The 144179-nt window shown below is 43.0% G+C and overlaps 3 protein-coding genes across 3 annotated transcripts; 2 read left to right on the top strand and 1 right to left on the bottom strand.

The window, feature by feature from the left end:
- The first annotated feature begins 41694 nt into the window (after positions 1 to 41694).
- Positions 41695 to 72557, top strand: nipal4 (NIPA like domain containing 4). The gene is made up of 10 exons (XM_084319943.1): positions 41695 to 41932; positions 54897 to 55022; positions 56037 to 56225; positions 58218 to 58274; positions 58900 to 58990; positions 61921 to 62081; positions 67256 to 67423; positions 69164 to 69243; positions 71696 to 71908; positions 72287 to 72557. The coding sequence occupies exons 1-10, from the start codon at positions 41893 to 41895 to the stop codon at positions 72515 to 72517; spliced, it is 1356 nt and encodes a 451-aa protein (XP_084176069.1). The 5' UTR covers positions 41695 to 41892; the 3' UTR covers positions 72518 to 72557.
- On the top strand, positions 46955 to 50211 carry LOC311233073 (uncharacterized protein). The gene is made up of 2 exons (XM_084319944.1): positions 46955 to 47104; positions 48061 to 50211. The coding sequence occupies exons 1-2, from the start codon at positions 46957 to 46959 to the stop codon at positions 48531 to 48533; spliced, it is 621 nt and encodes a 206-aa protein (XP_084176070.1). The 5' UTR covers positions 46955 to 46956; the 3' UTR covers positions 48534 to 50211.
- A 5596-nt stretch (positions 72558 to 78153) lies between the features above and the next one.
- tmem135 (transmembrane protein 135) lies at positions 78154 to 115720 on the bottom strand. Its single transcript, XM_084320713.1, has 15 exons — positions 115555 to 115720; positions 113434 to 113561; positions 103697 to 103789; positions 100057 to 100090; positions 98546 to 98611; positions 98270 to 98316; positions 97137 to 97178; positions 95621 to 95785; positions 94568 to 94637; positions 91275 to 91442; positions 90187 to 90250; positions 88949 to 89025; positions 84391 to 84489; positions 80754 to 80821; positions 78154 to 80603 (listed from the first exon to the last, which is right to left on the bottom strand). Exons 1-15 carry the CDS (start codon positions 115690 to 115692, stop codon positions 80462 to 80464), a joined length of 1401 nt encoding a protein of 466 aa, XP_084176839.1. The 5' UTR covers positions 115693 to 115720; the 3' UTR covers positions 78154 to 80461.
- Positions 115721 to 144179: the final 28459 nt, after the last annotated feature.

The raw sequence follows: 144179 nt of genomic DNA, 5'->3' as shown, positions 1-144179 counted from the left end.
CTGCTGATTGACAATTCCATAGGCCTCCCTGTACTGTGACAGGTGTATTAGTGGCTGTAGGAGGGTAGGATAGATTAGCCGGGTTGCTAGCAAACTGCCGTGGGTGGGTTGAGTCTGTTCTGGGGGAGCAGATTGTGGATATGAGACACATTGTGGTGTCAAGAGTGGCAGGGAGGAAGTAGAGAAATAGCAGAGTGGGAGGGAAAGGGAGATTTTTCAGAGTGGAGTGTAAGATAGGATTATGATGTACTTAGCACTGGGTGGATCCCTGGATCCCTCTGCAGAGAACTCCAGGAAAACTCCTCTTTGTCCCTCTTCGTTTCTCGACGCTTCGCTGACGCTAAGCCAGCAGGCCTTTAAATCCCTATCACTAATTAGTGCTTTCTAACACCTGGCCCTTAATGGGTCACTTAAGGAAACAAAATGGCCGCTTTAAACACGCCCCTTAATCAAGTCAGCTGGTCAAGTCAGCAATCAAGTCTCAGTTTAAAGATATTACTAAATGACTTAAAATGTCTTACCCTGATGCAGTGTAAGTCTCTCAGTGAATGAGCTGTCCTTCCACAACAGAATGTAGTACAGAGTGATTCCAGGAGAGGCTGAGGTTCTGCTTTTAAGCAGTGACAGGGCTCTGAGATCACACTCAGTACACAAGTGCTGTCTTTAAGCAGGAAGCAGCTTTTAATGGGTCACTTAAGGAAACAAAATGGCCGCTTTAAACACGCCCCTTAATCAAGTCAGCTGGTCAAGTCAGCAATCAAGTCTCAGTTTAAAGATATTACTAAATTACTTAAAATGTCTTAATCAAGTCAGCTGGACCATGTAGTACCCTGTAGTGCCATGTAGTACCATGTAGTACCCTGTAATGCCATCCAATGCCATCTAGTACCCTGTAGTACCCTGTAGTAACATGTCGTCAGCCTGTGACTGCAACTTGTTCCTGTTTACGGACGACTCAGCCCTGCTGGTCTCTGACAAGAACAAGTTGCAGGTTGAAAAAACCCTCAGCTCGGAACTAGGCAAAATCTGCATATGGCTCGCTGATAACAAACTATCATTACACATGGGCAAAACAGAGTCCATTCTCTTCTGTTCAAATAACAAACTCAGCAAGACCGACGGCTTCTCAGTTACAGTGGGTGACAATATTGTCACAAGGAAAGACGAAATTACCTACCTGGGTTCCATCCTAGAGGCAAATCTTTCCTGTGACAAAATGGCATCCAATGTAATAAAAAAAGTCAACCAACGAACTAGATTCTTGTACCGGATCTCCTCTCTGGTAAACAAGAATACCCTGAAGACTCTGGCAGGAGCACTCATTCAAGGGTACTACGACTATGCGTGCACCTCATGGTACCAAAGCACCTCAAAGGCGCTTAAAACAAAATTACAAACATCACAAAACAAACTGGTCAGACTACTACTTGACCTTACCCCCAGAACCCACCTCACCCCTGCCCACTTTGACAACCTAGGATGGCTTAGAGTAGACGACAGAGTACAGCAACTTGCAATGGGCCTGGTCTACAAGATACACTATACGACTAAGCTACCCATGTACATGTCAAAATACTTCCCAAAGGTCAGTGAATACCACAACCACTACACCAGAGGAAGCTCAACAAATCATGTTAAACCCAGATTCGGCTCAAACAAGGGACTAAATACGTTTCGCAATTATGCCACATCAATGTGGAACGCCCTACCCAAAGCTGTAAAGGAATGTGAATCCCTACCCACATTCAAAACCGCTCTTAAAGAGCACCTAGGGGAGGCTGCAATTCGAAACTGGCCACTGTAAATGCCCAAAACCCCCACCACCTCCTAATAGACAGTCTCCTCCCCACCGCATGTATATATTCCCTCCCCGCCGTATGTATATTTCTCTCCCACCCACCCACCCCCTCCTAATGTACAGTCCCCTCCCCATCATATGTATATACTCTGTCAGGATCTAGGGGTAACAGTACTGTATATTTGAATACCGTTTATGTCACAAATGTATCAGTACTAAATACCTATATGTCCCTATGCCATAAATGTCATGTATGTCATAAATGTCTATATGAATTGAAAATGGGGGACCCTGATGGAAACAAGACAAACGTCTTTCTCAGGTCTGCATCCCCTTAACAATTGTGTGTATTGAGCCGTACTGTATTGTACCCAATCTGCAATCTGTTAAATAAAGTTTTCATTCATTCATTCATTCATTCATTCATTCATTCATTCATTCATTCATTCATTCATTCATTCATTCATTCATTCATTCATTCATTCATTCATTCATTCATTCATTCATTTAATTCATTCATAGTACCATGTAGTACCCTGTAGTGCCATGTAGTACCCTGTAGTGCCATGTAGTACCCTGTAGTGCCATGTAGTACCATGTAGTGCCATGTAGTACCATGTAGTGCCATGTAGTGCCATGTAGTGCCCTGTAGTACCCTGTAGTACCATGTAGTATCCTGTAGTACCATGTAGTGCCATGTAGTGCCATGTAGTACCATGTAGTGCCATGTAGTACCATGTAGTACCATGTAGTACCCTGTAGTACCCCATGTAGTATCCTGTAGTACCATGTAGTACCATGTAGTATCCTGTAATACCCTGTAGTGCCATGTAGTACCATGTAGTGCACTACATGGGAATTAGGAATAAGTTTAATGATTAACGCCCAATGTGACATATATGTAACATTTCAGATGTTTGCCATTAGGGGGCGCTATTTTGAAAATAAATGCAGAAATGTGTTCTTTGTAGTCTATTTCTTTTTTTGTATCCACTTTTTCTCCCATTTTCTATTTTTCTCCCATCCCAATTTCGTATCATCCAATTCAACCCTCCCCTGTCTCAAACGCTGTTTCTTGCCTCCCACAAGCCGGCTGCAATGTGGACTAAGTCATACATAGCACGAGTCCCCTCCGATACTCGAGGTAACAGCAGTCGCATCTTTCCACCGGGGAGGCGCGATCTTTCAGCGTCAGGGGTCTGCGCTTTGGAGGGGCGCCGCCCCCATCGCTTCCTGATTCTACTGCGCAGGCGCACCAACCGACCTGTAGGAGTCGCTGTCCACAACGCCCGATCCCCACCCATCAGTTTCCCACCCCCAAATACTGCCAATGTGTATTAGTACGGACGACCAGCTAAACTGAAAGCAATGTGGAGCGCTGGGCTCGAACAGGCGAACCCAGCGTCTCCAGTATTCATGGTGAGCGCCTTGCCCACTGCACCACGTAGCCGCCATCTTCTTTGTAGTCTATTTAGTCAGTCTTATGCCCCTCATAATTTTTCTTGAAGTAGAAATGGGTGTGGGTTCTAATGGGTTAAATAAAAAAATATATATTTTAAGACTTCTAAAGAATGTCATGTTTTTAGACATAATATCTATATTATTAAAATGGGAGCTAAATATATTATACTTTATTATTATATTACATTATATTATAATTATATAACATTACATTATATCATACATATTATTTATATTATTCAAATCATCATCATCATTAGGTGGCTTCTTCGTTCCGAAGGTTGCCTATCACTCTCCAACCCATTCTGTCATCAATCGATTCTTTTTCTACCGTCATATACTCAGAAAAATAGACAAATTAAACCGACGGTACGCTCCACTCAATGTTGGACTAAAGATGCTGAAACACTATTACAAGGGTGTCTCGACGCCACAGACTGGTCTGTTTTTAAATGTGAGGACCTTGACCAATACTGTGACGTTGTCATTGGATATATCAATTTTTGTATTGACTTGTGCATTCCCCGCAAGGTGGTTAAGCAATACTCAAACCAAAAACCATGGCTTAACTCTGATGTTAGACTAAAACTTGCTGAACGAGCTACTGCTTTTAAATCTGGGGATGCAACCAGTTATAAACTGGCTAGATACTCGCTGGAGCGGTCAATAAGAGCCGCAAAGCGCTCCTATGGAGAACGTATTGAAGGACATTTCTCTGGCAGTGACCCCCGTCGGATGTGGCAGGGACTGAACACTATCACTTCCTACAAGCCCAGGGGCCTCGCCTCCGCTGAAGGTGATCACTCGCTTCCCGGTAGACTGAATAACTTTTACTCCAGATTTGATGAAAGTAACACAGAGCGTCCTGTTTTTACTCCTTCCAACCCCAGTGACTTGTCTGGGCTGACTGTCACAGAACATGAGGTGCGCAAGGCAGACCAGGCTGCAGAAACAAATTAGTGGGGGGGCATAAAATGTTCTCGGGGGGGCACAATGGTTTTTCAACACAGGTTCCCTTTTATACGTTTCAGCTGGGACAGCGGCGCTGTGGCTTGCTTGGCGCTGCCCACGGTGCTGAACTAAACAGCAGAGAGGCAATTGAAAAATCTAATTTCTCTATATCTTAAGAACTTTCACTTATACAAAAACAGACTGAACGGATATATATAACAGACCTGCTGGGGCAGCGGACTGAGAGCAGGGGACACAAACAGGCTGGATAAGATGGTCAAGAAGGCCAGTAGCGTGGTTGGGGTGGAGCTGGACTCTAGCGAGGGTGGCGGAGAGGAGGAACCTTGCTAAGCTTCAGGCCATCAGGGAAAACCCCTCCCACCCACTATACACAGACTTGGCTGACAGGAGGAGCATGTTATAGGCTCACACTACCTAAATGCAGCACTGAACGGCACAGGAAGTCCTTCATTCCGACAGCCATCAGACTATACAATGCATCACTGTGCCTCACTGCATCACTGAGCACAGAGTGACAATTACCATCTTCCTGGACTCTTACTTTTTAAACAGCACTGTGCATTATTACACCTACTGTAGACTTCAGTATATTTTTACTGTATTTATTTACTGTATCTTTTATTCTATTTAATTTTATTCTATTCTTAGGCCATTTGTTTTGTTATTCTTATTTGTGACTTGTTCTGTCTAAATGTTTAATGTTGAGTGATTTGCAGTGTCAAATTTCCCTCAGGATAATACATTTCTATTCTATTCTATATCTTTGAAAAGTCTCCATTTATTCAACACTTCTGAATTCACTGACAAACTGAACTGAACTGACAAAAATAAGGTGCATAAAAAAGCAAACAAAATTCCTCCACAGGCTACTCACCATCATTAGTAGAGCGGCAAGCGGCGTTTGGGGACAGAGTGAAATCTTCTTAAAACACTGCCCCTCCACTCATTCCTGAACTTTTTTGTTAAGTCCTTCTCAAATGCCAACTGAATTAAATTGGCCTTAGTTGCGTCGATGAAGCATACTAAGGCGATGTTCTGTAAAGACGTTCTTGAGGGTAGAAAACGAATTCTCACAGAGTGCCGTGCTAGCTTCAGTAGTGTTGTTGTTGACATCAGTGCCCACTAGGGCTGTCCCCGACTAAGGATTTGGATAGTTGACTTTGATTGACAAAAAAAAAAAAAAAAAAAAATTACCAGGGTGGGCACAGCTGACTCAGTGGGCGGGCCCGGCCCCCTAATGCCCGCCCATGGCGCCGGGACTGGCGCAAGGTCCTGTCCAGTACTAAGGCTAGGAAAGCCACTGGCTCGGACGGCATTCCTCCCAGGGCCGTCAGACTCTGCTCTGAGCAGCTTGCCCCTGTGCTCACAGACTTTTTTAATATGTCACTGGAGCGCCGCCTTGTTCCAAGGAGCTTCAAGGAATCTACTATCATTCCGGTTCCCAAGAAATCACCTGTGACTTGTCTTAATGATTACAGACCTATTGCTCTAACCTCAGTTTTAATGAAATGTTTAGAGCGGCTAGTGCTGAATTATATAAAAGGTCAGATTCCTACCTGTCTTGATCCCTGGCAGTTCGCCTACAAGAAAAATAGATCAGTAGATGATGCTATTTCCTTAGCTCTTAATCCTGTGTATGAACACTTAGATAAGAAAAACTCCTATGTTAGAATGCTTTTTATCGATTATAGCTCTGCTTTTAATACGCTTATTCCATCTAATCTGATCCACAAACTTCAGTGTCTGGGTCTATGCGACGCTATCTGTGAATGGATTCTTAGCTTTTTAATTTTGAGACCTCAAAGAGTCAGGATTGGAAACAATATGTCTGATGAACTTGTTTTAAGTACTGGTTCTCCACAAGGCTGCATTCTAAGCCCTTTACTGTTCTCTCTCTGCACTCATGACTGTACTGCTTCCTATGATAACAATCTGATAGTAAAGTATGCTGATGATACCACGGTCATTGGGCGTATAAACTCAAACAACGAGTCATTTTATAGATCAGAGGTACAGAACCTAGTTAGGTGGAGTGAGACCAATAACCTCACCCTGAATGCTTCCAAAACGAAGGAGCTAGTCATCGATTTTAGACATAGCAAGGTATCCCATCTCCCCATTACCATAAATGGCTCAGAGGTGGAGATGGTAAGCAGTTTTAAATTTCTCAGGGTCACTATTTCAAATGACCTGAGCTGGCACTCCAATACCAGAACCATTGTTAAAAAGTCCCAGCAACGTCTTTTCTTTCTCAGGAAACTGAAATAGTTCACAACTTCTATCGCTGTGTGATCGAGAGCGTCCTTACTTCCTCCTGTACAATATGGTTTGGTAACATCACAGACCAGGAGAAGAAATCTCTGAATAGAATTGTGCGTCTTGCACGCAAGACAATCGGGTCTAGCCTGCCAGCTCTAGAAGAGATCTATGGTGCCAGGCTGCTTTCCCATGCCTCTGGCATTATCAACGACCCCTCTGGTCACCCAGCCGCAGGCCTCTTTGACCCCCTCCCCTCGGGCAGACGTTACCGTTCTATCACATGCTCTACCTCTCGGGTTACAAAGAACTTTTTCCCCAGTGCTGTGCGGAGCCTGAATAACTCCAAAGGCTAGTTTTGTATTTTATCCTATTTTGTTTCTGTGTTTTTATTAGTGTTATTAGTCAGGTTTGTGGAAGCGCTGTTTTAACTATGATATGCACTTTTAGGGGATGTTCGATATCAATTTTAGCATTTGTCCTTTTTATACTGTCTGTGTTTTTACATATTTTTCCTGTACTGTTTACACAGTGTTTGCTCATGTACCCGTATTCCAATGTGGATTCGTCTATACATGGCAATACAAATCTTTGACTTTTTGTCTTTGACTTTGACTTCTTCTCTCCAACTCCGTGACTCCGCCTCTCACTCCGCTCCAATCACAGACGTCGTCTACCCAGCCTCTTCTTGGTCTTCCACTTCCTCTCTTTCCATCCACCTTCCCCATCACCACCTTCTTGAACATCTCCCCGCTGGATCCTCTCAGAACATGCCCGCACAACTCCATCTTTCTCTTTTTCAACCTCTCCAGCAGCTGTCCTCCTTGCATATCCGCTCTTCTCAGTACCTCCTCATTCTTGATCTTATCCTTCCATGTTATCTTCAGCATCTTCCTCAGTGTCCACATTTCAAAAGAGTCTATCATCCTCTTTGCCTCTTCATTCAGCGTCCATGCTTCCATGGCACACAAATATGTTCCGTTGTGATGTCACAGTATGATGTCACAGTATGATGTTCCATTGTGATGTCACAGTATGATGACATAATCAAACATTCTAGAACATGTGTGTATCTATTCAACAATTCTCTCAGAAGACAAGTGAAGAGCTCACTTGTTGTTTCCGGCTACTTGTCTGTAAGCTTGAATATATACTGTAGATACAATTTAAAAATCACCACATGGAAAAGGAAACAATATCCTGTACAATCCTTAATGAACTCCGTCTGGAGGGAAGGTTCTGTGATGTGGTTATTAAAGTCAACAGCATTGAGTTTAATGCCCACAAGGTCATCCTGTGTAGCTGCAGCACCTATTTCAGGTACGTTTATCTTGGTTCAGGTTAGCTTGGTTCAGGTTAGCTTGGTTAGTAAAAAGATACTATACTGTACGTCTACTGTAAAAAGATACTATACTGTATGTCTACTGTAAAAAGATACTATAATAATAATAATAACTTTATTTGTATAGCACTTTTCATACAGAGGTTGCAGTTCAAAGTGCTTCACAACAGTAAAAAATACAGGCATGAGCGAGCATAGCAAGGTATGGTAAATCACATTGTTTCACATTAGGATCTAGCATCCCAATAGGCTGTTTACAGTTTCATTCAGTAATACAAATAATAAAATAGTTTAAAATTATTAAGTTTAAAAATAGTCTAAAAATTATTAAATAGAACGGACATACAACAACAGTAAAAAATACAGGCATAAGCTAGCATAAAAATTAGAAATGTAAATAGCAAGGTTACAGTAAAAAGTGTGATAAGATTATTCAATCAGATGAAAATGGCCCAGTTAGGAGAATCAACCTTGGCTAGGCGGTGAACACCATGTACCTAACTGGAATGTTAAACAACTTTAAAAAGATTTAGGTTAAAAGTCATCTTCTCCTCACAACAGAGCATCAAGTATCTCTGATGTTTTGGGGTAGTTTGTTCCACAGTTTTGGGGCATAGTTGATAAAGGCTGCATTACCGATCCTCTTTTGACTGTTTCTGGGAGCCTCTAGTAGTCCAGCAGCTGATGATCACAGTGTTCTTGCTGGTGTGTAATTTATTAGAGTGTTGGCGATGTAGCTAGGTCCCTGTCCATTTAGAGCTTTGTATGTAAGGAGAAGGACCTTAAAGTCAATTCTAAATGTTACAGGAAGCCAGTGTAAAGCAGCTAAGACTGGACTAATGTGCTCTCTCCTTTTGGTTCTAGTTAGCAGTCGGGCTGCAGAGTTTTGGATTAGCTGAAGCCTCTCTGTGGTTTTCTTAGGGAGACCTCTGAAAAGTGCATTACAGTAGTCTATACTGTACGTCTACTGTAAAAAGATACTATACTGTACATCTACTGTAAAAAGATACTATACTGTACATCTACTGTAAAAAGATACTATACTGTACTTCAGCACAATCGGTTGGCACCAGGCCATGTGAGCGGCGCGGCGCGTGAGCGGCGCGGGGAGCGGAGCGGGCGGTTTTGATGTGAGCGACGGAGTGGGTTTTAAAATGGGTCGGCGCGACGTCCGGAGCGAGAGTTCTCCTCCGCTCCAATCCACTCCGGGCCGCCTATTGTTTAATAACAGCGCAGCAGTGCTGCTTTTGCTTCTGCGTTTTCCCTGATTGGCTGCGCCATGCCCCGCGGCAGGCGCGGCAACCGCAGAGCGGAGCGGCGGAGCGGCAGAGCGAGCGGAGCAGCGGAGCGGCAGAGCGAGCGGAGCGGCAGAGCTTGCGGAATCGCCATGATTTTCATTCGGCGCTTCAGCTCACCTGGCAGAGCAGCGGTCCTGCGGTCCTGCGGTCCGTTGTTGACGAGTTCGAATCCCATAAATTTTTTTTTGTAACGTGATTTTTTTTTTAACGTGTATTCTTTCGCCGGTTAAGGTTAGGCATGGTTAAGGTTAAGGTTAAGGTTAGGCATTGTTTCGGAGTTGGTTAAGGTTAGAACGGTTAAGTTTAGGCGCTGTTAAGGAGCTGGTTAAGGTTAGAGTTTGTCTTAGAGAATGGCAATATTCTTTCTATGGTTAAGGTTAGGCATGGTTAAGGTTAAGGTTAAGGTTAGGCATTGTTTCGGAGTTGGTTAAGGTTAGAACGGTTAAGTTTAGGCGCTGTTAAGGAGCTGGTTAAGGTTAGAGTTTGTCTTAGAGACAGCCTATTTCCGCACTGCCGCTCTCCCGCGTTGCCGCGGTCACATGGTCAAATTGTCACATTCTTGCACTGCTGCGCTGTTAAAAAGCAACACGCCTCCGGGCCGCTCACAGTGGTTTAACACTGATGTAATATACATGTAGTACAATGCCAAAGCAACAGGTGGCGATGTACAAACATGAAGGCCATTTTCAACCAATGAGAAGGGTGAACCGTCACTCACATCCTGTTAGAAAAAGTATATGCCGCCATTGTTGTTGTCGTTAGCATACATGCTAACGTGAATGGCAGCGACCATAGCATTGTGGCTAGGCTAGCTATCATCGCTTAGTAGAGCTAGTGAATGGATAAACAACATTATTTAACATTGCAGAATGGGTACAATTACAATACGGCTCAATACGAACAATTGTTAAGGGGCCCAGGGGGTGTAGACTGTTGTAGTTTGGTCAAATCAAGCAAATTTACATCATGCTCCAAAATAAAAATATAAAAATCTTTATTTTATTGTCTTATTTTTCTTTATTTCTTTTATTTTTACTTACATGTTTTATTATCATTGTTATGATTGTTTTATGTATTTTCTTTTAAATAATTGTATTTGTTCTTTTTTAATGTCTTATTTTAGTGTTATAACATTTTTATTATTTTCATGTCTTATAATTTCTAGGGCTGAACCCTAGTCGAATAGTCGACTAATCGATCGAAAAGAGACGTAGTCGACTCGACTGCCAACCTCTTAGTCGAATGCACACAAAAAAATATATATAAATATTAAAAAAAAAATTGTCATTCTTTCCAAAAGAAAAGAGGCCTAGAAGCGTGGGCTAACGGTAATGGCACGCATACCAGAGGCTAACTGCCTAAGAAAACAGGCACAGAGGCACTGAAAGAGGATTTCACCCATCTAATGAACACACTAGACTAGACAAATATCAAGATTGCATGCTTTTGCAGAGGACAAGATGCCTTGAGTCGACTCTTTTAGACATTAAGCACCCCCACAGCCCAAATGGAATGATAAAAAAAATATATATATATATATATATATATATATATATATCTTTTTTTTTATAGTCGACTATTAGTCGACTATCATTAGTCGATTATCAGCAAATTTTGGCGACTACAAATCGACTATACAAATCCTTAGTCGGGGACAGCCCTAATAATTTCCATCCTTAGTTATGGAGTGATTGTAATTATTTTCTTATGTTTTTGTATCCTTATGTTTCGTTTTTTGTGTAAAGCACTTTGAGCTGCAATCTGTATGAATGGTGTTATATAAATAACGTTATTATTATTTTACATTTATTTTAACTTAAATAAAAAAATATATATTTTAAGACTTCTAAAGAATGACATGTTTTTAGACATAATATTTATATTATTAAAATGGGAGCTAAATATATTATACTTTATTATTATATTACATTATATTATAATATATAACATTACATTATATTATATCATACATATTATTTATATTATTCAAATGGAACTCAAATATGTTCCGTTGTGATGTCACAGTATGATGTCACAGTATGATGTTCCGTTGTGATGTCACAGTATGATGTCATAAGCAAACATTCTAGAACATTTGTGTATCTATTCAACAATTCTCTCAGAAGATCTCAGTTTCCGGCTACTTGTCTGTAAGCTTGAATATATATACTATAGATACAATTTAAAAATCCCCACATGGAAAAGGAAACAATGTCCTGTACAATCTGTGTCTGGAGGGAATGTTCTGTGATGTGGTTATTAAAGTCAACAGCACTGAGTTTAACGCCCACAAGGCCATCCTGTGTGGCTGCAGCACCTATTTCAGGTAAGTTTATCTTGGTTCAGGTTAGCTTGGTATAAAGATACTATACTGTACTTCTACTGTGAAAATATATTATACTTCTACTGTGCTAAGACCCTATACTTCTACAGTGAAAATATATTAGTACACAGGGCAGAATGTTGCTTACTGTTTACTCATCAGATATCTCTATACTCTGCATCCCACAGAACCCTCTTCACTCGCTGGAGCGACTCAGAGAAACCAGTCTACACTATCCCTGGGGTGTCCGCGGCTATGATGCAGCTCATCATAGAGTACGCCTACACATGCTTTGTGCCGGTGACAGCAGAGAACGTGGAAGAGCTTCTGGTGGCTGCAGACCAGCTTCTCGTCACTGGCATAATAGGAGCGTGCTCTGACTTCCAAGAAGGCCAGCTGTCTCTGGAAAACTGTGTTGGCATTTGGAGGTTCACGGACATCTACTGCTGCCCTGACCTGAGGCGCAAGGCCTATCTCTTCATCGTGTGCCACTTTGAGGAGATGCTGCGCGTTTCACAGGAGTTTGTGGAGCTGTCCCTGCAGCAACTGGTCGACATCATCGAGAGGGATGACCTGAACGTGAAGAACGAGGAGACGGTGTTCGAGGCCGTCCTCCGTTGGATCGACCACTCCCGTGAGGAGCGTAAAACACACATCCCTTTGCTGCTGCCCAAGGTGACTAATTGTATTACTGTGCATTACATTAAAACAACACTAGGATCCCAGTGGTTCTCAAACATTACATTTGGGTCCAAACTGTTCCCTAGCAACAGAATTCAAGTGAAACCGTCTACAACCGCTGTCTAAGTTGTACCCGCTGTCTGCTTGTCTCTTCCCAGGTTCGCATGGGATTGATGAGGCCTGACTACTTCCATAACAACGTCCAGAACAACCCTATGGTGAGGGACAGCCACGACTGCAGGGCCCTCATCCTCAGCATCCTGAAACCCCCTGGCTCCGACAGGCTCCCAAACCCCCTGCCCCGCCCACGCCTGCCCCAGGAGGTCCTATTGGTCATCGGAGGCTGGAGTGGCGGCAGCGTGACCAATGGCATGGAGGCTTATGATATCCGAGCCGGTGGATGGATGGACGTGAGTGTTGAGGTGGAGAGTTCCCGGGCCTACCACGGCACCGCTTATCTCCACGGTCTGGTCTACTGCGTCGGTGGCTTTGACGGCGTAGAGTATTTCAGCAGTGTGCGCAGGTTCAACCCTGTCACTCGCAGCTGGCTGCATGCGGCTCCCATGCACTCACGCCGCTGTTACCTCAGCGTGGTCGCGTTGGACGGCTGTATCTACGCCATGGGAGGGTTCGACGGACATGTGCGACTGAACACTGTCGAGTGCTACGAGCCTGAAACCAACCAGTGGACAGTGACTTCACCCATGCTGGAGCACAGGAGGGACGCCGGCGCCACAGCCCTCAACGGCAAGGTGGGTAGAACTGTGGTAGATGAACCCAAGGAACGTTCACATTAAAAACGAAGTGATTGGTATCATTCAGAATCAGAAATCAGAAATGTCTTTATTGCCAAGTAAGCTGCACATACAAGGAATTTGTCTTGGTCCTATGGTGCATCAACATTAACAGACAATTAAAGTAGAATGAAATAAAATGGAATATATAAACTAAATTTGAATATTCTTTCTTATTACAGGTTTACATCTGTGGTGGCACCAACGGGGCGATGTGGCTGTTAACAGCTGAGTGCTACAGCCCAGACACCAACCAGTGGACTCTGATCGCCCCCATGAGCAGCAGGCGTTGGGGATTGGGAGTCGCTGCGTACAGAGGACAAGTCTATGTGGTAGGTGCACACAAATGCTTTATACTAGATATTTTTATAGATATGTATCATTTGACTTGCAATGCTGCTGTGATGCCCTCATTTCCCTAAGCGGATTAATACAGTGTCTGTCTGCCTTAACCACATACTAAAACATTCCTCTCATGTGTCATGTCCTCAGGTGGGAGGGTTTGACTGTGGAAACGCCATGCGTAGCGCGGAGGCCTACAGCCCCTTGACTGACTCCTGGCACGCCCTACCCACCATGCTCACCCCCCGCAGCCACTTTGGCATCGGGGTGTTGGACGACCTGCTCTTCGTGGTCGGAGGCTTCAATGGCGTCTTCAGCACCATCTCCCACGTGGAGTGCTACGACCAGAGCAGCGACAGGTGGACTGTAGCCGAGGACATGAAGATCCACCGCAGTGGCCTAAGCTGCTGCATATTGCATGGCCTGCCTAACATGAGCCAGTATGCCGCTCCCCGTGGTGCCCTGCAGTGACCCCTGGAGGAGGAGGAGGAGGAGGAGGAGGAGGAGGAGGAGGAGGAGGAGGAGGAGGAGGAGGAGGAGGAGGCAGCGGGGGGGATCCATCTAAGAACCGTAAACATGTATTAGACCAGTCCAAAAGAAATCCTAAGAAATTTATAAATCACTATCAGCCAAAGGTGGTGACGTTTCTTTTTTTTTTTTTTTTTTTAAATAAACAAATAAAAATGTCCCCCTCCTTTTTCCTCCATTTTTCTCCCATCCCAATGTTAGTCGTTATGCCAATTCCCAATCCCCTTCCTGGTCGCTGCGCACCTACCCCCTACAGTTGGTCTGGGAGAGTGGAGGCTATCACATGCTTCCTCCGACACATGTGTAGCCAATCAACCGCTTCTTTTCACCTGGCAGCGCGGACTCTCACTGAGAGGGTATAACGTGTGGAAGGATCACACTACCCCCCTTAGATCCTTTCCTCGCTGAGCAGGTGCCCCGACCGAACTGTAGGAGTCGTTGTTTACAACGACCAGGACCCACCCACCAGCTTTCCCACCCCTAACACTGCCAATTGTGTTAGTATGAACGACTAGCCAAGCTGGTAGCAACGCCGAGAGCTGGGCTCGAACCCAGCGTCTCCTGCGTTGGTGGCGAGCGCCTTGCCCACTACACCACCTAGCCGCCCGACATTTCTTTCTTCAATTAATTCCGACAATATCTGTTTTTAGTTTGTGTAATGCACATAATATGAGTACTTTTATCCATATGGTTGAGCCTGAGGAATTGCACCCCCAACCCAAGCAGATTGCAGATCACTATATCTATGTCGATACTGGACACCTGACAAACACACACACACACACACACACACACAAACACACACACACACACACACACACATACACAGTCACACACATACATGCAAGCACATGGTACAGTGAGACAATTATTACATAGTAAACATCAATATACACACATAAGCAAATACACACAAGACGGCAAGCACACACACACATATGCAAACGCACATGCATGCACATACACGCACACGTACCAATGCATACACATTATGAACATTGTTTGTGTAAATAATATGTACAGTATACAGTATAAAAACCTCACTTCCGTATTCTTCATTTCTGTGAATAAATCACAATCACTGTGTTGGTTTGATCAAATCAAGGTTTTCAAGGACAGTGGTTCTCAAAGTGGGGTCCGGGGACCTCCAGGGGTGGCCTATTAACTCTCAATGTGGGGTCCTTAACATGAAACCGTTTGAGAAAATGTACATTGGAGGTGGTTGGGTGGGTAGGGGGGGGAGGTTGGGTAGGAGGGGTGGGTGGGGGACACTGTACAACTGAACAAGCAAAACTGTACATTGGAATATTGACAAGACCATACTTGGTCATTTACTGTACATTGGGGGGGGTTGTGTTAGGACATTTACAGGGGCCAGTTTCGAATTGCAGTCTCCCGTAGGTGTTTTTTGAGAGTGTTTTTGCAAGTGGGTAGTGATTCACATTCCTTTACAGCTTTGGGTAGGGCGTTCCACATTGATGTGGCATAATTGCGAAACGTGTTTAGTCCCTTGTTTGAGCCGAATCTGGGTTTAACATGATTTGTGGAGCTCCCTCTGGTCTTGTGATCGTGGTATTCACTGACCTTTGGGAAGTATTTTGACATGTACATGGGTACCTTGGTCGTGTAGTGTATCTTGTAGACCAGGCCCATTGCAAGTTGCTGTACTCTGTCGTCTACTCTAAGCCATCCTAGGTTGTCAAAGTGGGCAGGGGTGAGGTGGGTTCTAGGGGTAAGGTCAAGCAGTAGTCTGACCAGTTAGTTTTGAGATGTTTGTAATTTTGTTTTTAGCGCTTTTGAGGTGCTTTGGTACCATGAGTTGCATAGTCGTAGTACCCTTGAATGAGTGCTCCTGCCAGAGTCTTCAGGGTATTCTTGTTTACCAGTGAGGAGATCCGGTACAAGAATCGTGTTCGTTGGTTGACTTTTTTTATTACATTGGATGCCATTTTGTCACAGGAAATATTTGCCTCTAGGATGGAGCCCAGGTAGGTAATATCTTCTTTCCTTGTGACATTATTGTCACCCACTGTAACTGAGAAGCCGCCGGTCTTGCTGAGTTTGTTATTTGAACCGAAGAGAATGGACTCTGTTTTGCCCATGTGTAATGATAGTTTGTTATCAGCGAGCCATATGCAGATTTTGCCTAGTTCTGAGCTGAGGGTTTTTTCAACCTGTAACTTGTTCTTGTCAGAGACCAGCAGGGCTGAGTCGTCCGCAAACAGGAACAAGTTGCAGTCACAAGCTGACGACATGTCATTTGCATAAATTAGGAACAGTAGCGGACTTAGTATGCTTCCTTGTGGAACGCCACAGCTCACTGTGAGGGGGGGGGGGGGGTAGGGTACCATTTACCTCCACCATCTGCTCTCCCCTCCAGGTAGGATTGCATTTGCCAGACTATCAAAACCAATTGCTTTTAGCTTGTCAATCAGAATGGTGAGATTGGCAGTGTCGAAGGCCTTTTGTAGGTCCAGCATGACCATGCCACAGTATTTGCCCGCGTCCACCTCTTGTTTGATGTGGTCGTTTAAATAGAGAAGGCATGTGTCAGTGGAGTGGGATGTTCTGAAGCCAGATTGGAATTCGTAGATTAGATTTTTTTCCGCAAGGTATTTTTCGACCTGTTCGTATAAAAAAATTTCCATGACTTTCGAGATGGAGGTAAGGATAGAAACAGGGCGGTAGTTGCAAGGTACAAACCTGCTCATCAGGAGCAGTTAGTTGTTAAGGGTCTTGCTAAAGGACAGTTTGACACACTGCTGGGAGGAGCCAGAATCTAACCGGGAACCTTCCAATTACCAGACGAACACTCTGCCTGCTGATCCACTGTCGCCCCATGAAGTCATTGTCTCTCAGGTAGAGTGTTTGTCTGTGTGCGTGTGCGTGTGAGTGCGTCCGTGTGGGTGTGTGTAACAATATCTACTACAACGGTCACTACCTAAGATTACAATCACAAGTACAGTACAATGAAAAGAAGGCACCCAACCAGAGTGCAAATGCAACAGTAAAGTGCAATAGTAATATCCAATGTACAGGTGTAAATTACTGTTGCACTTTACTATTACATGCCAAACTTCTTTTCCACTTCTCTGGACGAACGTACTCCAGTCCGTGTGTTGAAACCGGTGCTGCAGCTCAGAGTCTCAGTCTGTCCCTGTAACGGTTCCAGGGAAGACAATGGAAACAATGGCCACAATGTAAATTGTGGTCACAGTAGTAACAGTGGTTCCCTGCCCGGTCTCCTACCTCCCTCTAGTGGCCAGATGACCCAAATGGTGCACGCAATCATCACACCAATATTGACTATATTGCTGAATATAATTAATGTTATTTTATGTTGAGCTTCAACGCCCAGCTCAGTCTCTACACCTGGTCCGGCTGCAACGCCGGCCGCCACCGCTCCCCCTCCGGCCTCCACACCCAGCCCAGCCTCTTCAACTGGTCCGGCTGCAACGCCGGCTGCCGCAGCTCCCCTTCAGGCCTCCACGCCTCGTCGCCTCAACTGGTCCGGCCTCCACGCCCAGCCCAGCCTCTACGCCTGGTCTGGCTGCTACGCCGGTCCTTGGCTCCTCGACTGGTCCTGGCTTCCCCTCTGGTCCAACCCTACGCCGTGATCAACACCCTGGTCCTCGCCGTGGTCCTCGCCGTGGTCTTCGCCGTGGTCTGCGCTGGATCCCATTCCGGGGGTCGTCGCCGTCGCACCTCTGTGCCGACTCCCCCGATCCGGTTCCTAGTCCGGCGACGGGAGGGTCCCTCGTCCGGGATCCTGCTCCGGGGTCCTTACCCTTGCCCCTTGGCTCCAGGTCCCCTGACCGGCTCCCTGTTTCTCTCCCCGCCTCCCCTCTCCGGTCCTCTGTCCCCGTTCCCACCCCCCCTTGTCGGGCCTCTGTTCCTAGGTCCAGCCCTCCTCTCCGGGCCTTTGCACCCGTCCCCGCCCCCCCTCTCTGGGCCTCTGCACCCATCCCCACCCCCCCTCGTCGGGCCTCTGTTCCCAGGTCCAGCCCCCCTCTCCGGGCCTCTGCTCCCGTTTTCAACCCCCCTGGCTGCTATACCCCTCCTGGGTTGTTTTCTCGGGCTCCTGGCCCCAGTTTTCCGGGCCCCCCTCCTCAGCCTTTTTCAGGGTCTCGGGCGTCTGGTAGCCGCCCATTCGGGGGGACGTACTGTAACGGTTCCAGGGAAGACAATGGAAACAGTGGCCACAATGTCAATTGTGGTCACAGTAGTAACAGTGGTTCCCTGCCCGGTCTCCTACCTCCCTCTAGTGGCCAGATAACCCAAATGGTGCACGCAATCATCACACCAATATTGACAATATTGCTGAATATAATTAATGTTATTTTATGTTGTGTGATATTGAATGTCCCTTCCCTTGTGTGATGTGTTTCACCTGTCTGCTTGTGGTTTTGTAATTGCTTTTGTGTTTAGTGGTTGTTGTGTGTTTTAGACTGGCCTGGCCAGCTGTGGCCACTTGTAATTAGTCTGGGTATATATGTGTGTTCAGTCTGCTTCCCTGTGTGGTGACATTCCTCCATTAACCCTGTTCCTGTCGACGTCGTCCTTGCCCTGTGTTGTTGTACTGTCTAAGTAAGTTTATATTAGTGTTCTGTTTTGTTGCTTGTTTGTTTTCGAGTTCTCAGTTCACCTTTTATGTTCTTTTGTAATTTACCTTCGCCCGTCTTTATGTTTGTTTATTCATCAGCCTCGTTACTTGTGTTTTGGTCTTGTGACCTAGTATCGCTCTCACGGTTCTCATAATAAAAGGAACCCAGTGTTTGAGAAGAGCAAACTGCCGTCTCCGTTTCCTCCTTCCACTCCCTTCCGCATATCGGGTTCTCCTCTCCTTCCCTCGCCACCCCATTGTAACAGAATGTCACCACCATTAAAGAACCCAGCGGACCGAGTGACAGGGACAATGACCATCATCAGTGGCATGATACATGATGGGGATCATGCAAACTACACCCCTCAGAAATGGGTTTTTCTGTTAAAGCTAATCCAGTCCGTCGTGGATGAGCATCCGGAGCTGGAGCCGCAGATGGACGTCTTGACCGGCCTGGTCACAGACCTCATGGAGAGGTTTCGTCCTGCTCTACCCTCCACAGCTAGGGCAGCCCCGTCTGCTAGCTTGGCATCTGCGGCTGGCCGGGTCTCCACAGCTGGTGTAGCCCCATCGACTAACACAGTCACTTCCGCTAGCTTAGCCCCAGTAGCTAGCGCAGCTAGCCTAGTCTGTATAGCTAGCGCAGATAGCAGGACTCCTAAAGTTAGCATGGCCTCAACTGCTAATTTAGCCCCTGCTGCTAGCGCCTCAGTTCCTTCCACTAAGGCTCTTACTGCTATTACTGTTCCTATGGCTAGTGTAGCATGTACAGCTAGCAAGCCTCAGAAAGCTAGCAAGTCTAAGAAGGCTATCACGACAGGAGCTGCTAGGCTTTCCCCGACAGCTAGCTTAGCCTCTGCAGCTAGCCAGGCCCTCCCAGCTAGCATTGTTCCGGCAGTTAGCCAGGCCTCCCCAGCTAGCACAGCCCCCACTGCTAGCTTAGGCTCTGCAGCTAGTCAGGCCTCCCCAGCTAGCACCGTCCCCACTGCTAGCTTAGGCTATGCAGCTAGCCAGGCTTCCAAAGCTAACCCAGCCCCCACTGCTAGCTTAGCCTCTGCAGCTAGCCAGGCTTCCCCAGCTAGCACAGTTCCCACTGCTAGCTTAGGCTTGGTAGCTAGACAGGTTCAACCAACTAACCTTTCCCCCACAGTGAGTCCAAGTCCCACAGTTAGCCTAGCCCCTGAGGCTAGTATTGCTAACAAGGCCGCCACAGCTGGTCCAGCTTCAACGCCCAGCTCAGTCTCTACACCTGGTCCGGCTGCAACGCCGGCCGCCACCGCTCCCCCTCCGGCCTCCACACCCAGCCCAGCCTCTTCAACTGGTCCGGCTGCAACGCCGGCTGCCGCAGCTCGCCTTCAGGCCTCCACGCCTCGTCGCCTCAACTGGTCCGGCATCCACGCCCAGCCCAGCCTCTACGCCTGGTCTGGCTGCTACGCCGGTCCTTGGCTCCTCGACTGGTGCTGGCTTCCCCTCTGGTCCAACCCTACGCCGTGATCGACACCCTGGTCCTCGCCGTGGTCCTCGCCGTGGTCTTCGCCGTGGTCTGCGCTGGATCCCATTCCGGGGGCCGTCGCCGTCGCACCGCTGTGCCGACTCCCCCGATCCGGTTCCTAGTCCGGCGACGGGAGGGTTCCTCGTCCGGGATCCTGCTCCGGGGTCCTTACCCTTGCCCCTTGGCTCCAGGTCCCCTGACCGGCTCCCTGTTTCTCTCCCCGCCTCCCCTCTCCGGTCCTCTGACCCCGTTCCCACCCCCCCTTGTCGGGCCTCTGTTCCTAGGTCCAGCCCTCCTCTCCGGGCCTTTGCACCCGTCCCCGCCCCCCCTCTCTGGGCCTCTGCACCCATCCCCACCCCCCCTCGTCGGGCCTCTGTTCCCAGGTCCAGCCCCCCTCTCCGGGCCTCTGCTCCCGTTTTCAACCCCCCTGGCTGCTATACCCCTCCTGGGTTGTTTTCTCGGGCTCCTGGCCCCAGTTTTCCGGGCCCCCCTCCTCAGCCTTTTTCAGGGTCTCGGGCGTCTGGTAGCCGCCCGTTCGGGGGGACGTACTGTAACGGTTCCAGGGAAGACAATGTAAACAGTGGCCACAATGTCAATTGTGGTCACAGTAGTAACAGTGGTTCCCTGCCCGGTCTCCTACCTCCCTCTAGTGGCCAGATAACCCAAATGGTGCACGCAATCATCACACCAATATTGACAATATTGCTGAATATAATTAATGTTATTTTATGTTCTGTGATATTGAATGTCCCTTCCCTTGTGTGATGTGTTTCCCCTGTCTGGTTGTGGTTTTGTAATTGCTTTTGTGTTTAGTGGTTGTTGTGTGTTTTAGACTGGCCTGGCCAGCTGTGGCCACTTATTAGTCTGGGTATATATGTGTGTTCAGTCTGCTTCCCTGTGTGGTGACATTCCTCCGTTAACCCTGTTCCTGTCGACGTCGTCCTTGCCCTGTGTTGTTGTACTGTCTAAGTAAGTTTATATTAGTGTTCTGTTTTGTTGCTTGTTTGTTTTCGAGTTCTCAGTTCGCCTTTTATGTTCTTTTGTAATTTACCTTCGCCCGTCTTTATGTTTGTTTATTCATCAGCCTCGTTACTTGTGTTTTGGTCTTGTGACCTAGTATCGCTCTCACGGTTCTCATAATAAAAGGAACCCAGTGTTTGAGAAGAGCAAACTGCCGTCTCCGTTTCCTCCTTCCACTCCCTTCCGCATATCGGGTTCTCCTCTCCTTCCCTCGCCACCCCATCGTAACAGTCCCCTCATTTCAGAGTCTGCCCCCTCAGAGTCTGCCCCCTCACCTCAGAGTCTGCCCCCCTCACCTCAGAGTCTGCCCCCCTCACCTCAGAGTCTGCCCCCCTCACCTCAGAGTCTGCCCCCCTCAGCTCAGAGTCAGCCCCCTCAGCTCAGAGTCTGCCCCCCTCACCTCAGAGTCTGCCCCCCTCACCTCAGAGTCTGCCCCCCTCACCTCAGAGTCTGCCCCCCTCACCTCAGAGTCTGCCCCCCTCACCTCAGAGTCTGCCCCCCTCAGCTCAGAGTCAGCCCCCTCAGCTCAGAGTCTGCCCCCCTCACCTCAGAGTCAGCCCCCTCAGCTCAGAGTCTGCCCCCCTCACCTCAGAGTCTGCCCCCCTCAGCTCAGAGTCTGCCCCCTCACCTCAGAGTCAGCCCCCCTCACCTCAGAGTCAGCCCCCTCAGTCTTCCTCCTCACCTCAGAGTCTGCCCCCCTCAGCTCAGAGTCAGCCCCCTCAGCTCAGAGTCAGCCCCCTCAGTCTTCCTCCTCAGCTCAGAGTCAGCCCCCTCGCCTCAGAGTCTGCCCCCCTCACCTCAGAGTCAGCCCCCTCACCTCAGAGTCAGCCCCCTCAGTCTTCCCCCTCAGCTCAGAGTCAGCCCCCTCAGTCTTCCCCCTCAGCTCAGAGTCAGCCCCCTCAGTCTTCCTCCTCAGCTCAGAGTCAGCCCCCTCAGTCTTCCTCCTCAGCTCAGAGTCAGCCCCCTCAGTCTGCCCCCTCACCTCAGAGTCAGCCCCCTCAGTCTGCCCCCTCAGCTCAGAGTCTGCCCCCTCAGTCTTCCTCCTCAGCTCAGAGTCTGCCCCCTCAGGCCATGTTTTGACTGTTCTAACTGAAGGGCTTCGCACGCTTGATAAGTGGGGTGAACTTGGGAAGAAGGAACAATGGAAGGTGGTCAGCTTGACCCGGCCGGGGGAGGGGAACAGCTCTGTGTGCATCCGTTATGTCGGAGTAAACATGGTCTAGTTTTGTCTCCTCTTGTGGGGTAAGAGACACGCTGGTGTTAGAGACATGCTGGTGTTAGAGACATGCTGGTGTTAGAGACACGCTGGTAAGAGACACTCTGGTGTTAGAGACACGCTGGTGTTAGAGACACGCTGGTGTTAGAGACACGCTGGTGTTAGAGACACGCTGGTGTTAGAGACACGCTGGTGTTAGAGACACGCTGGTGTTAGAGACATGCTGGTGTTAGAGACACGCTGGTGTTAGAGACACGCTGGTGTTAGAGACATGCTGGTGTTAGAGACATGCATACATTTTTTTTTTTCTTTTTTACTATCTGGAAATTATGCCACCAAAATTACTTACATTATATATTATTATGACTGTTTTTTATTTCTATTATTTCCTTTTTCTTTTAATTTGACTTCATTTCTTTTTGCGTAGTTTTTTCTGTCACATCTGTATTTATGTTTAATTATTTTCATTTTGTATTTATGTGAATTATATGTATGTTTGTTGTCACCCTCCTTGGGTGGGATGAGGTGGGGTTGTTAGGGGATAGGAACGGGGAAGGAAATGGAAGATGTATAATTTGAAATTATAACTGAAATGTGCACATTTGCATAAATTCTTCCAATAAAAAAAAAGATAAACCATCGGAGACATGCTGGGGTAAGAGACACGCTGGTGTTAGAGACACGCTGGTGTTAGAGACACGCTGGTGTTAGAGACACGCTGGTGTAAGAGACACGCTGGTGTTAGAGACACGCTGGTGTTAGAGACATGCTGGTGTTAGAGACATGCTGGTGTTAGAGACACGCTGGTGTTAGAGACACGCTGGTGTTAGAGACACGCTGGTGTTAGAGACACGCTGGTGTTAGAGACACGCTGGTGTTAGAGACATGCTGGTGTTAGAGACACGCTGGTGTTAGAGACATGCTGGTGTTAGAGACACGCTGGTGTTAGAGACACGCTGGTGTTAGAGACACGCTGGTGTTAGAGACATGCTGGTGTTAGAGACACGCTGGTGTTAGAGACACGCTGGTGTTAGAGACACGCTGGTGTTGGAGACATGCTGGTGTTAGAGACACGCTGGTGTTAGAGACACGCTGGTGTTGGAGACATGCTGGTGTTAGAGACACGCTGGTGTTGGAGACATGCTGGTGTTAGAGACACGCTGGTGTTAGAGACATGCATCAATTTTTTTTTTTTTTTTTTTTTTACTATCTGGAAATTATGCCACCAAAATTACTTACATTATATATTATTATGACTGTTTTTTATTTCTATTATTTCCTATTTCTTTTAATTTGACTTCATTTCTTTTTGCGTAGTTTTTTCTGTCACATCTGTATTTATGTTTAATTATTTTCATTTTGTATTTATGTGAATTATATGTATGTTTGTTGTCACCCTCCTTGGGTGGGATGAGGTGGGGTTGTTAGGGGATAGGAACGGGGAAGGAAATGGAAGATGTATAATTTGAAATTATAACTGAAATGTGCACATTTGCATAAATTCTTCCAATAAAAAAAAAGATAAACCATCGGAGACATGCTGGGGTAAGAGACATGCTGGGGTAAGAGACACGCTGGGGTAAGAGACACGCTGGGGTAAGAGACACGCTGGGGTAAGAGACACGCTGGGGTAAGAGACACGCTGGGGTAAGAGACATGCTGGGGTAAGAGACACGCTGGGGTAAGAGACATGCTGGGGTAAGAGACACGCTGGTGTTAGAGACACGCTGGGGTAAGAGACACGCTGTGGTAAGAGACACGCTGGGGTAAGAGACACGCTGGGGTAAGAGACACGCTGGGGTAAGAGACATGCTGGGGTAAGAGACACGCTGGGGTAAGAGACATGCTGGGGTAAGAGAGCACAGTCTGCCTCTGGGTGTGGGTTCTGTTGTTTGCTAAGGGCAGCATGCACTTCCTTCATTGCTAGCTTAGCATTAGCATCAGGAGGTATAGGCTGCATGTGGAGCTGACCTCTGTAGAGAAGAAGACACACACATGTGTGTGCGTGCGTGTGTGTGCGTGTGCACGTGTGTGTGCGTGTGCGCGCGTGTGTGTGTGTGTGTGTGGAATGTAATTCAATATTATGCCCCATTAAAAACGAAAAAGAAGAAAACTAGAGCCTCGCCCTGGTTAAACTATAATACGGTCAACAAAGAAAAAAGGAAATGTCGTGCAGCGGAGCGAAAATGGAGAAAAACAAAAACCACCATATGCTGTGATATATACAAAGATGCTTTAACTGCTTATAATAAAACCATCCGCTTAGCAAGGAAAGATTACTTCTCTAAAATCATTACAGAAAATGCTGGAAACTCCAGAATCCTCTTTTCCACTATTAATGTACTACTCAACACTGCCCCTACACCTCCTCAGTCATCAACGGTTAAGTGTGAAGAACTTGCACTATTCTTTAACAACAAAATAACCTTGATCAGGGCCAGCATTACTCATGATGGAAATAAAGTTGATTGCGGCAAACCGTGCAATGTAACCATGAGAAGTTTCACATGCATCACATTAGATGTACTCTGCAAAACTGTCTCAGAATGTAACTCCTCCACCTCAGACATTGACCCTATACCTACAGCTTTCTTCAAACGGGTATTTAATAGTGTTTCAAGCCCTGTGCTAGATATCATAAACACTTCCCTTAGGACTGGTATTTTCCCGGATGCCTTTAAAACAGCAGTTGTAAAGCCATTACTAAAAAAACCTAACTTGGATAGTAATGAAATGGCAAATTATCGTCCAATATCCAACCTACCATTCATTAGTAAAGTACTTGAAAAGATAGTTTCAGTTCAAATAAATTCCTTTCTTGAAGAAAACAACATCTTAGAAGAATTTCAGTCAGGATTCAGAAAATATCATAGCACTGAAACTGCCCTCACCAAAATAATCAGTGACCTCAGACTAAACTCTGACGAGAATAAGATCTCCATCCTTATCCTGTTAGATCTCAGTGCAGCATTTGATACAATCGATCACGATATTCTAATCGATCGTCTTGAAAACCATGTCGGTTTCTCAGACCATGTGCTGGGCTGGTTTAAAACATACATCAGAGGGAGGAAATTCTATGTTAAACTAGGAGATCACATGTCTGATATATACGACAACAACTATGGAGTTGCACAAGGGAGTTGCTTAGGTCCTTTACTCTTCTCCCTTTACATGTTACCGCTGGGTGATATCATCAGAGAACATAATGTAGATTTCCATAGCTATGCGGATGATACACAACTGTACATATCTGCTGAACCAAATGATACAGCGATTAGCTCCATTACAGACTGCTTACTGGCAATAAATAAATGGATGAGTAAGAACTTCCTGAAACTAAACGAGAACAAAACTGAAATTCTAATTATCGGCTCCAAAACTAAAAAAGAAACATTAATAAAGAACCTGGGGGGACTAACCCCTTGGATCAAATCTGAGGTCACTAGTCTTGGGGTTATCATAGATTCAGAACTGAACTTCAATTCTCATATTAGCAAAGTGACGAAAACATCGTTCTTCCATCTCAGAAATATAGCAAAAGTACGACCATTTATTAATCAGAACGATGCTGAGAAGCTAATTCATGCATTCATATCTAGCCGGTTAGACTACTGTAATGCACTTTTCACAGGTCTCCCTAAGAAAACCACAGAGAGGCTTCAGCTAATCCAAAACTCTGCAGCCCGACTGCTAACTAGAACCAAAAGGAGAGAGCACATTAGTCCAGTCCTAGCCGCTTTACACTGGCTTCCTGTAACATTTAGAATTGACTTTAAGGTCCTTCTCCTTACATACAAAGCTCTAAATGGACAGGGACCTAGCTACATCGCCAACACTCTAATAAATTACACACCAGCAAGAACACTACGATCATCAGCTGCTGGACTACTAGAGGCTCCCAGAAGCAGTCAAAAGAGGATCGGTAATGCAGCCTTTATCAACTATGCCCCAAAACTATGGAACAAACTACCCCAAAACATCAGGGAAGCCAACTCGCTAGACATCTTTAAAAGACAGCTTAAAACCTATCTCTTTGCTCAGGCATTTCACTGATAGATATCTGCTACCACCTAGTGGCAAGAGGAAACATCAGGGATATCCTGACACAACTTGTATTTATTCTTACCCTGCCTACTCTTTTACACTGCCTATCAAATTCATGTGTCGGTTATTGCACTTTTTACTTCTTACTGATGACTATTTTTAAACTGAATCATTTTAAACTATTCTTATTATTTGCTAGATCCAAATGTGAAACACTGATTATTTATGACTATTTTTAAACTGAATCATTTTATTCTTATTATTTGCTAGATCCAAATGTGAAACACTGTGATTATTTGTTCATGAATTACAGGAGTATTACTGAATAGAGAGCCTATTAGGATGCTAGATCCTAATATGAAACACTGTGATTTGCCATATCTTGCTATGCTCGCTCATGCCTGTATTTTTTATGTCCGTTCTATTTTATAATTTTTTGACTATTTTTAAACTGAATCATTTTAAACTATTTTTACTATTTGTGTTACTGAAAACTGTAAGCGGAGAGCCTATTGGGATGCTAGATCCTAATGTGAAACACTGTGATTCTACCTGTCTATCTTTTTATGCTCGCTTATGCCTGTATTTTTTGCTGTTGTGAAGCACTTTGAACTGCAACCTCTGTATGAAAAGTGCTATACAAATAAAGTTATTATTATTATTATTATTATTATTATAGATGATGATGATGATGATGATGATGATGATGATGATGGTGGTGATGGTGGTGATGGTGATGACACCAGTCATGCACATTTGACAAAAATGCCTTGACCCTTATAGGCTCCACCACATGTTAGAGTAGATTAGATTTAAATGTATTGCTATCACACAGCACGAGTACAGTACGGAAAGAAGTTGGCATCTAACAAGAGTGAAAATGTAACAGTAAAGTGCAATAATTATACAATGCAGGAGTGATATATATAACAAGCTACTGGTAATATATGCTAAACCGATATAATTATGTACAGTGATACAGGTATACATGTACACTAGTAAGCCATGCTGGCCAGTGGTATAACTGCTATAGATTAGGTATGGGATATATACAGATATATACATATATACCTACGGTATGTATACAGGTAACTAATTAGGGATATATGCAGATATATCCAATTTGTAGATAAATATATATACAATATACCGTTAGCCTCATACGATAATTGCCTAAGTCATTTTTCAAGATTTTTGGTAAAGAAGATAAAAATTATTTTCCAGCAAATGTGTACGAGTTTTTTATTTATATTTTGAAACTAAGTTCCACAAGGTGTATCAACAAGTTCGCAAAAATACAAAAACACAACAAAACATAACAGTGACTTTTAAACAAAATATGTTGTGACTTTTTTCCTCATACATACATACATATCATACACTAAGGCAGTTGTTATACTTGCCTAAGTCATGGGATCGCCATCTGTGTATGTAACGTTAAAATGCAAGTCACACGAGTGAGTTTGGCAGATGGGAATTTTTTAACGTAGAGTAAGGTTGAGATAGATCGTTGTGATTACAATGCAAGGTAGTTGTGTAAATAAATCAAAATGACACCATTCACCATCGTAGCCTATAATAACAGCATTGCATTGGACATTGCATCAACCGGTTTTAATAAACAAACAGAAACAGTAGCATGTGCATCTTTTAGATAAATTAGGCTATGACAATTAGGCTGCCTCTAAATATATATTTTTTTGAACAATTTTTTTTATAAATTTTTTGACAAGACAAACATTAACAGTAAATATCTCAATAAATCTAAATATAAAAATGAATTAAATAAGAATGGTTTGCTTCACTTAAAAATATATATATATATTTATAAAAAAAACAAAAAAAAGACTAGCACAACTATTAGAAAATTCGAAAATTCAAACTCATCCCTACTCCAGACACCAAGCTTTCCAGACACCAAGCTCTCCAGACACCAAGCTCTCCAGACACCAAGCTCTCCAGTCACAAGCTCTCCAGACACCAGACACCAGGCTCTCCAGACACCAGGCTCTCCAGACACCAGACACCAAGCTCTCCAGACACCAGGCTCTCCAGACACCAGACACCAAGCTCTCCAGACACCAGACACCAAGCTCTCCAGACACCAGACACCAGGCTCTCCAGACACCAAGCTCTCCAGACACCAGACACCAAGCTCTCCAGACACCAGACACCAGGCTCTCCAGACACCAGGCTCTCCAGACACCAGACACCAAGCTCTCCAGACACCAGACACCAAGCTCTCCAAACACCAAGCTCTCCAGACACCAGGCTCTCCAGACATCAGGCTCTCCAGACACCAGACACCAGGCTCTCCAGACACCAAGCTCTCCAGACACCAGACACCAGCTCTCCAGACACCAGACACCAAGCTCTCCAGACACCAGACACCAAGCTCTCCAGACACCAGGCTCTCCAGACATCAGGCTCTCCAGACACCAGACACCAGGCTCTCCAGACACCAGGCTCTCCAGACACCAGGCTCTCCAGACACCAGACACCAAGCTCTCCAGACACCAGACACCAAGCTCTCCAGACACCAAGCTCTCCAGACACCAGGCTCTCCAGACATCAGGCTCTCCAGACACCAGACACCAGGCTCTCCAGACACCAAGCTCTCCAGACACCAGCTCTCCAGACACCAGACACCAAGCTCTCCAGACACCAGACACCAAGCTCTCCAGACACCAGACACCAGGCTCTCCAGACACCAAGCTCTCCAGACACCAGACACCAGGCTCTCCAGACACCAGCTCTCCAGACACCAGGCTCTCCAGACACCAGGCTCTGTAATTCTGCGGTATTCTCCAGTCTGAGCAGTGACACAGTACGACACTTACATTTTCAGAACAGCCATTAATATCTAACAGCGACAGCGATGAAGGATAATGTGTTTGGAAGCAGCAGGGCCCTATTCCCCGTACCTGGTTCAACTAAGTCGATCAAGAGTCCCATTATCCAGATTCAATTAACCCGATGTTTAAATCCGGGATTTTCCTGTTCCTCGAAGGTGGATTCAGTCTTGTTCATTTGAACCAGATTTGAGACTCAGGATAATTGCGCGCGCCCGCCTCAGCTGAAAAGACAGCAAGTGTCGATAGCAGAAATCCTGATTTTCTAACGGCATTGATTGATTGATTGATTGATTTAAAACTTTATTAACAGATTGCAGAATGGGTAGAATGCAGTACGGCTCAATAGCCTCGCCGACAAGTTAAATGCATAATCTATAGGCTAATTTTAAATCCCTCATTACCCCAATCAATCAGATTATATTTCTTTAAACGTACCTGCTGGCAGTATAGGCTTATGGAATGAATAATCAAATGAGATCTTGCTAGCGAAAATAATTAGTTCAGCTCTTTCAGAATAACGATAGAAACAAGCCCAAATAGTATATCTAATTGATATGAATTATATCATGAGGATATCTGTATGTGCTTAGGTATTATGTACTATATAAATACATGGTTTCCAAAGAGAGGCTTGGAGGAAGGCTTGCAGTTACACTATTAATCAGGTTTTAATCTGTTTCGGACCTAATCCATACATGCATTGAATTGATTACCATTTGGTTTATACCAGTGACACCTCATGTTCATCATCAGATAACAGTGCTTGAAAAGATAAATGCATTTTCTCAAATTCATTCATCAAAAACGTCAAAGGCTCATTCAATTTATCAAGTCACGTCATCAAATCCATCAAACAGCGCATCTCCTCATATATTTTAATCCCAGTTACAATATCACAATAACGTGTGACACTGTCACAATGATACAATTAAATACTCCACAGATTCAGATTCCTCATAATTCATATCCACAATCCGCGCATAGACGCTTCAGCTTGAATGAAACGCATCCGGGTGCTCCGTTCAGCAAATACACAGCGAAGAATATTAAACTAATCAGAGCCAAACACCCGATAGGTTTCATTCATTAAAAATATCCCAGCGGGATTCACATTAATTTGCAATGATCCATTTAGTCCGTTATTAAAATAACTGTGTGTGTCGCGACTCGCGAGCGCCGTATCCGTATAAATATGACGTGCATTATATAGGACAAAGTAAATTCATAGGCTGAATATGATTTATTATCAGCGTTACTGTAGACCTATTATTTTACATTTCAAACTAAGCACAAAAACATAATTCAGAATGGCATAATGGGATCTAGACTGTGAGAAATATTTCAGGAAGGGAGCTGGGATTTCTTTGCGGGGGCGTGGCCATAGTTCATCCAGCTAACTGAACTTAACCCTGCCCTCGACCAGGTTCAAACTTTTTGATCTGTTGTCATAGTGATTTAGACAATCGAGCGTCGGGGAATGGAAAGGTCTGGCTTAAGTCAAGCTATGCTGAAAATTATCCGGCTAACTCAGTTAGCCAGGTACGGGGAACGGGCCTCAGGACTGGGTTGTTGATGTAAACAATCCAGGTAAACAAGTCAGGTAAACCTGCCAGGTAAATAAGCCAGGTAAAGAAGTCGGGTAAACAAGTTGGGTAAACAAGTCGGGTAAACAAGCCCGGTAAACCTGCCAGGTAAATAAGCCAGGTAAAGAAGTCGGGTAAACAAGTTGGCTAAACAAGTCGGGTAAACAAGCCCCGTAAACAAGTTGGGTAAACAAGTTGGGTAAACAAGTTGGGTAAACCAGCCGGGTAAACAAGTCAGATAAACAAGTCAGCAGGTAGAGAAGGACCTTGCTGTTCTTACCACCATACATGGATACCAGGGATTCCTCGTACCTGGCTAACTGAGTTAGCCAGATAATTTTCAGGATAACTTGACTTAAGCCAGACCTTTCTGTTCCCCGACGCGCGATTGTCTAAATCACTATGGCAACAGATCAACAAGTTTGAACCTGCTCCAGCGCAGGGTTAAATTCAGTTAGCTGGATAACCTGCATGGCCACGCCCTCACAAAGAAATGCCAGCTCCCTTCCTGAAATAATTCTCACAGTCTAGATCCCATTATACCATTCTGAATTATGTTTTTGTGCTTCGTTTTTCTAGAGGGGGCTTTTGAAATGTAAAATAATAGACCTAAAATTCTGCCAATATTGATTTACTTTGTCCTAAATAATGCACGTCATAGTTATACGGATACGGTGCTCACGATCGCGACACACACTATATGGTTATTTTAATAACGGAACATTGCAAATGTGAATCCCGCGGGGATATTTTTAATAATTGAAACCTATCGGGCGTTTGGCTCTGATTCGTTTCATATTCTCCGCTGTGGATGTATTTGCTTAACGGTGTGAGGGCTGTGGGTGTGTGTGTGTGGGTCACAAGCAGATAACAACCACTAGACTGCTTACGCAGATATTTTAGGAGAGGGGGAAAATTAAACAACACAAAACCTCCTTTACAGGTGGAAGTCTCAAAGAGAGAAATTAAGAAAATAAATCAAGTCCAAAAAACAGGACTACTCTCGATAAAGAGGTATAGTATAAAAGTAAATAAGCCACAAGGGCACCTCCTAATAACGGAGTTTATATTGAAAAAAGTAAAACAATAACCCTCCACTAAGGGAGTTTATGTATAGAATAAAGTGAGTAGCCTAAACTAAGAATGACTAAAAGCTAAACTCTGAATCAGAGATCAGACTAAACTTCAATATAATGAGCATGACCAAAAGAACAGCCAACACTAGAAAATGAATTAGCAGTTGACACTGCGAGATCCAAACTTAAATAGACTCAAGGCACGGCCATATGGCACAGCTGCACTGGATCAGGTGCAATCAAGCCCATGCACACACCTGCCGACCCATGAGGCAATCAACCACAAGGACCAGGGATTGACAGCTATCCCTCACAGAAAAGTGAAATAAAGCAAAAATAGACAGCTGTCCCTCACAGAAAGGTGAAATAAAGCAAAACCATGACAAACGGACCACCCGGATTGTGTTTCATTCAAGCATAAATTGAAGCGTCTCTATCTGTGGATTGTGGATATGAATTACGAGGAATCTGAATCTGTGGATTGTTGAATTGTATCACTGTCACTCACACGTTATTGTGATATTGTAACTGGGTTTAAAATATATGAGGAGATACGCTGTTTGACAGATTTGATGACGCGACGTGACTTGATCAATTTAATGAGCTTTTGACGTTTTCATGAATGAATTTGAGAAAATGCATTTATCTGTTCAAGCACTGTTATCTGATGATGAACATCGTGTCACTGGTATAAACCAAAGGTTAATCAATTCAATGCATGTATGGATGATGTCTGAACCAGATCAAAACCTGATTAATAGTGAAACTGTATAGCCTCCCTCCAAGTCTCTCTGACATGTTATTTCGGGGGTCGCACCTTGAAAACTTTGGGAACCATGTATTTATATAGTACATGATACCTAAGCCGAGCGCATACAGTACAGATATCCTCATAATATAATTCGTATCAATTAGATACTCTTTGGGCTTGTTTTTATCTACTTATTCTGAAAGAGTTGAACTCATTTGATTATTCATCCCATTAAGCCTACTGCCAGCAGGCACGTTTAAGAAATATAATCTGATTGATTGGGGTAATGAGGGACTTAAAATGTGCCTATATATTATGCATTTAACTTGTCGGCGAGACTATTGAGCCGTACTGTATTGTACCCATTCTGCAATCTCTTAATAAAGTTTTCAATCAATCAATCAATCAATCAATCAATGCCGTTAGAAAATTAGGATTTCTGCGATCGACACCTGCTGTCTTTTCAGGTGAGGCGGCCGCGCGCAATTATCCTGAGTATCAAGTCTGGTTCGAATTAACGAGACTGAATCAGCGTTCGAGGAACAGGGAAAGCCTGGATTCAAACATCGGGTTAATTGAATCTGGATAATGGGACTTTTGATCGACTTAGTTGAACCAGGTACGGGGAATAGGGCCCTGTGTGTAGCTCTGCACGCTGCCTCCTGGCCGTTTCCTTTGCCAAAGCTCTAAAAACACACAATAGAAAAAGTTTAATAGAAAACATGATCAGCAGAATGAACATTAACACAATGGACGCCAGACCCGATATAAGTCGGGTTAACTCGCCATCACTTGAGCGCCAAACCCGAGAAAAGTCGGGTTTTAATCGTTATTTCTTTTATTCGCTATATACATTCATAATTCATCCATCCAGCCTGATGTTATCATTGGGAATGGCTCTGAGATTGCAAACGGCCAATACCGCCACCTAATGCCTTGCGGTTGCTATTGCATTCCATTTGAAATGATATGGTTTGTTTTCTCGGCCGACCTGCGGTGTGGGGGCGGGGTCTAAACACTCCGGCAAAACAAGCAGGGATGGCATTGACAAGGGTCCCCGCCCGCCCATTCATGTGCAATGCTGGATAATGTTGGACACACGATCGCGATCAGTTTTTGGAATGGCGATCAGATAATTGGATTATTCTTTTTGCAGTACATCATAGACAAGGTAAGGACTATATGTTATCAATCTTGCGTTGATCCAATAATTTGTTCCCTGCGATCGCAGCGTGTGTCTGTAATGTATACTGTTCAGGAATGATCTTTGGAATGAAGAATGGAAGGGGGTCTATGTAAAAGATGTCAATGCTGCTTACAATACTTTTTTGAATACCTATCGGACACTTTACGATAGGCACTGCCCAATGGTTCAACATAAACAAAAAAGTTATGACAATAGAAAACCATGGATAACAAAGGAGTTAGAGAATGCATGTAAAAAGAAAAACAAACTTTATAGAGATTTTATCAAATGTAGAAAAAAGGTTGCTGAAACTAAATACAAAGTGTATAAGAATAAGTTAGTATTAATTATGAGACGGGCTAAGAAAGATTATTACAATAGATTGTTAGGCGAAAATAAAAATAATATAAAGGGCACATGGGACATTCTAAATAAGGTAATGGGAAATAAATCAGCGTCCATAAAATGCTTAGCCATTTCATTAGTAATAGTAAGACTATAAAAAACATGAATGAGGTGGTTAATGAATTCAACTCTTTTTTTGTAAATGTGGGGCCAAATCTGGCAGATGATATTCAAAAACACGATGAACCATTACAGGAAGGATGGAGAGGAGATAGTAAAGTACTGCAGTCTATGTTTTTGGGAAATGTCATTGAAGCAGAAATCATATCCATTGTATCAAAGTCAAAGAATAAGACATCCATTGAGTTGACAGTGATGGGATAGATATGATTATAGTGAAGAAGACAATTGATTGTATAATCAAACCTCTCTGTTATATTTGTAATCTTTCTTTTCAGACAGGTATTTTTCCAGACAGGATGAAGGTAGCAAAAGTGATCCCACTTTACAAAGTAGGAGATAAGCACAGCTTCACTAACTAGACCGTCATTGCTCTCACAGTTCTCGAAACTCGAAAGTGCTTGAAAAACTGTTTTCGCATAAGTTACATGGTTTTGTGGAAAAGAACAAACTGCAAAACAGATCAACAGCGACTGCCTTAATGAATATTATTGAAGAAATAACAACAGCAACAGATAAAAGGAAATTAACAATAAAAAATCATAATATTTTAATTTCTAAATTACATTAATATGGTGTGAGAGGAATGGTTCTTGAATGGTTGAGTAGTTATCTCCACAATAGGCAACAATATGTGGAGTTGGCAGATGTCAAATCTGAGCTCATGAAAATTAAATGTGGGGTACCGCAAGGTTCGGTTTTGGGGCCCAAACTCTTTCTTTTATATATTAATGATATTTGTGATGTTTCAAAACTATTACAGTTTGTCTTGTTTGCTGATGATACCAATTTTTTTTGCTCTGGAAATAATTTAAAGGAACTAGCTGAATATATTGTGTATGAAATGACGAATCTAAAGAAATGGTTTGATGTAAATAAGCTATCACTGAATCTGAAAAAAACTAAATTTATGATTTTTGGCAATCGAAAACAAGATGAAAATATAGTACTGACCATAGATGGAGTTGATATAGAGAGAGTTAATGAATTTCGTTTTCTTGGTGTGATAATGGATGATAAATTAACATGGAAATCTCACATAGCAATGATAGCACACGTTAAAAAAAAGATGTCCAAGAGTATTTTTGTTATGAATAAAGTAAAGGATGTGTTAGAGTATGAGGCAATGAGAACACTCTACTGTTCACTCATCTCACCTTATCTCAGTTATTGTGTTGAAGTATGGGGGAATACTTATGGGACCAATATAAAACCATTATACAGAAGAGGGCTGTAAGAATCACACATAAAGTGAATTATCGAGAACACACAAACACATTATTTATTAAATCTAGAATAATTAAACTTGAAGACATGGCTAAGTTTCAAACAATGTTAATTATGTTTAGGGAAAGAAATAATACACTGCCAGAAAAGCTACAAAATCTTTTTCATTTAGAAAGTGAGTTTAGTGGGAGAAAATACAATTTTAAACATCAGTTTGCACGTACCACATTTAAACAGATGTGTCCTTCAGTTATTGGTGTAAAGTTGTGGAATTCTCTCCATAGCGAGCTTAAGGGATGTAATAGTGTTTGTCAATTCAAAAAGAATTATAAAAAAATATATATTTAGTCAGTATGAAAGTCAAATGTGATCTGAATAGTGAGATATTTTCTTTTTTTCTTTCTTTTATTCTTTATTATTATTAAATTTGTTCTTGTTTAAACTGTGGATTGTTTGTTTCTTGTATATGGTATAAATTATTATTTTGTGTAAATTAGGTTGTATGCGGACCATCAAGTAAATACTTGTTTAGTTTAGGAATAAGGGGCAGGTAAACTATAAGATTTATTCTTCTTCCTGCTCCTTTTGTCCATGGTATGATTTATGATTGTGTATAAAGAAACTCTGATTGTATTGATTCCATGTGGCAAATAAAACTCTGAATCTGAAAATCTGAATCTGTAATGTATGCCGTTGGTGGCGATCGAAGCATAGAAAAACACCTGTGCATGCATGATGAAACATAATACCGATAATCTAGCGTTGATTTCAGATTGATTCAATAATCAGGCGAGAAATGGCACGATTTATAATGAAATTCAGTAAAGCGCTGTTTTGCTGTGTTTCCTGGGATTACACAGGATCACTCTAAAACTATACTCATATTCACCACGGTATAAAACGGAAATGTATTTTGCAGAAACTCACTGACAATCGACGTTGTTATTAGATCCATAGTTATAATATTTAATATAGGTTTAGCACTGCAAACACCGGAATGTATCCCCATTGAACAGAGCGCTGGCACACAACGGCCCAACGCCCATAGCGACCTCTGGCGCTGAACCTGTTAAAGGGATAGTTTAGATTTTTAGAACGCTAACCCCATTTCTTACTTAAAGTAACATGGCAACATTATGGGGAATGCAAAAAGAAAGCTATCTGGCTGCAAGATAGCCTAACTTAGCACAAATGAACGGAAGCGGACAATTATGGCAAATACAGGTATGATGCAACCTAAAGATAATATATTTGCCCCGGGCTGTTGTCAATGGATATAACTTGCCTGTGACCCAGTATGGGGCTCGATGATGGTTTGTTGTCTGAAATCCCTCTGTACCTATAATCAGACAGAAGTTACTACCCCCCCCCCCCCCCCCCCCCCCCCCCCCCCACCACCTACTATTGAGTCTGCCCAATGAGAATCAAATCAAATCAAATCAAATGTATCTGTAAGGCCCGACAACACACGCTAATGTCCCCATGGGCCGGACACGTCTTCTTTAAACAAGTCAAGAAGAAACATAACAATAAGTCAAGAACAAAACAAGAACACCATAAGGTCCAACAAATTTAAAATAAGTGCAAAATAAATGAATGAATAAATGAATGAATGAATGAAAGCAGAAAGGCTTCGTTTGTATTCATATGTGGAGTCAAAGCTGGATCATCCAATGAATACCAGTTTCCAATGAATACTGCTTCATTTATATATCTTTGACTATGTGACCAATACAAATAAAATAATCCTTGTTTCTTGGTTCTTGTTTACCATATGATGATGATAAGTCTGTTTTTGTGAGTGGCAGTGCATTTAGCAAATTATGCCAGATAGGGAGCAGCCCCTCCTCTTTCATTCAACCTAATGTTATAGCAGTGATTACACAGAGGAACAGAATATATATATTTGAACATGGGGTTGACTTAGGATAGAATCTGTATATGATACCAGAGGGTGCTGTTATTATTATGGATAAAGTATACATTATGTCTCACCTGTCATTGTGGTGTTATTATTATGGATACAGACAGTATACATATGTCTCACCTGTCATTGTGGTGTTATTATTGTGGATAGAGTATACATACTGTATGTCTCATCTGTCATTGTGGTGTTGTTATTATTATGGATAGAGTAGGGGAGAACAGGGAACGTTGTCACACTTTTTACTCTAGTGTGAATTGCTCATAATCAAAACATCTTTCAATAGTCATTCCTACATTAAATTGAAGCTTAAGATGTTGGCTTGAAATGTGTATCCCTCTCATTTTCCAACGTATTGTAACAAAGAGTTAATCACCTATCAAAGACACTCTGACACATTGTGACAACCAACCACATCATGGGGATGGTTGTCACACACTATGGGGTTGGTTGTCAACATGTGTTTTAAAACTTTTAATGGGAATATCTTAAAAAGAAGACAAGATTTAGATTTCAGATAATGATTGAAGAAGTGCGTCTTTAGTCGACGGCGAAAGATTGGACGGGTTTCGGCTGTCCTAACTGGGGTGGGTAGTTCATTCCACCATTGTGGGGCAAGGACTGAGAATAGACAAGAAGGCAGAACTAAATTTGAACGTTTAATTGCATTGACAAGTTGACAAATACATAACTTAATGCATCTTAATGAACATAAACAGGAAACACATATTTAGGCCATCCTATATAACAAAATAAGAACACAATAAATCGGCCTAACAATAATAGCCTACACAACAGGAGGAAATGACGCCACGACGAGGAGAGAGAGAAACACAATACCCACACTAATTAACATTGGCAACACCTGGCCAGGCCGCGTCTATATTAATCCCAGCGCAAGAGTGCTTCGCGTTTCTCTGATTGGCCACGACGCCCATGTGACCGCGGTGCGTGGCAGAGCGGCAGAGCGGAAATAGGCTGCTGCTCCGGCGAAAGAAAGACAGGCATTCTATTGCCATGCTCTGCGACAAACTCTAACCTTAACCAACTCCGAAAGAATGCCTAATGCCTGATTCAAACTTGTCACCAACGCACCGCAGGCTCCACAGCAAGGCGGCGAACGAGTTGAGCTAACCGTCGATGTTAAAACAGGGGGGATTACGGCTGCATAATGCCGCGGCAACCTATGCGCCTCTGCCGCGGGGCGTGCTAGGCGTTGTCGCGGCCAATCAGGGAAAACGCGGAAGCACTCTTGGGCTGGGATTAAAGAATAGGCGGCCAGGCCAGTCTAACACAACATTTAACCAACTAAACACAAGCAAAGATTACAACAACACCAGACAGGAGAGAACATCACACCAGGAAAGGGGACGACAACAATGACAACACACACCACGAAATCACACCAATCATACTATTAATTATCTGAATAACATTAGTCAATATGTTTAATGTGCTAGCCTGTACCATCTGCTGGTGACCACCAGAGGGTGGTATGAGACCAATGAAAGGAGGTATAGAGAGTGTCCAGTGTTATTGTTCAGACCATTGAAAGGAGGTAGAAAGTGTCCAGTGTTATTGTTCTCCTTAACCCAGGCCCCACAGCGTTTTCCTTAATGATAAGCAAGCAGTGCAAAAATGCTTCCGCATTCGTCACCGCACGCCAGTGCGGTAAAGCGCCCTTCTTTTCAGGCCCCGCTTAGACAAATGCTACCGTGCGTGCACCGGCGGCGGCGTGCTCGCTCAGGTGCATGCGTGCGCCGGCGTGCTCGCGCGAGGTGCCCGCGCATGCGCATGAGATCCCGCCTTGGTTCGACACGAGCGGAGCTCAATATATATAAGTCACCGCCCCTTATTCAGTATCTAGAAATAGCTCAATTGGCAAGGCCACATGGCTGTGGATCCTATGGCTCGTTTGCTGGCGAGTTCGAATCCCATCGAAAATATTTTTTAACGTGATTTTTTTTTAACGTGTATTCTTTCGCCGGTTAAGGTTAGGCATGGTTAAGGTTAAGGTTAAGGTTAGGCATTGTTTCGGAGTTGGTTAAGGTTAGAACGGTTAAGTTTAGGCGCTGTTAAGGAGCTGGTTAAGGTTAGAGTTTGTCAAAGAGAATGGCAATATAATTTCTATGGTTAAGGTTAGGCATGGTTAAGGTTAAGGTTAAGGTTAGGCATTGTTTCGGAGTTGGTTAAGGTTAGAACGGTTAAGTTTAGGCGCTGTTAAGGAGCTGGTTAAGGTTAGAGTTTGTCAAAGAGAATGGCAATAGACAGCCTATTTCCGCGCGACCTGGGCGCTGGGCGGCGGAAAATGAAAGGCGCATTACTGCACGCCACTACGGTACATTTTTGCACTGCTTGCTTGTCATAAAGCTACACGCGGCCCCACAGGACCTGGAATCGTTACACAAATGGACATGAAAAACACAAAAAGTCCTCTCACCTCAAATTCAGCTGTTTCACTCCAAATATGACAATGTAGGTGAACTCTGACCCCAATTCTGGACATTTAAATACCAAAGTATGGGAGACAGGATCCTCTGGTGGTGAAATATAATGAATGTGACAACCTACCCGTGTGACAATGTCCCCCAGTCATAGTGGTATTATTATTATTATTATTATTATTATTATTATTATTATTATTATTATTATTATTATTATTATTATTATTATGGATAGAGTATAAATTATGTCTCACCTGTCATTGCGGTGTTATTATTATGGATAGAGTATATGTCTCACCTGTCATTGTGGTATTATTATTATGGATAGAGTATACATATATACCGGCTGACCTGACCAGACCTTTATTTTATTATATTTGATCTGCTTTTCTTTTTTATTCTCATATATTTTTATTGTAGTTTCTATTACTCTGCCTGTACCCCTCCCCTGTGCTGCTATGACCCCTGAATTTCCCCTTTGAGGAATTTATCTTATCTTATCTTATCTTATCTTATCTTATCTTATCTTATCTTATGGAGCACTATAGAAGAAAGCAACTGCTGAGTTGTGTTCAAGCACTTTGTTTACATATCAATAGAAATATGAACACTCACTGTAAACAACACAATATACAGTAGTTTGACCACAATGTCTTTGTCCCACAGAACTCTGAGGGTAATATCTCCTTGTATCAATGCAAAGGCTGGGAGTGGAATTTTAATTGTTCATAGAAAAAAAACATTTCTTAATAAGGAAAAAATTGTTTTTCTCCAAAAACTAATCAAATTTTTATTTTATTTTATTAGAAAAGAATAGAATAGAATAGAATCTTTATTGTCATTGTTGTTACAACAGAATTTAGTTTGGAGCATCACCACTGGCATACAAACATAAAATATAGCATGTGCAAAATAATAATAATAATAATAATAATAATAATAATAATAATAATAATAATAATAATAATAATAATAATAATAATATAGTATCAATGTCCCAATGTCCTCAATAATAATAATATACCATCAATGTCCCAAGTGCAATAGTGCTAGTGCAAATGAATACATAAATATTACAGTGTAAGTCCAGTGAGTTAATGGATGGAGGGGGGGGGGGGCGTTGACTTGCAATGGATGAAATAGTGCAGCAATGCAAGTCCGGTTCACAGTTATTTTATAGGTATATTTGACTTTAGAAGGCAATCCATACTGTGTTTGAGCATTCGGAAGGAGAATCCAATGTACATAAAGATAAAGATAAAGATATTCCTTTATTGATCACCTTGGGGAAATTCAGGCATCATAGCAGCATGGGGGAGGGGGGAGGGGAGGTACAGGTAGTAGAAGACATGATACAAGTCATAGACAGTGGAGCAGTAAAAAATTAAAATAGAATAAAAATAGGCAGTGTAAACAATATAACAATATAATTAATTCTATATATATATATATATATATATACAGTATAGTCTAATAAATAATATATAATCTAAAAATGGTAAAGAAAAATGCTATATCATTATGCTCTGATAAAATAAAATCTAAAATACCGATGTACCTAAAATCCCATTCAAATGTATTGAGGGGAATTGGTCTCTGGAAAGAGGGACAGGAAAGACTAATGTCGATGTCTTCATGAATCATCACTAAGTAATCGGGAGGATATTAGGAAGTCTTAAATATTTATGTTTTTGAGAAGAAATATTATTTCTTGATTTCCTTTAATTCGATTAAAGGTTAGCTTTTCTCGTATGTTGAGTAGTGTAAGATCAAGCTTCTACGTTCTATATCTTTACTGCCTGTAAAGCATGTTTGTGCCACTGCCCAGCCTTTCCATCATTGGTGCGCTGCTTGGTAGGCGCGACTATAGTCCACCTGTAGACACCTCGGCTCGGCAAGGCGGGCGCGGTCAGTCATCGCTTGTTTATCATCATAGGTACTATAGTAAACAGTACCTCCCCGTTAAATCAGGCGATTTAAACACTGTCGGTTATAAACATCACATTCATGTGTGTGGAAAGTGACTGCGCCGTTGTTTTTCTGCGGTTTCCTATCGCCGTCTTTTATGAAAGCGCGTACAGTTTTTTTTAATGCTTTTAAACTACTTTTTCTGTGTTTTAAATTGGATAATAACGAGGCAACAACACGATGCAATATGTCCGCCTGTCTGGGGATATGTGCCGGAACGGTAGGAAAGCACATTTCCCCTCTATATTATTATTATTATTATTATAGACTATTATGCTGTTTGAAATCACAAAGTTTTGTATCACAGAAATAATATGGTTGGTCAATGTGTTGATGTACTACGCTATGACATGTGGTTTGTTAACTTCATATCTAATCAATTTGGTGCACTATAACTATATCATATGCGAAACTATTATTTACATTATATCAAATGACCTCAAAGACGTACAATGCATCACTAGAGAGCCTATAATATAATATCGGAATATAATGGGCGGTATCTTATCCTGCTGCTAAATTAGCCTATTCAACAGCCTAGTGTGTATTATCACACATATAGGCTATTGTTCTGGTCATCATAATGCTACTCTATTGATCTTAGTTAGATCACGATGTTTTAATGTCATATGCGGTAAGTACCGTATAGCTCCTGTGGAGTCATTCGTGTTCCCCTTGTGAAGAAGACGCCCTTGTTGACAGGGTAAACACTGACAGACAGTCAACTGCTCTGCAATGTCTCTGTGTAGCCTATACCTCCACACTAAACACATGATCTGACCAAACCGTAAATTGACTCTGTGTGTGTGTGTGTGTGTGTGTGTGTGTGTGTGTGCGCGTGCGTGCGTAGGCAATCTCTCTCTCTCTCTCTCTCTCTCTCTCTCTCTCTCTCTCTCTCTCTCTCTCTCTCTCTCTCTCTCTCTCTCTCTCTCTCTCTCTCTCTATGCCTCTCTCTCTCTCAATTCAATTCAATGGGCTTTATTGACATGGGAAACGTACGTTTACATTGCCAAAGCCAAACAAAACAAAACAATCAAACAGAGAAAACAAAAGAAATCAGTACATTACAGAAGGAATTTCTTGTACAGTCTTTATGGTGGTTGCATTCCGTTGGATGTCCTTTTCTTGTCACAGCAGCTCACAAATCTTGCTGCTGTGTTTGCACATTCTTGTATTTCTCGTTATGGGAGTTTTGAGTTATTGTCCATGTTTTCAAAGTCTCTTTGGGTGTTTGCAATTTATGGGAAGTATATCTCTGATGTCTTGGTATAGTGGGCAGGTTGTTAAGAAGTGGAGCTCGGTTTCCACCTCATCTTGTGTGCAGTGGGTGCATAGTCTGTCTTCGCTTGGGAGCCAGGTCGCCTGAATACTTTCCACAACAAATGCGTGTTTCCGCGTCTCTGATTGGCCACGCGCGCTTCTGGTCATGTGACATGTGTGCCAATTGTGGGACCGCAAGTTTTTGGATGGTTAAGCTTAGGCGCTCTTTCGAAGTTGGTTAAGGTTAGAGTTTGTCTTAGAGCAGGGCGATAGAACGCCTGCCCTGATTCCAAACTCTAACCTTAACCAACTGCGAAAGAGTCGCCTAAGCTTAACCAGTGATAAACTAGGCGTTAGGTAGTTTGCAGGCTGTTAGACCCGGAAATAGGCGCAGAACTTGCCGTCCCACGATTGGCGCACATGTCACATCATGACCAGAAACGCGCGTGGCCAAAACTCGAACACGGAAACACGAATTTGTTGTGGAAAGTATAGACGCAGCCAGGTCTGCCTATGGCGGCCTTTCTCAATGGCTACTGTGCTCGCTGAGTCTGTACCTATGGATCTTCTTAGTTTTGGGTCAGTCACAGTGCTCAGGTATTCTGCCACTGTGTATTCTCTGTTTAGGGCCAAATAGCATTTCAATTTGCTCTGGTTTTGGGTCGATTCTTTCCAATGTGTCAGATAGTTTTCTTTTTGTTTTCTTATAATTTGATTTAGTCCAGTGTGGTTTCTGTCTGGTGGCTCTGGTTGTGTTTGTGAGCAGAGTCCCAGAACCACCTGGCTGAGTGGGCATCTCTTGAGGGTCCCTCTGTGGGTGAGGGCTATGTTGCGGAGTGTGTCTGGGTCACTTTATTTTAGGTGATTGTGGAATTTAAATGCTCTTTTTTGAATTTTGATGATGAGTGGTTATCTTCCTATAGTTCTGCTCTGCATGCATTATTTGGTGTTTTCCGTTGGGGATTTAGTCTCTCTCTCTCTCTCTCTCTCTCTCTCTCTCTCTCTCTCTCTCTCTCTCTCTCTCTCTCTCTCTCTCTCTCTCTCTCTCTCTCTCTCTCTCTCTCTCTCTCTCTCTCTCTCAGGGCACAATAGAGCAACTTTAAAGAGGGTAAAAACACACATCCAAAACTCTAAAACGTTTTGCACACGTGCATTTAGCTCGACAGTTATTGAGCATAAATGAGTTTGAAGATGGCCACCAGGGATGCCATCAGGGTCCTTGCGTTGTGTTAATTACAGCTCGATGAAATTATATGATAATGTAGCAGTCCATATAAGACAAGGTATTGCTAGTTTTCATCTACATCATTAGCTTAATTAGCTTTTTAATCTAATAAAAGTCTAATACAGTTCCAGGATCTATCAAGTTCATCTAACGTCTTGGAGAGTTGATAACAAGTCCACACTGAAACAGTTTGGTTTACAACATTGTTTCCATTTCATTTAAATGATCCGTAACAAGTTACTGGACACAGTTTGATATTTATATTAAGTTTTCAGTAACATTCAACCAAAACGGTTTAACAAGAGGACATGTACTGCAACAAGTGCATCAGCGTACCCTCTACCCCACGACCATGATACATTTGAGTCAATATGCAGGGTGTAATGTAGGCCCTGTGTATTATTTTTATTTCCAAACTTTGTATGTGATACAATTTGATATTTTATCTCACAATATACTATTTTGAATTGCTGTATCGCATTGTGTTGCAGTTATGGGTATAACCATGTCACATTCCCATTGTGGTTTAGTTAGGAAGTTAGTTGTCAGAGGCAATAGAACACAACAACCTGTACATTGTTGAGACTTACCACCGGCAGTGAACACAATGTTGTTCCATAATGGTGAAGATATTCCACTAAAAACCAAATGTTTCTGTAGCATTAAAATAAACCAGCATGTTTTTTTTGGTGATGTGCCCCTTAAGGAAAACTAGTGTGTGCACTCAGTAGAGTATTAAGGCGGCATGCCTGTCCACTAACACCTGACCATTAGGACAGATAGCCAGCACACAATTGTTTTGGTCTGACGTGCTGGTGCTCTAGTGCAACATCTAGTGGCTGAATGCAGTATTTACAGACCTTTTATCACTCATTTAGCTAATACATAGTGTGTTGTGTTTAAAAGATGATACAATAACACAAATAAATGATAAATATGGATATAATCCAGCCCTAATTCTTCCTAATTAGGAGTTACAGATCTGATCATCTTGAAAATATGCCCGATAACTAAATAAAACACCATTACTATTGAATAACAGACTCATGGTATTATTGAACCATTCCTTGAAAAATACTATGTGGCCCATTTGTGTGATGTCATGTTGTGAACTTTAACCCCCCCTTGGATTAGAAATGGGTGGTAATGCACCTAAAGGTATAGTTTGCCAACTGCCATTAAACAACAAAAGAGATGAAGAAGAAGAACTGCCCTTTAGTAAAACAGGTTGGAAGAGGAATGTCTCGGGATGTCTCTGGAACAGTTCTTGGCATTTATATCGCCATGGTGATTAATAAGGACTTTTTAGCACAACAACTGGGCCTGAGTAGGCTGTGGTTGTTTTGGTTGGTTTTCTTTTCTTTTCTTTTGATTTGTTAAATAAGAGAGTATTTTGTGGATGAAGAAACTGAGACGTTATGGCAGGGGTCAGCTGCCTTAGGCACGAGTGCCACCATTGGCAAGCGGTATCTTAACCAATGGCACGCTAGCGTGTAAGAGAGGAACCTTTTTGGAAATGTTGAAGTGTCCTCTCAGGTATGGCAAGCAAGCAAGCATCTCATAAAGACGGTAGCATACTTGTATAGTGTGTGTATCATATCTCTTCATTGTGCATTACACAATTGTGTCTACTTGGACCTGTGGAACATCAATATGAAGAGGTGAAAGCAGTGATTATGTTGCCTTTGTTTATGGTCTGAGGTGGGAAGTTAGAAGTGGGAAAACGCATAATTTCCAACCTACGTGCGTTCAAGCTTCAAAGTTGGAAAAACATGGATGCTCACGCTAAACCGTTTGGGATTTCTTTTCTTACAATTTGTCTTGCATGAACTACAACTCACAAAGACAGTTTACAATGACATATAGCTAATAACAACATTAACGTTTAAATACGATGTGAGTGGACATGTTGAAATTACGTCAAATGGTGCTGAGGCTTGAACTGGGCAAGGGAACTATAAAAGAAGGAAGGGTCATTACGTCACTGTGTAGCGCGTGAACACACACACATGATGCTAGGTGTGAAACATTTCAGATCTGCCGACATTGAGTTGAATGGGATTAGCCATCTCCTTGTTAAATATATATATGTATTTAAATTATTAATCCTCCACTGCACTGTTTTTTGTCCTGTGTCTGTGTTGGTGTTGTTGTTACTGGGGAAAAAAAGAAATGAAAAATGCATACACTGTAATGTCGCAACAATTACCAATGTGTTTTACACAAACGGCTTAATAAAGGAATCTGAATCTGAATCTGAAATGTTATTTAAATAGGTTATTACCTCGGATGTCAGAATCATTGGCAATTTGTTGCATTGTTAACTATAGCTAACATTTGATATATTGGTTGATGTATATTTCCTCAAATAGCATGTACATTTAGCTTCTCCATGAATCTTCCATAGGCTTCAATAGAACTGACACCAAGCAGAGCATAGAACGCTGGTGTTCTGATGATCATGTAATTACTCATCCTTCTTTTATAGTTTACTTGGAACTGGGGGTTGAGACATTTACGGTTTTATTCGATTTTTCCTATTAGGAAGAGGGAATTTCCGATCTCCGAGTTATAATATAGAATGTAGCATTAAATCAAACTTATCTACTGGACTGGGTGTGAGGCCAGAGCAAGGACACTGTGCAGTACTTGAGCCCAAACAGTGAGAGGCAGCAATACGCAAACGGGCGGCTAGTCTGCCGGAAATTTAAAAGAAGAAGAAGAAGAAAAAGGCTTTCTCCTCCATTCAACGTAAACAAATGGACACAAACCAAATGAAGCTTCTCGCCGTCGTTATTTTGCAGCGTAAACTGCAAGCCAGACGCAGACGTCGAAACTGGATACACGAAATAAAACAAGGGAGGACACAACTGGGAGAGACTAGTCGATTTCAAGTTGGGATTTCGGGTTAGTATTTCTACTCTATACTCCAATACAATCAGCATGGCTAACAAACTGCTAGTAGCAGCACGAATCACCAAAACACAACGGAGTGTTATGTTTCACCTGTTACTCTGTTTGTATCTAATCTAGTAGACACTGATCTGTATCTTCAGACACTTCTGAGATTAATGGCATGCAGCTCAGCACATAGCCAGCACTAGCCCCTTTCGTGCGAGAGACACAGGCTCGCTCACAGTCACGAAAGGGGCTAAGCCAGCACATACAACACCGGATGTATCTTTTTATGATCTCTTTTTCTCACACAGTACTGTATATTTATATGTCTTGTATGTCATAAATGTGTTGCTGAATTGAAAATGTAGGACCCAAGACGAAAGTCTTTCTCTGGTCTGCATCCTCTTAGCAGTTGTTTTGTATTGAGCCGTACTGTATTGTATTGTACCCATTCTGCAATCTGTTAATAAAGTTTTCGATCATTCAATCAATCAAGTCATCACATTGCCTGTACCACAACACAACATATAGTACCATCACATTCACACACATACAACAGCACTCAGCACATAGCCTGTAGCACAACACAACAACAATGGTGACTTCCCTGTGCGTTCCAATTTAGATACAGTATGCAGTATGAACTCACACTTGATTGATTGATTGAAAACTTTATTAACAGATTGCAGAATGGGTACAATACAGTACGGCTCAATACACACAATTGTTAAGAGGATGCAGACCAGAAAAATACTTTCGTCTTGTTTACATCAGGGTCCCCCATTTTCATCAAGAGTCTAACACAAGATCTTACGTAGAAGATGTGTCCCTAATCATTTATTAGTTTTAGAAAATCTGTAGTTTGTGATCTATGAAAAAAGTACATTGATTTCTAAACTTTGCCTTTGTGATCAGGGATGTAAACGTATGCTAATTTGTCTTGTTTGTGTTGTTTACATGTGTAGAAGAGGACGCAAAGAAGTGCAGAAATTACAGAGACCGATACAGGAAGGACAGTCTCTCGGCGTCGGAGCTGAGCCCCGCAGTGAGTGATGCTGAGGATCCCTCCTGCAGCACAGCCACAGAGTGCATGGAGACGCCTCAGGAGAACCCCTGCAAGCTCACACCAGGACCCGCGACAAGCTCCGAGTGCCCTCGCACGGCCACACAGAGTCCCTCCCCCGCTGCCCCACTTCCCCGCCCCTGCAACCCCCAGCCCAGGAGGAGTCCACCTTCTAGCCCCAAGAGAGGACACACAGAGCTTTCCGAGTTTGAGGCAGAAGTAATGAGCTCCCTTGGCGGCCGTCCGGATGAGGAGTACTACTTTGGATTGAGCCTGGCGGCGACAATGCGGAGGCTTCCCTCGTTAAAGAGACGACTGCTACGCTGCTGCATTGAGCAGCTGGTCTTTGAGGTTGAGTTTGGGGATGGATTGTGATTCCGGGCACAACATGTAAAAATGCTACAGTATTTTTTACACTACATACCATCCTTAGTGCATACGTCTTGAGTCTACCCCTTAATCAAATCAAATGTATTTGTAAGGCCCGACAACACACGTTAATGTCCCCATGGGCCGTTAATGAATCCAAAACGAAACTGGTTGACTAATGTGATTAGAAGTCAACTCTAATACATCTGATCCTATCTAATGGGGGTGATGGAATTGTTTCTGGTATCTTTGACCTTGGAATAAGTGACCATTGCCCCATAGCCTAGTTTTTAGGTACTTGTTAAATAAATTCACATCATCAGTAAGAAGAGCTAAATCTGATTTATTATTTAAATACCAGCAGTGTGTGGAAGCGGGTAATGTTCAATCTGCATTTTTATCAATAACAAAAGGTGTCCCTCAAGGTTCAATTTTAGGAATGGTCCTTTTTACAATGTATATCATTGTCTTTAACTTAAATTCCTGTAATGTCCATCTGTACATAGATGACACTATTGTATTTCTGGGCTGACTCCATACAATTGGCTGTTGAAAATCTGCAACTTTATTTTAATGTTCTTCAAAAGGCACTTATTTATTTCAATCATGTGTCAAATACTGATACTGATCAAATACTGAACATATATGCTATTCATAAGCACGTTATTTGGTACAGCTATTGAAAGAGTCCCACATTATAAATATTTAGGCATCTGGCTTGATGATAAATTCACCTTTTAAAGCTCATGTTAAATATCTGCTTAAAAAGCTGTAATGAAAAAAAGAAGAAAGAAATAGAACCTGCTTTCCCATGTTTAAGAGGAAAAATAATGGTTGAAACTGTATTACTCTCTTTCTTGGATTATGGTGACGTAATATATATACATGCTGCTGTTACCACCCTTTAATGCTATATATCACTCTGCTCTTAGATGTTTTACTAGTGATACCTACAGCACATATATCACTCTGCTCTTAATGTATTACTGGTGAAACCTACAGTATATATATCACTCTGCTCTTAGATGTATTATTGGTGAAACCTACAGTATCATCATTGTACGCTCTATGAAAAGGTGTACTCGCCCTCTGTGAGCCGAGGCAAGATCAACATTGGTAGATATTTATTTACATAGCGCTCCTAAACAAATGACTAATTTGCATTACTTCACTACTAGATTTCAATGTAGGAGTTTATCAAACCTGCCTTCAGGACTGGATTACACTACACGAATTCGGAAAGACTGCTTTTAGATTTTGTGCTCTGGACTCGTGGAATGCACTTTGAATAACTCTGATAACAATGGGACATTTAAAAAGTATGCTTTTAAATCTAAATGTTTTTTAATGTAATTGTATTTACAAATGTTAATATTTGTGTCTTATCTGATTTATTTTAGTTTTTGTTATTATAATTTAAATTTTTAATTTCCTATTGTAATCTCGACATTATTGAAATAATATAAAATTGTTAGGATGGGTCAAATGCAGAGGATGAATTTCCCCAAGGGGATTAAAGGTTCAACTTAACGTAATGTAATTTATTTTAACTTAACTTAACTTAACTTATCTCTGAGAATCTAAATAAAGGTTGAATGAATGAAGAAAAACTAGGTTGTGGGCTTTTCTTTTGTAATATTTCGGAGTGAAGTACATTATTAACATGAGTGCAATATATTACTAATTTGAGTGCAATAAACATTTTGTACATGTATATATACTGGTGTCACATTCTGTCTAATTTATTCTCACCCTTTGGTCAGTAGGTACTCCTAATGTTATTTATTTTATACTTAATTACACTCATTGAGCACTTCATTGGAAACATTTGTTTCTGTTCCTATCAACAATCTGTTCCTATTGATAAGAACCCTATTATGTATTTTAAGTTGCCAATGGAATGCCACACAGCTTCACAATTCTATACATTTATCAACAATACTATAATTCAACGATACCACTACACACCCACCCTGTAGGCAATGGATTGAATCCCCGGAGGCAAGATAGCTGCAATTACACAACAGGCAAGTTGTGTTATGTTCACTCAGAATTATAGTAGTAGACATGAAAAAGTATTCTCTTATAGTACATAATATATTGTATTGTACTATATATACAGTATATATATGCATATATTACAAAAGTTGATGGCCATTAATTGGATGTAATGTATATGGTTGACATACTCTATCATTAAATATTATAGTGAGTGAAAGAAAGAAAGAAATAAAGTATATAACAGCTTGTGTGTACTATCCTACAAATGAACACTTGCTTTGTTTGTGTGTGTCCGCACGTGTGTCTTTTGTGGCAGTAAAGATACATTACTACAGTAGTGGTAATCAAAAGGAATTCTACAGATATTTTAAGCCAACATAAACAAATTTACCAAAGACAAATACTCAGTCACTGAGATGGTGAGATTGGCTTCTAAAGTTGGTCTCCACCAGACGTGTGGGATCGACTCTGCAGCAATATGTCCAACTGCTCCACAGTCAGCCTGCAGTATAGCTGAAACCAGGCGCTATCCAGGTCAGAGTTCATGGACCAGGCCATTCTGGCTTGGTTTATGTTGTGTACCCAGCTTACATGGCTGCGTCTGGCTTGCTGTCTACCCTTGGACTTCCTGACTGGCAGACCCCAGGTGGTGAGAGCAGGCAACTGCACCTCCTCATCCATCACCCTCAACATAGGGGCCCCCCAGGGCTGTGTTCTGAGTCCCCTCCTCTACTCCCTGTACACACACGACTGTGTGGCTCAACGGAGTAGCAATACAATCATCAAATTTGCTGACGACACAGTGGTGGTGGGCCTGATCTCTGCCAACGACGAGAGGGCCTACCTGGAAGAGGTCAAGGTCCTGGCGGGATGGTGCCAGGAAAACAGCCTCTCCCTGAACGTCAGCAAAACAAAGGAGATGATTGTGGACTTCAGGAGGTCGGGGGTCAAGGACTACAGCCCCCTCAGCATCGACGGGGCACCGGTTGAGAGAGTCAACAGCTTTAAGTACCTCGGAGCCTACATATCCGAGGACTTGACATGGACCACACACATTGACAGTGTTGTGAAGAAGGCACGACAACGCCTCTACTTCCTCAGGCGCCTAAGGAAGTTCCAAGTCAGCCAGAAGATCCTTAAGAACTTCTACTCATGTACAATAGAGAGCATCTTGACCGGCAACATCACCTCCTGGTTTGGGAATAGCACTGCACAAGACCGAAGCAGACTACAAAGAGTGACACGTTCAGCCGAACGCACAATTGGAGGGGGGCTCCCCACCCTCCAGAACATTTACTACAAGCGTTGCAAGGGCAAGGCTAAGAGAATCATTAAAGACTCCAGTCACCCCGAACAACTGCCTCTTTGAACTGCTGCGGTCAGGCAAGCGATACCGGAGTCTCAAGGCGAGCACAGAAAGACTCAGAAGAAGCTTCTATCCCCAGGCCATCAGGCTGCTAAACGAACAATGAATGAACACTACACAACAACAACCACCAAACGCACATAGCACACACATCCACACGCACACACTCACTTTAAACAAACACACTGTAGCACCCACTCCACACACTTTATAGCACACACCCACTTTAAACAAACACACTGTAGCACCCACTCCCCACACTTTATATTTATGGATGAAGGATTGCACTACAACTCGTACACCTTACTGTAAATTGTACCTAAAATTGTACCTCATCCCATTTCTGCTTTGCACTAGATAGTACTGTACATTAGTACACTGCATAGTATTGTGTATTGTATATTATATGGTAACTCAGAACATTGTACATATGTCTATACCGAACACTGTGACCTCATTTTTCTTCTTCTAAATTCATGCTATATTATGTTATTATGTTATTTGATACTATCTTGTCTAGCACAGTCTCTGGAGCGTAACAGTAAGAAGCATTTTGTATGAAAGTATTCTGTACTTCTGTATGACAACTATTAAAGAACTTGAACTTGAATAACAACAGCAACAAGCTTCCTTCGGTTTGTGACCATTTGTTTGAGTCAGGGGACAGAAAATGGAGGAGAGCGGACAGGAAATTGTTGTTTAATTGGCGGTTGGCAATCAACCTTTAAGTGCATTACATACCGCCACCTTCTGGATTGGAGGGGGTTAAAGTTCACAACATGACGCCACAGTAATGGGCCACATAGTGACGTGCCTACACCTCCGCACGGGAAGGTGCCACCACATTACTGTCTGTCTGTCTGTCTGCCTGTCTGTCTGCCTGTCTTGTATTGTATACTAATAATAAACAACACAGCCTTTTCTATGCTTCACACTAGGAATGTAACTACTCCTACTGGATATCAGGTTATAATAGATAATTTCCTCAAAACTGAAATCTGACACCAAGAGCCGTGTGACACAGAGCTAATCTGACACCAAGAGCCATGATGTGACACAGAGCTAATCTGCACAATGTTAGATGTCTGTAATGGAGAAGAATGGATTCTACTCAAAGAGATTAAAGCTGGAGGGGGCAGTTCCTGTCTACATAGCTAGAGGGGGCAGTTCCTGTCTACATAGCTAGAGGGGGCAGTTCCTGTCTACACAGCTAGAGGGGGCAGTTCCTGTCTACATAGCTAGAGGGGGCAGTTCCTGTCTACACAGCTAGAGGGGGCAGTTCCTGTCTACATAGCTAGAGGGGGCAGTTCCTGTCTACACAGCTAGAGGGGGCAGTTCCTGTCTACATAGCTAGAGGGGGCAGTTCCTGTCTACACAGCTAGAGGGGGCAGTTCCTGTCTACATAGCTAGAGGGGGCAGTTCCTGTCTACATGGCTAGAGGGGGCAGTTCCTGTCTACACAGCTAGAGGGGGCAGTTCCTGTCTACACAGCTAGAGGGGGCAGTTCCTGTCTACACAGCTAGAGGGGGCAGTTCCTGTCTACACAGCTAGAGGGGGCAGTTCCTGTCTACATGGCTAGAGGGGGCAGTTCCTGTCTACACAGCTAGAGGGGGCAGTTCCTGTCTACATAGCTAGAGGGGGCAGTTCCTGTCTACACAGCTAGAGGGGGCAGTTTCTGTCTACATAGCTAGAGGGGGCAGTTCCTGTCTACACAGCTAGAGGGGGCAGTTCCTGTCTACATAGCTAGAGGGGGCAGTTCCTGTCTACACAGCTAGAGGGGGCAGTTCCTATCTACATGGCTAGAGGGGTCAGTTCCTGTCTACACAGCTAGAGGGGGCAGTTCCTGTCTACATGGCTAGAGTGGGCAGTTCCTGTCTACACAGCTAGAGGGGGCAGTTCCTATCTACACAGCTAGAGTGGGCAGTTCCTGTCTACACAGCTAGAGGGGGCAGTTCCTGTCTACACAGCTAGAGGGGGCAGTTCCTGTCTACACAGCTAGAGGGGGCAGTTCCTGTCTACACAGCTAGAGGGGGCAGTACCTGTCTACATGGCTAGAGGGGGCAGTTCCTGTCTACACAGCTAGAGGGGGCAGTTCCTGTCTACATGGCTAGAGGGGGCAGTTCCTGTCTACACAGCTAGAGGGGGCAGTTCCTGTCTACATGGCTAGAGGGGGCAGTTCCTATCTACACAGCTAGAGGGGGCAGTTCCTGTCTACATGGCTAGAGGGGGCAGTTCCTGTCTACACAGCTAGAGGGGGCAGTTCCTGTCTACACAGCTAGAGGGGGCAGTTCCTGTCTAGATGGCTAGACGGGGCAGTTCCTGTCTACACAGCTAGAGGGGGCAGTTCCTATCTACACAGCTAGAGGGGTCAGTTCCTGTCTACATAGCTAGAGGGGGCAGTTCCTGTCTACATAGCTAGAGGGAGCAGTTCCTGTCTACATAGCTAGAGGGGGCAGTTCCGGCCTACATAGCTAGCTACTTACACATCATCTGTCCGGGTCGCGTCTATTCGAAAGGCAACCGGTTTATGCTTCCGCATTCGCGTTTTGCGCTCTGATTGGCCACTGCTGTTTCTGGTCGCACCAATCGGATCGTGTGACGGCAAGTTCTTTCGCCGGTTAAGCTTAGGCACTCTTTCGAAGTTGGTTAAGGTTAGAGTTTGTCTTAGAGCATGGCGATAGAACGGCAGCCCTGATTCCAAACTCTAACCTTAACCAACTTCGAAAGAGTCGCCTAAGCTTAACCAGTGATAAACTAGGCGTTAGGTAGTTTGCTGCTGGTCGAGGCGGAAATGGGCGCGTCACGCGATTGGGCACACATGTCACATGACCAGAAACGTCAGTGGCCAATCAGATTCTCAAAACGCATAAACCGGTTGCCTTTCGAATAGACGCGTCCGGGTCAGGCCTTGAACACTATCATTGTTATTATCTCTCTTTCTCCCTCTCTCTCTCTTTCTTTCTTCATATGTTTGCCTATCTCCCTCTCTCTCTTTCTCTCTAGGTTCTATAATACCAGTGTTGTGTGGCTCTCAGACGACAGTATGTGTGATCAGTGGGGGGGTGACGTCTACTGGAGACCCCTTCAACATCTCCTTTATAGACGCACACAACAACACACATTCAACAGGTAACACACACACACACACACATAAACATACACAACACACATACACGCACGCACACACTAGTAGCAGGCATGGACACCATACACCATTTTAAGGCTCAAGTACACTAGACAACCGATCAAATCCTCCCTGATTAGAACAATTCAGAGTATACAATATATTGGTCATGAGTAGAATATGTGCTTTTCTGTCTTACTGTGCGCACTAGGCAAAGAGGGAGGGAGACTCACACACAAACAGATTCTATCTTCATCTAATCTAAACTAAATAAAACATGACCAGATTCTATCATCATCTAATCTAAAATAAATAAAACACGACCAGATTCTATCTAGATATAATCTAAAATAAATAAAACACAACCAGATTCTATCTAATCTAAAATAAACAAATCACAACTAGATTCTCTCTTCATCTAATCTAAAATAAAGAGAAAGAAAAACTGTTCTCAGGCCCTACTGGACAACACTCAGACAGTCTTGATGTGTGTTATCTCTTCTACTGGACAACACTCAGACAGTCTTGATGTGTGTTATCTCTTCAGGTCCTCTGGACAACACTACAGACAGTCTTGATGTGTGTTATCTCTTCTACTGGACAACACTACAGACTAGGGATGCTCAATATTGGCTTTTTTACCGATACCGATATACCGATATTGTCGAACTCTTAATTTCCGATATAAAATTCAACCGATATCAACCGATACCGATATATGCAGGGTTCCCCCCCCCAAAAAACGGAATAATTTCAGGTAATTAACATTACATATCTCTTGTCGTGTAATTAACACAACATGCATACTTTGCATACAACATGCATACTTTGACAATAAATAAAATAATAATTTGTTCTTACTTGCTTGCCTGGGTAAATAAAGGTTAAATAAATGCTAAAAATATATATATTTTTAAACCGATACCGATATTTTCCGATATCACATTTGTATGCCAATATCGGCCGATAATATCAGACATCCCTACTACAGACAGTCTTGATGTGTGTTATCTCTTCAGGTCCTCTGGACAACACTACAGACTCAGACAGTCTTGATAGTCTGGCCACAGCAGCAGACAAGTGGTCCAGCGCTAACTTCTGGGTGGGCCTAATGCTGGCTGTGCTGTCATCCATCCTGATTGGTGGAAGTGTGATTCTGAAGAAGAAAGCTCTTCTCCAATTGGCTGGCAGCGGACACACAAGAGCAGGTAGTAGTAGTCGTTTTTTTTTTATTCAGTCATCATACAATACAATATGCACAATCATTTAACAATCTTTGATTCAGGCAGTGACTGAAAAGGTACAGACTGAAGCATAATGCTTATATATGCCTGTCCTATATTCTTAACTAAATTAAGACTCCAAAACAGTATTCTAAAAGAAAATAACAACAACAAAAAAGTATTATTCACATTTGTAATCTTCAAAAAAAGTGGTGTAGTAAAAACAACTTAAAGGAACACTTCAACATTTTGGTAGATACAATTTAATCTCTGGGTCAGTTTTGGAGTTTTGGATGGAGCTAGGCTAGCTGCTCCCTATTGCTTCCAGTCCTTGTGCTAAGCTAGGCTAGCTGCTCCCTATTGCTTCCAGTCCTTGTGCTAAGCTAGGCTAGCTGCTCCCTATTGCTTCCAGTCCTTGTGTTAAGCTAGGCTAGCATGCACCTCGACCTCTCTCTAGGGCTACTGGACACACAGAGATTAAACTGATATCAATCTGCTTGTCTGACTCTGGGGAAGATGGAAAAATATGTGTATTTCCCAAAATGTGTTCCTGGTGAATCCATGTTTGCAATCGTCCTATTCAAATGTTTACTAAAATGTTGCTATGTAAACAGAGAACATGCAGTGAGAGGGGGACACATGTCACTCACTCTCATTGAAATCTACGAGAGCATTGAAATTATCTTTGTAAATGGCTGAATTATAACAACCTTTCTTAATTTCAGTCGTAATAATTACACTAAACAGAAACGAGAAACTGGATGCAAACACTGCTTTGCAATAAACCCCACTTTAATAGCTGGGCCTTTTACCTCAACCACAGCGGCATGGTGGTGTAGTGGTTAACACTGTCGCCTCACAGGGATCAGGTTTCCGCATTGCCAGGTACCCAGGTGGGGTATCTCCCAGGCCTTTCTGTGTGGAGTTTGCATGTTCTCCCCGTGCTCGCAAGGGTCCCCCCCCCCCCCCCGCCCCCCCCCCGATAAGAGAAACCCAATGGAAAAAAATGCACAACAGATCGCTAACGCTGTCGTGTCCCTGACGAAGACGGACAGGAGTGCGGCCCCTCGCCAACGCCCCTATCTGCTCCCGGCTGCCCTTGGGGGGAAGGACGACGGGATGGGTCAAGTGCAGAGACTCAATCGCATCGGCGACCCAACTAACTAACTGCATGTGTGTGTGTTCCTGTGTGTGTGCCGCCCATCGCATGTGTGCCTGCCTGCATGCCAAATAAAGACTTCTCCAAAGTCCAGTTATTATTATTATTATTATTATTATTATTATTATTATTATTATTATTATTATTATTATTATTATTATTATTATTATTATTATTATTATTATTATTATTATATTGGATATAGAGTACTGGTCCCAGTTCAGCCAACTGAGTAGTTGTACTATTTACCTGCAGTGAAAACCTTGTGAATACACCAGGAAGCACGCTTTCTATTCTATGGCATCACCTTACACCAGGTTAAGCTCTGAAAAGATGTCCGTATATAGTTTCAGCTTCCCCCTGTAATTCTTTCTAATTCAGTACAATGAAAGGCTCTGAAGCTTTGTTTTCATGTTCTATGAGACACATGTGGGCCTTGAGGTGTGACCAGAGACCTTTACAATATATCGGGTCTGACTGGTTCTGGGTTGATTATACATGGTACTATAAACAGAACTGGAGGCCACAGAGCTATCAGGTTACTTGTTGTCACCCCTACTTACCCAAATGAAGTTAACTGAGCACATTCATTCTCAGCAATGCATTGCTTCACAATGTTTTCTGAATCTTCACCATTGAGCACATATACAAATAAAATGTCTCTGAATGTCAGACTCCATGTATAAATAAATCACTCCCTTTTGTGTGTGTGTGTGTGTGTGTGTGTGTGTGTGTGTGACTTTGTGTGTGTGTGTGTGTGTGTGTGTGTGTGTGTGTGTGTGTGTGTGTGTGTGTGTGTGTGTGTGTGTGTTACACAGGTGATGGAGGCCATGGCTACCTAAAGGACTGGCTATGGTGGGGTGGTCTGCTAACCAGTAAGCTAGCTAGCTATCTATCTATCTATCTATCTATCTATCTATCTATCTATCTATCTATCTATCTATCTATCTATCTATCTATCTATCTATCTATCTATCTATCTATCTATCTATCTATCTATCTATCTATCTATCTATCTATCTATCTATCTATCTATCTATCTATCTATCTGACGGTTGACTGGTACAAGTTTTGCCTCGTTTGTGGTTTGTAGTTCAGCTATTGGGTGGTATTATTAGGTAGGCATGTATCATATTTTGTCATTATTATCTTAAATCCTACCAGATGAACTCCACTGGAATCAAGTGGAGTGATACATATGAAGGTATCCTACAACATATTTCAGAATCAATCTTTTATCGAGTAATCTGTCACGTAGTAGATTTGAGTCACTTCACCTTCTACTGGTTTCATATTATCATGTTGACTTTAGTCTTCTCTCTCTCTCTCTCTCTCTCTCTCTCTCTCTCTCTCTCTCTCTCTCTCTCTCTCTCTCTCTCTCTCTCTCTCTCTCTCTCTCTCTCTCTCTCTCTCTCTCTCTCTCTCTCTCTCTCTCTCTCTCTCTCTCTCTCTCTCTCTCTCTCTCTCTCTCTCTCTCTGTTTTCCTCTTTCCTCTCTCAGTGGGTGCAGGAGAAGGAGCTAACTTCGCTGCCTACATGTTTGCTCCAGCCACGGTGGTGACCCCCCTGGGAGCTCTGAGTGTCCTCATCAGGTAGCCGTAGTTCTGTCACTTCAGCTGTGAGTGTTCAAGTTGACCATGAGCAGTAAAACTCCTGTTTTTATACATAAACAGATTGTTTTTGGTAATACTGTGCATGAGCATTACACTAGAGGTTCCAGTAGTGGGCAGCTTGATTTGCCAGGTCCAAAAACCAACGCTTTAAGGAGATCTTTTATTTTTAGAGCATTAACTCTTTGGAAAACCTCTGCTGCATTTACAGTAGATTCACTTTTTAAAATAATCTTAAATTGTATTTAACACTGTACAGTTTTTTTTTTTTTTTTTTTTTTTTTTCTGTTTCTGTGCTTGCATGTCATTTAGCCATCTTAATAGTTAGTTTCATTATGCATTGTGTGTTGAGTACTGACTTTTAATAATTTTGTTTTGCAATAATAATTGTTTTTGTATGTTTTTTTTGTGTGGACCCCAGGAAGACTAGCTGGTTGCTATGGCACCAGCTAATGGGGATCCGTAATAAAATCAAATCAAATCAAATCATCAGGTAGCCGTAGTTCTGTCACTTCAGCTCTGAGTGTCCTCATCAGGTCGCCGTAGTTCTGTCACTTCAGCTCTGAGTGGCCCGTAGAGTTGCATAGAGTGAGCACTACTGAAAAAGCCTGTTCCTCAAAGTGGCGGCCGGTGGGTACTTCGCCACTAGGGGCGCTATACCAAACATTTTGTACATGTACAGTACAGTACCACGCAACAGACTCATGGCAAGACGTGAGCGATTCGACTCACGCTCACGGCAATGAATCGGCTCTTATGAACGAGTCGCTCAGCTGTTACTACAACAACACACAACCAGTCAAATAAAGTATAGTCTAGACTCTAATTCACAACTTGAAACACAATATATAAATAGAAAAGTTAGAAACAAAACTCGCCCGTCTCCAAACACAGGCAGATCTCTCCCTCTCTCCTTCTCTCTCTCACACACAGCGCGACGTGGAATCGATTCGTTACACAATCAGACCTATTATATACCAAGAATAACTTCAGTACGAGTACAGGGCTGTACACATATTTTGCATATTGTTAAACGAGCCAAGGCTAGCTATTAAACTATCGATATGAATCGAAAATCTGGGACCCTGATGTAAACAAGACAAACGTCTTTCTCTGGTCTGCATCCCCTTAACAATTGTGTGTATTGAGCCGTACTGTATTGTACCCATTCTGCAATCTGTTAATAAAGTTCTCATTCATTCATTCATTCAAACATAGACGATATTGAACAAGCCATAATCCACGTATTTTCAATCCGAGAGAGCTGCAGTAGTTAAATCAATGAGCCATCGACATAGTCAGTGTGGTAAGTAACGTTATTATTGCATCCAAGATTGATACACGGCTGGCTAGGTAGTTGGTAGTCATAGTCTTGTGTTATAAAATAAATAAACAATCAGCAATGTCTCGCTTCATGAATGGCCAGCAGTAGCCTAACAGTACTGCTCCTAAAAAAAACTATTTACAAACGTTAACATTAACCACAGAGAGAGAGAGAGAGAGAGAGAGAGAGAGAGAGAGAGAGAGAGAGAGAGAGAGAGAGAGAGAGAGAGAGAGAGAGAGAGAGACTCACTGTTTAGTTGAAACGTCCAGGGCAGGAGAGCTTGATAAACGTGTATAATCCGCCATATAGCTTGTTAGCCAAGTGTTAGCTCGTTAGCACAACACAACACAAGTACATTCCTTTGTCCATTTCCGCTCAAACAGACTGCAAACTACCTGGCGTTCTATCGCCATGCTCTAAGACAAACTCTAACCTTAACCAACTTTGAAAGAGTGCCTAAGCTTAACAGTCTAAAGAACTTGCAGTCACGGCACGCTCTAAGACAAACAACCTAGGACCAACCTAGGAACCAACCTAGGAAGCTAGAAGCTAGAATTGGAACATTAGAAATTGGATTCGGCCAATCAGAGATCGTCTCTGTGAAATTCTGCTACGGAAAAAAATACTGGCGTCGGCCAATCAGAGAGCGTCTCCGCGAAATGCGGCTACAGATATTCTTGACGCTACTGGCTAGACCGCTTCAAATCGCGCCCGGATTCCAACATAATAGTCATATTTCAACGCACAACGCGTTATGCACTGATTGGCTGTGACGGATACAGCGATCAAACTGTGACGCGCACTCAGAGCGCTATCGCGTATAGCCCGGGCCGAGAAATACAAAAAAAAAAAAAAAAAAAAAAAAAACGTGATGTCACTTCCTGCTCTGGAAAACGAGTGTTTTTTAATTGCGATAATAACGTTATATTGTGCATTGGAAATACAAACATACTTAAAATGAGTAAATATTATTCATTTTAAACATGTTTATATTATTTATAGGGCTATAAAACTAAAAACTAAAAACTTATTTTTCTTGTTCTCTCATATAACCAGGGTAGTTCCTGAGGGGGGGCGGCGCCCGAGCGCCCCTAGTGGCGAGCCGCCACTGGTTCCTCATGACTTGCCATGTGGGGCAGGTGGTCTTCCTCTACAATGTGTGTGGGGGCAATTGACTGTTTTCATGTGTATATTACCGCCACCTAGAGGCTCTGGTTTACTCTATAATGAGGTTACAGATCCACACCACTCTTTCCACTAAGTGGCAGTAATGTCAAGTCAAGTCAAGAGTTTTATTTGTCACGGCATACAAGTATACAATGAAATGCGGGTGGTCTTGCCCGCAACGATGTGCAATACAGTGGTACAACATGTAATAGAATCCAATAAAAAACAACATTGTGCAATAAACAGGTAACAGGTAACAGGTAGCATGGTAACATTCAGAGTTCCAGCCATCACTGAATCTCAAGTGAGGAAGAAGCCGTGCTATCTTCTGGGTAGAAAACAGGTGGAGTTTTCTGAATTTGCCTCCAAACAATCTAGGTGTGAACACGTCCCTAAATGTATGATGTGTATGTGTTTATAGTGCAGTTCTGTCCTCCTACCTGTTGGGGGAGACACTGAACCTCCTGGGGAAGCTGGGCTGTCTGCTGTCAGTCCTGGGCAGCACCCTGATGGTCATCCATGCCCCAGAGGAAGAGGAAGTGACATCACTACAGGAGATGACTGAAAAGCTGCTGGAACCGGGTACGAATTTCTCTCTCTGTACCTGTCTGTCTCTCTCTCTCTACATGTCTGTCTCTCTCTGTACCTGTCTGTCTCTCTGTACCTGTCTGCCCGTCTCTCTGTCGTTGTCTCTTTCTCAGTGTATCACCATTTCTGTCTATCTCTCTCTATCACCCCCTCCTCTCTTTTAAGGTGAGACACCCCAGGTGAATAGGCAATTATTTTTTAATAGATATCACTATGAAACTTTCCCAGTTTGTTATGTACATAACAACTATGAAAAAATTTATTGCACGTTTTCTGAGATCTTATGTTTATATATGCAAAATAGGTATTACCTAATTAAACATGCACTAATTTGCATATGACGTTTGGGTATAAATACCAACATTGGATGATGCCAGATTAAAAAAAGAATTTCATTATGTTGACACATAACACAGTGAACTTTTCTCCAGAGGGGATTGTGGATATGTCTTTTTATCATCCCATAAATCAGGAAATGCTGTCTACAGTCATAAAAAAAATCTGTTTTCGCCAGTTTTTTTGGTCTAAATGTACTATAAATCAGGCTATGAATGATATATCAACAAACCCCTCTGGACAAAGATGCAGGGTATATATACGAAGAAATGTGGAAAGTATGGTGTTTGTAGGTGCTATGGAAATGGTACATTTATACCCAAGTGTGTAAGGAAAACGCATAAAAACATTTTTCTTTTAAACAGCTATTTACAAACACAATACCTAATTAAAGGAAAACTCCGACATTTTGGGAAATTAGCTTATTTAACATCTTCCCTGGAGTTAGACAAGAAGATACATACCTTTTTCGTCTCTCTGCATGCATTGGGCTTAGGGAACGCCTGGACCGTTAGCCTAGCTTAGCTTCATCACTGGAAGTCGGGCAGACATCTAGCCTAGTTCACTACAGTCAGGAAATATACTCCAAATACAATCAAAATACAACTCCCAAACATTCCTGTAAACATGTTGTGACCTGTGTATTTACCACATCTCCCAGTCACACAAGTCACACGAGTCTCCCAGTCACACAAGTCTCCCAGTCACACAAGTCACATGAGTCTCCCAGTCACACGAGTCTCCCAGTCACACAAGTCTCCAAGTCACACAAGTCTCCAAGTCACACAAGTCACACAAGTCTCCCAGTCACACAAGTCTCCAAGTCACACAAGTCTCCCAGTCACACAAGTCACACAAGTCTCCCAGTCACACAAGTCTCCAAGTCACACAAGTCTCGCAGTCACAAATCTCCAAGTCACACAAGTCATACGAGTCTGCCAGTCACACAAGTCACCAAGTCACACAAGTCTCCCAGTCACACAAGTCACACAAGTCTCACAGTCACACAAGTCTCCAAGTCACACAAGTCTCCCAGTCACACAAGTCTCCAAGTCACACAAGTCTCCCAGTCACACAAGTCTCCCAGTCACACAAGTATCCAAGTCGCACAAGTCACAGGAGTCTCCCAGTCACACAAGTCTCCAAGTCACACAAGTCACATGAGTCTCCCAGTCACACGAGTCTCCATCACACAAGTCACACAAGTCTCCAAGTCACACAAGTCTCCCAGTCACACAAGTCTCCAAGTCACATGAGTCTCCCAGTCACACAAGTCTCCAAGTCACACAAGTCTCCCAGTCACACAAGTCACACGAGTTTCCCAGTCACACAAGTCTCCCAGACACACAAGTCTCCCAGTCACACAAGTCTCCCAGTCACACAAGTCTCCCAGACACACAAGTCTCTAAGTCACATGAGTCTCCCAGTCACACAAGTCACACGAGTCTCCCAGTCACACAAGTGACTTGGAGACTTGTGTGACTGGGAGATTTGTGTGACTGGAAGACTTGTGTGACTGGGAGACTCGTGTGACTGGGAGACTTGTGTGACTGGGAGACTTGTGTGACTGGGAGACTCATGTGACTGGGAGACTTGTGTGACTGGGAGACTTGTGTGACTGGGAGACTTGTGTGTCTGGGAGACTTGTGTGACTGGGAGACTTGTGTGTCTGGGAGACTTGTGTGACTGGGAGACTTGTGTGACTCGTGTGACTTGTGTGACTGGGAGACTCGTGTGACTTGTGTGACTGGGAGACGTGGTAAATACACAGGTCACAAGATGTTTACAGGAACGTTTGGGAGTTGTATTTTGATTGTATTTGGAGTATATTGCCTGACTGCTATATTGCCTGCTTGCCTCAACGACTACCGCCCTGTAGCTCTCACCTCCATAGCCATGAAGTGCTTTGAGAAGCTAGTAAAGGGCTACATCTGCTCCTCCCTCCCCATCAACATGGACCCCCTGCAATTTGCATACCGCCCCAACAGGTCCACGGAGGACGCCATATCCCATGTGCTGCACACAGCAGCATCACACCTGGACAAGAGGCAGGGGAACTATGTGAGAATGCTATTCATCGACTACAGCTCGGCATTCAATACCATAGTCCCCTCCATACTCATAGCCAAGCTCAGGGACCTGGGCTTGGGCTATGACCTCTGCCAGTGGGTCTTGGACTTCCTGACTGGCAGACCCCAGGTGGTGAGAGCAGGCAACTGCACCTCCTCATCCATCACCCTCAACATAGGGGCCCCCCAGGGCTGTGTTCTGAGTCCCCTCCTCTACTCCCTGTACACATACGACTGTGTGGCTCAGCGGAGTAGCAATACAATCGTCAAATTTGCTGACGACACAGTGGTGGTGGGCCTGATCTCTGCCAACGACGAGAGGGCCTACCTGGAAGAGGTCAAGGTCCTGGCGGGATGGTGCCAGGAAAACAGCCTCTCCCTGAACGTCAGCAAAACAAAGGAGATGATTGTGGACTTCAGGAGGTCGGGGGTCAAGGACTACAGCCCCCTCAGCATCGACGGGGCACCGGTTGAGAGAGTCAACAGCTTTAAGTACCTCGGAGCCTACATATCCGAGGACTTGACATGGACCACACACATTGACAGTGTTGTGAAGAAGGCACGACAACGCCTCTACTTCCTCAGGCGCCTAAGGAAGTTCCAAGTCAGCCAGAAGATCCTTAAGAACTTCTACTCATGTACAATAGAGAGCATCTTGACCGGCAACATCACCTCCTGGTTTGGGAATAGCACTGCACAAGACCGAAGCAGACTACAAAGAGTGACACGTTCAGCCGAACGCACAATTGGAGGGGGGCTCCCCACCCTCCAGAACATTTACTACAAGCGTTGCAAGGGCAAGGCTAAGAGAATCATTAAAGACTCCAGTCAACAACTGCCTCTTTGAACTGCTGCGGTCAGGCAAGCGATACCGGAGTCTCAAGGCGAGCACAGAAAGACTCAGAAGAAGCTTCTATCCCCAGGCCATCAGGCTGCTAAACGAACAATGAATGAACACTACACAACAACAACCACCAAACGCACATAGCACACACATCCACACGCACACACTCACTTTAAACAAACACACTGTAGCACCCACTCCACACACTTTATAGCACACACCCACTTTAAACAAACACACTGTAGCACCCACTCCCCACACTTTATATTTATGGATGAAGGATTGCACTACAACTCGTACACCTTACTGTAAATTGTACCTAAAATTGTACCTCATCCCATTTCTGCTTTGCACTAGATAGTACTGTACATTAGTACACTGCATAGTAATTGTGTATTGTATATTATATGGTAACTCAGAACATTGTACATATGTCTATACCGAACACTGTGACCTCATTTTCTTCTTCTAAATTCATGCTATATTATGTTATTATGTTATTTGATACTATCTTGTCTAGCACAGTCTCTGGAGCGTAACAGTAAGAAGCATTTTGTATGAAAGTATTCTGTACTTCTGTATGACAACTATTAAAGAACTTGAACTTGAACTTGAACTTGACTGTAGTGAACTAGGCTAAATGTCTGCCCCACTTCCAGTGATGAAGCTAAGCTAGGCTAACGGTCCAGGCGTTCCCTAAGCCCAATGCATGCAGAGAGACGAAAAAGGTATGTATCTTCTTGTCTAACTCCAGGGAAGATGTTAAATAAGCAAATTTCCCAAAATGTTGGAGTTTTCCTTTAAATATGTGCAAATTTATGGATGCAATCTGGCAAAATGAAGTAAAATAAACAACTAAATGTGTGTTATTGGTGTTTTATTGTCACTAGTTTCATAGAAGACATGTTTAGGAAGCAAAATATACCAACCAAAAATAATTTATTTGCCTATTCACCTGGGGTGTCTCGCCTTAATTAACATATCTTGCAAGCACAGAGTACTCATGGCCAGTACAGAGAGACTCAGAAGGAGCTTCTATCCCCAGGCCATCAGGATGCTCAATGACAATGACACTATGTAACAAACCATCATCTACACACACTGCACACACATCCACATGTACACACTCACTTTAAACAAACACTCACCTTACCACTCACTTTAGACACTTTAGACACTTTAATACACTTTATATTTATCTAAGAATTATTTTTTTGTAGTTTTCTCCTCCTGTAGCTCGGCTGCTCCGTCTCCCCTACATGTTCAGAAACCCAGAGGAAGCTTGTCTTAACCCTTTCACTGCCACACGACAGAAGGTTAACCCTTTACTATCACACAACCGACGGTCGCCGGCTAACCGGCTGTCGTGTGGCAGTGAAAGGGTTAACCTTCTGTATATTGTCGCAGTGAAAGGGTTAACCGTTTTGGTAGTGCGGCAGTAAAAGGGTTAAGTCGTCATCATGAGCAATTGATAAAATCGTTCATTGCGTGCCTCTGGAGACCTGTTTCAGAACCACAACAAAACGCACTGCTTTTATCCGCCTACGACTCTGGAACACGGCATTCTGTCTGAATGCACACATGATGACACCATTGTGCCGTCTTTGCTTGGTTCAGTGTGAAAAACTCAAAGCAGACAGAATGGAGGTTCCCCATTGCAGCATTATTACGGGCTTTCCGTGTGAAAAGGGGTGTTTTCCCCGAGAGAGAGAAGCTCCTGCTCCGTGTGCCCCCCCCCCTCTCTCTCTCTCTCTCTCTCTCTCTCTCTCTCTATCTCTCTCTCTCTCTCTCTCTCTCACTCTCTCCAGTAAACCTGTGTGTGTGTGTGTGTGTGTGTGTGTGTGTGTGTGTGTGTGTGTGTGTGTGTGTGTGTGTGTGTGTGTGTGTGTGTGTGTGTGTGTGTGTGTGTGTTCCTCTAGGTTTCCTGGTCTATGCTACAGTGCTGCTGCTGCTGTGTCTGGTCCTGGTGTTCTATGTGGCTCCTCGTGTGGGTCAGAGTAACATCCTTGTCTACATCAGCATCTGCTCTCTGCTGGGAGCATTCACTGTGTCCTCTGTCAAAGGACTGGGCATCGCTATACGCACAGGTAGGCAAGTAGGTAGATAGATAGGTTAGTAGGTAGGCAGGCAGGCAGGCAGGCAGGCAGGCAGGCAGGCAGGCAGGCAGGCAGGCAGGCAGGCAGGCAGGCAGGCAGGCAGGCAGGCAGGCAGACAGACAGACAGACAGACAGACAGACAGACAGACAGACAGACAGACAGACAGACAGACAGACAGACAGACAGACAGACAGACAGACAGACAGACAGACAGACAGACAGACAGACAGACAGACAGACAGACAGACAGACAGACAGACAGACAGACAGACAGACAGACAGACAGACAGACAGACAGACAGACAGACAGACAGACAGACAGACAGAAGGACAGACAGACCAGACCAGACAGACTCTAGGCACTCTAAAAGTGTAAGCCAAAAACTGGATAGTGTACGACAGGGTCCAGTGGTCCATTCCAATAAAGAACTAATATAATTTGGACAATCTCTAATTATGGCTTTATAAATAAAAAGATTCCAATGCAACTTACGTCTTTCTGGTAAGGTATTTGTCTTCTGAAACTCTCTCGATATCAGAACCATTCAGAGTAGATATGCAAGTCACTATAAACAATATTTTTGGCTTTGGAAAACAACATGAATTTCGTTTTACTGGCATTAAGCACCATTTTAGACTAATAAGTGCATCTTGCAGGGCATCAAAGGAGAGTTGTAAATATGTTGTGGCCAGTTGCACAGAATCAGCAGTACAATAGAGAACTGTGTCATCAGGCGTAATGGTGGCTTTGACAGCTGCTCAGAGATGAGACAATATTATGAATGTAAATGGTAAATAAGACCGGGCCCAGGATTGATCCCTGTGGAACACCTTTTGTGATGGGTAGAAGCTCTGATTTCCCATTTTCACACACTGAAATCTTTATGATAAATAGTTTTGAAACCAACTGCAAGCACCTGTATCAAAGCCAACACTCTGTAATCTTTGTAATAGGAGAAGGTGGTCAACAGTATCAAACACCTTCGACAAATCTACAAACAGGGCAGCACAATGCTTTCCTTTGTCAAGGGCTGATACAATGTCATTTATAACTACAGTAGCTGCTGAGATTGTACTGTGTTTTTCTCTAAAACCAGATTGGTGTGGGTTTAATATAGAGTGCTTTGTGATGAATGTTTTAAGTTGGTTGTTTACCAATGACTCCAGGATTTTTGCTAGACAGGATAACTTGGAGATTGGTCTGTAATTATTTAGGTCACTTTTAACCCCCCCTTTATGCAAGGGGGTCACATGGGCTATTTTCCAGGCAACAGGAACCACACCTGTTAGTAGTGAGATGAGCCGAGATGAGCAGGGTAGTTTCAGTGCTGTGGAGTGGAGTTGGCATAGGCCGGACTGGAAGAGTTAAAATAGGTTATCAGGTGAATGAATGAATGAATGAATGAATGAATGAATGAATGAATGAATGAATGAATGAATGAATGAATGAATGAATGAAAACTTTATTTAACAGATTGCAGAATGGGTACAATACAGTACGGCTCAATACACACAATTGTTAAGGGGATGCAGACCAGAGAAAGACGTTTGTCTCGTTTACATCAGGGTCCCCCATTTTCAATTCATATTGACATTTATGACATACTCAACATACATGACATGGTAGTAGTGTGGATGATAGATAATATGGTTTATCGGAGAGAGGTTTGGATAGATGTACTTATGATAGGAGTTATCTCTCTCCATCTCTTTTTTCTCCCTCTTTCCAGTCTTCACTGACACATCAGTGGTCAGTCATCCTCTCACCTGGATCTTGCTGATCTCCCTGGTCGTCTCCATAGTAACACAGGTATTTAACACAGGTTACTCCATAGTAACACAGGTATTTAACACAGGTTACTCCATTAGTAACACAGGTATTTAACACAGGTTACTCCATAGTAACACAGGTATTTAACACAGGTTACTCCATAGTAACACAGGTATTTAACACAGGTTACTCCATTAGTAACACAGGTATTTAACACAGGTTACTCCATAGTAACACAGGTATTTAACACAGGTTACTCCATAGTAACACAGGTCCTGTAACTGTTCTTTTTTTATCCACTTTTTCTCCTTATTTTCTATTTTTCTCCCATCCCCATTTCGCTGTGCCAATTCTCCCCTCCCCTGTCTTGAACGTTGCTAGACTATGCCTCCCACTGCTCGGTTGTAGAGAGGATAGAAGCCTTGCATCACGTGTCCCCTCCGGTACACGAGGAGGCAGCCTGTCACATCTTTTCACCTGCCAGCGTGGACTCTCATTGGCGAGGTGTAACACGTGGGAGGCTCACACTACCCTCGCCACTTCCTGTCTCTGCTGTGCAGGCGTCTCCCAACCGACCTGTAGGGGTCGCTGTCCACAACGTCCAATCCCCACCCATCGACTTCCACCCGCTGACTCTGCCAAATGAGCCAGTACGATGGCCGCCCCAAGCCGAAGGCAATGCTGAGACTGGGATTCGATACCGGAGTCTCTTGCATTGGTGACAAGCGCAATCTCCGCTACGCCACCCAGCCGCCCGTCCTGTAACTGTTCTGTACATCCGTGCCACGGTCTTTAGGAAAGAAAAGGTCTAGACATTTACACAACAATGTGTAAATTCAGCGCCCACAGGACAGCTCCACTCTATTGAAGTGAATGACATATAGAATCTTGGTCCCAATCAGCAAACTGGTAGTTTACTGGTTTTGCATCGGTGACCAAACCTTGGTAATATAAGAACGTTAATCTGTGCTACACGCACACATCTTTCAAGGTCGTTTCTATGGTAACCATGCTGGGTTTACACACATGCAAAGCCTCATACAACATAACACCAGCTAGTATTATGTCTTGCTACTGTGGACCGCTGAACCTGAACTTAAACACTTAAAGCTGGGGTAGGCAAGTGCAGAGGAATGAGAAAGAGTGAGCTTACATATCCATCAGAAATAGAGCAGGCTCTGCATCACTTTTCAAGCCTGGCACCGTGTGGCACCAAGCTGGATATTTTAGAAAATCATAAATGATATTTCCTGGTCTCTGATCGACACACTTTTCGACAAGGAACACAATGGAAATTCATTTTCTGCTGTATTTTGCTGCACTCTCTTTGTTTGACAAACAGGTTAGCTCGGTGGTTAAAACTAGTTTTTCCCGCCTCAGACTCCTGGCTAAGACCAAAGCCTATCTCTCCCAGAGGGATCTGGAGAGGGTAATCCATGCCTTAATTTCAACCCGGCTAGATTACTGCAATGCGTGCGCTGTATGTTGGTATTGACCAGTCGCTGCTCCGTCGTCTACAATTGGTCCAACCTGCGGCTGCCCGTCTTCTCACCAGTACCAAGAAGCGTGACCACATTACACCAGTCCTGGCTTCACTCCACTGGCTCCCCGTCCGTCTCTGTATTGATTTTAAATTACTGCTGACTGTTTTTAAAGCACTAAATGGGCTGGCTCCATTATACCTTGCTGAGCTCCTGCGCCACAACACCCCATCCAGAGCCCTAAGGTCTGCTGACCAGCTGCTGCTGGAGGTGCCCAGGACCAGGCTCAAAACCAGGGGAGACAGAGCCTTCACTGCTGCAGCCCCTCGGCTCTGGAACAGCCTCCCCCACATAAGATCTTCCCAGAGCCTAGAGGCTTTTAGGCTTTTAAATCGCTGCTTAAAACTAGGGATGTCCGATATTATCGGCCGATATTGGCATTAAAATGTGATATCGGAAAATATCGGTATCGGTTTAAAAAAATTTAAATTAACTTTATTTACCCAGGCAAGCAAGTAAGAACAAATTCTGATTTTATTTATTGTCAAAAGTATGCATAATGTTGTGTTAATTCCACAACAAGAGATATGTAATGTTAATTACCTGAAATTATTCCATTTTGGGGGGGGGGGGAACCCTGCATATATCGGTATCGGAAATCAAGAGTTGGACAATATCGGTATAGGTAAAAAAGCATCCCTAGTTAAAACGCACCTTTTCCCCCCTGGCCTTTGACCAGAGTTAGCCTGCCACATTTGCTGTTACACTGGACTTTTTATCTATTTTGTCTTGTCTCTTTTATATTGCACCTTGCTATTGTTTTCTTAGTGTACTATACCGGTTTCTGTCATTTTAGTGTATTTTATTTGTTACTGCATTGTATGTGTTTTTTATTGTGTCCTACCTGTAAAGCACTTTAGTCATTGTAAATGTGCTCTCTCTCTCTCTCTCTCTCTCTCTCTCTCTCTCTCTCTCTCTCTCTCTCTCTCTCTCTCTCTCTTTCTCTCTAGGTGAACTACTTGAACAAGTCCCTGGACTGTTTCAACACTCTGCTGGTGTATCCTGTCTACTATGTGTTCTTCACCTCTGTGGTTCTGTCCACCTCCGTCATCCTGTTCCAGGAGTGGAGGAACATGGCGGGTGTGGATGTGGTCGCCACACTGGGAGCCTTCCTGGTCATCGTGGTGGGCGTGGCCATGTTGCACCTCTTCAGAGACCTACAGGTCAGTCACCCTGAGCTACAGGTCACCCCTAGCAACAGGAACATGTCACCCCTAGCAACAGCAGGGATAGGTCACCCCTGGCAACAACAGGAACATGTCACCCCTGGCAACAGCAGGGATAGGTAATGCCTAGCAGCAACACGTCACCCGCAGCAACAGCAGGAATAGGTCACCTAATATTTGTACTATTAATAATCCTACTACTATTATTATTATTATTATTATTACTAGTATTAACTTTTGCAGTATTATACTGTCTTACTCTAGTATTATTATCTGTACTATTATAATACTACTATAATTATTAGTCATATTACTAGTACTGGTATAATTTGTACTCAATTTGTACTCATCATTAATCCTATTGCTGTTTTGCAGGTGTCCCTGGAGCAGGTGACCAATCAGCTTCGTCAGACGGTGGAGAGGGAGGGGCTTGCAGAGGAGGTGTCGTCGGGAGAAGGAGGAGGAGGAGGAGGAGGAGGAGGAGGAGGAGGAGGAGGAGGAGGCGGAGCTAAAAGAGAAGATAAAAATGGACTAATAGACAATATGATAATAGAGAGTCTGCCTCCGATGAGAGAGGACGGCCCGCGGGTCTTCATCATCAGCTGAGAGAGGACGGCCCGCGGGTCTTCATCATCAGCTGAGAGAGGACGGCCCGCGGGTCTTCATCATCAGCTGAGAGAGGACGGCCCGCGGGTCTTCATCATCAGCTGAGAGAGGACGGCCCGCGGGTCTTCATCATCAGCTGAGAGAGGACGGCCCGCGGGTCTTCATCATCAGCTGAGAGAGGACGGCCCGCGGGTCTTCATCATCAGCTGAGAGAGGACGGCCCGCGGGTCTTCATCATCAGCTGAGAGAGGACGGCCCGCGGGTCTTCATCATCAGCTGAGAGAGGACGGCCCGCGGGTCTTCATCATCAGCTGAGAGAGGACGGCCCGCAGGGGTCTTCATCAGCTGACAGAGGACGGCCTGCGGGTCTTCATCATCAGCTGAGAGAGGACGGGTCTTCATCAGCTGAGAGGACGGGTCTTCATCAGCTGAGAGGACGGGTCTTCATCAGCTGAGAGGACGGGTCTTCATCAGCTGAGAGGACGGGTCTTCATCAGCTGAGAGGACGGGTCTTCATCAGCTGAGAGGACGGGTCTTCATCAGCTGAGAGAGGACGGGTCTTCATCAGCTGAGAGAGGACGGGTCTTCATCAGCTGAGAGGACGGGTCTTCATCAGCTGAGAGGACGGGTCTTCATCAGCTGAGAGAGGACGGGTCTTCATCAGCTGAGAGGACGGGTCTTCATCAGCTGAGAGAGGACGGGTCTTCATCAGCTGAGAGAGGACGGGTCTTCATCAGCTGAGAGGACGGGTCTTCATCAGCTGAGAGAGGACGGGTCTTCATCAGCTGAGAGGACGGGTCTTCATCAGCTGAGAGAGGACGGGTCTTCATCAGCTGAGAGAGGACGGGTCTTCATCAGCTGAGAGAGGACAGGTCTTCATCAGCTGAGAGAGGACGGGTCTTCATCAGCTGAGAGACGACGGGTCTTCATCAGCTGAGAGAGGACGGCCCGCGGGGGTCGTCATCGTCAGCTGAGAGAGAGAGAACGAGGGATGGACTTGGCAGAGAAGGAAGGAGTAGCATGGCTGGGTAGTGTGTAGAGGTCTAAGCATCCGGGTCCCATTCCTGGCAGCGGTACCTCCAGCTTGGGCAGTCGTCTCTACGAACACAATTGGCAGTGTTTCCAAATGGGAATCAAATCAAATCAAATCAAAGGTTCGGGGGCGCCAGTACAGCAGGGAGGAGATCTGGGGGAGATAGCGTGAACCTCTCCGTATGTATTACTCTCTCCCAGTGAAACTCCTCACTGTCGGGTCAAAAGAAGCGCCTGGCGACTCCACATGTATCGGAGGAGGCATGTGGTAGTTCTACACCCTCCCCAGACCAACAGTAGGGTTGCACAACAATATTGGGGGATGGGAGCAAAATGAGAAAAGACTAAAAGAAAAGAGAGAGTGAGATAAGAAGGTGGAGACCTTTAAGATACAGAACAATAGAGAGACATGTTTTTGTTTTGTTAAACCTACACGTTGTAACTTTTACATGGAAAAATATTGCATCTTTTAACAAAATTAGGTTTCAACAAGAGAAAACCCTCATATCAGCAATGCATGAAACATAGTGACGACACAAGCCCCTCTGACACGGAATTGACTTATTAGAACTATAATGAAATACAAATGAAGTACAATGCCCAAAGTTACCTTGCTTGAACAAATACTTTTTTTCTTCTGTTTTCACTTATCGTCATTGATGTTTATCTGTGTAAAAAAAAACATTGAGCAGTTACCTCTCAAAGCCACAGGGTGCCGCTATTATGTGAAAGTTACATAAGTTAAATGTGAAACAGGAATACTTTTCACTTAATGTCCCACTTGTCAGCACCTTGTTGGGTGAGTCTATGTTCTCTATGCGTTCTCAATGAGGGGGAGGCCAGGGGGCAGGCATTAATTACAGAATGTTTCAATCACAAAACATCAAGCCATAAGTCATTATTAAACTACATAAATGACACAGCTGTTAATATTGTATAGAATTTAACATAGCCTTTTTGCTTTCTTGTCACAGCTACTCACAGGTATGTTTGCTACGAATGGGACAACTGAAATAAAGGATTTTTGCTTTGTAAATATTTGAAGACGACTACAATGGCATTGAATCACTTCTATGTTTTTATGATGTCAATGGATTAAGTTCTACTAACCGTATTGGAATGATGACAGACTAATGATAACAGACTACGGTTATGTCTCCTGTGGGGTCACTCACTCAGTCACTCACATCACATCTATGACACTGTGTGTCCTTGTTTAAGTTGCAGTTTAACACAGTATAAAAGAATATCACTTAGAAATGTGATTTTGCTGTTTCCAGACCGTTTCGCACACAGTCACCCCTAGACTACCAGCGGCCCTCTTGGTGCATTACATCCAGAATACCAGCTCCTTTTATGGTACCTTCCAAAATACCAGTTCTCTCTAGACTAGAGCAACAAACCGCACATGGCTCTCATCCGCTGGGTCTTTCCTATCATCAAAGCAGCTGAGCTACTTACAACGCAACCAGTAACATCAGGCTTTCTCCTCCTCTCTCCAATTCATGTAGTCAGTAACACCAGGGCTGATGTGCTGCAGTGTAAGGGCTGATGTGCTGCAGTGTAAGGGCTGATGTGCTGCAGTGTAAGGGCTGATGTGCTGCAGTGTAAGGGCTGATGTGTTGCAGTGTAAGGGGGCTGATGTGCTGCAGTGTAAGGGCTGATGTGCTGCAGTGTAAGGGGGGTGGTGTGCTGCAGTGTAGGGGCTACAATCCACTCAAAAAGATCAAATGCGCATTAAGTTATACCCTTGTGTGCAGTATAAAGCTAAATATGCTCAGTTCAAATCCTAATCTTATGCATCTAAAGCTTCAGAAACAATATACTGTATTATCTTTTTATTTAACCAGGCAGGTCCATTAAGAACAAATTCTTATTTACAATGATGGTAGATAAACATTAAGGCTTGAGATTCAACTAAATATTTCAATAGAAAGTCAATACACCTTCTGGAAACATCAATAAGTCTATATATCTTTCTTCTTTTTTTTTTATTATGTTTTACATAAATTACAAACACTTTCATATAGTATCAATGCTTTTAATTACATATGATACATTTAGCCTAGTTCAGTTTATATATTGCTTGATTAAAATATCTGCTGTAATATAAACAAGATTCTTGTCACATGGTGTTTTTCCACTATGGTGGTTTTCCTCGTCGAGAATGCAGTGTCTACAGCTGGGCTGGTGAGAGGATTTAACTTAACTTCTACAGTGCAGAATACATCATGTAAAGAAACAGTGCTTATGGATAATGGGGCCCAAAAAGTTGGAACTGGAACCGTTTCTATTTAATCTCTACCTGGATTTGAATTCCCATTGCAACGCGACGTGAAACGCACATGGGTGGTAGTAATGAATATAGTAGTAGTGGTAGTAATGAATAGTAGTAGTAGTGGCAGTAATGCATAGTAATAATAGTGGTAGTAATGAATATTAGTAGTAGTAGTGGCAGTAATGAATAGTAGTAGTAGTGCATAGTAGTGGTAGTAATGAATAGTAGTAGTGGCAGCAATGAATATGAGTGGTAGTAATAGTGGTAGTAATGAATAGTAGTAGTAATGAATAGTAGTGGTAGTAATGTATAGTAATAGTAGTGGTAGTAATGAATAGTAGTAGTAATAGTGGTAGGAATGAATATTAGTTACAATCTATGAGACTGCCAATCTACGAGGTGCTTTGCATCTAAAATACAGCCGTTACTGAACTGTTCCACTCTCTCTTTCTCTACCAGCTTTCTCTGATGCTTCAGATCCACTTAAGCCACTTAATTATTACCAACATCTGTAATTTTAATCCAGTATGAATAATTACATCAAATTAATCCAATTTGAGTAGGGCTTTAATACCGTTGAATGCATACACAGCATGTTATGCTAGATGTAATTCTAAGTTCTACCTTCTACTGCACATTGAATCATATTTAGTTGGAAAACTCAAACTATACACCAACACATTGTGGTCAAATGGAAGCCATAATTCATCTATATGGTACATGATCTGTGCCGTGTATTTATAAAAACAGCTTCCTTGCTTTCAGCAGTAACTTAGATAACTGGCAGCAGCAAGTTCCCAGGTCAGTCGTATTTCAGTGTGCTCATTAGGAACATGTTCAAGTTGGAATCGATAGCTGTAAACGTATACATTTTTGATGAATCAATACTGCCGTATTGGTATGTCATGTAAAAGTTGATAAAAAATGTCAGTTTACACACACAACATATGCCGTTTCCAAATATTACGTGGAAATAATATTTCCGTACAAATTGTTGTATATTTTGCTTATCAATTTTCCCAAGGCGATTAATCAAAAGAACACTTGACTTGGCATGACTTGATAAATGAGACCCATTGTGTAGGAACCGCAAAGCGCTCCGTTGGCTGGTGCTCTCTGGGTTTTTAAGAGCACACGTGACCAAGTTTCACATGACCTTTCATTGTTCCACCCAACATGCCATGCAACGGAAGACTTATGGATCCTGTAAAGTAGAGCTGTTGAATGAAGGAGAAGTGAAAAACAATTGTTTTCTATTCAAGGTGGATACCACTGAAAGAACACAGTTAATATTCATACAATGCTTTGCACTGTCACAGGCTTTAACATATAGGTTATTGTTAAACTGAGTGGTAATGCCCTTTGGTTTCCAATCATCCATGTAGAATAGAGGCAGTGGTGTTGTTATTAACCTCTATACTGGAAAGAAAGACATACAGTGAGCTCCTCACTATACAGACAGTGATAACATTATAACATGGAAACAAAGAGGTGGCAGGTTGGCCTACAGGTAGAAGCTGATAGAAAGATCGCTGGTTCGATACCTGGCATCATTGTATTCCAGTGAGCAGACATAGAATGACTTATTACATTATTGGTGCCCACAATCTCTCTTAAAGGTCCCCTCCACTCAACATGCTTTCCTTTATGGTTAACTCCTCTTGTGGACATAACTTTGACTATACAGATTGTTATTTGTGCAGAACTCGTCACCAGAGCACCTTTTTCGCATTCAACCCCTGGAGAGGGAGAGCATCTCTGTACTCGCCTGAGTTGCATGTGTGATGTCACTAATGGGTCAAACCTATCATGGGCTAATGTGTTGTACCCAGTGGTGCAGTGGTGATTTCATAAGGGGTTGCACTGTTTTAATGATGTTGCGTGCTCCCGCGCATGCGCATAAATGTTCCCCCGCGAATAAAGATGATGCCTAATTGCCTCTAGGAATGTAACACGTTTCTTTCAGAGGATTTGTGCGACTGGTCCAACTGTAGTATTTGAACACACCTGACGACCTGAGCTATTGTTATGCAAAGTAGCCAGGTGGGTACTTGGCGCAGAGTCGAGTGGACATCCGTGCATGTGCGTGTTCCTGCTCAAAGAAGTTTGGTATGCCGTGCAACCCCGTCCCATGAGCACTGCATGCCTGGTTGTACCTCGACACATTTAGCTTCGGCATACAGTACATAGAACGCTGAGTAGGTGTTGACATGTCTTGAGGAGAACATAAGCTTCTGACTTGGAATTTCTGGTAAATATCAATGGGTGCTTGTTGCCAACTTGCATATTCATAGATTGCATTCTCAATGAGGTGTAGATATGCTGAGCCATTTTCAGTAGTTTATTGAACAATTTGGTGCAAAAATCATATTTGTACAAATTGTTATGCAATAAAGAACATTTTAAAGGTTAAAAGTACATCTGGAGGGGATCTTTAAAGTGACATTGAGCAAGGCACAGAATCCCAAATTGTTCTAAGGGCGCCGCATAGGTGACCCTGCACACAGCCTCTCTAAGGAAAGGCATGTGTAGAGGCGCATGTGTATCTAGAAGGGATTATGCATAAAGACAACATTTCAACCGCCTTGTGTAAATTCATACAGGGGACGTATTCCTCTCGTCATTGTGGCATATGCCATCAAATAGAGCAAGAGTACCGAGCCAAAATGTCAATCAATGTGCTCCCCAACAAATATTTACAGAGCTCACTGTATATCCCCAATTATCGATTGTGCACATTTTTATCACACCAATGTGACCTTCTATATGGTTGCACAAACAACACAAACACCATCCTAAACTTAATTCCTCTAATGATTGGTCTAATACTACAGTATGTATTGTATCTATACTATAGTATGTATTGGTCTGATGCTACACTCCATGATGACTATCTCTAACAAAAACACTGATTTAGGTGGTCAAACCCAGTCTGCTAGTTAGCGCATTAATACAACTTTCAAATCACGTAGGGCTCATCTGATAGTTTTGAGTTAATTTCAAGGCTTTCTTCTGTAGGTACCTTATTGCCTGTTACACTATGCCGGGTGTAATGCCTAACAAATTTGTAGAAATGCCCAATGTATCTATAAAAACGCTTCACCATACAATGATGCATTTGGAATAGCTTTGTATAATCACTCAAGTGGGTCATGCCCCCTCCTCCCCACTTCACATTTTGTGGCAAAACATTTCAGATAGCATTTTATGTCTGTTGATCTATTCTACACAAAGTACTTCTAGAAAGAATTTTCTTCAATTGTATGTGAAGTGTAGTTTCATCCACTCGTTTAATTTCAGATACATTTCTTTACTGCCAAAGATTTGTCCAGCACTTCTTATTTTGTGTTACTCAAATTAAATCTTTAGGCTGTAGTTAGGGGTTTCAAAACAATACTTTCTGTACAAATTTGTGTTCTCACTAAAATCTAAAAATCGCCTTCCATACATTAAGAGGTTTTCCGGATGTACATCAAAATCTTAAAGGAAAACATTCATATTCAGAACCTCTTAGAACAATGTCAAGATATCCCAAAATGAATCAAGGGGGTAAATATATCTGGGTCTGTGTTCTCATGATTAGCCTTGTTGCACCTAACGGACCTCTTTCCTGGTGAAGAAGCTCTCCGTATTCACCATTGACCATATTCACACAGCAGCCCTTTTGCTCTAATGTCATGCTCAGGTTGGAATTCCTTTCCACCCTGTTCCCACCCAAGGAAAGGAATCCCAACCCGAGCTTGACATAAGAGCAAAATTGCTGCTGTGTGAATATGGTCAATGGTCTGTCATCACTGGGTTTTTTCATATGCTGATGACACTCAACTATACCTCCTCTTCCCCTCCTTCCATGCGCAAGTTGAGGACTGTATCTCTTGCCTGGCTGACATTTCCAGACAAATGTCTGCCCAACACTTTAAGCTATATCTTGACACGGATAACCAGTTCTTAGGTTATTTAAAATTGTATATACAGTATTCACGTAATTGTCTACAATGTTCTTTTACACCTTCAAGTACTTTGTGCAGATATAACAAAAATGCATTTTGAAATCCTTTTGTAGCACAAGAAAATATGAAAAAAGTCAAGGGGGGTGAATTATTATCATTTGTTTTAGGAAACGTGCTCTCAAGGGTTCATTAAACCATGCGCACTTCACCCCTTTTCAATTAACTGCATCCCTAATTTAATTAGATGTTTCATTCATTCTAGCAGATCAATCAAAATCAGTCCTGCAAAGGCACACCGCCGACAACGCTCACAACAGCCTGCCGCAAGTACAGGCCCTGTTTAGCATTAGACACTAACAGCACCACCAGAATTCTGAGCCGTTGTTACAGCCTAGAAAGTGCTTTTAACCCTTTCACTACCAAAGAGTTAACCAATTTCACTGCGACAATGCAGAAGGTTAACCCTTTCACTGCCACACGACAGAGGGTTAACCTTCACTACCACACTACAGAAGGCTAACCCTTTCACTACCGTCTGTAGTGTGGTAGTGAAAGGTTAACCTTCTGTAGTGTGGTAGTGAAAGGGTTAAGCTGTAGCCTTGTGGTCCATAAAAAGAGCCGGGCAGTCAGTCTGTTTGACGTTGAGGTAATGCTGAGGCAGAGGGCAGGAGGACTGGTCTCAGATCAGCCCAGCGTAATGTCAGCTACTGGGGGCAGCACAGCTTGGAGATAGCGTGGGTCCAGTTTGGGCAGTTTAAAGCCTTTAAAGTCCCTGGAAGCCTGGGTCCCAAACGAATCCAGAACCAGTCGGTTCATCTGAGCAAACCTGGGTGGGGTAGAGGAATTTGTACATATATCTTTTCACTACCAGTGTTCTGCAAACAAATATAGTTTGGCAACTGGCAAATGAATACAGATATGAAATATACAAATGATTAATACAAATATGAAATATACAAATGTTGTACGAACGTACCTGCCCTTGGTTAAGCGCAGGAGGAACTTCCAGTATGAAGGTCTGAGGTTCTGTACCTCCATCACAGCCTGTGAGAGTGTGAGGAGTAAAACATCACTACTGTGCACAAGTGATAAGAAAGGACAGGGCCTGGGAGAGACTCCAGGGACATTCTAGAATCTAGATGACACCATGACTCGCAGACTTTAAGAAATAATAATAATAATAATAATAATAAATAAGGCTGAGTACAAATATTAGGGGAAATAATTTGATATTGAATTGTTTCATTTGAACAATCTGATATTAATAATAAATATTTATTTTTATTTGTATTCGCTAAAGGTTACTTCTAGCCTTCCACACTGCAGATGTCTCTAGTTCGGTTTTAGCCAAGCTTCTTATGAACTTAACCAATTTACATCTTTTGACAACAATGGCAAATGCTGGCCCCCTGAATCCAGAGCCGTCAAGCCTAATTGAATAAATATTCAATTAAATTCAAATCAAATCAGATTCTCAAACATAAACATAAAAACGGACAACACGCTCATCACAGACAAGCTGGATGTAGCCAATTACTTAAACATTTTCTTCACAAACATAGCCACAACACTGGTAAACAAACTACCCTCCCACTCAGGGCTTTATGGGGTAGAACACATAGTAGCTTACTACAAAAACCTAGGGGTCCGCAAGGACGACTTCAAGCTGGAAATGGTAACAACAGATGAGGTACTCAATAAACTGAGCGCCCTCCAACCTAACAAGGCCACAGGCCAAGACAACATCCCCTCCAAATTCCTCAGAGACTCAGCAGCCGCCATCACCCCAGTCATCACACACATAATAAACCTCTCCATAAAACAGGGACACGTCCCCAAGGACTTCAAAATTGCGAGGGTTACCCCTCTGCACAAAAAGGGCAGCAAATTAGACCCAGGCAACTACCGCCCTGTTTCTATTCTCACCTCCATCTCGAAAGTCATGGAAAAAATAGTCTACGAACAGGTCGAAAAGTACCTAGCGGAAAAAAATCTAATCTACGAATTCCAATCTGGCTTCAGAACATCCCACTCCACTGACACATGCCTTCTCTATTTGAATGACCACATCAAACAAGAGGTGGACGCGGGCAAATACTGCGGCATGGTCATGCTGGACCTACAAAAGGCCTTCGACACTGTCAATCACTCCATTCTGACTGACAAGCTAAAAGCAATTGGTTTTGATAGTCTATCAGTGAGCTGGATGCAATCCTACCTTGAGGGGAGGGAACAGATGGTGGAGGTAAATGGTACCCTATCCCCCCCCCCCTCACAGTGAGCTGTGGTGTTCCACAAGGAAGCATACTAGGACCACTACTGTTCCTAATTTATGCAAATGACATGTCGTCAGCTTGTGACTGCAACTTGTTCCTGTTTGCGGACGACTCAGCCCTGCTGGTCTCTGACAAGAACAAGTTACAGGTTGAAAAAACCCTCAGCTCGGAACTAGGCAGAATCTGCATATGGCTCGCTGATGATAAACTATCATTACACATGGGCAAAACGGAGTCCATTCTCTTCGGTTCAAATAACAAACTCAGCAAGACCGACGGCTTCTCAGTTACAGTTGGTGACAATATTGTCACAAGGAAAGATGAAATTACCTACCTGGGTTCCATCCTAGAGGCAAATCTTTCCTGTGACAAAATGGCATCCAATGTAATAAAAAAAGTCAACCAAAGAACTCTATTCTTGTACCGGATCTCCTCTCTGGTAAACAGGAATACCCTGAAGACTCTGGCAGGAGCACTCATTCAAGGGTACTACGACTATGCTTGCACCTCATGGTACCAAAGCACCTCAAAGGCGCTAAAAACAAAATTACAAACATCTCAAAACAAACTGGTCAGACTACTGCTTGACCTGACTCCTAGAACCCACCTCACCCCTGCCCACTTTGACAACCTAGGATGGCTTAGAGTAGACGACAGAGTACAGCAACTTGCAATGGGCCTGGTCTACAAGATACACTACACGACCAAGGTACCCATGTACATGTCAAAATACTTCCCAAAGGTCAGTGAATACCACGATCACAACACCAGAGGGAGCTCCACAAATCATGTTAAACCCAGATTCGGCTCAAATAAGGGACTAAACACGTTTCGCAATTATGCCACATCAATGTGGAACGCCCTACCCAAAGCTGTAAAGGAATGTGGATCACTACCCACTTTCAAAACCAATCTCAAGGCCCAGGGACACCTACGGGAGACTGCAATTCAAAACTGGCCCCTGTAAATGTCCTAACCCAACCCCCTCCAATGTACAGTCATTTACCTAGTATGGTTGTCAATAGTCCAATGTACAATTTTGCTTGTTTGTACAGTGTCTCTCCCCCCCCCCCCCCCCAATGTACAGTTTTGCTTGTTTATACAGTGTTTCTCCCCCCCCCCCCCCCCCCAACCACCTCCAATGTAAATTACCCAGTATGGTTGTCAATATCCCAATGTACCCAACCCCCCCCCACACAACCCCACCCAACCTCCTCCAATGTACAGTTTCTACGTCAAATGTATATACTCCCTTTTCTTGACTCCTTTTGTATCACAAACAGTACTGTATTTGCAAATCTGGTATGTCATAAATGTATAGATGTAGCAGTACTGACTATCTGTATGTCATGTATGTCATATATGTCCTAATGAATTGAAAATGGGGGACCCTGATGTAAACAAGACGAAAGTCTTTCTCTGGTCTGCATCCCCTTAACAATTGTGTGTATTGAGCTGTACTGTATTGTACCCATTCTGCAATCTGTTAATAAAGTTTTCAATCAATCAATCAATCACCTTGTGAATCTAATTGAATCAGGGTATGAGTGCCAATACTCAGCCCTACCCTTGTGTGTGTGTGTGTGTGTGTGTGTGTGTGTGTGTGTGTGTGTGTGTGTGTGTGTGTTAGTGTTGTCACGATACTGGAATTTCTAACTTCGATACGATACCTTGAAAAGTATCGATATTCGATACCATGGGGAAAAGATTTTAATCTTAAAATGTAAATTTCTTTATTACATTTTTTTTTTAATTTAGCTTTTGTTGCTGGTCGATTCTCCTCACCTTCTCTCTGGTATTATAAGAGAAGAGAAATATAACACGTTTAAAACCCTTTGTTTTAGGGCTTGGCGATATGGCCTAAATATAAAATCTCAGATTATTTAAAAATAAATCAGATTTACGATTTGAATCGATTTCTTTCTCTTGAAAACTAGAAATCATTCAAATAACCTTTGTTTTTATTTGACAAAAATATCAAACCAAGATGAATTTCCCTATTGGGATTGAAGTGCAAACCTAACTTTCACCAATCTTCATTTAAAAAATAATAATAATATATATATATAAAAAGGTTACCGTACTCTTGATCAAACAAAGATGAATGTCCCTATTGGGATTAATAAAGTGCAAATCTAACTTTCACCAAACTTTACTTTTTGTAAAATAAATTGTATTTGATTATTATTATTATTTTTTTAAATCGATAGTGCAGAAAGTATCGATATTGCGGGAAATTAGTATTGAAACTGTTTTAAATATTCAGAATCGATATGTATAGAAAATGTGTGTGTGTGTGTGCGCGGTTGCGTGTGTCTGTATGCATGCGTTACTTACAGCCTGAAAGCAGATGGCAGTAGAGATGGCATAGATGAATGTGTCTGCATGAGGGAAGTAAGGGAAGCGTCCAGCCTCAATGCCCTTGAAGTACATGGTCTAGAGAAGGACAAACAACACATTTAAGTATAGGAAGCATCCAATTCCCTTGAAGTACATGGTCTGGAGAAGGACAAACAACACGTTTAAGTATAGGAAGAGTCCAATTCCCTTGAAGTACATGGTCTGGAGAAGGACAAACAACACATTTAAGTATAGGAAGCGTCCAATTCCCTTGAAGTACATGGTCTGGAGAAGGACAAACAACACATTTAAGTATAGGAAGCGTCCAATTCCCTTGAAGTACATGGTCTGGAGAAGGACAAACAACACATTTAAGTATAGGAAGCGTCCAGCCTCAATGCCCTTGAAGTACATGGTCTTTGGGTTTGCCCGAAAACATGTGGTTCTGATCTGGACCTGACCGGGTCACGGGTCCTTTCTATGGTACCGTTTGAGGCAGGTCTCAGATCTCTGACTAATAAGAGTGATCTCTGACTAACATGGTTAAACTTTTTTTTTTTTTAAATAAAATCTAAAATATATCTAACCCTAACTAACCTTACTGTCATGCACTTGTCCTAATAAACTAACCTACACTGTAGCACTCAACACCTTGATGAACATTGTTACTCAGCTGAGAGTTGTGCCCTTCCTGCTGACTTGTACAAAACTTGTAAGTCGCTTTGGATCAAATCATCAGCTAAATGACTAAATGTAAATGTACGAATGTAGGTGTGATTTATCAATCACACCATTCTGATTGACAAGCTAAAAGCAATTGGTTTTGATAGTTTATCAGTGAGCTGGATACAATCCTACCTGGAGGGGAGGGAACAGATGGTGGAAGTAAACGGTACCCTATCCCCCCCCCTCACAGTGAGCTGTGGTGTTCCACAAGGAAGCATACTAGGACCGCTACTATTCCTAATTTATGCAAATGACATGTCGTCAGCTTGTGACTGCAACTTGTTCCTGTTTGCGGACGACTCAGCCCTGCTGGTCTCTGACAAGAACAAGTTACAGGTTGAAAAAGCCCTCAGCTCGGAACTAGGCAAAATCTGCATATGGCTCGCCGACAACAAACTATCATTACACATGGGCAAAACAGAGTCCATTCTCTTCGGTTCAAATAACAAACTCAGCAAGACTGACGACTTCTCGGTTACAGTGGGTGACAATATTGTCACAAGGAAAGATGAAATTACCTACCTGGGTTCCATCCTAGAGGCTAATCTTTCCTGTGACAAAATGGCATCCAATGTAATAAAAAAAGTCAACCAACGAACGCGATTCTTGTACCGGATCTCCTCTCTGGTAAACAAGAATACCCTGAAGACTCTAGCAGGAGCACTCATTCAAGGGTACTACGACTATGCTTGCACCTCATGGTACCAAAGCACCTCAAAGGCACTAAAAAACAAATTACAAACATCTCAAAACAAGCTAGTCAGACTACTACTTGACCTGACTCCTAGAACCCACCTCACCCCTGCCCACTTTGACAACCTAGGATGGCTTAGAGTAGACGACAGAGTACAGCAACTTGCAATGGGCCTGGTCTACAAGATACACTACGCGACCAAGGTACCCATGTACATGTCAAAATACTTCCCAAAGGTCAGTGAATACCACGATCACAACACCAGAGGGAGCTCCACAAATCATGTAAAACCCAGATTCGGCTCAAACAAGGGACTAAACACGTTTCGCAATTATGCCACATCAATGTGGAACGCCCTGCCTAAAGCTGTAAAGGAATGTGAATCACTACCCACCTTCAAAAACACTCTCAAAAAACACCTACGTGAGACTGCAATTCGAAACTGGCCACTACAAATGTCCTAACCTAGTTGTACAGTAAATGACCAAGTAAGGCTTTGTCAACATTCCAATGTACAGTGTAAAATGTGTGTGTGTCCCCTACCCAACCCCCCCCCCCCCCCCCCCCCCCCACCTCCAATGTACAGCCCTCACCCAACCCACCCAACCCCACCCCACCAACCTCCTCCAATGTACAGTTTCTACGCCAAATGTATATACACTCCTTTTCTGGACACTTTTGTATCACAAACAGTACTGTATTTGCAAATCTGATATGTCATAAATGTATAGATGTAGCAGTACTGTCTATCTGTATGTCATGTATGTCATATATGTTATGATGAATTGAAAATGGGGGACCCTGGTGGAAACAAGACGAAAGTCTTTCTCTGGTCTGCATCCCCTTAACAATTGTATGTATTGAGATGTACTGTACTGTACCCATTCTGCAATCTGTTAATAAACTTTTCAATCAATCAATCAATCAAACGGTGAGGTTAGCTAAAGCAAAATCGAGATGTAGCTCTCCATAGTAGTTGATGGATGCAAGTCTAATTTTGTTGAGTTATCCTGCTACTAGTGCAATGTGCATCTGTTGCCACAAGATGGCACTAAATGATCATATAATAAACGTCTGCGAGTGCGACCCTGGTCAGGATGTGAAGGGTCAGGGAGCATGAAGATGGCACCCGTGGCAATGATCAATAACGAGATAACGAGTGGAATAGCCATGCTTTTTCAATCAGCAAGAAAAGTTACAGAAAATGTGGATTTATTCTTATTACAAACTTCCTTGGCAAGGATTGTACAAAATGTGTGTCACAGTCAGGCAGCACCAGGAGAGAAGGTAAGACACAAAGTTTTGTTTTGACAACTTGTAATAAGCAACTTTCCAGGTAATATATATAATAACCAGGTTCGGGTCCGGCATGTCTCGGTTCTGCGTAGGTTCTGCATAGGGCTCAGATTTCTAATAATAGATGGTTCGGTTCCAGGTAGTACATGTCCTGTTCTTTTTGGGTTTGGACATGACTTTTAGGACCTGTGAAGACCTCTACCTTGAAGTACATGGTCTGGAGAAGGACAAACAACACATCTGGACTAATTTGGGAGGAATATATGGATTTCAATATACAGACAGGGGACAAATTAAAGGAATTATAAATGAGTGGAGAAACATAACAAATGCAGATGCTGGTGTACATGGGGTGCATGGCTTGCGTTTACTTGTCCCCTTAGCTTAGAGGGAAGGGTCATTGCAATTCAATACAAAGTTATTCTGAGTGATCACCTTTATCCTATGATGAAACATTTCTATCCTGATGGGAGTGGTCTCTTCCAGGATGGCAATGCCCCCATCCACAGGACACTAACCCTAACCCATCCACAGGACACTAACCCTAACCCATCCACAGGACACTAACCCATCCACAGGACACTAACCCTAACCCATCCACAGGACACCAACCCATCCACAGGACACCAACCCATCCACAGGACACTAACCCATCCACAGGACACCAACCCATCCACAGGACACCAACCCATCCACAGGACACAAACCCTAACCCATCCACAGGACACTAACCCATCCACAGGACACTAACCTAACCCATCCACAGGACACCAACCCATCCACAGGACACAAACCCATCCACAGGACACAAACCCTAACCCATCCACAGGACACTAACCCATCCACAGGACACTAACCCATCCACAGGACACCAACCCATCCACAGGACACCAACCCATCCACAGGACACTAACCCATCCACAGGACACCAACCCATCCACAGGACACTAACCCATCCACAGGACACCAACCCATCCACAGGACACCAACCCATCCACAGGACACTAACCCTAACCCATCCACAGGACACAAACCCATCCACAGGACACCAACCCATCCACAGGACACCAACCCATCCACAGGACACCAACCCATCCACAGGACACTAACCTAACCCATCCACAGGACACTAACCCATCCACAGGACACCAACCCATCCACAGGACACTAACCCATCCACAGGACACTAACCCATCCACAGGACACTAACCCATCCACAGGACACTAACCCATCCACAGGACACTAACCCATCCACAGGACACCAACCCATCCACAGGACACCAACCCATCCACAGGACACCAACCCATCCACAGGACACTAACCCATCCACAGGACACTAACCCATCCACAGGACACCAACCCATCCACAGGACACTAACCCATCCACAGGACACTAACCCATCCACAGGACACTAGCCGTAACCCATCCACAAAGGGCACGAAGGGTCACTGAATGGTTTGATGAAAATTATGTGAATCATATGTTGTATGGCCTTTACAGTCACCAGATCTCAGGCCAGTTGAACACCTAGAAGAGATTTTGGACCACCATCATCGCAAACACCAAATGAAGGAATAATCTTCTGGAAGGATGGTGTTGATGACCAGATCATCTAAGCCAAGGTGCATTGAAGCTGCTCTGGTGGCTCGTGGTCCAACACCTTACTGAGACACTTCATGTTTTTCCCTTTCATTTGTCACCCATCTGTATATTTGCTTCAGTGCAACTATAATACACTTATCACAATTGTGTGTGTGTGGAGGTCGGTACTGTGACAATTAACTTTAAAATATCATTTTGTAGGGTTTTGCCGGCAGCAGCTGGACTTTTTCTTACCTCCACCAGCTTTGTGAAGAGGTACATGGATATTGTGGTGCTTTTGTAGAAGAACATGGAGATCCCAGCCAGGAAACCTTCAGACACACAGGAGGAAAGTGAAGAGTGACGGCTATGGAGGACCTATTACAGACCTAAATATATATAAACATGGTGAGCAGCAATGTCTTCATGGGCTGATTATTTACATGATATGTGCAGGTAATTATAGGCAGTAAACCCAGTCACAACAATAAAGACAGGTGTGGTATGGACAGAGTATACAGATGATTAGAATGTGCAGATATTAGTGCATTAGTGCATATTCCTAGTGCATGAATCAAGGTGCCACTACTTGGACTTACCCAACTTAACTTTTTGGTAATTTGATTGATTTGGTCAGAGCTGCTAGCACACTGTTGGCACATATATGTTAAACTGCATGAACCCCTGATGACCTCATGAACCCCTGATGACCTCATGAACCCCTGCTGACCTCATGAACCCCTGCTGACCTCATGAACCCCTGATGACATCATGAACCCCTGCTGACCTCATGAACCCCTGATGACCTCATGAACCCCTGCTGACCTCATGAACCCCTGCTGACCTCATGAACCCCTGCTGACCTCATGAACCCCTGCTGACCTCATGAACCCCTGCTGACCTCATGAACCCCTGCTGACCTCATGAACCCCTGCTGACCCGAGATTGAACCCCACTAGAATCTTCTCTCCTGTGTCTTCCCTACTCAGTCTCCCTCTCAGCATCCTAGTGTCTCAATAAAGAACCTTCTCTCCTGTGTCTCTCCTATTCTGTCTCCCTCTCAGCATCCTACTGTCTCAATAAATAACCTTCTCTCCTGTGTCTCTCCTACTCTGTCTCCCTCTCAGCATCCTACTGTCTCAATAAAGAACCTTCTCTCCTGTGTCTCTCCTATTCTGTCTCCCTCTCAGCATCCTAGTGTCTCAATAAAGAACATTCTCTCCTGTGTCTCCTACTTTGTCTCCCTCTCAGCCTTCCTACCGTCTCAATAAAGAACCTTCTCTCCTGTGTCTCTCCTACTTTGTCTCCCTCTCAGCCTTCCTACTGTCTCAATAAAGAACCTTCTCTCCTGTGTCTCCCCTACTCTGTCTCAATACAAAAGGGAGTGGTCTGCCCACTCGCCTTAACAATCTAACAAAAAAGGACACATGCTCAAAGACATCTGCCCTGACTGAAACATTTAACTGGACAGTTGACAGAAGGCTGCAACCTACCTGCTATCAGTGCATGGAGCTCATCGTCAACGTTACGCACCCAACGTAGTAAACAGCTTGTTCCCTTAAGTGGAAAAAGACACACATTCATGTGGCAATACAGGACATACTTGGCGACAGAGCGGAAAGTAGGGCATGGTAGAAGATAGCGGCACAACACAGAGACAATGAGAACATATGAACAGCAGGTATACATTTATCTGTATCTGATTTTATTTATTTTTTGTTTTTTTTCTCTTTTCCATGCATCCGAGGCTCGTGACGCCGTTTTTTTTTATTTTTTATTGGTAGCTATAGCAATATTATTATTATTATTGTTATTATTATTACCGTTATTATTGTTATTATTATTCATGGTCATATTATCATTATTATTGTTATCATAGTTATGGTAATGATTATTATTATATTATTATTATTATTATTATATGGTATGAAGCTGTAAGGTGCACTTGAACTGACCATTATGTTAAAATAAATATGAAGTTTGGAAGGGGGCAGGAAACATTCTTTTTTTTTCATCCTGCTCCTTTTCGGCCATGGGTTTATCATGTTAAAAAAAAGATGTTGGTGATATTGTGCAAAGATTACCTGTACCCCCATGTACGAAACAAAATAAAATGAATGAATGAATGAATGAATGAATGAACAATACGCGCACGCACCCATCCCCCCTAGAGTTGGGGGATGGGCTCTATATTCATCCACTATAGCCATCCACCCCCCCTGCACCCATCCACCTCCCTGCACCCATCGACACCCCCCGGCACCCATTCACCCCCCTGTACCCATCCATACCCCTGTACCCATCCACCCCCCCTGTACCCATCCACTCCCTGTACCCATCCACCCCCTGTACCCATCCACCGCGCCTGTACCCATCTACCCACCTGCAACCATCCACCCCCCCTGTACCCATCCACCCCCCCAGCACCCATCCACACCCCCTGTACCCAGCCAACCCCCCCAGCACCCATCCACACCCCCTGTACCCATCCACCCCCCCGGCTCAACAACTTGGTTCCCACCCGCTGAAACAGGCACCATCACCGGCCACTATAAAACACGTCCACCCTACAACATGGTACCTTGTAGATGCTGACGAAGGAGCCTAGGAAGGCACCTAGCTGGAAGTTCTCCTTGTTGTAGAAGAGCGAGGGCAGCCGGGAGGGCTTGGTGAACACGTGCCTGAAGGCAGACGGTACTTTCAGACAACACTGGATCAGGTAGCCCACGCTGAACATCCTGATGAAGCCCTGGAAATCAGCAAAATAACACATGTCACCACAACATCCAGCTCAATACGTCATTTGGAATTACATTGGTATACTTAACCTCTTAAGCCCGAGCGATATTTTCAGACGATTCGCCTAAAAGTACATACCCAAGTAAATGGAAGATTGCCCCACTTCTACAAGCACCATTTGCATGTTCTTGGTATCTATGGACCTCAGGGAATGGATTCCCAGTGTCAGAGATATTCTGTCTGTTACTATGCTTGAGTAAATTGTAATGAACCAAAAGGAGAATATAAATTATTATAATAAAAATAAACATCTTTGACAGTGAATAACACCATGCTAACATTGGCGAGACGTGAAAAATTGCTGCTGACCTCATTCAGCACCTTCTTGAGATTAAGTGTACAAAAAATCTAAGCAAATGAATAAAGGGCAGATGATTTACAGGAGTTTTTGTAGCTACAGTACTGAATTATGCCATACGGACACATGCTATTTTAAATATTAATATAGAATATCAGGCCTATAAATTTCCTTATTATGGCCAAGTCATAAATCTATGGATCGGGCCAAATCTCCTCTTTCCAATGGCAGAGTTAAATCTGGATTTAGTACCACCAGGTGCCCGTTACAGGGCAGCAAAGACTCAAAGACGCACTTCTCTAGACGTTCACATAAAAGGTAAAGAAACAAACTACGTTCTATTGTATGGTAATAACGTTCACGTTTGTTCAACCCGTGAGATATAATCATGAAAATAACGTAATATTTTCATTTTTTTTTACCTACTTTTTCTCCTCTTTTTTTCTGTGATTTTTCTCCCATCCCAATTTCCTCTTGTGCCAATTCTCCCTCCCTGATCGTTTCTCGCATGTGCCCCCCACTGGCCAGTCGTAGGGAGGATAGAAGCCCATCACATGTCCCCTCCGATACATGTGGAGGCAGCCAGTCACTTCTTTTCACCTGCCAGCGCGGACTCTCATTGGCGAGGTGTAACGTGTGGGAGGCTCACACTGCCCCCGCCATTTCCTGTCTTTGCTGTGCAGGCGCCCTGACCGACCTGTAGGAGTCGCTGTTTACAACGTCCAGATTACCACCCATCGACTTCCACCCGCTGACTCTGCCAATTGAGTCAGTATGACGGCCGGTCCAAGCCGGAGGCAACGCTGACAGCCGAATTCGAGACCGGTGTCTCTTGCGTTGGTGACGAGCGCAATGTCCGCTGCGCCACCCAGCCGCCTGGATAACGTAATATTTTCAACAGCTTTGACAGAGGCTGGTGTGAGTTGGGTAGTGTAGTTTTATGACATCTTGATGTCCATTGAAAGCCCTGGGTCTCGCCTCGGAAATATACACGTTGACTGCTGTTTTGATAGGGTTAGGGTCTTTACTCTTGGCTACATTTGAAAAAAAACACAACATTAATTAATACGGACTGATCTATTTATGACGTGATATCAATGTCGGCCCCATACTGGGCTTAACGGTGCATGCGTGTGTGTGTGGGTGGGGGGTTACATTATCATATAAATGAAATCATAAATGTGTATTTTGCTCATTTCTGTCGCTAATTGAAATAACACAACTCTGTTCATTCATATTTTGACATTTGGCTGTTCTAAACACTGGTGTCTGGTAGGAGTCGGACATTCCTGGGATAATCATCCGGCACACAGGAAGTGATGCGTTTTAATCACCAGCAGCAACAGCGGTTTTTTGTAATGAATAGAAGACTAACTCAGTAGTTAGCATGAATTTTCAAGATGGAAAGCAAGTAAATACAGTGCAGAAATGTACACAGTGCACTTTAACTTCAGAAAAGGCAGAATATGGTAGGATATAGGATACAACTACAAGTGTCACAAGAGACAAGCTGGATCCTTGGAGCACTGTTTAAAACTAGAGATGATCCGTTTTGGCTGTGGTGTTCCTACCCTCCCACCATCTTTACCATATACAAAGAAGTGTCTTCTAAGCACAAACTTGGTTCACTGTTTCAAAAAGGTAAATTTTTGGATTTGCAAGATTAAAAACCAATTTCAAGCATTGGATACAAATGATTGCAGAGGTAAGTAACGTTTATTTATATAGCACCTCCTTTCACAGACCAGGGTCACGAAGTGCTTCACATATAAAAACATCAGTAAAGTGCAAAGATAGCATGTTAAAAGAAAAGTAATTAAAAACGTGAAAGAACAAGAAAAACAAAACAGATAAAAAGACATAAAAGTTTTACACAGACATAGTTAGCCAAAAGCCTGTTTGAATAGCACAGTATTTTGCTGCTTTTTAAAAGGTGTTTACCGAGACCACAGATCTTAGGTCCATTGACAAGAGCATTCCATAGCCTGGGGGCCACGGTTTTCGAAGGCTCAGTCACCTTTTATCTTTAATCTAGACCGGGGACAGCCAACAAGCCCTGGTCAGACGACCTGAGTGATCTACCCGTGGTGTAAGAACGTAGTAGGTCGCAGATGTAGGCAGGTGCCTGACCATGGAGTGCTCTGTAGGTGATGACCTTAATCTAAATTTGATGGGGAGCCAGTGAAGGGAAACTAAGATGGGAGTGATGTGGCATGACTTAAGTTTCTGGACCTAGTCAGCAGCCATGCTGCTGAATCCTGGACCATTTGTAGCTTGCCCAAGGTGGACGCATCGAGGCAAGTGAACAGGGAGTTACAATAGTCCAGGCGGGATGAAACAAAAGCATGAACAATCTTTTCCAACTCCGCCTGGGACACAACAGATCGAAGTTTAGCAATATTTCACAGATGGAACAAACAGGTACGTGTCAGTGACCTAATGTGGTGATCAAAGTGCATTTGCTGGTCAAAGATAACACCAAGGTTTCTGAGTTTGGACGTTAAAGTTGTTGAGAAGGTCCCCATGCATGTAGCAACTTTTGAGGCGACTAAATACAGCATGGTGCAGCTTTTTAACTCTTTCACTACCACTAGAGAAGGTTAACCCTTTCACTACCACACTAGACAGAGCCGTCTGTATTGTGGTAGTGAAAGGGTTAACCTTCTGTAGTGTGGTAGTGAAATGCTTAACCTTCTGTATTGTTGCAGTGAAAGGGTTAACCATTTGGTAGTGTGGTAGTGAAAGGGTTAAACACCAAACAGAATGCGGTGTCTTACCTTGACGCAGTAGGAGATGCAGTTGTCTTGGTAGTGTTTACAACATCTATGTCTGGGACCCTGCTTGCACCTGGACACAAGAGAACATGTCACTGCTGTGCAGACTCTTTTGGGGGGATTCACAGAAAATGTGTCATCTCATGTAGAGTGTTCAATTGACACGGTGGGCATTTTGCTTATGTCATGCTCAGGGTGGGATTCGTTTCCACCCTGTTCCCACCTTGGATGGAAGGAACCCGAGCATGACATAAGAGAAATGACCACCATATGAATATGGTCAATGATCGGTTGAAGTGGGGTGTGAGGTCCAATGAGATTAAGGTTAGGGTTAAGGTAGGGGTGAATTTAGCTAGTTCCCTGCTATATATGTAATGCTCCGCTATGCTGGCATGAAATTAACTTAAAAGAAATCAGAGTACAATGATGTTAATTCAGTCAGAAAAAGCGTATTGTGGAATGTTAATGTCAGGAGAGTTTGTCTGTTATCTGGGCGTCAACATGTTGATGCGACTTTGAGTGAACATTCTTTTTTATTATTATATATTTTTTTGAAGCGTACGTTCCAATCAGAAAACAGACACTCTCCGTGGAATTTTGTCCATCATTTCAACAACTTGGACATATTCACTAATATCTTTGGACTGTTGTAGACCACATGAACACACATGAGTTCTTAAATTGGGGTGTAGTTCCCCTTTAGTAGGTTATCGGGCATCATCACTGAGATGGACGGAAATGGAAATTCGAATTTTAGAGGCAGTGCAAATGCATAGAGTCAAGGGAAAGACGCAAACATAATCGCCGCTTTGCTCTAGGCGGTGTGAACGGTGTTCACTCGAGTTAGGCGTGATGGAGCAAATACAGGTATATCTAAACAATGAATATGAAATAGACTGCTATGAAGGCTGTTTAGAAATGATCCCGTTTCAGTAAATGTCAACAATGCCGCTGTTGAGACCAAACGCACTAGCATGTCTTTCTCTTGGCGTTGTATCTGAACGCACTGCCAGTGTGTGAACGTGTGTGAACGTGTGTGAACGTGTGTTCCCTTACACCGATTCTAGCAGCCTTCTGGTGATGGCCAGCAGGGACCTCCTCTTGGAGCTATCTGGTGAGTCCCGAGACTCCTCCGTCTCCATGGTGACGCTCCTCTCCGGAGGCACGGGGTAGTTCTGCTCTGGCGTGTGAGTGGGAATTTCCTCCTTCCCAACGATGAACCTGAGGTGAAAACACAGGAAAGTTCTGCTTCCTTCTCTCCCACAACAACACCATCAGTCATCCGCCCTGGAATAGCCTAGGGTCACGCAATACAGTGATATTTGTAACTTATCCATGTTATATCCTATCCATGTTATGTTATATCCTATCCATGTTATCAAATTTTTTCGCACAAAATGATCTCTGAAATATTGGGAAGGATATTGTTACGACCACTTCCACTCGTGTCTGTCCATTGTCTGCCTATATTACATTGTTGTCTTGACAGGTACTGGAGGTGGGCGTGGCTGGAGCGCTAATCAGCGGAACGGGAAACACCTGGGCCCGGTGTTCCGTGCTCCCTTTAAAAAGAGAGCTGTGGGGAAAGTTTTGTTGTCTAAGAAGAATTGATTCTCAAAGTAAATGTTGGATTATTATTTCTATAAGTAATTTCTGATGCTGATGTAGGATTTTTAATTTCTTTTTGTATCTCTCTTTCTCCGATTGTTCTGTTTTCTCCCCGTCCCAATTTTTAGTTGTTGTGCCAATTCCCCCCCTCCCCTACCTGGTTGTTGTGCGCATGTTCTCCTACTGGTCGGTACAAGGGAACCCTGAAGTATCCGCACGCTTCCTCCGACACGTGCGGCGACAGCCAGTGGCTCTCTTCTCACCTGGCAGCGAGGGCTCTCATTGGTGAAGTGTAACGCGTGGGAGGTCACGCTGCCTTCCTCAAGTCCTACCTCCGCTGAGCAAGCGCCCAGACCTGACCTGTCCACAACACCAGTTTCCCACCCACGGCTTCCCTCCCCCTAACCCAGCCAAACGAGTTAGTATAGCGATCAGCCCAAGCCAAGGCAATGCCGACTCCGGGAGCCGAGACCGCAGCCTCTTGCATTGGCTGATGTAGGAGTTAAGCTCCATTGTTATTTTTTTGTCATGTAACCCTGTCATGTAACTTCGTGACCCATGTTACCGAAATGTGTTTTTATTGTATGAATGAAGAACATTATTTTTAGAACATCCATCGGCTTCCAAAGAGTTGCTGAATTGTTCTTGCTAGTTTCTTCCAGTTCATGCACCTTGGTTGAAGGATGAAGTTGCGACAGATCTTTTGTTCCTCTTATGCTGATGTAGGCACATTTTTGGAGTGGTAATTTTTATTTTTTTTAAATAATAAAAAGAAAGAAAACAAAGCATTCTAATAGTGCTTTTGACATTGAATACCATGTCAGCGATTGAAGCTTCGAAGCATTCAGGTCAGCCCTAAATGTTTCCATATCTAAGAAAATCCTTCCGAATATCGTGTCATCTTTTTTCCTATATCATCCAGCCCTACAAGAGCCTAACATCAATAATATGATGAATAACTTACTTTAACGCTGAGAACGTAAACCCCTTCAGACCATCTTTACTCCTAGAAACACAAAGCAAAAGCATTAACACAAACTCTAGCCAGTATCTGTTACTTTGAACATGTCATGGCTTTTGAGTAGAGATGCACAGATATGAACATTTTGGTTGATACAGATAAAAGATGTTTACCAATATCAATATTGTGTAAAAAAGCAGTTTATTTCAATGTTGTTGTGCTCTAGGGCTGAGCCCAAACGTTCAAACCTTCGTTTGTTACGTTGGCATTCGAATTCTAAATCAACATTCAAATTTTTTATTTTTAATAAAATAAAATTATAAAAAGATTTTTATATTTTTTTATATTCATTCTGTTTAAACCAATGGGGGTTTTCTTCACAGTTGCAGATAAAGATTAGGCTACACTAATATTATAGTATTAAAACTGATTAGTTATATTCATTAACACTTTGAGTGCCAACGACGAGATTTCTCGTTAGTTCATGCCAACCGTTCAGTGCCAACGAGATGAGAGATCAGATTAATCACTTTATTCAAATTGAGGATTTTAGTTTGAGGATATAATTTTTTTTATAATAATTAAATAATAATAAAAAAAATATATAATTTGATTTTTCTTGATTTTTTTTTAAATTAAAAAGAAAGGTTCGAATGTTCGTTCAAAAAACCCTGACGAAGTTCGAAACAAAAAAACAGGCTTCGGGGACAGCCTTATTGTGCTCGCGCAAGTACCCAAATAAAACATACATGTACAAAAAAATTTATAAACTGTAAAATGTTTCACATCTGGTGAGTTCTAAATAAATATATATATATATATGTAATACTGTGGGAGCCAAGCCACCAAGAAACTCAAAACGAGAGTGAATACCAACAGAAGAATATTGCAGGGGATTTTGGCATATTTTTCTGGGACGCTACACACACTGTTAGCTGTGTTGCTCATTCCACAAAATGCATGCTCCTTACAAGTTGTACCTCGTTGTAAAGGTGACTAATCAGGCTTTCCAACGATATTAAATAAAATACCAATTGGTATTATTAAAGGGGAAGAGGAGTTTAGGAGTTTATAGAACGGGAAATGAATGAACAGATATCAGATTTCACCACAGATGATGATGATTACTTACTGACCTGAAGAAGTACATGTAGAGCGATGCTGTTATGCAGAACAGGAGCACCTAACGATGAGAGCAATCACAGTCACAAGTATGTTACACATACAAGGGATATGGTTTGGTGCTTGATCACACAAAAACAACACATTTTGTTGCTCGTTTAATTACTGGGTTTTGATGCAAAAAAATAATCTTGATTGTCAATACAAGGTATCTTCTACTACCCCTTCCTCCCCCACAACAACACCAGCACCACCTCTATCAACCCCCAGCCTCTTCCCCCACTCCATACCTCTCCATGTTTGAGGGGATTGATGATGCCTCTGGTCACTGCCATGCGGAACAAGGTCTCAGTGGCCTGACAGTAAGAGAACACAGATATAGTTAGACTGGAACATGAAAACAGCTACCTGACAGTAAGAGAACACAGATATAGTTAGACTGGAACATGAAAACAGCTACCTGACAGTAAGAGAACACAGATATAGTTAGACTGGAACATGAAAAGTTACCTGACATTAACACTTTGAGTGCCAGCAGCGATGAGATTTCTCGTTAGTTCATGCCAACCGTTGAGTGCCAGCCAATGAGAAATCTCGTTTTTAAATAGATTTTTTTTTATTATCGATTTCCATTCATTTTTCATCAATCTAGCCTCACGTTACCAGTGGGGATCTGTCTGAGCTCGAACAGGGAAAATACCGCCCCCTATCGTCTCTCCGGATGGTACTGCACCCCATTGGATTGCACTGAATGAAACGCATGGGGGGAAAAAAAGAGTCCGGAATCCACATTTTACTTGTCAGGCATGTAATCCGAGCCTATTGCAGTCATCGCCCACAATCAGAACAGCGTGGAATATGTCTTTCAACCACCCAGCGTTGGATCAATAAACGCGATTGATATTTGGAATGGCGATCAGGAATTGGAATAATCTTTTTGGAGACCATCTGATCTGAGGTAAGGAATCTATTTTACCAGTATTGGGATAATCAGAGCCGTTTTCACCTATATATCAACGTGTCCCATATGTGTGTGTGTGGCTGTGAGTGTGTGTAGCTGATCAGGAAATAAGATAATAGATTTTCAGCCGCTTCTATAGCGTGCATAAGTAGACACTATCGATAATCTAGCGTTTATTTGAAAACGATTCATAAATAGGCAGAAAAAGACAACGTGTTTTGTGTATTACAGTAAAGCGCGATTCCTGCAGAATCTTTTTTTTTCTGAAAGTTTCAAAAAACGAGCGTTTTTCAAAATGGTATAAAACGGAAATGAACCGATTAAAAAACAATCCGTTTCGACAATGTTGACTGCAAACAAGTCATTGATAAGCGACGGTCGTATTAGACACATAGCCATAATTTAAGATATAGTTTATGCGTTCACAAATGTGAGCGCTCTGTCATTGGCACTCAACGGGGTATATAGGACTGGCACGGCCGGCACGGAAAGTGTTAAGAGAACACAGCTATAGTTAGACTGGAACATGAAAACAGCTACCTGACCGTAAGACAACACAAATATAGTTAGACTGGAGCATGGAAACAGTTACCCGACAGTAAAGGATAAGGTTGTACATTTATTTTTCTTATTGTAAACATAGACCAAACCCAACAATGCATTTCTTCAAGTACGGTAGATCCAGCCAACACCAGATTATAGCTCATATCAAGAAGTCATAGTTTTTTTTTTATTCCAGCCGTACTTCATCAGTACGATACAAATACATCCACGGACATGAAATAAGATGAAAAGAGTCATGCTTCCCCCTTGGGGGGGGGGTCCTTCAACTGCACTTACCAGGTTGGTCATGTATATCGTCAGCAACCCTCTCCTAGCAGGTGAGAGAAGCAGAGAGACAAAGTTGGTTAGCACTGCAATTGCAAACCAACGCATAGAGAGACAAAGTTGGTTAGCACTGCAATTGCAAACCAACGCATTATACTGATGTGTTGAGAACGAGGCAATACAGAACACTTGAGCTGTATATATGAGGTTACGCCTGTACTAATTTTCATTGCTGCAGTGCCTTCACTTATACATTCAGATTTGTCCTACTTACGAATCATGTTGTCGATCGGTAGAGTCTTTTCTCATCTATTTCAATCCATGCTGTTATTCATACTGGATACCCCGCAGCTCTGGCTATTTAACTAATGCAAAGTCAGTGCCCTGAAATTAACACTGAAACAGACTTTGGGTGAACTGTGGATGGGTTTCAGCATTTATTTTGGGTCTTGTACAGACTGAAGAGCGTGGCCACATTGGCTCTGCATTCGTGCTCTGCTGAGAAAGAACTCTCGACCGGCAAGTGATTGATTGATTGATTGATTGAAAGTTGTATTACAATACAGTACAGCTCAATACACACAATTGTTAACCCTTTAATCGCCAATGACGTGTTAAGACGTCATTCCTCGCCATGCGTAATCTGCCAATGACGTTTTACAGCGTCTTTGAGATCAACATTTCAAAAATCTGTCATGGTAATCATATTTCACCGACGGATCCTTGACGGGTGCTGGGGATCTCCACTCAACTCTCCAACGGTTCAATATCGCCACCTGGTGGCCGATCGCCAAACCGGAAGTGGGTAAGTGGGGCCGGAAGTGCTTGGTGTCCCCCCTATTCCGTCCGCCACTCGCGATCGCTCCCGGGACTCCATCTTGACACACTGGATAATCGATCGGTTGCCATAACTCAATAAACAACGTTATTTGGACGTATATCATTATACAACCCGGAAATGGTTCATCTAGATCAACATCCCATAATAGCGAACTTTTTGATCCAGTATCATCCCCCATCGCTACGAGGAAGCTGCGGTAAACGATAAAAACATATTTATACTCTAGACCAGTGTTTCTCAAAGTGGGGGGCGCGCCCCCCAGGGGGGGGAGCAGAGGCATGACAGGGGGGGCCTTGAGATTTATTTAAAAAAAATAATAATACAGAAAATTATCACTAAAGTTCTATCTGTTGCAGATGCACTGTTCTCCATGAAAATACCATTTCTCAAAATCTGAAAATCATTATTTAATAAAACACAGAAAAGGATCACCAAGTTACTCTGGATAAAAAAAACCTTTACAGACAACATTGAGACAAAGCTTCCTGACACATCTCCATCCAAACTCTTGGAAGAACTCTTTGAAATCTCATCTGATACCACCTGGAGAGCTAGTTTCAGAGTGTGGTGCTGAGTACCAAGTATCTCATCTCATGGCCCACCAAGTATCTCATGATGCAGCAGTTAAGGTGTTGATACCATTCAGCACCACATACAGTATCTGTGTGAAGCTGGCTTTTCATCCATGACAGCTCTGAAAACAAAATATAGGGCCAATTTGAAAGGTCACGATATTGGTGTTATTTCAATAAATTTAAACATGGCCCATTTCATGACTATTTTGTTGGGGTGAGGGGGGGGGGCCCAAAATATGTTGGTCCGCCAAAGGGGGGCCTGACAGAAAAAGTTTGAGAAGCACTGCTCTAGACAGTATTTTTATATGAATGTGTGAATGAAAAAGTAAAACGTTCCTACACCCTGAACAATAGCTAATCGATGTTGAATGGGCCATAGTAATGTCAATTTAGCAATACAATTAAAAAAGTTATAGCCCAGGGTGGCTACGTGGCGTAGTGGGCAAGGCGCTCGCCACGAATGCGGAGACGCTGGGCTCGCCTGTTCGAGCCCAGCGCTCCACATTGCTTTCAGTTTAGCTGGTCGTTCATACTAATACACATTGGCCGTATTAGGGGGTGGGAAACTGATGGGTGGGGATCGGGCGTTGTGGACAGCGACTCCTACAGGTCGGTTGGTGCGCCTGCGCAGTAGAATCAGGAATTGTCGGGGGCAGCGTGAGCCTCCCACGCGTTACTCCTCGCCACTGAGAGATTGAGCTGCGCAGGTGAAAAGATGTGACTGCTGTTACCTCAAGTACCGGAGGGGACTTGTGCTATGTATGACTTAGTCCACATTGCAGCCGGCTTGTGGGAGGCAAGAAACAGCGTTCGTGACAGGGGAGGGTTGAATTGGATGATACAAAATTGGGATGGGAGAAAATGGGAGAAAAAGTGGATAAAAAAATAATAATTATAGCCCTGCAAAGTAGGTGAACATCTCCATAGACAAATAGAGCTGGCAGTGATCAAACATTGATGGATATAAGCGTGGCAGAGAAAGGGTTAAGGGGATGCAGACCAGAGAAAGACTTTCATCTTGTTTACATCAGGGTCCCCCATTTTCAATTCATCATAACATATATGACATACAGATAGACAGTACTGCTACATCTATACATTTATGACATACCAGATTTACAATTTTAATTTTTTAATTTTACATTTCTATAACCCTTATTTACCCAGGCAAGCAAGCAAGCAAGCAAGAACAAATTCTGATTTTATTTATTGTCAAAAGTATGCATAATGTTATGTTAATTCCACAACAAGACATACCGTAATTCCTCTAATAGTAACCCCGGCTTGTATTTGTTTCAACTGTAGCTGATACCAGGCTTGTATTAGGAGGAGGCATGTAGAGAGAGGCCTATATTTCTCATTTTCAAACAGATCATAATGAATAAATCAACATTTTGTGTCAGTTTGAACCCAGTAAAATGTACTGGGTTCATTTATTGAAACCAAGTACTATATGAAATACGGTAGTAAACAGTGCAATTACAGGTAGTCAAAAAAAGTAAAATAAAGTAAAATAGTGCAATCACAATACTGGTATAATAATAATAATAATAATAATAATAATAATAATAATAATAATAATAATAATAATAATAATAATAATAATAATAATAATAATAATAATAATAATAATAATAATAATAATAATAATAATAATTTTGTTTTATACAATTCTGAGGTAGGCTTACTCTCTTGGTAAACATTAACACCATACCATTATATGGTATTTACTGCACAGCCAGGCCAGCATATACATGAAACCCAGCTTGTATTAGGAGGCCAGCTTATAATTGCTTAGCTCAACAGCGCACCAGGTCATTAATAGAGACCCGGTTTTTAATTGAATACCGGTTACTATTAGAGGAATTACGGTATGTAATGTTAATTACCTGAAATTATTCAGTTTTTTGGCGGGGGAAACCCTGCATATATCGGTATCGGAAATTAAGAGTTGGACAATATCGGTATAGGTAAAAAAGCCAATATCGAGCATCCCTAGTTAGGACATTTACATTGGAGGGGGTTGAGTTAGGACATTTACAGGTGGTACAGTGGTAGTTAAGTAGGAAACAGAGCTAGGCGTCTTGACTTGCTCTTTAAAGGTACAATATGTAATGTCGTCAAACATCAAAATCCCATTAAATGGGAGATTTTAAATACTAACGGAATAAGGAAAAGGAATAGATAGAGATAAGAGAGAGAGACACCAGGGGGAAATGAGAGAAGAATATCTCACCTGCTCTTGCGTTCTATGAGGATGGCTATGTAGGAGGCTGGCAGCGCCGCACCAAACCCAGCTGTCCAGAAGTAGAAGCCTCCAAACAGCTTCCTAAGGGGGAAGTAACAGAATTATCTCAGGTTTCTATAACTTCCTGGAGAAGAAACAGAATTATCTCAGGTTTCTTTTTTGTGTTTTATTTTTTTATTATTTTTTAAACAAACATATAAACAAACATGACAACACACGATAAGATATACAAGCATTATTAACAGTGCACATCAAATGAAATCACCATATAGTTAAATGTCTTATACAGGATATACCCCCAATACCTGCTATCTAATACCCTACACACATATGCTCTAGCTCGTACCCGCCCCCTCCCGGACCCCCCATTGGATAATCCATCCATTATCCCACGCTCCTAACCAGACACTACCATTATATGCTAGCTTTTATTATCTCCACCACTTTTTTTTTTTTTTTTTTTTTTTTTTTTTTTATTATTGCAAAACAAAATTATTAAAAGTCAGTACTCAACACACAATGCATAATGAAACTAACAATTAAGGTGGCTAAAATGACATGCAAGTACAGAAACAGAAAACAAAAAAAAGTATATAATAATATTTTACCGTATACAGTGTATATCCAACGAAATTACCAATTATACCAATGTCTTATACAGGATATACCCCTAATACCTATTATCTAAAACCCTACACACATATGCTCCAGCTCGAACCCCCCCCTCCCGGACCCCTCCTTGGATAGTACCTCCATTATCCCTCACTCCTAACCAGACACTACCATTATAAGCTAGCTTTTATTCTCTCCACCACTTCTAACCACATTGACATTTTGGATTCGTTGAGACCCAAAATTCTTGCTGTAGATATTTCGTGATAAATCACATCGAGATATGTAATAATCCAGACCTTTCGGCAAATTTTTTCCGGTTGGAACCATCGTGATGCTATCAGTTTTTTAGCTACTGTGATACTCGATAAAACCAATCTCTTTAGCTGTGGATGTACTGCATTCTCAAAAACATCATTCAGCAGTAATACAGAGGGGTGTGCAGGTATATTCAGAGTTAAGAGATTTGATAATTGCTGGGTCACCTCTTTCCAGAATATTTTAACTGGTGGGCAGTCCCAGTACATGTGCATAAATGTCCCCTCGTCCCCATTTGTACATAAGGAGCATTTGGAGTCTTGTTTAAGACCCATTTTTTTCAGTCTTATAGGAGTCAAGTATGTCCTGTGAATATAGTTAAGATTTATTTGTTGATGGTCTGGGTTCCTTGATGTAAATCGAACATTTGCCCAGGCTTCTTGCCAATCAAAATCGCTTTCCAGGTCTGGTATATCCCTCCTCCAGACGGAGTCTAGGTGGAGGGTTTCATACGAGGATGTTAGTAATTGATGATAAAAATCTGAAACAAAACCTCTCGATGTCTCTCTTTCATAGAAGAATTTGTGGTATCTGTGGTGTTCAATTGGTATCTTTAATGGAACACCTTGAGACTTCAAACATAACAATAACTGTGTGTAAAAAAAAATTGTGGACTCAGTGAAATTAAATTTTTTGCGTATTTCTTCATAGCTACAGCAACCCTGTTTGTTAAAAACATCACCTAATGAGTGTATGCCTTGCTTTTCCCATATAGGGAATCTTATAGGTCGTTTTCCCATCAAGAGTGCATTGTTATTGAATAAGGGAGTATGATTGTGCCATTTATGTGGATTAGAATGTTTTTTTTGTGTTTCACGCCATATCCGGATCGCATGAGTAATTATGGGGCCAAATTTCCGTTCGCATTGCTTAATTGATATTTTAGTGTATGCTATGTCGTTCAGTCTATGTGGGGCTACTATATTTTCTTCTCATTTTCTCCAGGATACTGATGCTTGGGGATCAAACCATGTTGTCAATGGTCTTAAAGTGTACGCCTTAAAATAGTGGAAAAAATCTGGAAATGCCATACCACCGTCTGGTTTGTTTCTCTGTGCGGTGGATCTTTTTTATACGTGGTGGTTTGTTATTCCAAATAAATTTGTATGTGGAGGAGTGTAATTTTTTCCAGTAACCCTCTGGAGGGGGTAATGGTAGCATTGAGCTGAAGAAGTTGATTCTAGGTAGTACGTCCATCTTAACTATTGATATCCGTGCTTGTACTGAGTTTTTAAGTTTTGACCACCTATCAAGGTCGTCTTTGATTTTGTTTTGGATTTTTATGTAATTGTGCTTCACCGTTTGTCTTATAGTGGGGAATATTTCCACTCCCAAGCATCTAAAGTGTTTTACCATAGGTATCTCTACTGGGAGGGTTATATATTTTTTTGCAGGGGCGTTAAGTGGAAGGAAAGCCGACTTCGGCCAATTTATCTTAAATCCCGATAAATCTCCAAAGTCCTCAATCAACTCGAGCAGATAAGGAAAAATGTGGTGTTGGGGTTTTGCATGAACAGTATTACGTTGTCCGCATATAAACAAATGTTATGTTGTGTGCCCTTGATTACGATTGGTTCTATGGATTGGGATTGTCTTATATATTGTGCTAAAGGCTCTAATGATAGATCGAATAGTCCGGGACTAAGAGGGCAACCCTGTCTAGCTGAGCGTGATACCGGAAAGATTCCGGAGGTTATTATACCCGTTGTAATCATGGCCGATGGGTCTTTGTATACTACTTTAATCATATCAATGAAACCTTTACCTAACCCCATCCTTTCTAATACTGCCCATAGATACGACCATTCCAGCCTGTCAAAAGCTTTCATTGCATCCAGGGACAGCATCGCCTTAGGTATGGTGTCGTCCTTGTCAGCATCTAGTACGTGCAATATTCGTCTTATGTTATCAGTGATCAAGCTGCCTCTTATGAAGCCAGTTTGGTCCGGATGAACTAAAGACGTCATATGCTTTTGTAATCTGATGGCTAATACCTTAGAGTACAGTTTGATATCGGTTCCGAGGAGGCTTAAGGGTCTATAACTACCGCACTCGGTGGGGTCTTTGTCTTTTTTAAGGAGGACTGTTATGAGTGCAATGTTGTCGTTCTTATGGAAGTTCCCCTCCTTGACTGAGTATAAAATCATATTTAGTAATAAGGGTCCAATTATGTCCCAACAAGAGAGGTACATTTCTGGTGGGATACCGTCTCTTCCAGGAGCCCTACCACTTTGCATTTCGGATATGGCCTTCCTGAGTTCCTCTAGTGTGATTGGTGTTTCTAACTGTTTAGCATCATCCTCTGAAAGTTTGGAGAGGTTAATTTGATTAAGATATGTGTCCATTTTGTTTTGATCGAAGGTCATTTCTGATTTATACAAGTTGGAGTAGAATTCTTTGAATGTCGCGTTTATTTCTTTGGTGTCTGTTACAAGTCCTTGTTGTGCTTTAATGGAAGTTATATCTGCAAATTTTGCGTTAACTCTTAATCGCGTAGCTAGTAGGTGACTTGGTTTGGAACCTTGAGAGTAATGCTGTTGTCTTGTGCTGCGTATTTGTATTTCCGATTGTTGTTTATAAATGGCGTTAATCTCTATTTTTAGTAAATTAACTTGAGATTCCAGTCGAACCGAGTCGTTGTATTGTAAAGAAGTAAATAACGTAGAGTAAAGCGTTTCTAGTTCCGCCAGTTTTGAGCATCGATTCTTGCGTATTTTGGATGAAAAGCTATCAGTGAAATCCTTGATCATTCCCTTTACCGACATCCATAATATTCTAGGGTCCGGCACCGATTTCACATTCTCTAGTAGGAATACTGAAAGAGCTTCTTTGAGTTGTGTAATGAATTCCTTGTTATTCAGCAGTGTCGTGTTAAAACGCCATCTTGGGGCTCGGGATGATAGTACACCAAATGATCCTTTTTAGGAGTAAATAACAGTGATCTGATAATGCATTGGGTACCATCTCCACTTCATAGTTATCAAATAGTCTCGGGGTTGCGAAAACATAATCTATTCTGGAGAGTGTTTTATGTCTTGCTGATCGACAAGAGTACTTCCGGGTCGTGGGGTTGAGTGATCGCCATAGATCATTTACACCTGTATTCTTTGACCAATCCTTTAATGCTTTAGATTACTTTTTTTTTTCGTTGGAAAAGTTGGGATAAGATTTATCCAACCCAGGGTCCCAAATGGCATTCAAATCCGCACCAATTATAAATGAGTATTCTGGAAGGTCTATCATTTTCCTAGTGAGTGCAGTGTAGAAATTAGTTTCGTATAGATTACCTTTTGCTTTATACATTAATTGTGCCGTTTTAAATTCCACAAGATCATTTAACTTTAATGTTTTCGACTTTAAAAATAATATGTTTGTGTGATCACGATAACCTGCAATGTGAACTATCCTTATGGCCCTTTTTTGGAGTATAAAAAGTGGTTGTAGTGTAGAATTATAAGTGTTTCCCCAGACTTCAGCGCAGTAATTTAAATATGGTAAAACTAGTGAACAGTAGAGAATGTAGAGTGACTTTTTTATCCAGAATGTGCTTTACTTTACTCATGACTGAAATGCTTCTTGACAGTTTAGTTTGGACATGTTTTATGTGAGGTTTCCAGCAGATTTTATGGTCTATTATTACACCTAGGAATTTATTTTCATAAACTCTTTCAATAATCACATCATTTATTTTAACTTGTACTTGAGTATTTTATCTACAGTTTCCAAATAACACAATTTTAGTTTTGCTCAAATTCAATGATAATTTGTTTCTATCAAACCATTTTTATTTATTTTTTCATTTCAGATATGATCTCTAAAAGCTGCTGGATAATACATTTAAATATATTGGATACTTTACATATATCGTTAATGTACAAGATGAACAGTTTTGGACCCAACACTGACCCCTGGGGGACACCACAAGCAATGTCCAAACATTCAGATTTATAATCTCTCATCACAAATTGTTGCCTTTTATTTAGATAGCTTCTCACCCAATCTAATACTACACCCCTGATATCATGATTAATAGTATCAAATGCTTTTTTAGATCAATGAATACTCCAACACAGTCTCATCAGAAAACGTAAATAAAATAATTTGTATCAATGCAGCAAAATGGGATCCGAAAACCCATACCGAACCGTGACTTCAAAACCGAGGTACGTACCGAACCATGGTTTTTGTGTACCGTTACACCCCTACTAGAGGGCTCACTAGACTAGAGGAAAGACAGCGAGCGGAGGGGATGTACTCATTTGGATGTGAAATTGTGAATGCAGCCCTGGTCTTGTGCTGCTGGCTTGCTGGAATGGCTCCGACACCTAAATGTACACCTGACATTGTTGTCAAGAGATGTCATTTGGTGAGTTCTTGTAGTAGCTCAGCTGAAAGGCAAACTACAGACATCTGCAGAATGTGCTAGAGATAATGTTTTGTGAAATTCCTCACTCATTCATGAACATTTTTCAACCCGAGAGAGAAATTCACCAGGCGTGACGGAGCAAATGTTGGTACTGTATATACAATATGAAATAGACTGCTATGAGCTGAGCTCGCATTCACAAGCCTGATGGCCTGTGGGTAGAAACTGTTCTCGTAGTCCTGGCTTTCAGATTGATGATTGAAGAGTCTGTGCTGGGGGTGTGACTGTGTACTGTCCTTTATGATGTTGTGTGCTCTCCTGGTGGCCCTGGTAGAGTAAATATCCTGTAGTGAGGGGAAGGCTGCTCCAGAAATGTACCAAGCTTTTTTAATCACTCGCTGGAGTGCCTTCCTGTCCTAGCAGTGCAGTTTCCATACCAGACCGACGCCGTGATTGAGCTGGTAAGGACACTCAACCGTACTTCTATAGAAGTTGCTGATAATTTTGGGTGGCATGCCAAATTTTCTCAGCTTTCTTAGAAAGTACAGTCGTTGCTGTGGATTTTTTTTAATTATTTGTTTGGTGTTGTGATCCCAGGTGAGTTCCTTGCTGATGTGGGTTCCGAGGAATTTAAAGGTTTTCACCCTGTCCACCTATGTCTCACCATGTACAGAGGTGTGTACTGTACACTCCTCCTCCGTGGGTCAATAATAATCTCCTTGGTCTTGTCTGCGTTCAAGGAGAGATTATACAAGGAGAGATTATTGTCCTGACACCAGGCCACCAGTTGCGCCACCTCCCTTGTGTACGTTGCCTCAGCTCCCCCAGTGATCAGTCCAACGACCGTAGTATCATCCGCAAACTTGATGATACTGGTGTTGTTCTGGGAGGCTACACAGTTGTGTGTGAAGAGGGTGTACAGTAGGGGGCTCAGAATGCAGCCCTGGGGGGTCCCTGTGCTTAGAACCTTTGTGCCTGATGTCCGGTTGCCGACTCTGACTGAGGCCTGTTTGTAAGAAAGTTCAGCACCCAGTTACAGAGAGCTGGTGTCAGACCAACAGTGAGGAGTTTAGCAGAGAGTTTGTGTGGGATCACTTATGGATTTATGCTAAATGCAGAGCAGAGCTATAGTCGATGAATAATAATCTGGCATATGTGTCCTTGCCCTCTAAGTGGGTGAGGGTGGTGTGGATGACAGCGTTGACTGCATCCTCAGTGGACCGGTTCTCTGACGGTACGCAAACTGCAGAAGGTCCAGTGTGTCTGGGATGATCTCCTTGATATGCAACATGACTATCCTCTCGAAACACTTCATCCCTTGAACTTAAATACGCAATCAACCTATAGACGGGATGGGTTAATCGCAGAGACGAATCGCATACATGCATGCCGATTAATGACCTGTGAGCAGGTCCTAAATTATTATTATTATTATTTAGATATTGAATGTTACATTTAGAAATGGTCCTGTTTTTGTAAATGTAAACAATGCTACACACTAGCATGTCTTTACACCAGTTCTGCTAGTGTCTGACGCAAGACAATATTTTTCTTTGTGTTGTATGCACTGTACTGTAAGACAAAGATGCACACACTTGTGGGACCAAGTGAAAACCTAGGTTAATCAATCATTTATTATCAACCACCAGCAATCAGCAGAAACATTATATTCATCTAAGGCATTCTTGCTGCATCCTTATCAGTCAGTATTGTCATGGACATTAACCAGCTCACCCCAGGTGGTGGAACTTGGACCCAAGGTCAAAATGTGTGTTAGGGCTGTAATCTGTCTTTTTTTCTTTCATTAAAAACTAAAAGACAAACTGATAGCAGAAATGCAATGTCAATAGAAGTCAATATAATTTAATTTGTATGATGAAGCATTCCAAATTATGTTGCCAGTCAATATTTATAGAGCTGTTGTAGTATGTATTTCTACATACTGTGGTAATAAATTGCTTTATTGCAATATTAAAAAGGTTGCGTTTTATTAAATTGGGATTTGGGACACAGTCTTCCTCATATTAGTTCACTTCAAAGTCCATTCAAAGCTCTTGATTATATTATAGTAATATGGTTTTAGATTGTGCCTGCACACCATAATACCGCTAATGTTAATATGCTAAAATAAAAACAAAATACCAAAAACAAAATCAAACATTCTTTCTTATGAATTGGAAAGGGCTATGATAGCGGTATTGTGCCAACATCTAAATCTGGTGCCAGTGATTTTTGAGTGGGCTGAACGGTCTCCCCAGTGTGGAACAAATCACATTTGCTTCTTAGAAATGTGGACTATCCCTACAAAGCTATTGTTTTCCACCCTTGCCAAGTAAGGACACGTGATCGTTATTATTTTGCAAGTAGTGTATGACAGTAAATGGAAACAGTCAGTCGCCCCGCTACTACGCTAGTCTCTACATGACAGTTATTACACACAAGCGGTTCGGCTATCAGCCCACAGAGGCGAGTTTCATTGGCATCCTATATAAAGCCATAATTGGAAATTGCCCAAATGATCTCACTTCGCTACTGGAGTGGATATCTGGACCCTGTGGTACGATCCAATGATTGGCTCACACTAAAAGCACCTAGAGTTTGGACTGAACTTGGGAAATGTGCTTTTTTAGCTTCCGTGTTCCTGACACGTGGAACATCATACAAAATACTCTTAAAACGCAATACTTTGGTTTCCCCAGTTTAAATCCTTAATCACCAACCATTCCACCATAATCTGCAATTTTTTTTTTTTTTTTTTTTTTGATCTTTTTCCCCCTCCATTTTCCTCCGATTTTCTCCCATCCCAATGTTAGTCGTATGCCAATTCCCAGTCCCTTCCTGGTCGCTGCGCACTTACCCCCCACAGTCAGATCATCTGGGAGAGTGGAGGCTACCACGTGCTTCCTCCGACACACGTCCAGCCAATCACCGCATCTTTTCACCTGGCAGCGCGGATTCTCATTGAGAGGGCGTAGGCAGCGTGTGGGAGGATCACACTATCCCCCTCAAGTCCTATCCGCGCTTAGCAGGCGCCCCGACCGAACTGTAGGAGTCGCTGTTTACAACGACCCGGACCCACCCCGCCAGCTTCTCCCACCCTCTAATACCGCCAATTGTATTAGTGTGGACGGCCAGCCAAGCTGGTGACAACCCCGGAGCTGTGAGCTGGATTCGAACAGGCGAATCCAGCTCACAGCTCCGGGGTTGGTGACGAACGCAATCTCCGCTCGGCCACCTAACCGCCTCTGCAATTGTTTTTATTGATTGTACAAACTCTACTATGTTTGCATTTATTGAATATTTATTGTATTCATCATGTATGTACGCTTGACGTCATTGAAAATGAGGGCATGCCCTCAATGGATTTTTGAGTTGAAATAAAGATTGAATGAACGAACAATAGGAGCTGACAGGAAAGAAAACTTGGACCAAATCTGTTCCCTTGCAACACATTCCACTGAAAATGTCAATTGGTTTCAAATAAGTAACCATGAAAATAAGCTGTATATTAAATATCACAGTATTTTTCTTCAGTATAAATTAGGGATGATGTGGGCGGCTAGGTGGTGTAGTGGGCAAGGCACTCGCCACCAGTGTGGAGACGCTAGGATTCGCGTGTTCGAATCCAGCTCTCCACATTGTTTTCAGTTTAGCTGGTCGTCCGCAGTAATACACATTGGCCGTATTACGGGGAGGGAAACTGAAGGGTGGGGATCGGGCGTTGTGAACAAGCGACTCCTACAAGTCGGTTGGTGCGCCTGCGCAGTAGAATCAGGAAGTGTCGGGGGCAGCGTGAGCCTCCCACGCGTTACTCCTCGACACTGAGAGATCGAGCTGCGCAGGTGAAAAGATGCGACTGCTGTTACCTCAAGTACCGGAGGGGACTTGTGCTATGTATGACTTAGTCCACATTGCAGCCGGCTTGTGGGAGGCAAGAAACAGCGTTCGTGACAGGGGAGGGTTGAAAATTAGGGATGATGTTTTTTGTCACTGATACGATCATTTATGAGCCCTATTGGCAGATACACTATAGATACCGATCGTTTTGTTGTTTTGTTATAGTGGCTGGTATAGCAGTATTATAGGTCCATTTACATTGCAGATGGCATTTGTTACATCTGTACAACTCCGCTGAGAATGGGCTCATGTTTTTTGCCCCATTGATCGAAAAAAGCCATTATCGGAATACCTTGACATCATATTTATACTGAATATCTGCCAAGAACGACCGGGGCATCCCACGTATAAATAGAGTACATTGGTATTTGACTGTATCTTGTTTTCCAGTACAATGTGATATGACATATTTGTTATGTCTTTGCCTTGTAATACAATTGTCATGGTGGAGTTTCATTCAAAATAGTCTATTTTCTGTAAAAATAATTGTGTACGTGTGTAAAATGGGGAAGAATCTATTGGAACTGCCTACCTGAGGATGCAGAAGAAGGCGATATAGAGGCCTCCATTGGCTGTGAGGAAGGAAGTGGAGAGTAGGATCTCAGGGAGGAGCTTTTTCAGATAGTAATCCTTCTTCCTCCTCCGTAAGATGGCTGCTATCTGGAATTCAACAAGATCACAAAAATGTCAAAAATGCTATCTGGAATGGAACAAAGAACCACCTGTCATACAGGTCCTAGCATTCACACCAGGGTTCAATCTTAACCCCCTATTTTCATGTCACATTGTTTTGATTGTTCACTTATGGCTGTTCAGAAATGTAACTTATCTTATCCCTAACGTTATTCTTTATGGAGATATCATACCCAATGCCTAACCTCAACTAGAGATGAAAATGTCATCCATGAGAATGTTGCTGGTGACATCATGCCACCGAACGTGAGAGATGAATAAGTGATATTACTGACATGCTGGTGATACACTGATAAACACTAACATTTGCAACATTTTGGGTTCCAATACATAACTTGGAAGAAAGTTACAAACAGGGTATCGCTTGCCTAAGGGGAACGGCTGCAGTTTTGAAAGACAGCATTGTGTTATGTAAGCAAGTTAGGACTGCAATGTCAGCGGAATGCTCGGAGAACTCAGTTTCACTGTGACGTTAACAGGCTTAAGCAATTACAGGCTATTCCATGGCTACTCTCACAAGACACTGTGTCCTGTTCAGGGATGCAGTGGTGGGTGGAAGGGGTACCACGCTGTCCTAGTAGTTCGCTGAGCAGAAGTACGCGCAATCGCGCACAAAAATGCGTTCACAATTGTCACTGGACTCGCCGCGCCGTGCGCCAAGTACCCGACAGCCGGCACTTAAGAGCTTAGGCGCTCTTTCGAAGTTGGTTAAGGTTAGAGTTTGTCTTAGAGCAGGGTGATAGAATGCCTGCCCTGATTCCAAACTCTAACCTTAACCAACTGCGAAAGAGTCGCCTAAGCTTAACCAGTGATAAACTAGGCGTTAGGTAGTTTGCAGGCTGTTAGACTCGGAAATAGGCGCCGAACTTGCCGTCCCCACGATTGGCGCACATGTCACATGACCTGGCCAATCAGAGCGCAAAACTCGAACGCGGAAACAAACATTTGAAAGTATTCACGCGTCCTGTTCATGAGACTCGTCCTGCTGTCAGTGTACAGTCGCTTTCTCATATTGTGAATCTGTGTTGTTGAGTGTTTCTGTCACCGAGACGACAAACTCCCTTTACACACATAATTGCAATGTATGTTGTCGAATAAAGTTAGTTTTTCTGATACATATAGCAGGTGCGTAAATAGCGATCTCTAGCGGGCGGCAGGGGCTAACGTCAATGGGCCCAGAAGTCCTGAAACGAAAGGAAGGTGTAAAGTTTCCATTTAGGTGAGCACTGAGCAGCTAAACAATAAAACACCAACATTGTAGCGAAAGGTTTCCATACGACACAAAACACGGGGGTGCCATTCGCACTGATGACATGTAACAAGTTGGTTAGGCGTTAGCTCTTTTTTAGGCTCTTTTTGTATCAAACAGTACTGTATTTGCAAATCTGGTATGTCATAAATGTATAGATGTAGCAGTACTGTCTATCTGTATGTTGTGTATGTCATAAATGTCATGTATGTTGTGTATGTCATAAATGTCTATATGAATTGAAAATGGGGGACCCTGATGGAAACAAGACGAAAGTGTTTCTCTGGTCTGCATCCCCTTATTGAGCTGTACAGTACTGTACCCATTCTGCAATCTGTCAGATAAAGTTTTCAATCAATCAATCAAACAAGTTGGTTAGGGGTTAGCCGCCGACTAATGTCAGCTAACTTAAGGGCAAGCTAAGTCATGGCTAATAATAATGTGTAACGTTACGTTGTGGTAATATAAAGCATGGAGAGCATTTAACCCATAATAACCCTGCTGACTTCCATTGCATTTTGTACATTAACTTGTACATGAACTTGCACCTGAGCCCTGTATGTGACGTTAGCCGTTAGCTAGCGTTAGCTCGCCATGTAGTGGTAGCTGCTGGGATACAGGGGATAGTTAGTTACCACAGTTAGCTCATGTTGACGCTAGCTCCCAGCAGAGAGATGTGACAGATAAGCAATAAAAACATAGCACTCTCACCAGATAAAGGGGCGCGTATATTTTGAAGGAGACCTCCAGGGCGCCGGTGGCTACTTCCAGGCTGGACAGCACGCATGACGGGTTCCAGGTATGCCCGATCTCGTAGCAGCTGTGCGGTATCTTACTGACAACAGCCATGTCTGTCTGTCTGCACGGTGGCGGTCAGCCGGCCCAGCGCGCCTGCGCGACTTACACGGTGACGCAAGAGCGAACAGCCGATGTAGGTGACGTCAGTGTACTGTTGTACTCATGGTTGTACTAACGCTCATAGATATATATCTACGGCACGCTAACACTGACCTGAATGAATGAATGAAAACTTTATTTAACAGATTGCAGAATGGGTACAATATACAGTACGGCTCAATACAGACGTTTGTCTTGTTTACACCAGGGTCCCCCATTTTCAACCAGAGACAAAAAATGCTCTGAGTTTCGTAAAAGTCAGTCAAAGCTTACTAAAAGCACGAGCAGTGAACTCCAAGCCCACGTGACTGAACTCAAACTAGAAAGAAACAGACTAAGAAACGACGTAAACTCCATGATCAAAACTGCAAAAAAGAATTTCATCAATGACAAAACTGAGGAAAACAAAAACAAACCACGTGAACTTTGGAAATTACTCAATAATCAACTAGGATGCAGTAAAAAACTTAAAACCAGATTCTCAAACATAAACATAAAAACTGACAACACGCTCATCACAGACAAGCTGGATGTAGCCAATTACTTAAACATTTTCTTCACAAACATAGCCACAACACTGGTAAACAAACTACCCTCCCACTCAGGGCTTTATGGGGTAGAACACATAGTAGCTTTCTACAAAAACCTAGGGGTCCGCAAGGACGACTTCAAGCTGGAAACGGTAACAACAGATGAGGTACTCAATAAACTGAGCGCCCTCCAACCTAACAAGGCCACTGGCCATGACAACATCCCCTCCAAATTCCTCAGAGACTCAGCAGCCGCCATCACACCAATCATCACACACATAATAAACCTCTCCATAAAACAGGGACACGTCCCCAAGGACTTCAAAATTGCGAGGGTGACCCCTCTGCACAAAAAGGGCAGCAAATTAGACCCAGGCAACTACCGCCCTGTTTCTATTCTCACCTCCATCTCGAAAGTCATGGAAAAAATAGTCTACGAACAGGTCGAAAAGTACCTAGCGGAAAAAAATCTAATCTACGAATTCCAATCTGGCTTCAGAACATCCCACTCCACTGACACATGCCTTCTCTATTTGAATGACCACATCAAACAAGAGGTGGACGCAGGCAAATACTGCGGCATGGTCATGCTGGACCTACAAAAGGCCTTTGACACGGTCAATCACTCCATTCTGATTGACAAGCTAAAAGCAATTGGTTTTGATAGTCTATCAGTGAGCTGGATGCAATCCTACCTTGAGGGGAGGGAACAGATGGTGGAGGTAAACGGTACCCTATCCCCCCCCCTCACAGTGAGCTGTGGTGTTCCACAAGGAAGCATACTAGGACCGCTACTGTTCCTAATTTATGCAAATGACATGTCGTCAGCTTGTGACTGCAACTTGTTCCTGTTTGCGGACGACTCAGCCCTGCTGGTCTCTGACAAGAACAAGTTACAGGTTGAAAAAACCCTCAGCTCGGAACTAGGCAGAATCTGCATATGGCTCGCTGATAACAAACTATCATTACACATGGGCAAAACAGAGTCCATTCTCTTCGGTTCAAATAACAAACTCAGCAAGACCGACGGCTTCTCAGTTACAGTGGGTGACAATATTGTCACAAGGAAAGATGAAATTACCTACCTGGGGTCCATCCTAGAGGCTAATCTCTCCTGTGACAAAATGGCATCCAATGTAATAAAAAAAGTCAACCAACGAACTCGATTCTTGTACCGGATCTCCTCTCTGGTAAACAAGAACACCCTGAAGACTCTGGCAGGAGCACTCATTCAGGGGTACTACGACTATGCTTGCACCTCATGGTACCAAAGCACCTCAAAGGCGCTAAAAACAAAATTACAAACATCTCAAAACAAACTGGTCAGACTACTGCTTGACCTTACTCCTAGAACCCACCTCACCCCTGCCCACTTCGACAACCTAGGATGGCTTAGAGTAGACGACAGAGTACAACAACTTGCAATGGGCCTGGTCTACAAGATACACTACACGACCAAGGTACCCATGTACATGTCAAAATACTTCCCAAAGGTCAGTGAATACCACGATCACAACACCAGAGGGAGCTCCACAAATCATGTCAAACCCAGATTCGGCTCAAATAAGGGACTAAACACGTTTCGCAATTATGCCACATCAATGTGGAACGCCCTACCCAAAGCTGTAAAGGAATGTGGATCACTACCCACTTTCAAAACCTCTCTCAAGGGACACCTACGGGAGACTGCAATTCAACACTGGCCCCTGTAAATATCCTAACCCAATCATTCCAACCCCCTCCAATGTACAGTCATTTACCTAGTATGGTTTTGTCAATAGTTCAATGTACAATTGTGTTTGTTTGTACAGTGTCTCCTCCCCCCCCCCCCTCAATGTACAGTGTTACTTGTTTATACAGTATGCCCCCCGCCCCCCCCCCCCCCAACCACCTCCAATGTAAATTACCCAGTATGGTTGTCAATATCCCAATGTACCCAACCCCCCCCACCCAACCTCCAATGTACAGTTTCTACGTCAAATGTATATACTCCCTTTTCTTGACTCCTTCTGTATCACAAACAGTACTGTATTTGCAAATCTGGTATGTCATAAATGTATAGATGTAGCAGTACTGACTATCTGTATGTCATGTATGTCATATATGTCTATATGAATTGAAAATGGGGGACCCTGATGGAAACAAGACAAACGTCTTTCTCAGGTCTGCATCCCCTTAACAATTGTATGTATTGAGCCGTACTGTATTGTACCCATTCTGCAATCTGTTAAATAAAGTTTTCATTCATTCATTCATTCAATTCATAGTGAATTGCTTATATTACACTGAAGGGTGAAATTATTAGTTTTTCTTATTTATTTGACTAATACAATGGAAAACAGTCGCAATTATGACTAATTGTTTAGGTAAGGCACAGAAGAAGCCCGCTACATTTATGAGTGTGCTGTACATTTTGTTGTTTTTTGGGAGAGAGAGGGGTGGCGGGGAGCTTCTATTCTTATCCTAACGGATTTTGCTTCCGCGTTCGCGTTTGGCGAATCTGATTGGCCACTGACGTTTCTGGTGCGATCTGATTGGCCACTGACGTTTCTGGTCATGTGACATGTGCGCCCAATCGCGTGACGCGCCCATTTCCGCCTCGAACAGCAGCAAACTACCTAACGCCTAGTTTATCACTGGTTAAGCTTTATCACTCTTACGAAGTTGGTTAAGGTTAGAGTTTGGAATTAAAGCTGGCGTTCTATCGCCCTGCTCTAAGACAAACTCTAACCTTATCCAACTTCGAAAGAGTGCCTAAGCTTAACCGGCGAAAGAACTTGCCGTCACACGATTGGCGCGACCAGAAACGTCAGTGGCCAATCAGAGCGCAAAACGCGAACGCGGAAGCATAAATCCGTTAGGATAAGAATAGACGCTGGCGGGGGTCCATATCTAAACAGACTGCAGTAGGCCATGGCACCCTCTAACAAGCGCCTCCTTCAGCCTCATTACAAAACTCATCCAAGCCTAACAAAACGGCTAGTTATATTATCGTATAGCTTACGCTCTGCTCTCTAGTGGAACTATCCCTTTATCCAATCTAACAATGAATAATTTGTCTCCACATGTACACACCCATCCGCCTGGCCACACCCACATCCGCTCCTCTACATAAGCTGGGTCGTGGCCACACTAACAGCTCCTTCCCTATTTTCACCACCGTAAAGTGCCTGTATACACCACTTTAGTTTAGTGCCGAAATAGTTATTGGAAAGGAGTTACGTTATTGGAGAAAAGAGCTGCGTTGACATTATATCTTTGTTTTCTCTCTCACAATTTTTCTAGGAAATACAGCGATAATGTCTTCGCCACCGGAGTGTCTAGAAGATGATGATCATTCTGACCTCCACCGGCACTTCGCATTAGGGGCGCGCGTCGCTGAGCAATCCCCGCCAGCATTGCCTCCGGCTCTGGAGCTGGACACTTTGCTTGGGAGGCGATCGGCTGTGTGAGGGCTGACGGCCTCTCTGGGCGGGTGATGTTTTTTGCGACGCGGGCGCCAGGTGTGTCAGTTGTGGGGGGACAACTGCACAGCTTACGAAGGTCGGCTCCAGGCTAGGATCCTTTTCGCTGCCCCTTAGCGGCGTGGAGGGGGTTCTAGTCTGATGCCCCATGATAACATTAGCTCCTCCTCAAGTTAAGTCGTAGCTTTGTTTTCCTGGGACCGTGATTCCGAATCTACGATTCAATTCCCCGGGTCTCTGGACAAACGGATACCCTCTGTCGCCGTGCTGGCCCCGCTTTTCAAGATGAAAAACATCCGGTGCGAGGGAGGTGAGCTTGGTATTCGTTATGAGAATATCTCCAAGCTCAGGTCAGCTACAGCCCGGGTACAACGAGGGGCTTGCTGCCGACACCGCTGTGTCTGGTAAACACCGTTCTGGAGGGCGGCGTGTGTTGCCTTTTTCCCTTTTTTCTTCGGATAAGAAGAGGAAAAGACAGCGGCTGTCTGAAGTGTTGGCCTGTATTGCTTTTCTCACGTTGTACAGTTTTCAGTAGTAGCCGCTTAGCTTGCTTCTGCGTTAGCTAGTGGCTATAGCCGGTATGAGCTAACTGTTAGCCAGTTAGCTGTTTAGCTACGACGTTAGCTGCCGGCTGCGCTCGGCTGGGAACGTTAGCTTGATGCTATCAGTTAGCCTAGAGTTAGCTGTTTTAGCTTGTGCTACAACCATTGGCGTAGCCGTGAGAATAGCAGGCCCTGGCACTCTGACTACGACGTCATCTTTGGCAGAAGATGTCGTCGGGCCTGCGCCATGACCGGCTGCAGGAGGGGGGCATCACGCCGGACATTGCTTCTTCTGACCTGGCCAGCGAGAGGCCTTCGTCAACGTGGTGGACCAACCTGTGTTGCGGCCTTTCGTCCTGCGTTCGTTGGTGCAGGTAAGGTGTCCATTGGACATTACCCCACTCTTCCTTCCTTCCCCTCCAGTGGCGATTCTAGGAATTTTTAAACAAGGGGGCACAGGGGGGCATGAGCTAGTATGAGGGGGCACAAAAAAAATAAACTGAAGTAAAAAAATGTATTATATTATTATTTTTTTGCTACATAAGGAAGTTGGGTTTATGACAGGTAGCCTAAGTGTAGCAGGTAAGGTATAAAGGTAAGTATATTAGGTTACATTATTTTACCAATAGCAGATCAGACAACTCTTCAGCCATTGGGGTTCATAGAAAATATTTTATTGGCACCACTGCTGTACAAGTCTCTTTTTTTCACATGAAAGACACAATAATAATAATAATAATAATAATAATAATAATAATAATAATAATAATAATAATAATAATAATAATAATAATAATAATAATAATAATAATAATAATAATAATAATAATAATAATAATAATAATAATAATAATAATAATAATGATGATGATGATGATGATGATGATGATGATGATAATAATAATAATAATAATAATAATAATAATAATAATAATAATAATAATAATAATAATAATAATAATAATAATAATAATAATAATAATAATAATAATAATAATAATAATAATAATAATAATAATAATAATAATAATAATAAGATAATAATAATAATAATAATAATAATAATAATAATAATAATAATAATAATAATAATAATAATAATAATAATAATAATAATAATAATAATAATAATAATAATAATAATAATACATAAGACATCACAGGACAGAAACGTATTGCAATAATGACAAGATAATAGAGATAAAATAGAATAAATAAAATTAAAACAGAAATTAAAATTTAATTATATTGATAGACATTACACAAGAGATTCCTAATTACAACAATAATTGTTCACCCAACCCAAGGGCTGTCTACTATTAACAAACCTAAGAAACCTATTGTTCTAAGAATAGCATTCGTCTAAGAGCCCAATAGCCAGCAAGGCCACTGGACTGGAGACCAGAAGCAGAGCAGCCATTGTAGTACAAGTATTTTAAAGTGTTTTATCACTCAATAAATTCAATTAATAATAAACTAAATTAATTGTATCACTCTATCAAGTTGCCCCATGGCATGAAATTATTCATTCATATTAATTCAAGTATTTGCATGTGAGTGAAAGGTATACATGCATCGTTTCAAATATTGTATTGCCACCAGTGCTGTGCTTATTTACAATTATACAACTGGTTACAAATCAAACAAAGTATTTTAAACAAGTGTTTTCTCACTCAATTATCAAGTTGCCCCATGACATGAAAGGGATTCAAGTATTTGCATGAATGCAAGGTACATACATAATATTTTATTGCCTCCACTGCTGTCAGACAACTATTTACTTCTCCAAGTATTAACATAAATTACCACTCATTAGCAGATCAGACTTTTCTCTAAATACCACCTCTGCTTGTAAAATATGGTGCAACAAGCTCTGGTAAATATACAACAGGTTATGGGCCCAGATCAACGCTAAGAAGCTACACAGAGTTTTGTGTGAGATGAACAGTAATGTGGGATTTCACAATGGATGACAAGCTGTTTATTGACCGGCTGAGCGGACCAAAGAACTGGGCAACTGGAAGTTTCAGATGGAGCACTTGCTAAAAGCTAAAGGACTGGGGTATGCTAATGGGGACAGATACATTAGCTGCAGATGCTAATGCTCAAGCACGGACTGAGTTTGATAAATGGAGAGATATATACAATATACAGTAAATAAATACAGTAAAAATATACTGAGGTCTACAGTAGGTGTAATATTGCACAGTGCTGTTTCAAAAGTAAGAGTCCAGGAAGATGGTAACTGTCGCCCTGTGCTCAGTGATGCAGTGAGGCACAGTGATGCATTGTATAGTCTGATGGCTGTTGGAATGAAGGACTTCCTGTGCTGTTCAGTGCTGCATTTGGGTAGTGTGAGCCTGGCACTGAACATGCTCCTCCTGTCAGTTTTCCCTGTCGGCTGAGGGGCAGCGTGTCACAGGAAGAGGGAAGGGCGGGGGGGTTCCCTGGTTCCACTCCATGTTAGGATGCGTGGGTCACAGGATTTCCCCCCGGCCATGGGATACGTCACTGGGTGCGTTTCCTATTGGCCAGGAGACATCCGTGAGGTTACAGGCTCTGTGCTGCAGACCGCTGTCTTTGTCAAAGTTGGATGATGCGATGCATTCGAAAACTGTTCGTTTTCTGCTCTGCTCTCTATTACAGTGTGTATTGGGCCGTTGGTCACTTGGCCCAATTATTATTGCATGTATCTTTTTCAATTGTTACTCACGTAGAGGTCTCTCTGGGGGAACTTCTGTCTTCCCCTCCTATGTGAGGAGCAGAATTGAGGGGGTTGCCCTCAGTAGCGTCATATAAGGCCTGTGTCTGTGTCTTATTGACCGGCTTCCTGCTGCTCGTCCCAGACAGCATGGAGGGGACGTTGTCTGGTGTTTCTTATTAGAATTCACCATTGATGTGTTTCGGGTTCTTGACGTGCATATAGCGCTGGCCCTAGGTGCTTCCAATGTGGAACCACGTTATGGGCCGGTGCGCCTTGGTTGCCCAATTCATAGAAACGGCATTTTTTATGCGGGCGACTAGGAAGGAGATTTTTTATCTCTACCGAGCGCCAGTGCACTAGGTTAGACTCGATGACTCACATGCATCTCCGGGGGGAGATGACGGAGTAGATCATTACATTGGCGGAGGGGTCTCACGCCCATGAGGTGGGCCGCCAGGAGCAGCGCATTCACATTCTGTCCATCTTGGTGGCGCCCTCTGTGATGTTTTAGATCAGGGGTGCCCAACCTTTTTTGAACCATGATCTACTTTTTAATTTACCACCTAGCCGAGAGCTACCAACCAAAATTTGACCTACTCTCGGCTATTAGTATTAGTATTAATAGTATTAGTCATACCCATTCAATATGCACATGCCAGAACATATTATATGGCATATAATATTTTCTGTCATGTGCATATTGAATGAGTATATAATATAATATGATATTTTATATATCATTGTAACGGTGTAGTGTAGCAATTACAAGAATGACGAGACTAACTTCTCACGTTGGGCATGCAGGCAGCATGACCCATTTATTTCACACTCTGCATACACAGACAACACACACACTCAATTCAATGGGCATGAGAAAACATGAGTTTACATTGCCAAAGCAAAAGTGGAACAATACAATCAAAACAAAAATGATATATGTACAATTAAAAGGGAATAGGAATGATGTGTAAATAGAGCTGTCACATTGCAACTGACAACACACTAGTGTCGATACTGGAATTTCGAACTTCGATACGATACCTTGAAAAATATCGATATTCAATACCATTTTCGATACCACAGGGAAAAATGTTAAATCTTAAAATGTAAAAAAATTGAAAAGAAAGATAAATATATATATATATATATCTTTTTTTTTAAACTTAATTTTGCTTTTGTTGCTGGTCGATTCTCCTCAGCTTCTCTTGAGAAGATAAATATAACCCTTTTAAAACCCTTTGTTTATCAGATCAGACATTTAAAAATTAAATGATCTAATCTTAGAAATTAAGTAAAGTTAATAGTACTGCATGTTAAGCATAACAGATTGATTGATTGATTGATTGATTGATTGATTGATTGATTGATTGATTGATTGATTGATTGATTGATTGATTGATTGAACATTTTATTAACAGATTGCAGAATGGGTACAATACAGTACGGCTCAATACACACAATTGTTAAGGGGAGGCAGACCAGAGAAAGACTTTCGTCTTGTTTACATCAGGGTCCCCCATTTTCAATTCATCATAACATTTGACAGATAAACAGTACTGTTACATCCAGCCATTTATGACATACAAGACAGTACTGTTTAAGAGACAGAGTTTCTAAAAGAGAGTATATACAGTTAATTTACTTCTGACCATTATAGACAAAGACTTGTACAGCACTTTGTTCAACTTTGTCAGTGCTGTAAAGTTTAGACCTTTTTAAATCTTAGACAAACAAAACACTTTGCTTTCATGAAATATTGTAAGCCGTCATTTGAGGCTTTATAAAAGCAGCATAATGAACACAAATCTGTCAGTGCCGAGTCCGACCTCATCTTAAATAACAAACAGCATTGCTTGTTGTAGTTAACAAAGAGAGGCAGAGTTGATTTTGCAAAAAGAAATTAAAAATCTAATTTTATTAATCGAGATCGACTTGAAATCAGCCCGCGATCTACCTGTCAATCGCGATCGACTGGTTGGGAACCACTGTTTTAGATCGACACGCGTACCTACCCCCCTCTTAGGACTGGGGATGGCGGCGTGACTAGGATGCGGGACTGGTTCTGGTCACGCCGGACCAGGTCAGTTAACCCGTTGTCCGCCAGGGCGCAGATCTGCTGTTCTGGTACCCCGAAGGACTTTGTGCTTTTCCGGGGGGAAAATGCAGGGTCGGTCCGGGCTTCGCAGGGATTGATGTCGTGGATGTGTGTGTCATATGTATGCCACTACGACTTGCCCATAACAGTGACGTGCTTGGTCCATACTGTGTTGTACCTTGCGCTGTGTTAGGGGGCCTGGTCCTTCTCCATTGTTTCACTCCTCCCTCCCCCTGCTGGGCAGGGATGGGAGGGGGCTGTCGAGGTGGTTGCTGTCAACCCCTCTAGGCATCCCTGTGTAGGTCCCGGTCCGCCAGGCCCAGGTCCGGACTCGTTCTTGTCGACCTGTTGGCCTGGGTTAATTAACCCTTTGGAAACTGAAACACTTTGCTTCTAGGTTTTCTTGGTGGGTTAAGGGAACAACCGCCTCCTGTTAAACTAAACATAGGGAGGTGGTTGGTTCTCCGGTGTGTTGGTAGCAGAGTCGACTCTCGGGTTGAGGCCGGGCTTGACCCCGTCTGCCCGAGAGTGTGCCCCCGCATCTTTCATGATGTCTGCCAATTGTGTCGGCCTCTCCTTTGAACCTCGACCTCGCTGTTGAGGTCATGACATGGTGCACAGCATACCGAACACCCCTTCCGCCGGGTACTGTTCTTACAGTAGACCCTTTGGCACCTGTCTAGTCCGCAGTGCTCCAGGCACAGGTAGAGTTCTGGCTTGTTGCCTGGATTGAGGGATCAACCCCCTTGGGGGTTGTCTCCCCGGCGCGCCGTCTGGCCCCACAATATTGTGGGGGGGTAGCCTCTTGGGGCTTACGGCCATGCCAACCTGGACACGCCCGATCTCGTCAGATCTCGGAAACTAAGCAGGTTCGGCCCTGGTTAGTTCTTGGATGGGGGACCCCCTGGGAATACCAGGTGCAGTAAGCTAGAGTGCTTCAGGGCGGAGTGCAAAAGGGGGGAAGGGCCTACTCTTGATTTAGGCCCTGTCCGATACGCTGGCGATGTGGGGGGTGGTGTCATCAGTGACCGTCTGGTGGGGTCCCGATGCTGCGGCATCATTGACCTCACCAAGCCCCCTTTTTTTTCAGGGGGTCCTGGCCCTCAGGCTGTTCCTGGGGCTGGGTCCTCCTCCGTGCTCCGCTGCTATGGCCTTGCCATGGGGTTGGGTTCTTGACCTTTGACCCCGTGATGTTGGGGGCTGTGACAGGAGTGTTTTGCTTCCCGTTCGTTCCCTGGTGGCATGTGGGATGCGCGCCTGAGTGGTCGCGGGTCCTTCTGTGTGAAGGTAAGTCCCACGGTCTGCTCACCCTGTGCGTTTGAGGTGCTAAACCCTCTTCGCACAGTCGGATCCGGTTCCCTCCCGTCCCCCTCTAGGGGGGTCCGGGGGCTCGTGTCCTCTCCGGTTCTGATGGTTGTGGGGGGCCTCAGCGGGTACATCTGTCGAGCTTCCGCTCTGCTCAGCTCCTGTGTTCCACTAGAGAGCAGAGTGTAAGCTATACGATAATATAACATACGGTTATCCTATAACCATAGTTATATGAGTATAGCGAGCGCTCTGCTCTGACTCACTGAGGACCACCGTGGTCTTCGCCTTCGGTGGTGAAAGACTTGGGAAGGAGCTGTTAGTGTGGCCACGACCCCGCTTATGTAGAGGAGCGGATGTGGGTGTGGCCAGGCGGATGGGTGTGTGCATGTGGAGAAAAACTATTCATTGTTAGATTGGATAAAGGGATAGTTCCACTAGAGAGCAGAGCGCTCGCTATACTCGTATAACTATGGTTATAGGATAACCGTATGTTATATGATTGTTGGCTAAGCATCTTGCCTCCCCTATTGGACTACACTCTACACTCCTATTGGTGCACACTGAAATAATTTTATAATGCACATATTACTGACCAGGCACGCCCCCACCTGCAGCATATAAGCAGGTGCATTGCCCACAAACCCCCTATGCCCCCCAACGGGGTAAAGAGGATTAAGTCAAGTCAAGTCATTGCCCACAATCACCCTACTGTACCTAGCCTCTTTCACACATTAATGACTAGTAGGCCATAAGGTGAAGACTGAGAAGTGGCTAGAAAATTATTCTCGTTCCCATCTCGGGTGACAACGCAATTTTCACTCTGGGTGAAAGATCTATTGGTGTAGATTTAGGAATAAAAAGTTCTCCATTTGTCAGTCAGAGTCGACAACCGGACATCAGGCACAAAGGTTCTAAGCACAGGGACCCCCCAGGGCTGCGTGCTGAGCCCCCTACTGTACTAGTGTACACCCTCTTCACACACGACTGTGTGGCCTCCCAGAACAACACCAGTATCATCAAATTATCAGATGATACTACAGTCATCGGACTGATCACTGGGGGAGCTGAGGAGGCGTACAGAAGGGAGGTGGCGGAACTGGTGGCCTGGTGTCACGACAATAATCTCTCCTTGAACGCAGACAAGACCAAGGAGATGATTATTGACCCACGGAGGAGAAGTGTACAGTATACACCTCTGTACATAGGTGAGACAGAGGTGGATAGGGTGAAAACTAGGGATGTCCGATATTATCGGCCGATATTGGCATTCAAATGTAATATCGGAAATGATCGGTATCGGTTTAAAAAAATATATATATATATTTATTTACATTTATTTAACCTTTATTTACCCAGGCAAGCAAGTAAGAACTAATTCTTATTTTATGTATTGTCAAAAGTATGCATAATGTTGTGTTAATTCCACAACAAGAGATATGTAATGTTAATTACCTGAAATTATTCCGTTTTTTTGGGGGGGAAACCCAGCATATATCGGTATCGGTTGATATCGGTATCGGAAATTAAGAGTTGGACAATATCGGTGTATCGGATATCGGTAAAAAAGCCAATATCGAACATCCCTAGTGAAAACCTTTAAATCCCTCGGTACCCACATCAGCGAGGAACTCACCTGGGCTCACAACACCCAACAGACAATTAAAAAATCCCAGCAACGACTGTACATCCTAAGAAGGCTGAGAAAATTTGGCATGCCACCCAAAATTCTCAGCAACTTGTATAGAAGTATGGTTGAGAGTGTCCTTACCAGCTCAATCACAGTCTAGTATGGAAACTGCACTGCTAAGGAGAGGAAGGAACTCCAGCGAGTGATTAAAAATGCTCAGTACATCTCTGGAGCAGCCTTCCCCTCACTCACATTTACTCTACCAGGGCCACCAGGAGAGCACATAACATAATTAAGGACAGTACACACCCCCAGCACAGACTCTTCAACCTCCTGCCATCCGGCAAGCGATACAGGAGTCTGAAAGCCAGAACTACGAGACTAACAAACAGTTTCTACCCACAGGCCATCAGGCTTGTGAATGCCAGCTCCCCCCCCCCCAGCCCCCCCCCCCCCCCCCCCCCCCACACACACCTTCTTGAAACTGATCCCCCCATCCCGCTTTTGGCCAGGCAGACACTCTGACCTGACTGCTGCTGTGACCACACTGGCACCCTTTACAGCAGAGACTGACCACAAACCCCTCATATCGATTAGAAAAAGGAACCTCAATGATATGTCCCCCAGAATTCAACGCATAATGTTGGCGTTACAGCGCTATGATTTTGATCTTATTTACACGCCAGGGAAATACATTGTGCTAGCGGAGGCGTTGTCAAGGGCACCGGCTCCAAGTGGTGACACACCGGTCAGCGCTATAACCGCTGAGGTTGAAATGCACGTCGACATGGTGACTGCATTGCGCCCCGCCTCGGAGGTCATGTTACAGCACATTGTGGAGGAGACTGCAAAGGACCCGCTGCTGCAGGTCCACCTTATCCAAAATGGAGGTCAAGGGGAGTCTGTCCACAGTTCTACCCAGTGCGTGCGGATCTGTGTGTAACTGATGGACTGGTGCTGAGACAAATAAGAATCGTCATTCCTCAGTCCATGCGCCAGGACATGCTTCGTCATATTCATGAGGGACATCTAGGGATGGAGAAATGCAAAAGGGAGAGAAGCAGTGTATTGGCCAGGCATCAATAGGGACATTGAGGAAAGGATACAGAAGTGTGGATACCGGAGTCTCAAGGCGAGCACAGAAAGACTCAGAAGAAGCTTCTATCCCCAGGCCATCAGGCTGCTTAACGAACAATGAACACTACACAACAACAACCATCAAACGCATATAGCACACACATCCACACGCACACACTCACTTTAAACAAACACACTGTAGCACCCACTCCCCACACTTTATAGCACACACTCACTTTAAACAAACACACTGTAGCACCCACTCCCCACACTTTATATTTATTGATGAAGGATTGCACTACAACTCGTACACCTTACTGTAAATTGTACCTAAATTGTACCTCATCCCATTTCTGCTTTGCACTATATAATATTGTACATTAGTACACTGCATAGTATTGTATATTATATGGTAACTCAGTTACGTCTATTCTGCATCGAACATTGTACATATGTCTATACTGAACACTGTGACCTCATTTTCTACTTCTAATTTACATGCTATACTATGTTATTTGATACTATCTTGTCTAGCACAGTCTCTGGAGCGTAACAGTAAGAAGTATTTTGTATGAAAGTATTCTGTACTTCTGTATGACAACTATTAAAGAAACTTGAAACTTGTCTCAAACATCACTACAAACAAACCAAAGAGCCAATGCTGGTAGCAGATCTTCCCACCATGGCAAAAGGTGGGCACTGATTTGTTTCATCTACAAGGCAAGGACTTTATTCTGGTGATTGATTATTTTTCGAATTACCCAGAAGTAGCGCAGCTTTCCAGCACGTCAGCACAGTCTGTCATCACACACATGAAAGGGTTTTTCGCCAGGCATGGAATCCCACAATGTGTAGTCAGCGACAATGGTCCACTCCACAATATGACTGTGGGGAGTTCAGAGACTTTGCAAAGCAGTATGGGTTTACACACATTACCTCTAGCCCCTTGTATCCACAGGCTAATGGACAGGCTGAAAAGGGGGTCCAGATTGTTAAGAGGCTGTTTAAAAAGGCAAGAGACAGTAACACTGACCCATGCCTGGCTTTGCTAAGCTACAGAGCAACACCTCTGGAGTGTGGAGCATCCCCTGCTGAGCTCCTCATGCATTGCAAGCTGCGCACCACGCTTCCACACATTCCAGATGAAAAGGACATGGGCAGGGACACCAAAGAACTGTCCGACAAGAGGATGAGACTCGAGCACAGACAGAAACTGAACTATGACAAAACAACAAGGGGACTGGAGCCCCTGCAGAAAAACGATGTTGTGAGGATCGAGGGTCCTGATTTCTGGACCAGGAATTTAAGCAACAGTCCTCAGGGAAGTAGGTCCCAGGTCATTCGCCGTAGAGACTGAGAATGGACAAGTGTTTAGGAGAAATAGGAGGAGTCTGTTGAAGACTCAGGAGGACACAGAGAAACCAAGCGAGGACACTAAATCTGAACTATCACAACACGGTGGTGATGCAGCAGACATGCAACACACTGAGCCTCCTTCACCTTCCACAATGGCTGAGACATTGAGAAGATCTTCTAGACCTAAGAAACCACCTGAGAGACTCATAGAACATTGTTGAATTGTTGATAGTGTTGAAGGAGAAGGTTTGTATGGTGGACACATTGTGGTTGGTGTTTATTTTTAATAATAGTATAATAATAATAATAATAATAGTAATGTTATGCTCTCCTGTTTGGAAAGAGAAGTGTTGATAGTTGAATTATTGATATTGGTGATGGAGAAGGTTACGTATTATTGTATGGTTGACAAGGTTATGTATTATTGTATGGTTGACACAAAGTGTCTCAAGGTGATTTATTTGACTGATGTTATGCTCACCTGTTTGGAAAGAGGATGTAATGATAAGTGCTATCATAGCTGCTACCACTAAGGGGCAGTATAACATCATGCAAGCTGTTACTATGGTTACTGGTAGGGCTATATAATTATGGCACCTGTGTACAACCTGCAGACAATAGCTGGCTGAAGCAAGCATAAAGATCTAACCAAGGGGAGCTCCAGTAGCTCACCACGTACCGCGAGTGCTATTTCAGCGCCGTGGACAACCGCGCTCGCGCGGATCTGGGGCTGAGTGCGTTCGAATCCCGGACGGCAACCGTGCCTTTCCCAGAGTGTCTTCCCCCCCATCTGAACCCTTTCAGCCTGCTTCTGTCGGTCGAACTTGACCAAGTATGAATGCGAAGAAAAGCGATAAACGCTAAAAGAACCAGGTGACTGGTCAAAGTTAAAAAAAAAAAAAAAAATCTAACCAAGTGTCTTACTATTGATAGTAGACTACAATCTTTACACTGAGGAGAGGAGAAGTGAGAGGAGAGTGGGTGAGGAGAGAGGCTGTGGAGAGGAGAGAGATTAGTGGGGTGTGTGTGTGTGCGTGCGTGCGTGCCTGCCTGCCTGCCTGCCTGCCTGCCTGCCTGCCTGCCTGCCTGCCTGCGTGCGTGCATGTGTGTGTTCTAACCTGCGGCAGTATCTCCCTGGCCAGACTGAGTGCTGCTCTGAGTCTAGGCTGGTTCTGTTCAGACGCTCTGTTCACCAACCCCAGCTCCAAAGCTGTCTGACCACACACACGCCTACCTGATAACACAGAGAGAGAGAGAGAGAGAGAGAGAGAGAGAGAGAGAGAGAGATGGAGGTAGAGAGGGAAGGAGAGACAGCGAGTATAGAAAGAGAGAGTAAGGTAGAGAGAGGGTGGGGGGTAGAGATAGACAGAGTGAGAGTGAGTGACTGAGTGAGTATTGAGACAGAAAGAGAGTAAGGTAGAGAGAAAGGGGGGGGGGGGCAGACACAAAGAGACCAAGTTATAAGATTAGATAAGGATACATATCATTCATATCATTAACACACAGATGATATAGCATAGCAGTACATGTCAATGTTTCTATTAAACAAAGCCACATAACTGCACCTGTGAAAATTAGCTCCTTGGCCAGAGACATGCCAATGGACCTGGGTAGCCGCTGACTGCCCCCTAGAGGACAAAACAGGTCAAGGTCAAATGACTGCTGCTCTCAGTACATGTACTGTTATGCATGGTGTGTGTGTGTGTGTGTGTGTGTGTGTGTGTGTGTGTGTGTGTGTGTGTGTGTGTGTGTGTGTGTGTGTGTGTATGACGTGTGTGTGCGTGTGTGTGTGTGTGTGTGTGTGTGTGTGTGTGTGTGCATGCGTGTGCGTCTGAGTGAGTGTGTGTGCGCCTGTGCGTGTGTGCATGTGTGTCTGAGTGTGTGTGTGTCCGCGACCTGTGTGGTTCTTATCTGCCCCTGGGAGCAGCCCCTGTGTCGTCTCAATCAGTCCCATCTGTCAAGTCAAGTCAAGTCAAGAGTTTTAATTGTCACGGCATACAGGTATACAATGAAATGCGGGTGGTCTTGCCCGCAACGATGTGCAATACAGTGGTACATATAATAGAATCAAAATGAAAAAACAACATTGTGCAGTAAACAGGTAACAGGTAACATGGAGTGACATCTCGGTATCTGTACATAGTTATTTACAGAGCATATGGGACATGCTAGTTAGCTTTGGTAGTGCAATACACTGTTCCTGTTATTCTAATTTAAAGTATCCTTTCCTTTGGCCATAAGTGTGCGTGTGTGCGCGACATGAGTGTGTGCCCGGCTGCCCGCTCATGTTAAAGTGTTAAGTGGCTGCTCGTGTGTGAGCGTGCACAGTGTGCGTGTCGTGTGTGTGTTCATGTGTGCTTGTGTGTGGATAGTTCAATGTTCTGAGCACTCAATGTTCATTGTTCATGGCTCTGATGGCTGAGCGCACCACTCTCTGTAGGGCCTTCTTGTCCTGTGCCGTGCTGTTTCCATACCAGGCAGTGATGTTTCCGGTCAGGATGCTCTCTACAGCTCCTGAGTAGAAGGACTGGAGTATCTTCCCCGATACTCTGAACTTCCTTAACTGTCTCAGGTGCCGAATATCTGTGCCGATATGCTGAAAAATACACACACACACACACACACACACACACACACACACACACACACACACACACACACACACACACACACACACACACACACACACACACACACACACACACACACACACACACACACACACAGACACACAGACACACACACACACACACACACATGTAGGTGCGCACACCCAGAGGACAGTTGAAGGTCTGTGCTGCAGAACGCCATTTGGCCATGAAGGGAGTAAAGGGTGACTGATGCCTCTGTCAGAGACACACAGACAAGACACCTGCTCACCTACTGTAGCACATCAGCTTCCAGCCAATCACTGAGCTGCCATGTCTAATTTAACCAATCGCATGAAGATTCAAGGTATGTGAGCAACTGGGGATCTGGCCCACCCAGCCAGGAATCATTAGTCCCTTGACACCCCAACACATTCTCTCAGCATTCATAATCCTACTACTGCAGCATGTACCGTATAACCACCAGGTATAATCATGAAGCAACGCTATTCAATAGGACATACAGTACAGTAAAACCTCTCATGAAGCACTTTTAGAGATGTGATTTCATGCAATGTTTTACATTTTGTTTATTTCTTTGGTTTGTCAGTCAGAGGGATACATTTTATGGTTCAGCACCTTGGAGAGCAAATTTTATGTTCCAGAAATTATTTTAAATATTTCTGGGGCTCTAAACAGGAGAACACAGCTTCCCTATGTGTAACTTTTGCCGGTGGACACGGTGGAGGCGTCGGAAACAAAATGGCACGTGGGGAAATGCCTTTTCTTGGCGCCTGAATGTAAAAAAGGGGATTTTCACTACAGTTCTCAGTTAAGGCAACTCAAATAATTATGTTCTGTTACTGTGACTTACAGTTCTCAGTTAAAGCAGCTAAGCCATCAACCGCTGTCCAAGGAAAGGAGGATGGAACATACTGCCATCATCATGCACCTGGGACCGGGCTCTCTGAGGTCATGGAATGGGCCATGGTGGAGCTGCATCAGGACGGGGAACCAGTGAGCTGACCCCCGATCCAGTGCTATCAGGATGATAGTCCTGTGCTCTAGAGTAGACGTACCCTCTCCCAACACATTATTTATCAGATGAATTGAAGGAAATGTTCCCACTCAGACATGGGAACATGGAGAAAGCATCCATACCCTGAGGGGGGCTGTCCTTTCATTTGTCTGAAAACCACAGACAAATTGTGTGGACTCCCTGCTTGCAAACCGGTTCCAAATTCATCTCACTATATCTAACCTCCACTTGTCCTGGTGGGAATGTGAAGAGAGCCCAGAGACTGCATTGATTGATTGATTGATTGATTGATTGATTGATTGATTGATTGATTGATTGCAAATTGTATTAACAGATTTCAGAATGGGTACAATACAGTACGGCTCAATACACACAATTGTTAAAGGAAAACGCCAACATTTTGGGAAATTAGCTTATTTAACATCTTCCCTGGAGTTAGACAAGAAGATACATACCTTTTTCGTCTCTCTGCATGCATTGGGCTTAGGGAACGCCTGGACCGTTAGCCTAGCTTAGCTTCATCACTGGAAGTGTGGCAGACATTTAGCCTAGTTCACTACAGTCAGGAAATATATGCAGACCAGAGAAAGACTTTCGTCTTGTTCAGGGTGCCCCATTTTCAATTAATCATATGACATACATGACATAGGCCTACAGGTAGACAGTACTGTTGCATCTAGACATTTATGACATACCAGAAACTGTACATTGGATGCGGTTGGGTAGGTGGGGTGGGGGGGGGGTAACTGTACATTGTAGGTGGTTGGGTGGGGGGGGGGGGGGGGGGGGGGGGGGGGGGTTGGGTAGGCGGGGTGGGGTGGGGGGGTGAAATTGTACATTGGAGGGGTTTAGGTTTGGACATTTACAGGGGCCAGTTTCAAATTGCAGTCTCCTGTGCTCTTTGAGAGTGGTTTTGAAGGTGGGTGCACAAATCCGCCCATCCTATTAGGAAGGCGTCCGTGAAGACTGTCACGCACAACCGTATACAGCCCACATAGGAACACCCCTCGAGAGGATCTCTGGTTCCCCCCAGTGGTCTAGATCCCTCAGCAGAATTCTCAGCAGTATTTTCTTTCCATGCACAGGGCCTATTTTCATGCTGGAAAACCTCCTTTGTATCTTTCACATGTCTATTTGTTTGTTTATTTTTACGCATATACAATTATTAAAATATCTATTAAAAGATACATTATATAATGGATAATGTATGTGAGGAATGTGAAGGGCAATTGCCTAAAATCCTCTCCAGGGGCTTGACAAGTCAATACATTACAGGAAATAGTTTCAGCAATGTGGAATATACAGTTAGTATGCATCTATTAATAAGTAAAAAATCAAGACATAGTTTACATAACACTAAACATCAAAGTATTGCATAGTTATTATAAAACACACACACACCCCATCACTAACAGGCTAAGTATACACTCACATTAGATTTGGCCTATGAGAGTGCTAGCCCAGGCTATGTTACAATAATTGATATACGGATACATCATAGAATAATACTACACAGTGGCTACCTCTGTTAATCAAGTGACAGGTTTTGCCAATACCCTTTGGCCATGTCCGTGGTTATGGCCATGATATGAGGTTTCCAGGATAAGGCTTCATCAATTAGAACACCAATCTGCACATTAGTTATGGGGATGTTATCGATTACAATCACTGAAAGAGGAACTGCTCAAATCATATCGCTAAATAGAATCCATACCTAGCTATATTAATTGTCTGTAGGCCAATTTATGTATCTACAGTTAGTAGGTAGGTGTGTCAATAAATACTGGCATATTTTACAGTCAGATCCTCTAGTTGGAGCGGCGTTTCAGCATTCGCCCAATTACTATTACGAAAGACAAGCGAATCTCTCAAATCTGTTGGTGAAAACGGATTTTCCCAAGGTAAAACCAACTCACTTTATGTCTAACATCCCAGATGGGAACTTTCCCTGTCAATCTTGTGTACATTGCCAAGGGATGATCAAAGACAAAAGTTATACACACCCAAAAACGGGCAAACGGTTATCGGTGAAAGGGCGTATTACCTGCAATTCCTCCAACATAGTGTACCTGCTGAAATGTCCTTGTGATTTTTCATATGTGGGCAAAACAACGAGACCATTCAAATTAAGAATCAGTGAACATAGGTGGGCAAAACTTAAAAACTCAGTACAGGCAAGGGTATCAATAGTTAAGATGGATGTATTACCAAGAATCAATTTCATCAGCTCAATGCTACCGTTACCTCCTCCAGAGGGCTACTGGAAAAGATTACAATCCTCCACATACAAATTTATTTGGAATAACAAACCACCTCGCATAAAAAGATCCACCGCACAGAGAAATAAAGCAGACGGTGGCATGGCAGTTCCAGATTTTTTACAATATTTTAAGGCTTTCACATTAAGACCATTGAAAATATGGTTTGATCCCCAGGCTTTGGTATCTTGGAGAGAATTAGAAGAAAACATAGTAGCCCCACAGAGACTGAAAGACATAGCACACACTAAACTTTCAATCAAGCATTGTGAGCGGGAATTTGGCCCCATAATTACCCATGCAATCAGAACATGGCGGGAAACACAAAAGAAATATCCTAACCCTCAAAAATGGCATAATCACACTCCCATATTCAATAACAATGCACTCTTAATGGGAAAACGCCCTATAAGATTCCCTATATGGGAAGAGCAAGGCATACACTCATTAGGGGATATTTTTAATAACCAGGGCTTCTGCAGTTATGTCGAAATATGCACAAAGTTTAACCTCACCGAGTCCACATGGCTTTTTTACATACAGTTAAAGCTATGTCTGAGGTCTCACGGTGTTCCATTACTCATACCAATCAAACACCACAGATACCACAAATTTTTCTATGAAAGAGAAACATTGGGAGGTTTTGTATCAGGTTTTTATTATCAATTACTAACGTCCTCGTATGAAACCCTTCAACTAGACACTGTCTGGAGGAGGGATATACCAGACCTGGAAAATGACTTTGATTGGCAAGGAGCCTGGGCAAATGTCCGACTTACATCAAGGAACCCGGATCATCAACAAATCAATCTGAACTATATTCACAGGACATACTTGACTCCTATAAGGCTGTGCAAAATGGGGCTTAAACAAGACTCCAAATGCTCCCAATGTACAAATGGGGACGAAGGAACATTTATGCACATGTATTGGGACTGCCCACCAGTTAAGGCATTCTGGAAAGATGTGTCCCAACAATTATCAATACTCGTATCTTGGAATATACCTGTACACCCCTCGGTATTACTATTGAATGATGTTTTTGAGTTTGCAGTGAATCCACAGCTAAAGAGATTGGTTTTATCGGGTATCACAGTAGCTAAAAAACTGATCGCATCACGCTGGTTTCAACCGGAAAAAATGTGCCGGAGAGTTTGGTTCCTTACATATCTCGATGTGATATATCAAGAAATATCTACAGCAAGAATTCTGGGTCTCAATGAATCCAAAATGTCAATGTGGGTAGAAGTGGTGGAGAGAATAAAAGCTAGCTTATAGTGGTAGTGTCTGGTTAGGAGTGAGGGATAATGGAGGTACTATCCAAGAGGGGGTCCGGGAGGGGGGGGTTCGAGCTGGAGCATATGTGTGTAGGGTTTTAGAAAATAGGTATTAGGGGTATATTCTATACTAACATTTATATAATAGTAATTTCGCGGGATATACACTGTATACGGTTAAAATGTTATTATAGACTATTTTTGTTTTATCTTGTTTATGTACTTGCATGTATTTTAACCACCTTGACTGAAAGTTTCATTATGCATTGTGTGTTGAGTACTGACTTTTAATAATTTTTGTTTTGCAATAATAAAAAAAATATAAAAAAAAAAAGAATCAGTGAACATAAGTGTTCAATCAGAAATTCAGATGTCAAATCGGCGGTAGCTAGACACTTCAATACTTGCAAGCATGCTGTCAAAGATCTCCGTTATATGGGTCTAGAGTTAGTTCATAGGCCCGCCAGGGGAGGTGACAGACATAAGCTACTTTTGCAAAGGGAATGTTATTTTATTCACCTCTTTAACTGTATAGAACCAAGAGGTATGAATGAAGAGAACTTGTTGACCTGCTTCCTTTAATTACTTTTCCCATTAAGACCGATTATTAGTTTTAGTATCCTTAGAAAGAAGTATGCCGGGTTCAGTAAATACGAGTAAGATCAATTTAGCCCAACAAATAAGTTTATTTTAAGCAACAAGTATCTAAGTATACAAGGGAGTATTAATGATTAGACTATAGATCTATTTTAAAGAGCCATTAGTAAGTCTAACAACCTTCAGACACACCGAACAGGTGTAGTTTTTTTCCTTATTTTCCTTTTTTTCCGCTTTATTACGAGGCTCAAAAAAAGAGTTTGAATTTACGCCTAATGGCAGACTTATTTACCCAAGGGTTTCTTGTTTACTTTTGATTGTTTATTGTTTATTTATATAAAATGAATAAGGCATTAGAGTGTATCTATCTAGCCATACATAATGGCAGACTTATTTACCCAAGGGTTTGTATTGTTTATTGTTTATTTATATAAAATGAATAAGGCATTAGAGTGTATCTATCTAGCCATACATAATGGCGGACTTATTTACCCAAGGGTTTCTGGTTTACTTTTTATTGTTTATTGTTTATTTATAGAAAATGAATAAGGCATTAGAGTGTATCTATCTAGCCATACATAATGGCGGACTTATTTACCTAATGGGTTTCTTGTTTACTTTTTATTGTTTATGGTTTATTTATATAAAATGAATAAGGCATTAGAGTGTATCTATCTAGCCATACATACTAGATGTTATTGCTATTTTGATTTATGTTTTTTGTTTCCAGTATAACAACAATTTTAATTTTAATCGTATATCTATATTTACCATCTGTATATTGTGGTAATTTTGACTTTAGTTTTTTCATCGGTTTTCCTCTTTATTACGAGGCTCAAAAAAAGAGTTTGACTGTACGCCAAAGGGCGGACTTATTTACCCTAGGGTTCTTGTTTAATGTTTATTGTTTATATTTAAAATGAATAAGGCATTAGAATGTCCCTATCTAGCCATACATACTAGATGTTAATTTTGGTTTTGTTTCTAGTATAACAATTTTATGTTTATGTATCTATTATCTACATTTAGATCTACATTTTTTATTTGTATATTTAGGTAATTTCGACTTAAGAATGGACTCTTGACATCAAAGTACTTCCTGGGTCAAATTAGACCTTATAGCAATTCTCAACACACCTGTGGATGATGTCACTTCCTGCTTTTCTTGGTATAAAAACAATATTGTCGGTGAGAACATTTGCTAGCCATCAACACTGAGGAAGGAACATAATTGTTACGAAACATGTTTGTTTCAGGCTGCCATTAAATATACCAAAATCTGTGAGTGCTGGTCCAAGCGTATTTCTTTCTTTTTCTATTATACTCGACGGGATTTCAGCACCCAGTGTTATAATTTGTGAGCGCAGTCTATCTTGACTTTTAGGCGTGCAAGCCTACCCACGTTGTATGTTTTTGTTTGTTTATATTTGTGATCAGGCTCCCTCCAAAAGCTTTAAATAGCTTCTTGGGAGACCTGGCACACGCACACAATCTCGACGATGATGTTTTCATATGAAGATATGTATATGTAATACATTGTGTGTGTGTGTGTGTGTGTGTGTGTGTGTGTGTGTGTGTGTGTGTGTGTGTGTGTGTGTGTGTGTGTGTGTGTGTGTGTGTGTGTGTGTGTGTGTGTGTGTGTGTGTGTGTGTGTGTGTGTGTGTGTGTGTGTGTGTGTGTGTGTGTGTGTGTGATTAAATTAATTTATCCATTCAATCTACATATGGAGGAGGCCAAGGGACCACTGGGTGGGCTGATGCCAGAGAGAGCTGTAACCGTCCTGCTACCAGGATGTCCCCGTCACTGCAGCAAGAGAGAGGCTGTCACTGAGTCAACCGCTGACCGCTCCGCTCTTTTTCCAGTTCATGGTGAACCCCAGACTCAAATCAAATCAAATCAAATTTATTTATAAGGCCCGACAACACACGTTAATGTCCCCATGGGCCGTACATGTCTTCTTTAAACAAGTCAAGAAGAAAACATAACAATAAGTCAAGAACAGAACAAGAACACCATAAGGTCCAACAAATTTAAAATAAATGCAAATAAATGAAAGAATGCAAGCACTCCCAGACATACCCCACGCGAAGGTAAGGAAAAACTCACTAAAACCTAACAATAGGGAAAAATGCTCCACAGGCAGTGTGGAGGAGAGAAACCTTAGAAGGGCCATTCAAGGGGGGATCTCCCTTCTTAGATGTCGGTGATAGTAGTGTTGCAGACTAACAGTTGGTAAGCATGCACTCAAGTGTGTAGTGAAACACAGATGAGTGCATGCAATAGCAACTGAACATTTTGAAAGATAAAAGATAGAACTGATAGCGATAGCAACTGAACATTTTGAAAGATTGAAGATAGAGCTGATAGCGAATCTATTTGAGGCACAGGGGCGACGCAAAGAGGATTGCGTCCTCCCCGTCTTAATCACGGGACATTCAACACTCCGGTCATTGCTCAGAGACAGCTGGAGACAGGGAGATAGGGGGCGGCGCAGAGAGGGTCGCAACCTCCCCGACATCATCGCGGGACGTCCAGCACTCCGGTCACCACTACGAGACCTCCGGAGACAGGGAGACAGGAGGGCACGCAGAGAGGGTCGCATCCTCCCGGCCTTCATCACGGGACGTCCGACACTCCGGTCAGCACTCCAGGACAGCAACTCACAGGGGGACAGGGAGACGGGACAGGCGTTAGACAGCTCGTGTGATTGTAGTGGGCGGACATAGCAATAGATACAAGTGGTAAGCATATATGTGAATAGAGTAGATATATGAAGTAAGCATATTATGTGAATAGAATAGAAGTACTTAACCCAGCAATGAAACCGCTCGACTCGACAGGTGTTCTACCAGACACCTGTTATGACGCATGGCCATCATTCCCTGTGGCAATGCATTGGTTCTAGAGCTGTCTCTAAGCACTTGGTGAAAATACAAGGGGCTAGAGTGAATTCACCGGCAGTGAATTTGATCCCAACAACTATAGACCAATTTCCATAAACTGCTCTATAGCAACGTTTTTTTTACATTTATTTATCTACAAACAATTATTAATCCTGCGGCCGCACTTTATTTAAAAAATCCCCATCAATGGAAAATTAAGCTGCCCATACCCATGCTGATTGGTCCTTGTGCAAGACTAGAAAGCGGGGATCTTTGATTAAACACCTGCTATCAGAAGAATAGACAGTCAGAAAAAAGTTTACTTTTACTTTTTAGTACTTAAGTACATTTAAAAGTAGAAACTTTTAGACTTTTACTCGAGTGTGTTTTTGAGACGGTACCCATACTTTCACTGTATAATTTCTGGGTATCTTTTACACCCCTGGTAGAAAGTTAACATTACCTTACCCCCGGGCTATAGCTTGAACCTGGGTGAGGTGGAGAATGGCGCCAGGCATTTCTGTAGCCAGGGTTTCTGTATCCTCTGGGCTCAGCTCTGCTCTTCATGCTGACATGATTTTGACAGGAATACGCCCTGTCTGCCATGTCACACAGGCGGTTAAGCCAGTCCTTTGGCAGCAGCTTATGCCTGTGGTGCCTCCTCACATTGAGGCAGAGAAGGGATGCCAAAGATTGTGGGCTCTGCACCTGCTTATATGCTGCAGGTGAGGGGAGGGGGGGGGTGCCCTGGTCAGTGATAGGTGCATTATACAATTCTTTCAACGTATGGCAATTGGAGTGTAGTCCAATAGGCGAAGCAAGACGCTTTGCCAGCATGAAATATAACCAATAGAGGACTTTCACAGAATGATTAGAGTGCCCATTTGTCCTCCATGTTGGAAGAAACAATGCTTGCTATTTGCAAAATAACAGTTGCTATGTGTTGATATATGAGAAATAGCCTATATCAACAAAAATGTTATACCGTTGTGTCTTATTACTGGATCTTGTAAATGAGTCACAGTGGAACAGTAATATTGTGCTTCTCCAGTGTTTTACATACTCTACCACTGCACATAAATGAGGCATTATAAGTGGTTGTCAATGGTTACAGGCATGCAGCCACCTTGGAAGAAAGAGAACTGCACAATCCTTCTGTCCAAGGCCTCTATTCATGAGCTAAAGACATCCTATTCAATGAAACTTGAGGCTGCAGCAGAGATCAAAATGTCTGGGTCGCTTAATCAGTTTAGACAATGGCATTGTACTGTATCTGCCAGCCAGGCAAAGTTGACCCAAAAAAGAACCACATTTTGACAAACAACATGTGATGAAGAAATCCAATCTCATCCAAACTGGTATTGGATATCATATTGGATATCGGTCCGATACCAGGCTAAACTAGGGTATTGGAGAATTTCCCCAATACTAAAATCTGATTCCAACGTGTCGGGAAATCAAAGCACAGTGACTTGATTTTCTGGATTTCTGACACAGTCTATGGTTAAGTACAAAGCAATGGATCGGTAATCGATATCGGATGATACTGAAAGTGTAGGACTCTGAATTGATATTGTAAAAGTTATGTATTACCATGGTACCAGTTTTGTAGTTGAATAATACCATGGTATAATCCAATTTAAACCAGGATACGGATGGTCAACATGAGACTTTTTCGTAAGGGTGGGTTTGACCATGCTCAAGAAGAGGTAAGGGTGGGTTTGACCATGCTCAAGAAGTAGTAAGGGTGGGTTTGACCATGCTCAAGAAGAAGTAAGGGTGGGTTTGACCATGCTCAAGAAGTAGTAAAGGTGGGTTTGACCATGCTCAAGAAGTAGTAAGGGTGGGTTTGACCATGCTCAAGAAGTAGTAAGGGTGGGTTTGACCATGCTCAAGAAGAGGTAAGGGTGGGTTTGACCATGCTCAAGAAGAAGTAAGGGTGGGTTTGACCATGCTCAAGAAGAGGTAAGGGTGGGTTTGACCATGCTCAAGAAGTAGTAAGGGTGGGTTTGACCATGCTCAAGAAGAGGTAAGGGTGGGTTTGACCATGCTCAAGAAGTAGTAAGGGTGGGTTTGACCATGCTCAAGAAGTAGTAAGGGTGGGTTTGACCATGCTCAAGAAGAGGTAAGGGTGGGTTTGACCATGCTCAAGAAGTAGTAAGGGTGGGTGCTCAAGAAGAAGGAGAAGAATGTTGCTTCTTCCTTGCACTCATTCATTCATTCTTCTATAGGTGTTTTGCAAACAAAACAACAAATGTATCTCCAAGGCTCCTAATGGCTTTCAACTCTCTTCTACATGTTTCTAGCTAGCTTACATATCAGAGAGAGGGTCTAAGTAGCCTATCGGGATTAAAGGACCCTATTATTACTCTTGAGACATGGTCATTTAGTCTAGCCTATAATTAAAGCACACAGGAATCCAAGTGTTATGTCTAGCTGGTGATAAAAACAGAGGCTATGTCTACCAATCATAGCTTACTATATTAGAGCCGTCCCTGACTAAAGAAATGTGACTATTAGTCATAGGACTTTGTCAACTAATCAATTTGTTGGTTGAATATGTTTCCCACATATAATCATGGGGACCTTATTAAATGTAACGCTTACCAGAGATGTGCTTATAATTTGTCTGGAAATAACTTCAGTAACAAAGACAATTATGTAAAAATGTATGTAAAATATTTTTTACTGTATGAAAGTGGCTACATTCATATAAGGATCTCTCTCTCTCTCTCTCTCTCTCTCTCTCTCTCTCTCTCTCTCTCTCTCTCTCTCTCTCTCTCTCTCTCTCTCTCTCTCTCTCTCTCTCTCTCTCTCTACCTGGGGTAGAATTATCCCTTTATAAACTGGAACCAGACAGCTCGCAAGGTAATGCCCCCACGGGCTGTACAAGTATTCTTTAAAGAGGTCAAGAAGAAACAAAATCCACCATAAAATCCAAATATGCGACACTCCCCGACATGAAGATAAGGAAAAACTCACTAAAAACCTAGCAATAGGAAAAAAGCACCACAGGCGACATGGAGGAGAGAAGCCTCAGATGGGCCATTCAAAGGGGGATCCCCCAACTTGGATGTCGGTGATAATATAGTGTT

This window comes from Notolepis coatsorum (genome assembly GCF_963971535.1).
Source record: "Notolepis coatsorum genome assembly, chromosome: 8".
Classification (NCBI taxonomy): domain Eukaryota; kingdom Metazoa; phylum Chordata; class Actinopteri; order Aulopiformes; family Paralepididae; genus Notolepis; species Notolepis coatsorum.
The sequence above is the reverse complement of the archived record's forward strand: the minus strand, read 5'-3'. Positions and strand labels throughout refer to the sequence as shown.

Bases quoted from the DNA above. Each gene is read 5' to 3' on its own strand.
- nipal4 (XM_084319943.1), top strand. From the start codon at position 41,893: ATGCAATATGTCCGCCTGTCTGGGGATATGTGCCGGAACG. The intron at 58,275-58,899 runs GTAAGCTAGCTA...TTCCTCTCTCAG, and splicing joins GTGGGGTGGTCTGCTAACCA to TGGGTGCAGGAGAAGGAGCT. The intron at 69,244-71,695 runs GTATTTAACACA...CTTTCTCTCTAG, and splicing joins TCGTCTCCATAGTAACACAG to GTGAACTACTTGAACAAGTC.
- LOC311233073 (XM_084319944.1), top strand. From the start codon at position 46,957: ATGGACACAAACCAAATGAAGCTTCTCGCCGTCGTTATTTTGCAGCGT. The intron at 47,105-48,060 runs GTTAGTATTTCT...TTACATGTGTAG, and splicing joins ATTTCAAGTTGGGATTTCGG to AAGAGGACGCAAAGAAGTGC.
- tmem135 (XM_084320713.1), bottom strand. From the start codon at position 115,692: ATGGCTGTTGTCAGTAAGATACCGCACAGCTGCTACGAGATCGGGCAT. The intron at 103,790-113,433 runs GTAGGCAGTTCC...CTTCCCCCTTAG, and splicing joins GCCTTCTTCTGCATCCTCAG to GAAGCTGTTTGGAGGCTTCT. The intron at 90,251-91,274 runs GTACCATGTTGT...TTTCCACTTAAG, and splicing joins CCTTCGTCAGCATCTACAAG to GGAACAAGCTGTTTACTACG.